This window comes from Mizuhopecten yessoensis, unplaced genomic scaffold (assembly GCF_002113885.1).
Source record: "Mizuhopecten yessoensis strain PY_sf001 unplaced genomic scaffold, ASM211388v2 scaffold9157, whole genome shotgun sequence".
Lineage (NCBI taxonomy): Eukaryota > Metazoa > Mollusca > Bivalvia > Pectinida > Pectinidae > Mizuhopecten > Mizuhopecten yessoensis.
Genome location: NW_018407907.1, coordinates 954,886 through 1,086,004, shown reverse-complemented (window position 1 = coordinate 1,086,004; position 131,119 = coordinate 954,886). Strand labels below are relative to the sequence as shown.

At 35.5% G+C, this 131,119-nt stretch overlaps 5 protein-coding genes across 6 annotated transcripts in view; 2 read left to right on the top strand and 3 right to left on the bottom strand.

The window, feature by feature from the left end:
* The first annotated feature begins 9,554 nt into the window (after window positions 1–9,554).
* On the top strand, window positions 9,555–25,992 carry LOC110457448 (monomeric sarcosine oxidase-like). Its single transcript, XM_021508732.1, has 9 exons — window positions 9,555–9,728; window positions 16,685–16,754; window positions 18,049–18,105; window positions 19,813–19,944; window positions 20,703–20,916; window positions 21,517–21,683; window positions 22,369–22,555; window positions 24,519–24,652; window positions 25,461–25,992. Exons 1-9 carry the CDS (start codon window positions 9,632–9,634, stop codon window positions 25,642–25,644), a joined length of 1,242 nt encoding a protein of 413 aa, XP_021364407.1. The 5' UTR covers window positions 9,555–9,631; the 3' UTR covers window positions 25,645–25,992.
* An 8,271-nt stretch (window positions 25,993–34,263) lies between these two features.
* Window positions 34,264–50,498, top strand: LOC110457478 (monomeric sarcosine oxidase-like). Its single transcript, XM_021508775.1, has 9 exons — window positions 34,264–34,360; window positions 35,318–35,387; window positions 37,755–37,811; window positions 44,327–44,455; window positions 46,334–46,547; window positions 46,790–46,956; window positions 47,126–47,312; window positions 48,049–48,182; window positions 50,315–50,498. The coding sequence occupies exons 1-9, from the start codon at window positions 34,264–34,266 to the stop codon at window positions 50,496–50,498; spliced, it is 1,239 nt and encodes a 412-aa protein (XP_021364450.1).
* A 2,968-nt stretch (window positions 50,499–53,466) lies between these two features.
* Window positions 53,467–76,449, bottom strand: LOC110457506. The gene is made up of 4 exons (XM_021508818.1): window positions 76,243–76,449; window positions 70,212–70,739; window positions 59,569–60,391; window positions 53,467–54,498 (listed from the first exon to the last, which is right to left on the bottom strand). Exons 2-4 carry the CDS (start codon window positions 70,633–70,635, stop codon window positions 53,718–53,720), a joined length of 2,028 nt encoding a protein of 675 aa, XP_021364493.1. The 5' UTR covers window positions 70,636–70,739; window positions 76,243–76,449; the 3' UTR covers window positions 53,467–53,717.
* Window positions 76,450–81,703: 5,254 nt separating this feature from the next.
* On the bottom strand, window positions 81,704–118,267 carry LOC110457477. The gene is made up of 38 exons (XM_021508774.1): window positions 118,183–118,267; window positions 116,256–116,816; window positions 115,524–115,760; window positions 114,269–114,835; window positions 113,276–113,314; window positions 112,476–112,781; window positions 111,204–111,461; window positions 110,311–110,346; window positions 109,502–109,784; window positions 108,623–108,903; window positions 108,344–108,379; window positions 106,632–106,772; window positions 105,882–106,010; window positions 105,330–105,359; window positions 104,910–105,027; window positions 103,795–103,934; window positions 102,884–102,998; window positions 101,194–101,333; window positions 100,850–100,984; window positions 100,376–100,402; window positions 99,381–99,495; window positions 98,142–98,446; window positions 97,242–97,356; window positions 96,311–96,582; window positions 95,897–96,011; window positions 94,733–94,878; window positions 93,917–94,031; window positions 92,517–92,731; window positions 92,154–92,268; window positions 89,877–90,097; window positions 89,118–89,252; window positions 87,830–87,877; window positions 85,685–85,801; window positions 84,975–85,472; window positions 84,524–84,641; window positions 83,521–83,642; window positions 82,593–82,716; window positions 81,704–81,914 (listed from the first exon to the last, which is right to left on the bottom strand). The coding sequence occupies exons 1-38, from the start codon at window positions 118,265–118,267 to the stop codon at window positions 81,788–81,790; spliced, it is 6,687 nt and encodes a 2,228-aa protein (XP_021364449.1). The 3' UTR covers window positions 81,704–81,787.
* Window positions 118,268–129,987: 11,720 nt separating this feature from the next.
* LOC110457451 overlaps window positions 129,988–131,119 on the bottom strand; it is a 46,396-nt gene continuing 45,264 nt past the window's right edge. For both annotated transcript variants that reach the window (XM_021508737.1, XM_021508738.1), the window contains exon 37: window positions 129,988–130,184. In XM_021508737.1, coding sequence (XP_021364412.1) covers window positions 130,058–130,184 — 127 coding nt within the window. In that variant the 3' untranslated portion in view covers window positions 129,988–130,057. The remainder of the gene's footprint in view (window positions 130,185–131,119) is intronic.

Sequence of the window (131,119 nt, the reverse complement as noted above, 5' to 3'; positions counted from 1 at the left end):
CCCCCCCCCCAACCTTAAAAAATGAAAAAGAAAGGTAAAAGGAGGAAAAAAAGGCATGGCCGCATAGTGGGACGCCTGGATTATTTGTGGTTTTTAACAAAACATGACATTTGGTGACTTAAATGAAATCCTTTCAATTCTTATGCAATATGCTGTAGATCTGTATATAGAACCAACAAAGTACTCGAGCTATATATCTGCTACATCAGTTGTCATTCTGTAAACTGTTATGCCAAATGCAAGGAGTATTTATTGTGATCTCAAACAACAAATAAAATGCTACAACTGCAAATAAAGCCTGATGCTGTGTTTTTGTGTGTTGTCAAATTTCAAGACATTTTTTCTACCATAGAATTCTATGTGAAAAATTCACCAATGAGTCATTCATTCTAGAAAAATCATCAATCTGATAATTGAATCCTTACTGGATTAGTTAAGCGTTTGTTTTACCGCTGGTATTGGAGAGAGAGAAAAACGGACAGGAAACCAATGAACTATTATAGCAATTTTTCAAGAGAGTATTTTGAGGGATGAAAGGGTGCTTTGAAATGAATTTGCGATGTGAAGTGTTCAAAGTAATCTTTTTAACAGTTAACAATAGTATAATGATATAATGAAGGTCTTTTTGACCTGGGGCCAATGTTCGATCGAATGAAATCCCTGTGATATTCACGTAGAACAGACATGAACTGTTTTCCAAGACTGTTATGTCATTGGCCATGTGGAGTAAAAGATGAAGATATACATTGTAGGAATTCTTAAAACATGAAATATAAAGTCATAGACTCAATACATATATACATATTGCAGCATTCACATACTTAAAATAAGTTGGAAGAAAATATGGTCTTTCTGATCTACATACCAAATTTTTGTATTTAATTTTTGCAAACTAACTGTGAATTCCTTTTTTTTTTTTTTTTTTTTTCAAAGTAAAGGTCAAAGTGAATCCCCTTGCAGACGACCTGGTCTGTAAACTTAGTGTGCCAAGTGTATCAATGGCGACTGACTCGTTTACCAATTTTCCAAATTTTATATACCAGTAATGTCAACACAATAGGTTTTGGATAAAGATAATTATCATTACTTATTAATATATAGGACTAGTTTGTATACGTAGTTATAGCGCCTGATAATGCAGCTCCTGGGAATTCCTCAAAAACGGTATTGCTTAATGTATATGCTAATTGTTCTAGTTGTATATCTATCTACTGTAAAGCGCTTTATATTAGAGTGGCTTATGTTAGCTAGATAGGGCGCTATATCAAATGTAAAACTATGCTCAAAAATAGTATATTGTATACAATGTGCAACATGATAACCGTTGCCAATTGCACCACAAATAAGTTGCATTTCTATTCTATGGTGTCAACACACTGAGGTAAAGAATGAAATTAAACTTGAAATAGGGGGCAAAGACAGGAACAGATTTTAAAAATATGCATCATGAATCCCTGCAACTGGAGTCTGCAGCAGGATTCTGGAAAAAGGGTAAGTGTTTTCACCACAGTGACATGTGACGCCAATTAGATATATGAACAAATATGATCAAATATTGATTTTCAGACAGTATTCCATTGTATATTTAATTTACACAAACCAAGAAAAATGTACCTCGTAAATAATATCGTGAAACAAAATGTCGTAAATCGTATCTTGCAAACAACGTAGTGAAATAGACGCCCTGTTTCTAGAGAAACATTCGGGTTCGACTTCACCACAGAAGATACTTCCAATATCAAGTTCTCCAACTGATTATTTGTAAGAATAAGAAATGACTTGCTCCGAACACGACCTAGACAATATGTAAACATTTCTAGACATGTTATTACCTAACCAATAGACCAACTGATCACTATGTGGTTATACTAAGGAGAAGTATTGACCCAACCTCATACTATCAAGAGGGTTAACGTTCAATTCGAAATATTCCGGAAGACGATTGGCAATTTGAACTCTATCTGTACTCTTAGCCCAACCGTTATACGAGCTGGTATCAATTTGGAATTATATGGGTGATTCTTGACGTAATGACATAACCATTATCATATTTTGTCTCTTATGTAACACTGTAGAGGGACTTTTTTGTGGGTTTGGTTACTAAATAAAACATATCCTATGCCAGAAATCGCACAGGGGATATTGATGACAAAAGCCATTTGGGGATATCTGTCAAGCTAAATTTTCAGTCTGGGACCAATTTTGCTTCCATCAATTGTATCTGCCCTCTGATTTAATCGAACACAGGTTAGATTTAAATTCCGATAAGAAACATGCAATTCTGATTTCTGTATGAATCAGTTAATGATGTCATGTTTTTCTTTTACATTTACTGCTTCATCATTCCCACCGAGCTCTAGCTGCTGTATGTCACCTTACCTACATGTGTTTGCGGAACATGTCAACACACTTGTTTATCAGGAACGTTAGCGTTCGCATGATTGATCAACACCGTTTTGTATCATCTTCCTTTGTTGTGCTTTTTGCAGTTTTGATTCACATTTAACGGTTCCCTTTCACCACCTTTCAGAGTTATCAAATAGGAAATAAGGGGAACTCATTAATGATGAAATGCAGAATTGACAACTAAAGGATGTGAAACATGATAATGAACATTGGAATTTCCAAGACAGCTAAACAAAGCAAAAATATTGAAAATGTTTTTTTTTTATATTTTAATCACAATGAACAAAAAAAACATACAGAAACAAATGGTAAAAACAAAACCCGGAACAAAATGTTAAGTGTGACATGGTGGATTAAAAACTAGAAAAGGAAAAGACTTTAAACACAAATATTGTATTTTGCGCAACAGATCTGTAAAACGTCGACATATTGATGTAAGATACACACACAGGATTATGTACCTTTAAAAGTTGGTATTATAGATACAGTCGGCCAATATGAAATACTCTGCACTCTACAGCTGTTTCGTCCTTGGCACTCTACAGCTGTTTCGTCCTTCTAGGACTCATCGCTAGGGGCAAACATGTTGGACATCCAAATTGCTCTATACTACTGTTGAAAAAGTAAGGTTAGGCATGATTCTGCAGTATGACCCATTAGGATGATGCCGTGGGATACAAAAGGAAGTCTGTATTGCATTGGTATTAAGAAGCAAACAAACTTTAATAGAGAATGGATGGCAATCGGAGAGGAGGTGAGTAATCGGTTGGTGTGCTTTTAGCTGTTTGTCAAATTAGGAAGGTCACGTAGGGTAACCGAACAAAAATTGGTGTCCCAGAATAGACAAGAGCATATTAAAAAATAAACTACGGACTGCATAAGGTCGAATTTTATGTATACCTGAAAATATGACAATTGCAATGGTACTGCTAAAGTATTTGTCTTGAATCAATGTTCAATTTAATTGAAATATAACTGTGTGAAAAAGTGTCATCTTTGAGAGTAGGAAGAGGGTCGAGTGGGCCAGCAGAGGTCGGAGTGGTCAGTGGTTCTAATTAACGAGTTTTGTCAGCCACAGCTGTACGTTTCAGTGAGTGTCTGCAGAGAGTCTGTAGTTGTTTATTTGTTTACGATTAGGCGTGCAAATTAAATGTAGCAACATATTGCTTGGTTCGGAGATCTTATTGAGTTGGTAGTTATAGCTCGGACCGATAGGGAGAAATGTTGATTGGGAATGGCCAGTGTCATGAAAACAAAGGGTGGTGTGTGGTACAGTGGAGATAGGACAGGTTGTGTGTGTGTGTGGTAGCTATATATATAGTGGTCAGTTGAGTTTTGTAAGGTGCAGGAGAGAGGACGTAACTATTGGGAGTTGTGGTACGAACGTTGGGGTGACAACATGTGAGCAGTGAAAGTGTTGCGGTGAACGTACGGACATGTACCTGTATATATGTATATAGATGTTAATAAACTGTAAATATAATTCAGTGCATTGTTTCATAATTATGGCATCAGAGACTAACCGGTGGCTCCGTCACAACTGTACTATCAACTGGTATAATGTAAAAGACAAAAGCTTCTTATTGTCGCGTTTGTACAACATCTTAAAACTTATCAATTTGTCATGTAATGCTATTAATATATTTCCACATAGTGATATGTATTGCATGCATAACATTAAAGGGTTTTGCGCAAATTCTGTTTCAGCAGTAGTTTAGAACAATTGGTATATCCATTGTTTGCCCCTACCATTATTAATGAGTCATTGATGAACGCAACAGCTGAATGAACTGTATGTATCAAATACCAAATTTTAATATCCAAACACCTGTGTGTGTGTGTGTGTGTGTGTGTGTGTGTGTGTGTGTGTGTGTGTGTGTGTTATACGTTCATCTTTCAAGTCGGGAGCGAGAATGACAATCTTGTTTATTGTAGAGATGAAAGAATAGGTAATAATCAAAAGACTGTTACTAAGATTTATGCAAAACTTTAATAACATATTCAGCAGCATTCATAAGCTATTAGAGATTCAATAATGTGAAACACTGTTCGTATTATTTTCAACGGGCTCCGATGAAAAATGATTAGAAATAAACATAAAACTGATGTTTCATCATTATGAAACCTATGTTTCATCATTATGAAACCTATGTTTGCTGTATCCTGTTTTAATGCTAGTATCATAAAATGACGTGCAAGAATTTCAGGATGAAAAATGAAAACTTTAAAAAAGTGGAAAAATAGATTATAATTAGCATGGCAAACTTTTAATTTGGATGTTTGCCTATGAAACTAACAAAGTTTATAAGGACGAAATATAAATTCTACATTCAACTGTCAAGCAAATTAAATGTATCCAAATCCTATCTGATTAGGCTGATGTTGTAAAAATGGTTTTAACTGAGGTACCTCTGTAGGAGGTGATACATGATTAAGATTTGAAGATATTGTTTTGTCTAAAAGTGTTACACAATCGAAATTTATCCTGTCACAGACAACGCAAGGAATTTCCAATCGGGGAAAACAGCTGCTTTTTTAGATGCTTCATCTAAACGCTCTTGTATAAGTACTGTTTGTATGTTGCTGATTTTTCACTCTTCAATTTCATTTTGATTGATATACAGTAAATATTTCAAGAAAATACGTATATGTCTAACAAAAGCCTGTTCATCTTTACTATCGCCGGCTATAGAGAAGGCTAGACACATAAATATAGCCAGGGAGTAAAGATAATACACAGAATGTAGCTCCATTACTGAATTTTATTTTATATTAACTTGTAATCGATTTCAAAATCATATAATGATGTAAGCGTTATTCACTATTCAGCTGTATGAACATGACGATTATGATTTTCGATCATAAACTTTCTACCCTTTTCTTGATAGTAACAACCCTTATGGACATCGCGTGGCATTACCTTGATTTGACTTAGATTTACATAACGGATGGTGTCAATGCATTATCGGAATGTTCCTTCGGCATGGTATTTTAGTGAGATAGATAGCACAATAAAGTCGGCATCAGATCTGCGCTATCACAAAGAGGCAAACACACCAACATACCCTCCTTCCGGCACACGTGGACGCATACACAGCATACATGGAGGCACGTCTTTTAATGACTTTGGCTGTTGATAGGACGTTAACCCCAGTTAACCCCAGCACAACCAACAAACAACCAGGGGGTAATCACTCTCTTACGTTATGTACACCACTGAAATATGTCATGACAAAATCTAAGGCTAGTGAAGCAAGAAGATTAGTTAGATCTTTTGATGTGCATCAAAGGAATTCGCGATAGTTCATTTATATACCTAGGTCATGTGGAGCTTGATTTCTTTACTAGATGGGGAGAGGCATACGAGCCCCAAAACAAGACTGAGGTTTCCATACGAAACCACTAAAATCATAGCGAAATTCCCTGGTAAGATATATTTTAGCAGATTATGGATAAGGAAACAAAAGTAACCTAAATCGATAAACGAACTTTAGATGCTGTGTCATTTCATAACAATATATGTGTTATCAACACGCTAGATATGTAATAAACATTGAAACTGAAACGTGTGATAATATTTATAACATGTTTATTTTATTTTTTTATATAACAACATGAAATGTTACGAAAGGACAGTTCACGTAAAGTTGAAGTATTCATGAAACTCGCAATGCAATTAGTTTTGCATATACAATTGTGTATGAACCTGTAAAATATGTTACTCGGACATATCACTATTTCCTTAGGCACACTCAGCTTCTTTTAAGGCTGCTATGTACAGCTACAATTGTAGTAGAAGAGAAATGAAGCTGCGCACGACCTAGAGCTATAAACGAATTTTAAATTACAATTTTGTTTTCAATCGAGTGTATACTATGCAATATACTGATGAGCCCAATGCTTACAGTGTTTGTTTAAACGTGACACTTGAATAGCATCTGCAATGACGTGAAATACGATTACTCTGTACCTAAAATTTCCATGACCTAGAAATGAATTTAATCTTAATATTATATACAGAGACCCATATACATAGCGGATTTATCACTAGACCTCTCACAATGATTTTCTGGTAAGATATACCTACATGGTATAATATATATTGTTCGTAACACTCTTGAACAACTTCCATTGTAGTAACCATGGTCCGTATTCAAGAAACCGTCCTCATTCTCAAGCATGGATTTTGTGTTCAAACTAACATTCTTGTAATGTATTTACATGTAAACAATGTCAAACGATCAAAAAGTCTTAAGTAAACAATGAAAACAGTATTCGGCTTTATGTCCCTTCAATTTTGTTTCAAAATCATTGACAAAATAAGGTTATTTTGTTGATTTTTTGGGCCCTTGATCTGTTTCCGACATGTGCAAACTGCATATTAACACGAATTCACAATATTTGAAGTTTATGGTCTTGTTTGAATCACTATAGCCACATGCAGGCACTTGCTGATTAACCCTTGCACCCCTGTGTAACTTCAGTAGAAGGAGGAGTCCGTTATGGTCTGCAGGGGTGAAAGGGTTAACCCTTTAAAGTTTTGATGCTTTGGGAGATATGTACAGAAAAAGTTGGGGTTTTTACCATTTGATTCTGATATTTCGTAATTTCGCTGCAACAACTTCCTTTCGAAAAATACAAGGAAAATAACAGCAACTTCATTCACTCTTACTTAAGAATATGTCCACGGTCAAAAGGATTGAAATCTAAAAAATGGCAATTAGAAAAAATTGGCAAGATAAAAAGTAAGGAATAAAAAAAAGACTTTTATAATGTACTGAAGTAATCAATAAATCGATAAATCTGTTTCGTATGAGGTATCTGCGAAATTTGATTACGTTTGACTTTAACCTCCCATAGACCTATGGCTATTACAAATGTCATGACCTAGTTAGTTGTACCTAATCATTTGACTTTTGTGAGACATAATCTTCTAATATATCATTGCTTCATAACTTTATTTTCAATTTAGACATTATTGGCGACTGCTCTGATACATAGGTTTTTATGTTTCGACCTTTATCCTTTTACCCAAATCATTTATTCTATTATGTTATTTGCCTCGTGTTGATGTCAAAGGGTCTTATATAATATACTATATTTCGACCCAAGCAATACTCCCTAACAGTGGCCGTGATTGGTTACCATATAACTCCCCTCAGTATCCAATCGGAGCTGTCGATACATCAACAAGAAAACTCGTGTTTTATAAACTATTAAATGGCTGGTTAATACGGATTCAAGTTTCCTACACCAGGTAGCTCAATCGGTAAGTGCAATAGTCTATCAATCTGAAATTCGGGGTTTGAATCCCGGTCTAGCCCGATAATTTTTCACACTCAAAGCACTGGTTTTGATTGTATTTTGTTTATTTCATCTTCAGTATTTCTCATAAAAGTACCCCAAGGTATAATTTTCTTTTCAAAAATTATTTATCAAAGCTATGGTCAAGTGGGGGAAAAAAACAGACTCCAATGTGAATTTAGAGTTTCTGGCAGTGGTATGGGGGTCCGTAACTGCCATTTCAATCGTAAAAACCAGACAATCTCTTAGCGATTAAATCAGGCGCACTGATGATAGGCTATAGGCACCTCTAATTTGTTACCTTAACCTGCGTAACTACCATATTTGTATAATTTATGTTTGGTGTCTTTTATCTAAAACATAAAAATGAATTATATAGCAGGTTTGTATTGATGTATTTATTTGAATTGTATCTTATTTCATTCATGGAGCGTTGTAGGTTTTCATTGATCGATATTTCATGCAGAACTGGTAAGCTAAAACAACGTAATTAATGCATTGGAAGAGTTCTTGTTTAGTTTCTCTTTTTTTTCTCTCAAAAATTAATATGAATTATATGTGAAGCAAATTTGATTAAGATGTACTTCGATTTTATCTTATTTCCATTATGGAACATTAACTGTTTTCCATCGTTCATTGTTCCATGCAGAGCTTGTTTTTATAGCATACATATCTCTTTTTATCATCTCAAATAGCTAATGGGACCATATCAGTCTGTCGGCATTTTACTCTTTTCGTTTCTTATCTATCATCTCTAGTCTTTAGGTTCTGAGTGTCTCCTTAGGAACCCTTCTTCATATGATTCACCCTGGTGAGTTTTAGAAGACTAATATTAAAAAGCAAGCCATTGCGAGAAAGGATTGGTAATCATAGCAACCGGTTAACTTCGAGGTCATACGGCTTTGGTGTCCCAAAGACGACGGGAATGGGTTACACTAGATGTTTATCTGCATCTGCTTGAAATGGAATAAAATATGGCCTGGGTTGTCACTACAGTGACTATGGTATAGTTTTTAAGTGGCATGTTATTATTAATAAGCCGTTAGAAATACGGACCCATACCAAGTGGATAACCCCTACATTACAAGCATGAGGGTCCTGGAGGTGATGATGTGGTGAAATTGATTTGCTTCAACTGTGTTTCATTTCTAGAATGAAAATAACTTCGGGGTAATTTATTCGCGACTAGATAGGGCGCCACACATATATTGTACACAATGATATAATTGCAACGGAGCACATTCAGTTGGTATAATCAAAGCTGTCTGTCAATATCACACAAATACATAGGGCCAACCGGTAAATGGGTAAATGGTTTTTGTCAAAGGTAAACACAGATGGATCAAAACAAAAACGTTATATGATACAGAGATATTTTTTTCCTAGTAGGTTTTTACTTGGGAACGAGGTACAATTCTATTGGGCTTCGAAATTACTCAAGTATTTATATGTGTTTTTTTGAAGTGATTCTAGCTGGCATGAATTCAAGAAAAAACACCATTATACCTCACTTGTACAACAAATTTAAGGGAATCGACGCGTTATGGTGTGCTATTAAAACACCCTTCTAGTGGTTTGCTGTTTTAAGAAGTCTGGAGCGTGCATGGCAATGTATTTATTTTAATGAAATGAAAAGGGATGACCTACAAACCACATCTTCTATATATATGTAAGGACATGAACACCTTGTAGCAGTAAGGACATTTAACTCCTTCACCCCTGAAGACACATATGAACTCTTCCGATTCAAAGGTTGGAAGAGTTCATTATGATATTTCAGGGGTAAATGAGTAAAACAAACATACATACATGGCAATACATAGACACTGTAGGTAGATAACAAATCACATACCTGGCATCAGATAATTTTATCCTTCATAGATAAACAAGGTTGTGATGTAATATCCCGTCCAAGCTGAACATGGAGTCTGAGAGGTCCTTCTACCCCTACATTGTAGTTGGCTGTGGCGGGGTGGGGAGTGCGGCGGTGTATTGGTTGTCCCGTCGGGCGGGTTCAGGTGAGATATTAATTTTATATGGAAGATTTGACGCATTTTGTTCATACAGGCCTGGATTTGGTACATTGCCATATTTGAGGTGGTTATCAGGGGCGTTTCTAGAATATTTAAAAGGGGGGCGTAGGATCAATTCTTTCGCCGAGCGGAGCGGAGCGAGTAAAAAAAAAAATGGACCTTTTTTTGCTAAAAAACATAAAATAATTGTGAAATGCACTAATGTAACGGTTCCTTACTTGGAGCATGTAAATTTCATAGATATTTAAATTGCCATATTAAATACAATATTAGCAGATTACGATATGTTTTTTTGTTTTTTTGAAAGACACAATTTTAGGCAAAATAATGTCAATAAAAATGATACTGCCATATATTAGTATTGCATTAATGTACATGTATATCAATTTAATAAATGCTGAAATTGTGTAAAATATACACATAGTAATTGTTTGGAAGAGTTATCTTTCTTGAACAATTTCACAGTAGAGAAATAGGTAGTCGGTTTCCTGAAGTACAGAAAAATGGACACATTTGACACATTGATAAAAAAAACTGAATTAATGCCTGGATTGCTTTGAAATACTTTAATATTGAGAGAACAAACTGTTCTGTCAATAACAAACATACAATATTCATCAGTTTAATATTAAACATTAGAATATGCGGAAATTGTGATACTGTCTCCCTACATTGGATTTTCAACTAGGGATGTACTTCCTATTTCCGTTTATGTTGATATGGTTAGGCATTAATGGTACAAATATGCATATTTTGGTAGGGATCTTAATCTACCTAACGCACGCGCAAAACTCAATCTGGAGACGCTAGATAAGCCATGCGTTCAACCGGAACGAGAGAACTTATTACATATACTACGCTACAGTATATCAGATTCGTTTACACTCTTTACATGTCTGTGTGATAAAATATCGTATATAATTCCTTGGAGTATCTGACCGCGTTCGGAGTGTCAAAGAAAATAATTATTATCTTTAGATATATACTTTTTACATGAAAGTATTTTGATGAGTATTTTGTTTCTCTTTGTAAGTATCTTTTATGTTATGTGTACAATATATAGCCCTTGTAGAGCAGGAGGTATGATGTGATCCGTTTGTTTCACTTTCGGGAAATATGATTCACTTCAGAATTTTCTTCTCTTTCTTTTAAAATAACATAAGGAACTGGAAAATGATAATAATCAATTCAATTCAAGATATATGTATATCGAATGATTTTGTAGCTCTCTTGCTTGACGCCACCAATTAAGGCAGCCCATCCTTTCCATCCCTCGTCAACACTCATATATTACATACATTTATTCGTTTATTTAAAACAAAAATCAATCATTTATATCGCATTACTTTTCGAACGATAACTGTGTGAACGCAAATCCATGATAAATAATAATGCAAACACATATTATTCAAACGTTAGGGGCCATGCATGGTAACCCAAAGTAATTATTTTTCTTCTTGAGCGATAACACATCTGACGCTGGCTGCCATTATACATAGTCATGATATGTTTTTATATCGGAATGTAAGCCCGTAGCATGAAGGTTATTATCTAGCATTTGTTTGATGAAATATGTTCAATATTATCTATATTGGATGTGATTGTTGGCAATACAATGTAAAAACCAAAATATAGAAAGGCAAGCAAATTGCAAGATTTCAATAAATGTCTATTATCGAATTTTTGATTCCACAAAGAGTGGTTGTTGAATATGGTATTAATTTCACTCGAGTTAATTAATTTTCAAAAGTTACAAAAGACACGAGCTTTAGCGAGTGTCTTTTTGTAACTTTTGAAAATTAACTTACGAGAGTGAAATAAGTACCATACTCAACAACCACGAGTCGTGTGATCTGTTTCTACCACAATCTCATGATCAGTCGGAAATAATATACACACGTGTATTTGTTGACAAGGCTGGCGTAGTGATATCACCCATATGTAAAAAGTCACTCATTAATATTCAAAAACAACTTCTTTTTTACAAATTCAATAATTGTCAACATTAATGTTTCGGCAACAACTTCATGAAAACTTATGATAGATGAACGACTTTAAATATTGAGAGTAGCCGTATTTCATTGATTTATATAAATTAACCACGGACTATATGCGCGTAAGCATATCGTACGAAGTCTGCCTCCCGCCAAGTGACGAACTTATCACTGTCAATGTCCAAAACCATAGGCCTACGTTTCTTCTTGACGGTTCTATGGTTGACATTTATAGTGAAAGTTCAGCCATAGTCACGTCGTCCAAATAGCGATAACGGGACGTTGGGAGAACGAAATATTTTCCGAAACTGTAACAGATCTTGATTTGTTTTGGTTACACGACCTGGACAAGCGACGGTGTGACGTCGAAATGATACCGATCGTCTGTAGCAATTTTGCCTGAAACTAGCGATCAAATCTTTAAGTATCATCTTCTTTAATATTGCCTTAATAACCCCCTTTTCCGCATAACCTCACAAAGTCACCAACATTTGTCGGATGTTGATAGCAGACGACATAAACAAAACAGCATGTGGCAAAAAGCAAGTGGAAAAAGTCGTCCCGGTCAAAGTTCATCTTCTCGACCAAACAAAACTCTTACTTGTCATATACCACGTGTGGTATATAACTCATATTTATCTAACAGTCTACGTGTTTATACAATGATCTGAGAGTGGAATTACACAACGTATTGTGGTAGAAAAAGTAACGACGAATGATCACATTATTTTAATTGAGATAACATATGGCTTTTATTTCTTCCATCTAATGTTTACCGGTGTCGGTGTCTGCAACTACTGATCAACAGTATAAGTAAGGACAATTTGTTCACATTTAGATTCTAATTCTCACGTGTTTTGGTATATGAAGACAATGAAAAGCATGCTTAAGTAACTGCCAAAATGTTTGTCGTATTTCTAAGTGACTCTATCAGGGGTGGGTCCAGGTGAGGGCGTAATGGGCGTACGCCCCCTCCCCCCCCCCCTCCCCCTTTAAAAAAACCACCCCAAAAACTATCGTCATCTGCTAATATTGTATTGAATATGGCAATTTATCATATTCATTAATTAAACACATACTCTGATTTCTTTTTATACTGATTCCCCCATCCGATGGGTGATCCGTAAAATTTCGTTTCTCCGCCGTATTCGACTCTGCGATTAGTATCCATTGTTGTTGACCACGTGATATAGTGAAATCGTCAAAGATGTCGTTTTAATATACCACAGACAATTAATGGAGATAATTCTGCATAAAAAATGTCAAACCCTGACACTTTAAAAATAAAATATACATGCTCAGGAACCGTTACATTAGTGCATTTCACAATTATGTTATGTTTTTTAGCCAAAAAAAGGTCCAAAATTTGATTCTACGCCCCCTTTTTCAAATATTCTAGAAACGCCCCTGTCTATTCTGGATAATCCAGGGGTAACGCTCACTTTTATCATCGACATCGCCTGTAATATGTCATAGCAAAATTGAAGGAGACGAGAAGATCCTTTGATTTACATCGAAAGAAATGTACGGACTGACTTTGAAGTCGGGTGTCGCTTCTTTGTAATCTTCAATGTGTAGGTAGCAGCCTAGCAATTAGTCAGGTTTATTTTTACCTAAGACCAATCAAATAACTAGCTGCGTGCCTTTAATTTTGCTATGACATATTCCAGGGGTGTGGAGAGCGAAAAATAAACGGAACTCCTACAGTATCGAGGTTGAAGTGATTTTTGACGTATAATACTTACTTAATTGTTTACATCTTTGAAGACACTGTGATGTGCCCGTTTCTTATGAGTTAAAACAGCGGCAACTCACAAGGGCAAAACTATCTCTCAGGGATAACTATATTATCTTAAAATCCATTTTGTTAAATATTTTTTTGAATTAAACAATCTCACTCATTAAGAAATGATAAGTACCTTCTCAGCTTCAATCATAACAACAAATTCTAAAACATTGACCTTCAAATACGTTATATTGTTATTACCTGTACGTTGTACCGATCCTGGTCTATCTATCTGCTAATATGAAAAAGCATGCACGTGTTACTTTTTATGAAAATGTTTATGATATTATTGATGGGTACTCATCTTCTGATCCTAAGTCCTATTGGAAATTAATTAAAAGGTTAATTAAAACGTCTGATACTTCACAACCTATACCCTCCTTAGTCGATCCTATTACTAATGACATAGTTACTAGAGATGAAGATAAAGCTGAATTATTAAATAACTATTTTTGTAGTATTACTAGAGTAGATGACAGTAACACGGATGTCCCGATTATTGTGCCAAAAACTGACAAAAATATTAGTTCAATTAGATTACATTCAACTAAAATACGCGATGTTCTACAGATATTGAAGCTCGGCAAGGCCTCGGGTGGGGATGGAATCAGCCACCATATGCTAAGAAATACTGCTTGCACTGTTTGTACTCCGCTCGAAATAATATTTAATATGTCCTTATCAACAGGGATTTATCCAAATAAATGGAAATTAGCTAATATCATGCCATTGTTTAAAAAGGGTGACAGACATTCTCCTTCGAATTATAGACCAATTTCCTTGCTGTCCACTGTTGGTAAAGTTTTTGAAAGAGTGATTTTTAAACATTTGTACAACTACTTTATAGAAAATTCTTTGTTTTACAAATATCAGTCTGGTTTTATGCATGGTCATTCTACAGTGTATCAACTCATTGATATATATCACCAAATTTGTATTGCACTTGAAGAAAAAAAACATACGTGTGTTGTATTCTGTGACATATCCAAAGCTTTTGATAGGGTTTGGCATAGAGGTCTTGTAGTGAAGTTAAAATCGTACGGGATTTCAGGTGAATTGCTTATGTGGTTAGAAAATTATTTGTCTCAGAGACACCAAAAGGTATTTTTAAACAGTTCATATTCTTCTGTAGGTCTAATTGAGGCAGGGGTTCCGCAAGGCTCTATTCTTGGCCCACTTTTATTTCTTATATTTATTAATGACATAGCAGATATTTTTGAATCAACGTCTCGTCTTTTTGCAGACGATACATCATTACTTAAGTCATCTTCATCTTGTCTAGAAATTCAAGAAACTTTAAATAGAGACCTAGATATCTTAAATACTTGGTCGAAAACCTGGTTGGTTAATTTTAATCCTGAAAAAACAGATGTATTGTTTATTTCGAATTCAATCGATATCGAAGAAGACTTAGATTTAGAATTTGATGGGAAAGTCTTAAATTTTACAGATTGTCATAAACATTTAGGGGTAACTTTTAATTCGAATGCAAAGTGGGGGGATCATGTAAATGGAATTTACACTTCTGTTATGAAAAAAATTAATGTCTTACGGAAACTGAAACTCTTATTAAGTAGGGATGCTCTTTTAATAATTTACAAGACTTTTATTTTACCTGTTTTAGAATATGCTTGTGAGTTGTGGGACGGTTGCACTGTTTTTGAATCTGAAAAGTTAGAAAAAGCCCAACGTGAAGCTGCTCGCATTATATTAGGACTTCCTTCATATACTCCTATTAATACTTTATATTACGAAACTAGTCTTGAAACTTTATCTAATCGCAGAAAACGGAGGAAACTTCAACTATTGTATAAGATGCATAATAAATTAACTCCTGATTACTTCAATCATCTTTTGCCGCCTTTATCTGGAGAAAATAATCGTTACGCTTTACGTAACAATAATAACTATAGGATTCCTCCTTTCAGATTATCTCTTACTAATTCTTCTTTTCTACCTTCTACTCTTCACTATTGGAATAACTTAGACAATTCGGTTCGATCTCTACCCTCTATTAATTCATTCAAATCCTGTTTAACATCAAATATTCAGTCAAGTCCACCTATTTACTTTAAAATCGGAAATCGTAAACTTAATATCTTGCATACTAAACTCCGACACCAGTGCAGTTCCCTTAATTATGACCTTTTTAGAGTTAACCTTGTTGAGAGTGCATCTTGTAATTGTGGTCATCCTTGTGAGAATGTCTTTCACTATTTTATGGAATGTCAACTTTTTACAAACGAAAGACGTATTTTGGTTCAAAATTTGATTAATTTGAATGTTGCGTTAAATTTAGAAATTCTTTTGTTTGGCAATTCACAATTTTCCGTGGACCTTAACTCAAACATTTTTAGATCTGTGCAAAACTTTATTAAATCCAGCAAGAGATTTTGAGTTCAAATTGTAATAACAATTGTATATATTTATTGTCATTATTGTAATGTCATGTCAAATTATATTGGGAGAAGGCGTTGATAAGTTGTTATAACTTGTGCCTAATCCCTTGTCTAATTTTGGCAATAAATATGTTTAAACTTAAATATCTATCTGCTGGGTATGTACATGTGTTAACGCGAAATTCAAAAATCAGAATTAAAGTCTAATAAGTTCATTCAAAATGCGATTTTTATATCTTTTTATTTCAAACGAATTGATAAATAGGCGCACTCACAATATGTGCTATAGAAAACTATATAAGCGTAATGATAATTTAGCGCAATATTTAAAGGGCGAAAAGCGTTTAAGTTAGAATACCGCTAAAATTAGAATACCGCTAAATTATGTACGTTAACAGTATGTACCAGTCATAATGTGTTCATATATGTTTTTCGGCTTTTAGGTCAGGTCTAGCATTGTGTGTTGATGATATGGTACTTGTGTTCTTTCATATATAGTGTTGGAAATTATGACATCCGGTGACTGACAGTAGAACGTTATAAAGAACTAATGTTTAACATTTGTAACCGTTTTCACTATTTCTTTATTAAATGCATATCGGGAAATTTTCACCCAGTGTTAAATTCGCCCATCACATTTCGTTACACTGTATATTATGTCGTTCACAAATGTTTCACAAATGTTCACCCTCATTAAGGAGGGCGAAAAAGGCGAATTTTAAACTGAAGCGAAAATGTTCCGTTACTTTTATATATTTGTAGACGTGCTAGGTCTGGAACAGTTTGAGTTAGGTCACAGTAATGGCGGTTCCCAGGACCATTCCAGAATCATGTAAGGTTTATCTACATTTTCAAACTGGTCCGAGTTACGTAGAAGACATATTAGTTCCCTAGTCTATTGAATTCCGAAAGGTTTTTATTTCAACTGTTTCTTAACTGAAACACTGATAACAGTAAACATGCCACACATCTATTTATTAAAGTTTATCGTTCAGAAGAGATGCTACGCTGATTGGAATAAAGTGACTATGTAAATAATGCCGAGAGAACAAAAGAAGTTTCAATCGATAAAACTTGAGATTTCCACTTAACATTCTTCATGTTTAAAACTGTTAGCTTGCTATTTGCATCTGAATAGCGCACACAATACGAATAATTGAAAACAGACATGAATTGTGCTTTAATTCACTCCATTTCCCCCTTTCATTTATGAAATTATATAATCAGAAATACTACCGTTTCATTTCAAATGTGTCATTGAGTTTTTCTTAGCAACGGTCTTTATTTGTTTCTTATTTACATACACGGAATGATAAACACGTGAAGTGGAAAAAAGTGTAGATATTCTGTTTTATCAATATATATCTTAAAATTTCTTTCGTACGCAGTTGGTTTTTTTCTTCTTATATTCCTCTTTATTCAATCTACGTCGAAGTTAAATTACGGCTGTCCGCATAAACCTTTTTTTAAATGTGGGATTAAAATTGATTAAATTGTTATTCACTGTAACATGTTTGGATTTGATGGGGTACATCATGCCTGATGCTATTTAATACAAGAGAATACTGCAGTTTCAGCAAAACCGTAACTGGAGCTAAAATTCATCGAAGGTAGGGCAGGCACTGCTGCTTCATCGACGGAAACATCTCTGTATACCTAGTATGAATCTGAGTAACGTCACTTTCCTGAAGAGAGAAACAGAGTTGTAACAACAAAACCCGTCAAACACACTAATTAGTATAATCGAAAACGTCGACATTTATGTCATGAAAGGAATATTTTCCAATAAGATATATAGAATAGCAAATGCATTAACTAGCCACTGGGCATATATTCTTTGCTTCCTCTTTTCAAAGGTTACTGTATAAGTATTTTCCCGCGGTCCCTAATTTGCAGATTTTATTAGGATAGTAAAATTTGCAGGACCTATTTTTTCGCGGATTTTGGGCCTAGTGGTCATAGCCAATATTGCAACGTGTATGATTGGTTCATCTGCTATTAATTCGTGGGTTGTATTTTTCGTGTTGAAAAGGCTACAGAGAAAATCGTGAAAATTTTATATCTATGCTGTGTCCGTTGTCAACTGCTGTTGATGCTGCAGTTTTTTTTTCTATTTTACCTTTCAGTCGTTTAGCCTACCACGATGACCGCTACACCAAACTAACACCAGAAACGTACAAAGCGTGAGTAAATCACCAATCATTGCACATAGGAAAACAAGTGTTGATTTATCTGTGCTAGAAATACATCATGCTTATAAAACAATTTCTGCTTGGTTTCTTGTTTTTGTAAGTTACGGAACAAAATGTATTGTGAATAGTTTTTTGAGTTTGAAAGGTAATCTGTAAAATAAATGACTTGGTCGGGAAAGAAGCCAAAACTTCGTGTAGTTTGTTGAAAAGCGTTTCTGATATAAATATATCATGCAAAGAGATTCTTCCACGAGACGAAACAAGTGAATTACAGCCAGCAAGCTTATGTGAATTCAGGAATCCTATATATTTCAATTTAGACATGGCAATGCCATGCGTTAGGCAAAACAAGATTATTATAAACATTTCAATGTTATCAAAGGTGAAATAAATGACGTCACTCTGCCATTTGAAACAAAATTATCAAATGTTTCCAGACGTTTTGCTAAAGTATTGTGGCAATATATATTTCGAGGGATGCATTTTTTGCTATGTTGACAATCTGGACATAACCCGGGAAATCTTAACTCTGGCTAATGTAAAAACCACATAAAAGTCAACGATACTGTATATAATGACCTTTTTTTTTATTGCTTTCATAGTTTTCTCTCTTTTTTTTTTTTTTTTTGTGTAAACGCGTATACAATTTGTAAATTCAAACGATATGACATACTAAAGTTAAATTGTACCTGCAAACTTTTATAATTTTATCGTCGAAAATCGTTGGCATGCGTATAATGCTCGAATCATAATTATCGCGTATTTAATTAAGGTGTAACACCGTAAATTCTGAACCTAACATTTTGACCTGTCTATAAGGACAACAATGGGTGTAAACTCGGTCGTAGGTAACAAGTGTCCTTTACAAACAAATTCTTCTCTATAAAAACAGTCCAAATGGAGAAATGAAAATCGTTTGATAGACAAGTTTTAAGTAATAGTTATATTTATGACGTAGAGTAAGAGGAATGAATACCCGTGCAGCTACAAAACTAATGTTTATGGACTGGTGAATGCTGTGATTGTGCTGATATATTGTATCTAAGATTTGGTTTGGTTTGGTTTTATTTTGTTTAACGTCCTATTAACAGCTTAGGTCATTTAAGGACGTGCATCCATGTGTGTTGTGTAAGCGTGCATGTTTGTATGTGTGCTGGAGACGGGGTATGCTGTTGTACTTGCTTCCTTGTGATAGCGCGGATCTGATGCTGACTTTACAGTGCTATCTCACTGAAATACCATGCCGAAGGCACCCAGCACTGCATTCCGATCGGTCACATTATACTGATCAATTATTGCCATTACCCTCAATGCTGAACGTTAAGCAGGAAACAACAACTGCCATTTTTCAGGACTTTGGTATGTCCCGGATTTAGTTTGGTCGTTTTTGTGTCCCCATTAGAAGGCGCAAAAGCAAATCCCCAAATTATCTAAGAGACTTTTGACTGAATCAACGCATCCGAAAACTTAGGATGGCATATGGTCTAAACATCTACCACAGATTTTGATTATTTTTTTTATCATTTTTGTTGCTTTTTATTGTTTTAATTCTATTTCGGATTTTTTTTTTAATCCTGATCTGATCATACGTTTTGAACTTCGCCATATTTCTTGTTGATATTCTATGGTAGATACTGACATGTATCGTCTGTACTGTTGTTGGACATCGATTGCTTTAAAACTGTCTAACCTTACCAGATGGCAGGCGGTGGAAGAAGAGTCTGGGATCAAATTAGTCCATAAGACCGGGGGTGTTCAGTTCGCCAAACGGGAAGAGATGGGCAAGATCGTGGACGAGTACGCCAAGGCTATGGACGCAAACAATATCAAGTAGGAAACGAAATGAGGATATAATACAACTTGATGGATTGTCGTTTCATTCGTTTGTTAATCGCCCTTGCAAATGTATCCTATAACATATTGCAAAACGTATTAAAAAAGGCAGATCTCAGCAACCTTAAATCATGCCATGAATCGGCTTTATATTTGATTTATTGATACTAGCAGTTTCCACATATGAATGTTATCAAGATATTTACCAATTCGTTCAGGGCGGAAATCAACAAACATGTATTTCTTATAAAAATCGAGTTTGAAAAATCCTTTTTACGCACAATTTTTTTTTTGTGCTGAGTAAGCAATAGGATTGAAACAGAAACGTGCATCAAACATTACTAATATCTGTTTACGTAATTTTACATAGATGATCAAACACTGGAATTTGTTTTACCTGCCATATTATGATAAGCTGTCATCTATCATATTATATGCTGCTATAACGACTGGGGATTTTTAATCGAAAATACTCGATGTTCAATGATTAATAGAAGCTCACTTGAAAACATTTTAGAAATAGAACTGTGACAGTCTACAAATATAAATTAATATCCTTGTAATATTTTCTGTTCCTGAAACTGAGGCATCATTCCAACCTTGTGTTTTTCACGATATGGAAAATGAAATGCAATATGATTTGCAAAATGTTGTCCGCCTTCGTCTGTTATTTCCAATAGTCAAATCATTCGTGTTCAATATTGGAGTGCTACACAGAAGTTTGTCATTTCTAAAAGTAACCATTTTTATTGTAGATATGACCGCATGAAGGGCTCAGCGCTGCGGAAACGTTTCCCTCAGTTTGAGATAGATGACAGTTACGAAGCGATATATGAACCACAGTCGGGTCTCGTGGATGCGGCTATGGCAAACGCCGTGCACATTCAGCTGGCCCGGGGGAGGGGCGCACGCGTCATAGATAACTGCCCGGTTAAAGGCGTGGAACGTGCAAAGGACGGTAAAATTACCGTAAGTATCTTGGTTTTTGTTAAAGGCCGATAAAATTGTAAACATATAGAACAATTGATAGTTAATAAGTCTGTGACATATTCTGACTGATACGAATGTGGTATTTTCATTTTGATAAGTAAAAAATATCAACGCAAAACATCAAAATGTCCATATCTTAGCCCCTCCCACATGAAAGACAGAACTATCAAAACAATCCTTTAGCTGTCTGTAGGAGTAACCTATACGATGTTGTTTTCGTTAGGTTCAAGGATGTTAAATTATAGACCTGTTGTTTCCGATCGAAGTCATGATCGTACGAGGCGACTTATATGGGACTTGCTGTATGATCAGGGGTTTTCCAGGGCACTCTCCTTTGTGACACCGAAAACAAAATTTGCCTGCTGCCCCATTGCAACATTTGAATTCTCCATCTTTTTTTATCCCCCCTGTCTTAGACATAACATTGCGTCGTTCAGCTATTGTTTTCGCCGATCGCTGTTACGTTGAAATCAAAGCATACACACACACATCCTTGAATGTTCCCATCATATTAGACTTATTTGATTACAGTGAGCATGCGCTAATAATTAACCATTCACGTGCTTTTCTGCAATGTAGGTCTACACGGCCAAGGGGGTTTTCCAGTGTCGCCGTCTGGTGGTGGCCCCTGGAGCCTGGATAAACCACGTGCTTGGATCAGTGGGTGTTCACATCCCAATCTACGTCACCCAAGAACAAGTGACTTATTTTGCAACTCCTAACATAAAAGATTTCACCAAAGAGAGGTAATGCCTTCATGAATTGCTTCTTTATAAGTAAAAAAACAACAACCCAACAGCAATCAATGATTTTTGTTCTTTAACTTTTATTGCCATCATAAAAAAAGGGAAATTGTTTATGATAACGGATTTGTCTCATAATGTCAGCCGTTTTGGTCTATTATAATATGGTTTGAGAAGAAAATGAAACTTTCAGGATACTGGTACCAACGACAAAACTGTAACGAAGTGTTGGAAACTGAATCTAACATGAGAAAAGCAGACCTTGATGAACTTTCATGAGGAAAAATATAAATTAGATACACAAATTAGAATCAATAACATTGTTTCGAGCGGGGCTAAGCCGGAATTCGAACCCCGGAACTTCAGATAGCCCCCTTTTTTGAGATCAAGCATTTATGAGTGCAGCCATAGGGCCCCGGGGTTTGGGACCCCGATGTTCCTCACAATGCATATAACTATATTTTCCATCAATAACAAATGATAACAGATAAATACAGATTTGTCACTTGACGTATACTATATCGCTCTTATCGATTGCGCTACTTGGCATTGGAAGTGTTCTGCTCAAACTTTACAGAAGTTATATCTAAACGGAAGTTAAGGGACGGTGACTGTATATAGGAACACATAGTGTAGTGGAACAGGAATCCTTTATTCAACAATTTGTTTCATTTTTAAAAAAATGTAGATACCCTATTTGGATATACCATTCACCGAAATACGATTTCTACGGACTACCCATACATGGTAACTCTGGTAGCAAGATAGGTATAGATGCCGGTGGTCCCGTCGTCACAGCCGATTCACGAACCTTTGAGCCAGACAAAATCAGAGAGAAGGCCTGCATAGAACACTTACAGAAAACCATTCCGAAGGTATGTGTACAAACATTGCCACTACCGTACTTTTTGGATATTTTGGCGATATTTGCTCAAAATGGGTTGATTAATTTTTTGCATTTTGAACACAAGTTATACAACGATAATTATGGAAACACTGAAAAGTTATGACTCATTCAGATGAAACATAGCTTTATTGACGTGTTATTTACTAAGTGTGTCCGAAAAATAAGTCATTCCAAGTTTGGCTTAAATAAAAAATATAGCCGCCGACGGAAGTAAGCGATTGAAGCATAATAAATGAATTGGAAGACGGTCTGCCGATATCCAGATGAAAACAACTTTGGCATCGTGAAATTTTGGTGTGTTTCACTTCAACTCATTCACTCCAGGCGCCAAATAAACCAATATATAAGCACATCAAAGATATCCCAAAGTACGGTATATAACCCTACCCCATTAAGATGGATGGTATTCGTTTAGTGTGTGTTACGTTCATCTTTCTATGAATGCCATTACCCGATTGTTGAGGTCATCAATAGTATGACGCGTCAATTGTTACGTTGGATACCGCTGACCCTCCATGAACAGATGGCTGTTCTATCTATTGAACAAGCGTATACGATAAATTCATTAATTGAAGTAAATGGTGGATAAAGATAAGAGTAATTGAATTTTCTATGAGATAAACAGATTTCAAATATGATAAATATCAGTTCTGTTTTCAGTTTGCATTTATAAACAGTATGAATGCCAACAAGTCAGAGACAAATCTAACATGAAGTGCGCTTCATAGAATTTGCCTATTTCCAGATTACATTCATGTTACCTATGAAAGCGCACGTCATGTTGGATTTGCCTTTGTTTAGTTTGCATTCATATTGCCTATGATTGCCATTTGGAAGCAGTTCAATGCTCAATTACCGTCCTTGCAATGGCGATTAATTTAACTCCTGCTACCATTTGGGAAGTACAACTACAATTAGACATACTTAATAATACAAGATGCAGTCAAACGTAAATATTGAACAAATATTTTTGAAAGTGTGTTCGCTCGGTATTCTCTGAAACACTTTAATAGTGCATTTTATCAATTCAACGATTTAACGACAAGTAGATCCGTTTCAGATGTGGTTTGGCCGGCAAAATATAACTTAATGGATATACAATGTAAAAATGAAACACAAAATCTTATCATACATGTTTATGTTAATGTAACACAATTTTGTAATACGTTCGCTTCAAATAAGATTAATATCAATAATTGAATGTAAAATCAGGCATAAATGTTCATGACATCAAAATAATCGGTTGATGTACATTGGCAATGGTTTGTGATGTCGCCAGCAAAACACATAGCATATGTTCAGTTTCCTATACTACAGTGTATTGACGTAAGAAAACTAGGGTACTATGGTATACAATCTATCTCATATTATTTATGTAAGAAAACTAGGATATGCAAGCTTACATATTATCAATGAGAGGTAACTAAGACATGCAATTTTGTTTTAAAGCTTCAACAACAGAAAGTGGAAATCTAAATTTGACTTGTAGCTTATTTTGATCTTTACAAATCTGTACGACAAGCGGGGCATATTCTATTTTCCAATCGTTAACGTCCCCTTTCTCGACCGTAACATCTCTGTACCCCCAACCCTAGGTTGATTCGGTTTTTTTAGAGCTTGCACTATCTTACAATATAATGTTTGCAGATATGCAAATTGATGAAGAATATCGGGCAAAAAGATGATCGCAATTATGTTCTCATTGAGAAATATATTTCCTTGTAGGAATTATTCAATAATATTCATTAGTAGGCCTTGTTGTTACGTTGTCACGTTGTCACCACTCTATTTCTTACTTTGAGTATAACATTTCATGGATTTGACTTAGATTTACATGGCGTGTGTCGTCGATGAATCAAACGTTGATTATCTTTTTGTTGTATTTCTTGTAATCATTACTAAATACATACATACATGTACTTTCATTTTAGTCCCTTGGTCCGCTGATGTATACAAAAACGTGTCTCTATACCATGCCTCCAGATCGGCATTTCGTCATCGATACATGCGCCAAGACCGGATGGGATGACGTAATAATTTGTTGCGGCGCCGGACATGTGTTTAAGTAAGTTATTTATCAATTATGATTTTTTGTTAAGGTGAACATGTGGAAACATGGACCTAAGAAAGTGATATAGACCGAGATGAAGTCATGGTTAATATCCCTTTCTCATGTTTATATAACCACAAATTCAGCTCGACAAAAAAACTAATTTGTTATATTAGATGCAAAATAATGTTTAAATCAAACAGGATGGAACGTATGCAAAATAAAGGGAGGAAAGTCCTACATTTGTCATAGAACATTGTGACGTTATAATTGCATTGACGTCATAAAGTGAAAATTAACCCTAATGTTTTTAAAAAAAGTAACACCGGGTCAATATCACAAACCAGCCAATAATGTTGTAGGAAAGACGGATGTCATCTAATATTTATCAAATATGGAATGTGTTGAGATGTATATGTGGTTATATTAACCTAAAAAAGTGATATTGACCGAGACGGAAAAAAAGTCGAGGTTAACATCACCTGCTCGGGTTAAAAAAACAACACAATCGTACCGAAAGATTTTTTATTGCTTTTTTTAACATGCAGGAGCTAAACAATTTAAACCTAAAAAGATGAAACGTGTGAAAATCGTACAGAGGAAACTTGCGTATGTCACAGAAATAATGTTTATGACATCATAAAATTAATAAAGGCCTGATGCTTCTAGAAATAGTAAGACAGAGTTAATGTCCCAAATTACCGACCTCCACGTGATTATAATCCAACCAATTAAGATGTATACAAAAGCTTTATCTAATTTAACTAAATGTATTGATTGTCCGATAATGAATCGATAACAAAGCATTTTTTGTTATTTTCAGATTTGCGTGCCTCGTTGGAAAGATTCTAACAGAGATGGCAGTGGACGGGAAAACTCAGTATGATATATCACGATTCAATCTCGATCGTGAGGCTCTAACGGACCCCAATTGGGATCCCGTGTTGTTCATGGGAACTGGCGGGAAAGTCCCAACACCGTCTTCCAAGAACACCTCAAAGCTCTAATACGTCTGCTGACTTCTTGCAAATTGCTATGATTCACACGATTTATCGCAAATACTAAATTATTTCATATAGGTTTATTCAAGAAAAAAAATTCAGTTGTGATGGGTATTTTAAATACATATAAAGTATTTAAAGATGGACATGTTGGAAAAATGATTTACATGATATAAAGATACTTCTTTAACTGGTCTTGTGTAATTGAGTCGAGTTGGATATAACGTACATGTATGTAACTTCAATATAAAGCAGTTTTAACGGAGAAGTTGGGTGATTTTAATTTTTGAAATTTGTGTATATTTTATTGGTTTGATTATCATGCAGAAATAAAACTAATGTGCTCATAAAATACTTTACACGTTTAAGTTATTCTTGCGGAATTCATCCTCGATACTCCATGGGTTACGCTCACTCACATTCTGTGAAAAGAGCGCAAGTGAGCGTAATCGCTGGAGTATCGATTATATATATACACATCTGACCATTTTTACCGCCACATATATATAATTAACAAGAGTTTCTTAAAACTTCCCTAGGTTTTTTTTATCAGGCGATATATTTAATACCGCAATGAAACAGCAACAAGGCCATTCTCATATTAATCAAATTAAGCAAAGGGACACTGAAAACTTTTGAACGTTTGTTCATGGCAAGACGCAATAGACACAAATTACGCCCCTTTCCGGATTCAGCATCAGTGCAATTGAAACTGATATATGAATATGTTGCTGTAGTACGGAGGATATTTAGCAACGCGTTGTGTTTTGAATTCTTTAAAAAAAAAACACGCGAAACACGGAGTGGCGACACCAAGTCCATGTTAACCCCACGTTTATGGGATTTTAATAGGATATTAGTTGACGTACAGGCATTGCTGCTTCAATTTCCACATCAATATAATGTGAAATACAATTTGGAAAACATAAAATTTAACATAAATATAGAAAACCTGTGTGATCGTATCTTTCAAATTTGTCAAAGTGATGAATGATGAATTCACATCTTCAGGGAGACTGTTCCAGACATCACATATTCTGTGCTAACCTGTTTCAAGGTTCTTCGGTGCCCTGACCCTAAGTTATAGAGTAAGAAATCAAGTGCACCAACCGAACAGACAATTTCGAAACAAATATTATGGTTCTTATAAAGATTCCCAAGTTTATTTTTTCTTCAAATTTAGTTTCGATTTTTGTGTGTCACAATTTCTTAATATAGCCCAGCGTCTTCACATACTCTGTTGTACCTATATATAGTGGTCTGATGTACTCTAGTCAAAACCACAGGTACCGGAGAATTTGTTACAGCTATTTTTGGACCTAAACCAAGGTGTTCAGAGTAATTCTACACGTTTTGGGGTTTTACACCAACATTCGGTAAAAATGCCACCCCCCAATGATGATATTATACGAGTTTAACATCATCATCGGGGATGGTATTTTTACCGAAACTGATCTAAACCCTTAACACATGTTAACTTACTCTGAACACCTTAGTTTAGGTCCAGATATAGATGTAACAAGTAAATGGGTCTTTAACGTACAAAGCGTGTGTCACTTTGTACTTAACCCTACCGAAATACAAGACGTTGTACAAAGGATAACATCAGAGAGTGTAAAGAACAGTTGTAATACTTTTTGAATAAAGTTATAGGCAGTGTTTTTTTTAGGTAAATTACTGCAGGTGCGTGTGATATTTTTGGTTTCTTTTGAGTCAGTCAAAGATTGGTTAGTTTTGTTTGTGTTTTAAGTGCTATTAACGGCTATGATCATTTAAGGATGTGCCAGGTAATGGAGATGGAGGAAAACCGGATTACTCGGAGAAAAAACACCGACCTGCGGAGACTGTCCAACGTAGGCCTCGAACCCGCGATACAGTGGAGGAAGGCTAATGATCGTAAACGGTGAGACGCCTTAACTACTCGGCCAGCGCGGTCAGATTTTTTCAAGATTTTTCAAGATTTTTATTTCACTCAGACACACATAATATGTGTAACAAGAGGTCATGTATATGTAACATAGTTTGAGTGCATGACAGACAAACATTCTATATCATAGCATAGTACATAATTATATATATACGTGTAGTTACATACAAATAATTCAGTGTTCAATTTATACAAAATGTCACATAGAAACAGGCAGGGTAGAAGTCGCTTGCTATATTCGAACAGGAGAGGGTGTGGGGCAGTTTTTTTCATTTAGATAAACCACATAGTCATTACTTATTTCTATATATAATGCATTGTGTTCAAGAATATTGCTTATTACTGAGAATAGAAATCTACTCTAGCCGACGAAATGAATATAGTGTAAGCCTACCATTTATTAAGAAACATATAAGATAAAGTGTAGGTGATTTATTTGTCAGAATCTCTATTGGTACAGTACAAAGGATCACTCCCCTCCCCACCCCCTTTTTAAACTTGAGGCCTAAGAATTGTTAATTATCTACTTGCTATTAAAGCTATTAAAGCTGTTTGGACAACCCCGGGATACAGTGCAAATTTAATGCTGAGTAGCTTATGATTTCTAAATAAAACAGATTCTATTAAATGCGATGTAAGATACGGAAAACATATAAATTAAAGTAGCTTCACTGAGCCTGATGACACAGTCGTTGTTTTGATGCAGAATCATAACCATGTGAGCTAAAGGCGAAATAGTACAATGTTGTTTAGTACCAATTTACGGAGTCTCAGAAATGCCGGACCGAGTACATAAAACACGAGTAACGAATACGAGTTACCTCCCATCGGCTATGACCCGATCATAGTAGACAAAACAAATTATGAACACAATCTTCGTTTCAAGGTTGTTAAAACAAGCGGTAAAACAGCTTAGTGTTATTTTAATATTTTCGTTGCAATAGAAACTAGTTCCACTTTCATAGATTTTAAAACATATGTTTGTATATAATTTTCAAGTATATTCGCTGTAATTACTTACTTTTGAACAACAAATAAAAGTATGCGTTAATGAAAATATATCGATTTACTTCGTGGTTTTAGTAATAAGATATAGAGCTGTTTCAGATTAATTACCAGTAGCACATGAAAAAAAGTCTGCCGTGTATCATTTCGTTTAGCGCAAAATTCATTTATCATGTATCGATCTCCATTCTACCGCCTCTGACGAAATGCAAGGTTAGCCATTGATGTGTATGGAAGTTTTCCCTGGAGCAACAGGGGACATTCCATACATCTTCGTCATTGGTAATAACGTTACACACCAAATGGGTAGAAGTTATTCAAATGAGAAATCAGTTATCACTTTTGCCCATAAACTGGTAAATGGAGTAATCACAACAATCAATAACGCTAAGGAGTTACATTAGGATCAATAACCTGCCTTTGAGCATGAAGGTTTTAAAGAAACGTGTCAGATTCTTGATATAAAGAAAAAAGATTCATGTACCATGGCATACAGATCACAACCTGACGGCATGATAAAACCTGCTTATAGGTCTATTAAAAACATTTCCCCAACATTTGTAGGCGAGAACCAGGAATATTGGGCCGAACACATAACGATTGAACAGCATTTTTGTTTGTCTTCAATTCCTGAAGCCGCCTAACGTCACCAAAATGTTTGATTCTAACAGTTGTCTCATGCTAATCAAGGCGAGAGGAGAAGCTTCAAAATGACACAGATCGAATTGCGTTCAAAGTTCTATGAACGCAATTTCTCCTGGTAATGCCTATAAGAAGAAATTGCAATGGAAATGTAAATATATAAAAATGAAATAATGTGCTATGCAGAAGAAAGAAGGGTCAAAGGTGAAAGGTTAAAGTGGTTCATCATGACTTACTCAACTTAAGGACCCCTGTCCCACTGCTCTGTCGTTTTGTTCTTCTGTATAGAATAACCTCCCCTTAACTTCCGCTGGGTCAGGAATCTTCCGATGACCAGGTTGCTCAATCGGTTAGAGCGTTAGTATATTAATCTGAAGTCCGGGGTTCGAATCCCGCTCTTACCCTACTCAATTGTTTCACTCAAAATACTATTATTGATTATATTTTGTTAATTTCATCTTTATGATTTCTCAAAAAAAAACCAAAAAAACCCAGCAAATGCCCCAGATAGAAGTTGACTATATTACGAATTTACTCTCTTGCAGATCATATACACATTATATGAATTGTTGGCTCCGACATAAAATACGTTTTTATAAGGGAAAAGATGGGTGTCCATAAGGACGTGTTTTGGACCCTTGTTATCGTTTTTTCTATTGAATGAAATAACTATTATCATGTGACATGTGAAAGGGCTGGTGCGAAAGATTGGTTGCAAGAGGGTTTCTTGGGCGCCAAATGTGGTAGGGGTCAATCATATATCAAGTGAAGTTTCCAAAATATGTCGAACAATTGACAAATTACTGTATTTTGTTCTTGAAAACGAGTACCCAATTGGCTCAAAAAGGCCTTAAAGGCTCCCATTCTTTTCGTTTACTGTTCTCCGGCTACGCCATACCACCAGATTCTACGGTTTGAAATGTCGAGATTTGTCAACGTCGATTCAGAAACGATCTCAGAGCATAGCATGCCAAAAGCCTAAATCTAGTCTATACGTCATAAGTAACTGTTTGTTTGTTCTTAAATGGCATTATCCAGAATTCTTTCTTGCCTTTTGCAGACTTCACTGTTGTCCCATACTTGATGCAGATGGTCTGATGCTATCTAAGCGGTACAAGCGAAAAAAATCTCTGGTGATCGCTTGAGCGTTCAAAAATGGAAATCCACTTCAATCATAATGGGTGGTGGTTTCATGACGACACCAAATGATTATTTCCAAAGCAGATGATATGACCCTAGGAGGTACACTTCAGCTTAACATTAGTGTAATCTTTTATCAATGATGATTATGGGACTAGTATACCGCTCGTTGTGTAGCAATCACGATCCAATGGAACAACTCTTGCGTAAAAGGGGAGCAATTTTATGGAGATTTCTCCCGAAATACTTACAATAAGGCATATTTTTTTTTTTCTTAATTCCTTTTACAATATAACGGCTGAATACTAAATATCAAAGTTGTTGTTGTTGAGTTATTATCTTCCAAGAGGCTGTACAGGAGCAAATCTTAATTTATGTAAACTTGATGTTTTCCCGATTTCCAAATCCAATATTCTTCATATCACCAATTATCAGAGTTAACGTAAGTTGGTGAAACGTTACGATCCTTTACATAATGTGAAAATTAATGTGTGAAGAGTGCTGCATGTTGCAATCTTTGAATGGAGAAATATTACAAGATGATCTTGAAGAAATGCACACTCGACAACAGGCTATATTCATAGGGGGAAAAGTGAGCTAGTACCTCTAAGACATTTAAAGATACTCGTACCATTTTTAAAATCTGCATCTGTGCATAAGAAACTTTTTCGGAAGGAAATGATTAAGTTGAAAAATATGAAATCAATATCAGTGTTGCCTTATGTGTAAACGTGCATAGCGCCAGGATTCGATTCCCCTCTATACTGTTTCATTAACAAATTGCGCCATGTTTTCATCAGCAGAACTCTGTCCAAGTCGCGTTTCAGTTATATCAAAAACAAAACTAAGGGGAGATTACTCTATCTACTAAAACTTCTATGGAGTTCTCTAGTTCTCTAGGGTTCTTGCAATTGCGAGATCGAAAGATCCTCTTTTACTCTCCGGCTGATTGGTCGCAACTGACTATTGAACGAGCAATGTCCCGAAAATATTGTGACATGATCCTGAGAAGTGCATGTGCAAAGGATTTTTACAATAAAACTGAATTAAAAACTAGAAATATGTCAGAATGACATGAAAGTCACCCTATCATTCTGTATGATCATTTTTCGATAATCCATTGACCAAGCTTGGCTACAACGGATATATTTCCACCTGTCAATCAAAATGGTAAACAATGACCAGATGTGAATACATACAAGGTGTTCAGGTGGCCATGCCAACACAAGGAATTAAGGACATTCCAATATGGCTGCCACACTAAACTGTATATCAAATTTGATAATGTATTCCGTAATCCTGAAACAATCCCTGTCACAAAATAATAATCCTCCAATATTTCTCAAACATAATTCAGGTACATGCACACTAACTTTCAGAGAAAACCATTCAATAACTGACGAAAACACTTTTTATATGTTCATTTTCCAAGCTAAACAAAAGTCACAATTCAGGGGAAAACCCCATTTAAACTTGTAAATATCATAAGGTTGGATATCAATGGAGATGTATTTGTTGAGAAAATCTAGGACTGAAACCGAAATTAATAGTCCCCACTGGAGTTCCCCCAGGGGTGACTAAACACGAATAAATAAATAGATAGATAGATATAATGAAATAAAATAATAATTTATACGGCACCCTGTAGAAAGCCTGTAGCTGGTGGTAGAATGAGGTGAGTTTTGTTAATCTGAAATATTTTCTATTATGTAATTCAGCCATGCTTCTTCTTAGAGTGGGACGATTTTTGCCTTACTGATCGTTTTTATCTTTAGTATATGACGTAACACCTTTCAGTAATAAGAATAATCCTACCAGCTCGAAAACCATATAACCTCTGTAAAGCTCCAATGTTTGCATTATAAAAAAGTTCTTTTTACACAACCAATAAGATTTTCTATGTGACGTTTCGATGACTAGTACGATATGTACACTTTCACCTTCATCAGACAAATGACCAGTGAAGCGTATGCACACAAAGTTGTGTAAAATGTGTACGAGTTGTCCACAAAAATCGATATCGATCCGGCTACGCCGTAAGCGTATGTACAATAGTTGTTATATACGTATGTGTACCGAAATGACTCGATTCAGCTACGATTTGTTTGATACTTGTTAATTCTGTTATTTTGTTAAATCAATACTGATGAAGGTGACCGTGTACATATCGTACTAGTCATCGAATCGGCACATAGGAAATCTTATTGGTTGTGTAAAAAGAACTTTTCATAATGCATATTTACCAACCTGAAGAAAATGTTTAGAAATACAATGTATGCAAAGACTCAATTGACCTCAGGTACACCGCCGGTCAGTAAACTCGATCTTTTCCCAGATGTGTCTCACTTTTGTTCGACTTACGCTGATGGGAGGAAGACAGTGGGCGAGAGAACGTTTCATGAACTGATGCGTCCAAGAACGTGACGATTTTTGTGATGGTACCGTCAGGGTTTGGGTAGGTTTTTGCGGTGGTAATCAAATCAGGTTAATTATTCTGAACGGAAGAGTGATCAGGACCACTTATGACGATGACATATTAAGAACTGTCGTTGTCCCCTTGTTATAGTGTCTTTGAGCAGGCGATTTTTTTTCTCTCAACAGGACAGCCAATCCCCAAACACCAGTAACGACAGTAGGATATTTTGGTTCGGTGTCGAAATAATGTCCAAATATTAGATTGGCCTGCACAGTGTAACAAAGCACGAGTGATAAGTGTTGATGGTTGGTTGGATTTTTTTTTAGGGTTACCTCAAGTGTAAGGATCGGTCTCCGTCGTTCGTAGCTGTACCCAAACGAAGTCTCTAGCCCTTCTAGCCTCTTCTGTAGCCGTTTCTAGCCCTTCTAGCCTCTTCTGTAGCCGTCCCTTGCCCTTCTCCCATTATCTCCTTTCTAGGTTATATTTATACCCCATTGCAATCAATTGGTTCGTGCGTAGCTGGTCAGTAGAGACTTAAGATCATATCTATGTAATCCTGGATTATCTCCATGTTACTAGGATGCCTCCAGCCCTTATATATATCATAAGGTCCATAAACCCGTCATAATCAATTGGTACGTGCATAGCTAGTCAGTTGAGTCTTTACTATCCTATCTATGATTGTAATCCTGGATTCACTAAGCTATTTCCTAGATATGCGTTACCAATTACATTTACTTTACAATTACTGACTGTGTCTCAATAGTTTCCAGATCTGCCGTTCATAGAACATGTTTGAGATGTCCTTATGAAACAAGTTTGACACCGTCAATATCAGCTATATACCATGCGACCAGTCAATATCTTTCTCAACTCCCTGGGGAGCATACACAGCCGGTGCTGCCCAACCAAGTACTCATTTACAACTAAGTAGACTGGAACAAGCGGAGTTAAGTGTCTTGTCCATAGATACTACACGGTACCGCGACGTGACTCGAACTCGAAACCCTTCGGTAACGAGCCCGGCGTCGCGTCCTACCACTAGATTACCGTGCCTTGATGCAGAAGTGGAACAACACTTTCGCTAACGATAGTACACATCACACACGGTCTATGCTGCGATGAATCCGTGCACTGACACAATCTTATGGAGGATACACCTGCTACCACGCTGAATACGTTTTCAGTATGTATTCCACCAGCAGTTAAAGGCCCGTAAAAGACTGAATATTTTCATAATATTAGATTATTTTATTGTATCCAATATACTACAATGCCCAATCCATATCCATATAATTTATTCGTTGGAAAAGCAATCACTTTTTTGTTTATGTTGAGTTTAGCTGTACATGAATAGAAAAACAAATGTTTTCCCACTGGTACATGCTATTAGGTGACCAGCTGTGACGAAATGATATAGAGATAGGGCAGCACATCAACGTTGATGCATACATCTAGGAACGCCAGTCTACATTGCACCTCGTGTAATTTGAACATGGAGAGCGAGAGGCGGTTCTATCCCTACATTGTAATTGGGTGTGGCGGAGTCGGAAGTGCGGCGGTTTACTGGTTGTCCCGTCGGGTGGGCTCAGGTGAGTATTATCGTTACTTTAAAGTACGGTGTTTTGTATATCATAGTATGAAACAAAATATAAAATATATAAACTTCATATATTTTACAACAATTATGAAACAAGTTTTCCAACTTTTACTAATCACTCTTGTTGGCACGGATGTTAGCGTGCGGGGGTCTTACTGTGGGAGGAAAGAGGAGTACCCGAAAAAATTCCACGTGAAAGGGCAGGTGACCCAATACCTTTTCACGTCCGATCGGGGAATCGAACCTCGATCGCCTTGGTGAACGGCAAGTGCGCTATCTACGTATACTGCGCCATCCTACCCACCGTATATTTTAGTATAGATTCAGGCATTGTTATAGCCCTGATACAACGTATCTCTAATAACATAAAGTCTCGTTACTACTGGTATACACTTGTGAGATAGCACAGGCACTGTCTTTACATAAGCCATATAGTGCTGGATAACATATATGCATTTTTTTGTTCTGTTAGTGGCAAGGTTTGTTAGAGAATGAAGAGAAAGAGGCCTTTTGCATGAGTCTATATTATGTAAGAGGGATGATCCCGGGGCACCCCAACCCTGGCATTCCTCTCAAAGATGCTGGGGGAATCAAACAATTTGAACCTAAAAAAAAAAATTAAAAAAAAAAAAATGTTTCTATGCTACATTTTATTTTAGAATTTGAGGTTATTTTTTATGTTTACAATTGTGACTGTGATTTTGTTATAATAACTTCATTCTGAGAATTAGAAGTATTGGCGTATTTTGTTTTCGGGGTTTGATGTCATTAAAAACAAAACAAAATGACGATAAGTCAGGTGACCTATTCTACCACTTCTATACGCAGATATTTAAAACTATTTTAGAGTATTAGAAGTAAGAACACATTAAAATTAAAACAGCAGTTAAAAATGTTCAAATCAAATTATAAACAAAACACGCCACTTCCTTCGTTTCGTTTGTTGCAGACGTTTTAGGTCTGGAACAGTTTCAACTTGGTCACAGTAATGGCGGTTCTCAGGACCATTCCAGGATCATGTAAGGTTTATAACTACATACAAATCTGGCAAATTATCTAACTGTATAATACGCCTTTATTTTAGGGAAATTACATATTCACTTAATATATCAAACTTTAATGCACTTTGTTCATAATTTATCTATAGCTAATTTGTATAATTTTCGTATAGTGAAACATATAATGCATCATTTTTATAATTAGGCACGAAAACAAATTAATATCTCAAGAAATGTTAAAGTTAATTATCCAACCAATCGTCTTCTACATACGTGTATATGCTTTAAGTTTACTTTGCTGTTAAATCTATGATATTCGTCTACATTCAGACCAAAACATTTATAGATTGCGGGACTGTTTAAGGAATTAGAATATTTTGAAATAGTCCCCATAAATGTTGTGTTTACCCGATATAAATGTGTTAGACGTCACTTTACACAATAGCTATTTTTCATTGATCTACTTTTTTTAATGTTGTCCAATAGCAAGGGTGATATAAAGACGAAAACAATACTTGTACATAGACAAACATGGAATATTAGTTGCAAAAAAAAAAAAGGAAAACTTTTTTTTAAATTATTTTTATTAAAGTATAACCTCTTTCTGGTCCCTTTAATTATATTGTGAACTATGTTTGAAGTTATAATGTTAACCTATTATTCAGCTTGATATGTATGTATTATAATTTATTGGTAACATCATGTCATTTAATGTTCATGCACTGAGTAAAAGTCATATGTTAAGATAAAACAGACCAATAATTTGTTAATAAATTATCTCCATTTTTAATGTTCATATTTATGATTGTATACTTCGATAACCATTGGCCTGAATTCCATGCGAACATTTTTATTTACTTCATCAATATCTTTTTTACGTACATAAATGTGATATATGCAAAAAAAAGATAGGTTGAGATTTTATTTACCTAAACTATTCTCTTTCAACTTCTAGATATTATTTTCATTACCTTAAATCCATATTTTACTTTATATGTATACATTAACCTTGTGAATAAAAGAGTTTGAAGTACAAAAAATGTACATAATATATGTTGTGAACTCTTGGTGACAATAATACATTTTCCTAAGATGCAGTCGCTCGCCTTATGTTTAAGGCTTTTACATATCACAGGTGACTGTATTAGGTAGCCGTCCGTATTACTCATCAAATGTTACCTCTGTCGTAGTTACGGCGTCTGACATTCCGCTACCACTAGCCCTCCACCGCTTGGTCACGGGTTCGAGACCTACGTGGGGCAGTCGCCAGGTACTGGCCATAGGTCGGTGGTTTTTCTCCGGTAACTCCGGCGTTCTTCCACCACCAAAACCGGCCACGTCCTTAAATGACCATAGCTGTTATGCCTAATAGGGCGTTAAGCGCAAACAAACCAAACCAAACCAAACCAAACTAATTGTGAACAAAAAATTAGAGATTCATAAAGCGAAGCTGGAATATTAAAACTGTTCTTGTACTGTGTCTTGCTGATAAATGAGAAAATAAAACCATAAGCAGATAGACTTTTTAAGACCAGCACATTCTAGCCAACAGATTCACAAAAAGGAACTCAGAAATTGAAACTGTTCTTATTTTTTTCATCATTTCGTATTTACTATATATCAAAATTTAGAATTATTGAGAATATGTTTTTCTGCCCGGAAGGCTTCTCTTTTACATTAAATCATGCTTATAGCCATCATCATTATCATGTGACTTCAAAACTAGAATTTTCAGGAACTTTAATTATTAAAAGATTGCTTAACTGTGTCTACTTCCCTGGACTTGACGGAAGACACCACTGAGGTATGCCGCATTTGGTTAGGGAAATGCCGACCCTTTCAGATCAGTTAATATTTGTTTCTGGTTTGGTGCTCAAGATGTCCTTCCTTTAGTATTCGTACTTTTCAAGTTCCTTTCTCTTTTTCACCCACATACATTTATGTATGCAGGTTGATGAACGCTATTGACAAGTTGTATGGTTGCTATAATGATCCTATAGAAAATATGTTGTTTATTTCTTTGTGTAGATATAAAGATGTACGTTTTTGATTATGCTCATGTGCCTATTTACTTCATTGTCACTTCCCAACTTGCTTTAGCTAGGAGGACATACATACCTTGGTTTTGATCTAGATTTCCATGGAGGATGTTGTCAATAAAGAAGAAGACGCTTACTCTTCTGGAATACCTGGTCTTTTCCTCTTTGTAAATGTTCAAGATTATCCATGTAGATATTTTTGTTTTAGTTAATATGTTTTCCTACTTTAATCGATTTGGGGTTCGAATAACGATTTCATTGACATTTAGGTATTATCTTGTCGTATCTTTGCTTGAATCCTGTCTTTTTTATTCGTTACTGTGGTTTAAATTTTACCTTTACCTTTCAGTCGGTTAACCTACCACGATAAACGGTATACAAAACTAGCACCGGAAACCTACAAAGCGTAAGTATACGTTGTGTTGTAATGGATATCATAATAATAGTCAAAGACAAGTCGATATCCAGTTGAGCCTAAGTTATACATAGAGGATCTGACACGAGTGTTCATGTAATATTGAATTTATTAAACGTGTTTAATAAATTTAATAGTACATGATCACGAGTGTTAGATTATATTTATTATATAATTCAATAAACACCCTACGTTGTCCTCAATAGGTCCTATCCTCGTCGCCAATATTAATGTTCATCATGATAGACATTTTGACTGGTTTGACATTTCCTGACAGGACTTCTGACCTCAGGTTTGACAAGGTCAAGTTTTGTTCCCATCAGGAACTCCGCAGGCGACACTCCTGTTGTAGAGTGTGGAGTTGACCGGTATACTAATAGAAATCTACTCGATTTCCGTGTAATGTTTCCTTTAGAATTTTGCATTTTTTCATGCCTTCCTTGAACATCCTGACCGACCTTTCCGCGAGCCCATTATATGTAGGATGATGGGGAGATATTTCCACATGTACAACTCAATTATCAGACTTGAAGGCTGTGAATCCTCGCTAATAAAATATGGACCATTGTCCGACACCGCCATCTCAGGTAGACCATGAGTAGAGAAACATTCTCTCAATCTGTCGATGGTCACGACTGACGTCGACATTTTTGTAGGGTACACTTCTAACCATTTGCTGTAAGCATCTACGATGATTAGAAACATCTGACCTAAGGTTGGATTAGCATAGTCAACATGAGGTCTGGACCATGGCTTTTCAGGCCTCTCCAATGGATGGAGAGGAGCTAAAGGTACCGCAGGAATCGAACCATGTTCCTGGCAAATCCTGAAATCCCTGGACTTTATTTTCAATGTCTGAATCTATTCCTGGGCACCAGAAGTAGCTTCGTGCCAATTTCTTCATACGGACCATCCCTGGGTGTCCCTCATTAAGTTCATCTAACAATTGTTTACGTTCAATTGTTGGGACTACCACTCTTGTCCCCCAGATAAGACATCGTCATAAGAACTCCGTTCTGTTCGGCGTGTATATTAAGGCTTCAAGTCCTCCTGACCACACTTATCTCTTTTGTACGTAAGTTAGAACTCTATTCAGGGTGGAGTCATTGGCTGTCCATGACTGGATACTCTGAAAGTCTACTGGAACACTGCCCAGGTAGTTGATAAGAAGAGTTGTCTCCCCTGGAGTAAGTATTTCTCCAACTGTGTCCTCGAGAGATAAACGACTTAGTCCATCAGCGTTGCCGTTCTGTGATCCCTCCGTATACTGTAGGTCATACTAATACGTTGCTTATAGCAGTGCCCACCGTTTAATCCTGACTGATGCCATAGTAGGGTATCGGGTTGTCTGCCTTGAGTAAGCCTAACAGGGGTTTGTGATCCGTGTAGAGTACACATTTGCAACCGTAGTGTAACTTCCGGACTCCAAATATCAGAGCTGCGCCTTCCTTATCTATTTGTGCGTAGTTACGTTCTGCTGGCGCTAGGGTACGTGAGGTGTAAGCAATAGGGCGTTCCTTACCATGTACAACGTGCGAAAGTACTGCCCCTAATCCGTAAGGCAAAGCGTCACAGGAGAGTACCAGTTCCTTATTTGGGTCAAAATGCACTTGCAATGCATCAGAAGCGTCTGTTTCATCCTTTTTCTATTTCCATTTGCTGTCTTTCCTGAGTAGTGAGTATTTAGGCGACAACACACTGCTAAGATTTGGCAAATGATATGCATAATACGTGTGGTTCAGAAGGTCAATAAATGACTGGAGTTCCTTAACACTTTGTGGCGTAGGAGCCTCCTTAATGGCTCTGACTTTTTCTTCTTTGGGCTGTATCCCCTTGCTGTTGATCCTGTGTCCCATTTTGACCACTACATCTGACAGACATACACACTTTGTCCTTTTCAGCCTCACTCCTGCTATGTCCAAACGAGCAAGTACTTCAGCTAGGGTATCTCACAGGTGATCCTGGCGATCCTTTCCTGATATTGAGATGTCATCTACTCGGACTACCAGATGCACTATGCGTTGTAGTAAGTTTTCCATGATTCGCTGGAAGATTCCCGGACTAGATGATATTCCGTAGGGTAGGCGGTTGTACTGGAATAATAAACCCTTGTGTGTATTTTGATTGTCGTATATGCGTTAGACCCCTCCTCCAATTCCAGCTGTTGGTAGGTTTGACGAAGGTCTTATTTCGTGAAATCCGATCCGCTTCCCAATGATGTATACATATCTTCTGTTTTTGGTATAGGATAATTGTCTAGTTTCGAAACCTGATCGTCTGTGACTTTGTAATCACTGCAAATTCTTTTGCTTCCATCTCCTTCGACAATTGGCACAATGGGTGTGGCCAATTCAGAGAATTCTACTGGTGAGATAGTTCCTTCTGACACCAAGCGATCAAGTTCTAGCTCTACTTTGTCCCTTAAAGCATAAGGCACAGGACTAGCTCTAAAATACAATGGTTTCTGAGAGTTGTCCATTTAAAATTTAAAGTTTATCAACTTTATCCTCTAGTGGATATTGATTGACTTGAAATATCTGGTTCAATCTAGCTTTACATGAGAAAGCAAACTCCGTCCAAGAAGACTGGGATAGTCTCCCTTGACAACCACCACTGTAAGTATGCCTGTATAGTCTCCATATTTCACTGAGACGCCACCTTCATCCCTTGTTGGGATAGGTTCACCGGTGACCGGTGTAAGTCTTAAACTTCTTTTTGGTATTTCTCAGCTTGGCTGACAAGTGTTCTCCCCAATCACAGTTACCACTGCTCCAGTGTCAGTTTCCATTGTCACGTTTATTTTAAAACAACATTCAGTGTCACTTCATATCCGTTGAATTTACCCACTTGGTTAATATTGAACATCGAGAACTCCGAATCCGGTTTTATATTGTCCGAAGTTGCCTATAGCATGTGTACTTGTGTCTGTGCTTTATTATGATTTCTTTTAGGTATTGTTTTGTTCCGCTGTCAACTCAAACATTTTTCCTTTATGAGTCCTTTCTTGTTACAATAGTAATATTCGGTGTCTTTGATTTCGGTGTCTTTGAATCTACACATTTTTAGGTCGTGATTTCCCCCACACATGAAGCATGGTTTATGTTGACCTTGATGACCTTGGGCGTGACCTCTTCACTGACCTTGAGCTTAGCAAGAGCTGTTGCCTCGATTAATATCTTGCGACACTTTATTGACATTACTTTGTGCCTCGGACCTCGATCCGTGCCCCTGTGCTCCCTGTAAGTCTATGGAGTTTTTCGCTGCTGTTTCCATAGACAATTCTTTCTCTGACAACAGTCTTCGTTGAATTTTGTCATTGTTAACACCGCAAACAAGTTTATCGCGAATCATGATTGCGAGTGAAGCACCTTATTCACAATGTTCAGACAGATTTCTGAGGGCAGCTATGTATTCTGTGATCGACCCACCTTCCTTCCAGAAACGGTTGTTGAATTTGTATCTTTGCACTGTATCCGATGGTCGGGGTGCATAATGATCCTTCACGATCAATACCAAATCCGTGAATAACTTTTAAGTGCGTTTCGTGGACCACATACGCTAAGCAATACTATTGCTCGCTGTTTAATCCTGTTGTCTGCTTCCTCAGTAATGCCGTTCGCGACAAAATACTGGCCCAGACGTCCGTGTAGTGCTCCCATGTTTCGACTGATTCCTCGTAGGCCTCTATCTTACCGAATGCGCTAGTCATTTCCCAGTTTTCCTCGTCGCCAATGTAATGTTCTGTGGTTTATCACCACAAACAGACAACACAACAACCATGTGCTTGATGAGGTTTATTACGGTGCGTTTTCCCACAATGCACTTCAGGTACATATAAATAACCGGAGCAGTATGCAAACATCCGGATACGACTGCAATACGCTTTTGGTTACCCACTAGTGGGTAATACCCTGGACGTGATTTTATTGGTCAATTTTTTAATTATGACGTCAAGTAAAAATGCTTTGCGACGTCATCTGCCATTGTGACGTCACAGTTAATGGCACTGTATCCCCGATCAGCAACAGGAATAATATATTCTCAAGAGAAACATAAGGTTTTCTATATATAATATCTGAACATTACGGGAGAAAAAGGCTCCTAAACTCGTTATGGTTGATAATCATGTTTATCTTACTCTCGTTAATTAGTTCTCAAATTAAAAAGACACTCGGTAAACCTCTTGTCTTTATACAATTTGAAAACTACATTAAATGCATTATGTTTGGAGCTCGCTGCGCCACAACAATTGTTCTAAAACTTCTTTTTGAGAACCTTTTACATGAACAAAAATTCATTTAGATTTCATTTCATCAATCAATGTTTAACAATTGTCTTATGAACGTTGAACTTTTTATGCTAAAAAGCATCCTATATGACTAGCGTTTACGAAAATAATAATGACGTCACATATTTTGACACAACGGCGCGTGCACTGTCAAGGTAAAGGTTATCACAATACACATCGTAGTCGGCACCTTTTTGTTATTTTAATTTACTGGGACGTCCCAGAAATATGCATTCAACGTCACTTTCAATACAACGTGCGCGTCTCTTGATGGGCCCTCTTTGATTGTGAACCTCGATTTGTCCGCCTGTCACTGAGCAGGAAAACGTACTGTGGAATCCGCCATGAACCTGGAACAATGATGAAGGTAACCGGTTACACGAGGTCGCCATTGATTGTGTGTGGGTCAGATCAGTTGAAGTAGAATTTGTGTTGATTTGTAATGATGTCAGAATAGTTATTGATGAATGAAATTTATCGAAATGCCCTTGCCTCTTCCATCAATGCAAAAAGTATCTCCGGTAACAAGGTCAGCCATTTTGGTTACAGAAGTTGCAGTGCGTAGGAATATGTCCTGCTTCCACCGGCAACGAGACTCCTTTGAGTGTGTATTGTACGTTTGTACGTGAGTTGTATCGTCTTTTTTAATTGAACGGTAATATAGCCTATATTATAAAATAAAATATTTTACGACATGAAAAAGATATGAAATATCCTAAACATGTTTTATTTTAACATCTTAGTATACAAAGAGTACTGATTAAATCGTGTTGGTAAAAACAACAATAAAAGGCCTGCAAAGCGCGAACATTAATAGTTCACCTAGGATGTAAAGAAACAATGTTGGTGTCAAAATACATAAATGTTAATTTTATCTTAACAGCCTTAATTAAAACATTGGAGTATATACATTCGGAAGAGAAAGAAACTTGTTTTCAAAATTAATCTTGCTAGCCTGTAGCCCAAGTTTCCTCTGGCCTTGACACAAGACTTAGAAATTTTGACAGATAGATGTCTTGTGTGGAGCCAGAACGCACTATTATAAACAAAACGTTGAATTCTCCATCACCAAACGACGTCGGAGAGTTTGAGGTGCTGATAAAAAAAATCGACTTCGACACAACACATACATCACATATATCAATAAATGGATTATTTATTTATATAAATCCGCTCTTATGTCACTAACAGTTGCTCAGTTCCGTCAGAAGAGTCCTCGGTTTTCAATCGTTCAAAATTTCACACCTGTGCGATCGCTGTTTTTATATGTCACGGAAGTGACTAATCAACAAAACGTACTGATCCGGACCAAAAACGGAATATATCATCTTGTTTAGAAGATTTCCGGCCCATGAATTACAAAAATGGCTTTCGGTCAGGTGGACAATTTGAACGATTGAAAACCCAGGACTCTTCTGACGGAAATTAGCAGATCAAAATAAGAGCGGTTATGGATATATCAAAAATACATTTATCTATATATGTGAGGGATGTGTTGTGTCATAGTCGATTTGTTTTGTCAGCATCTCAAAACTCGCCGACACCGGTTGGTGTCGGAGAAATCCACGTTTTCATAGAGTAGTGCGCTCTGGTCCCACGCAAGACATCTATCTGCAAAAAAGTCTAAGTCTGGTGTCAGGGCCAGAGATAACAGGGGCTAGTTTTCCTGGTGCCACAGTGTTCGACGTTTCAGGATCCCTGTATCACTGCCAACAAAAGATATATGCATTCGAAACTCATCTATAGCTTTGATACATCATTTCTGAAAAGAAAAGTATACCTTGCGGGAGTTTGTTAAGAAAATAATAAAGATAAAAAAGAAATAAGGTATAGTTAACAAGAGTGTTCTGAATGTAAAAACAGACACTGTGGGACAAGGCCCGGAATCGAACCCTGAATCTGAGACTGCTAAACTGTCGCTCTAACCGATTGGGTTATTTTGGTCGACGAAAATGTCCTTGCCCAATGGTTCTGCAATATTCTTTCGGGCCAGACCAGAATTGGAACCCTGTACTTCAGGTTGTCATACCATCGCTGTAACCAATGAAGCTACCTTGACAACGGAGAAGTGTACGAGCTATAATCTACTACAGCTACAATCCAACGGAAGTTAGGGAAAGGTTTCAGTATATAAGAAAAATGGCAGTACAGTGGGACAGGAATCCTTAAAATAAATGCGGGAAACATCTGATTTTAAAATTTCATCTTATCTTATCAGATGGCGAGAAGTGGAAGAAGAGTCGGGCGTCAAACTGGTCTATAAGACTGGTGGTGTTTTTTTCGCCAAACACGAAAATAGCACCACTTTGGATGATTACGCCAAAGCGATGGATGCTTACAATATCAAGTATAGTATAAAAAGAACAATTTTACAATTTTATCATGTTACATTTTTTTATGAGTAACGATTCTCTTTATTACTCCTACATATAGGTCGGGTAAATTTTCCTGGACAAGTGTACTCAAGGAAAGTATGGAAGGGTGCGGTCGACATCTGTCCATATTGTATCCAATGTAAGCAGCAGTTTATAACTGCAGATGCATGCAAGATTTTGGTGCATTCACTTGTTACCTCTCGGTTGAATTATGGTAATGCCCTGCTCTGTGGTATATCTGACAAACTAACCAATCGTCTACAGAGGGTCAAGAACACTGCAGCACGTCTGGTTACTCGTACTCGAAAGAGAGAGCACATCACACATGTGCTATATTTAATGCACTGATTACCTGTACGATACAGGTCGCAGTACACAATTTTGGTGTACACACACAAGGCACTGAATTGAACAGCTCCCCATGACCTACAGGAGCTTGTTACCCTGTATCAGCCGTCACGATCACTGCGGTCGGAGACAGAATAATTGCTGTGTGTCCCAAAATCTATGGAAACCGCGGCTTTGTTAGGCATTCGACCACGTTGTGGAATAGCTTACCATCTGCTATTAGAAAGTCAAACACCCTGGCCAATTTCAAGAAGAGCATACAAACTCACCTCTTCACGTCTGCATTTTAGGCTCTTTGCACATTTATTCATTTATGTGCACATTGAGATGATCATCAACTTGCTTAATGCATTATGGTGATTGTAAACCTTTTCTCTCTAACAATTACAACTAATATTATTATCCATATGTTGTAAAGCGCTTTAGAGTAATTTTACAAATTATATAGGCGCTATATAAATGTTGTTGTTTATTATTATTATTATCAATAGTTGATCTATTGATTCATATTTGTTATGTTTAGAAATCTTACTGTTATCTGTCCCATTCTTTTATATTGTTTATGTCATGATGACATTTTAAACTGATTCAAATCTAAACTACATGTACAATAGTTATACAAAGTTTTCAAAAGTCTACTTAAATAATTCAGGACGATAGGAACTTTGCAAATCTATCAATATACATCATGTCATTTCATATTGCTAGGTTTGTTCGTAAGACGTTACAAACATAGATTATATATCAATATAAAATATAAGATTTTTTTTTTTTTCATAGTTTTTTTTTTTATTACCTTAGGGTGATATGAAAAATGACAATATTTATCGATATTTCTTTTTAAATTTTATATTGTCATACTTTTATCTCAGGACGATATAAAAATTGGCAATCTATCAATATCTATAATGAAATTTTACATTGTTCTTGTCTGTTCGGTACACGATACAAATATTGACGACATAAAAACGTTAAAATACCTTTTGTATTGGTAATTTTAATCGTTGGGCGATAAGAAAAATGAAAATTTATCAATATTTCTATTGAAATATTACTACATTTATCGCGGGACGAAATGAAAATTGGCAATCAATCAATATCTATAACGAATGTTTACATTGTTCTTAAATGTTCGGTAGACGATACAAATATTGACGATATATAAATGTTATAATATTCTTTTTATTGCTATATTATTATTGTAGGACGATTTACAAAATGGCAATCTATCAATATTAATAAGGAAATTGTATATTGTTTTCATATTATTGTAGCACGATGAGAAAGTTGGTTATCTTTTATTTTTATAATGAAATTTCATACTGTATTTTTATTTTCGTAAGAGCATACAAACATTGTAAATATATTAATATAAAAAATTATTCTTATAACTATTTTATAATTTTTGTGCGATATGAAAATTGGCAATATAACCATTGCATATGACATTTGAGTGCTACCCTGAATTTTAACATGCCTGTACGTCACAATTTTCTGTTAAGATATGAACGTATGAAGGGTTCGGCTCTTCGAGAACGTTTCCCTCAGTTTGAAATGGACGACAGCTACGATGTCATGTATGATCCAGAGACGGGTCTCGTAGATGCAGCTATGGCAAACGCTGTGCATATTCAGCTGGCCCGGGGGAGGGGCGCACGTATTATAGAAAATTGCCCTGTGAAAGGCGTGGAACGTGCAACAGATGGACACATCAAAGTAAGGTTTTCTTGACAAATGATATACCATAAATACTAACATTTTCCACACAGGAAATGATTTCAAAATAGAAAAAAGTAAGATTTTTTCGAGTTGCTTAAAATTTATATCTTAAAACTGAAACGGGACTGATATGCGAACTCGAGTTGAGCGATAATACAATGTTTTTATCGTAGTAGATTAACAAATGATTGTCGGGGCCAATTACTAGCAAGCCCATCCTGTCCTTTACGGTTATATAGGTGTACACGGCAAAGGGGGTGTTCAAGTGTCGCCGTCTGGTGGTGACCCCTGGAGCCTGGTTCAACGAGGTGCTTGGGTCAGTGGGCATTCACATCCCAATCTACGTCACCCAAGAACAAGTAACATACTTCGCAACTCCTAACATCAAAGATTTCACCAAAGAGAGGTAATAATTTGCTTATTGTTTATTTTTTAATTGTACAGAGCCAAATATAATATCGTTTCATCCATAATTATATAATCTATGAGCAAAGTATGTTTATTATATTGTAATAATAAATAAATAAATAAAATTTTAATTTCGAACATTCTATTCAACTGTTAAAATCCTGTAGATTCCCGATTTGGGTTCACCACTCAAATAAGAATATGTTCTACGGATTACCCATACATGGAAACTCGGGAGTCAAGGTTGCATTAGATGCTAGTGGCCCTATTGTCACCGGAGACACACGAACCTTTGAGCCAGACGCAATCACAGAGCAGGCATGCAGAGATTACTTACAGAGTATCATACCCAAGGTATGCATGGTATATATTTCACTTTAAGATCCCCCATTGCACTGCCAAAAATCGTAACTTCGAGTTTTATGAGAACAATAGTAAAGATAAAATAAAGACTTTATTATTTATTAGTTAAACAGTGTTCTGAATGTAAGTAAATTTCATTGCCAAGGTTTTAATATTTCTTCGCGGTCTTTCCGTCTTTTCGTATTGCTGAGTAATCTTCTCTTCTGAACAGGTATTGATTGTTACGTCATTTGTTTGTGTGAGTCACGTCATCATTTTTTGAGAAAACGACGTAATTTTCTCACACAAACCAATGACGTAACAATCAATACCTGCTCACAAGAGAAGATAACTCTTCAATACGCAAAGACTGAATGAACGGCGCAATCGTTTTAACAATATTTTTTACATGTATTAAACTTCTGCAAGGTATAATTGGTTAAGTTTTGGCATTGCACTGTTAACGTCACCCATGTAGTTTACCTGTATTCATTTTTTAATTCCATTTCAATTAAAATATGAGAAAACTATAATTCTGCAAAATGTGGAGGTAACATACGATTTGTTATGGAATATTCGAAGGACTCAATATTATATATTCTCATAATATATATAAATATATATTCAACACTAGCAACAATGGTAAAAATATCGATTCATTTCTTAAATATTGTGAATATATTAAAAATAAGAGATAAAGTCTTAACATATGTTATTGACTCTCCATCCGCTTTTTTGTATATTCTAGGCCCTTGGTCCACTGTTGTATACAAAGACGTGTCTGTATACAAGTCCTCCAGACCGACATTTTATCTTAGATACCTGCGCCAAGACAGGATGGGATGATGTGATAGTCTTCTGTGGCGCCGGGCATGCGTATAAGTAAGAGAAATCACTATGTGAAATAACGTGTGTGTCGTAAATGTACGTTCATCATTCAAGCTGCAAGTTGGTAGACTCTGCTGGTGGGGTTTTTAACCTCCTAGTTTTACCGTCACTATGGTGTCCACAATGATCTCTTTTGAATAGTACCAGGATTCATAATATAAACACTGTGTTTATTATACAGTTAAAGTATGGGGTTGAGGGATATAGCAAGTTTCTGGTGTCCCAAGACCAGGTCTATTTCCCGAGGCGAAGCCGAGGGAAATAGGCATGGTCAAGGGACACCAGAAACTTGCTAACATCCCTCAACCTCATACTTTAACCGTTTTATTATACCGATATATTCACACTGTAGAGATAGTTTTAACTAGAAATTATTTGTAAACCATAAGCTGTAGATCACAATAGAGCCAAAAATGCTTCCGAGTTCGGTAGCAAGCTCCGCCCACCTCGCGCGTCGGTTCCGAGTTCGGTAACAAGCTCCGCCCACCTCTCGCCTGATTGGCTCGGTGGAAACACCGGAGTGTAGGTGGGTTTTAGTTCCTAGACTAACACACAGGACTAAAACACAGTCAGGCAAAAGTGGGGATATATTCGATTTAACCAATTATTTTTATATAGAGCAAATAAAGTAGAGGTATAATAATCAATATTAATGTGAAAATTACCATTGCTCCTGTATTTTTGTGATTCATATAATCAATTAGGTTTATGAACTTCCCCTTCTGTTTAAACAGTAGTTAAACAAATTTAGATTTCCACCTTTTCAGCCTCTAGCATTACCGATAAGTCCCAGCAGACAAAATCACCTGTACGGTGCATTTTAATTCACTTTGGAATTTGGAATTCTATATCAATTACTTAATCTTATAGGTACAATCATATGCGTATGTGTCTTACGTTCAGTTTTGCAACCCTTTCCATTCATCGAAAGTCAAATATCTTATGTCATTGCCTCTCGGATTTCTATTCAAATGAATGCAAAAGTGATTTATGAAATATATAATCCCTAATCAATGGTGGTAATGTCAATCGAGTTTCATTTATTTGATGAGAGAAAGATAAACTTGATAGACCAACTATCAGAAAGAAACCGATTCCAATCTATAACTTACGTGTGGAAAATATGTTTTGAAGAAACGTTTTACGGTCAAAGACGAAAAGGGATTTTATTAAATGTAACAAGCGTATATAATTCAATAAATTTGCAACTTCAATGCAGCATATTATGTTGCATTGAAGTTGGTTTTATTGAAATTCTATTAAAATTATTCTAAAACCTGTCATAAAACCATATGGATAGTTGGTTCTGCATCAGCATGTCAAATGAAGGTACCACAGAGCTACTTTGTCAGTTCGGATGGGTAATGATGTTTTTAAAAGGATCTCAATACATTCCATGTATATCATTTGAAAATTAACGATCGTTCTTGCACCAACTCTTAGTTGTGTCATAAAGTTAAGGCCAGATTGATTAAATTTGAAATTAAACAGTTCCCTTCTAAAATTTTAATTCATGATTGGGTTTTTACTTTTACGTACCTGCTCCTCTGTCTCAAAAGTAGATTTTGGCATTTTGGATTTCCAATTTTATGGCCGCTAGCATCAACGTTGAATCCAAGAAGAACGAAACATCTGTATGATGCAGTCTGTTGGCTTACTGTATCTATTACCAAATTGTAAGGTGAAATCACGTTTGTGTGTCGCGTTCACCTGTAATGAATCCATGATACGTTTGACCTATAAGATATAATTGTTAGTGTATCCCTTAAGCTGTATCTACCATATAAACAACGGTCAGCCGGTGGACCAAGTGGTTAACGCGTCTGACATTCTGCTACTACCACTAGCCCTCCACCACTGGGTCGTGGGTTCGAGACCGTGGGGGCAGTCAACAGGTCGGTGGCTTTCCTCCGGGAACTTCGGCTTTCCTCAACCACCAAAACCTTGCACGTCCTTAAATGACCAAAGCTGTTTACACTTTCACCACTGTAGATCATAATGGACTCATCCAGATCAATGCATGGAAGAGTTTACTTAAGTTACATAGGGATGATAGGACGTAAAGCCGAAAAAAACCAAACCAAAGAAACGACAGTAACGATGATGCATTTCCATTTTATTTTTAGATGGGCAAGTTTCCTTGGAAAGATTCTGACAGAGATGGCTGTAGACGGGAAAACCCAGTATGATATATCACTATTTAGTCTTGACCGCGAGGCTCTGACGGACCCTAACTGGGACCCAATGTTAAAAAGCGGAAGTGCAATGACGATTCCAGGAACGTTTACCAAACACACCTCGAAGCTGTAACGTGTCCAGTAAATCTTGTATATTTTTTATGAAACATAAACAGTGTATAAGTACAGAGAATAAAATATAAAATTTCAGGATCCCCGTACCACTGCCAAAATTACATCTTTGTATTGGAAACTCATCTGTTCACGATGATTTAAACTTAGGAAAATTAATTTCTTAATAGGAAATCACACCTTACGGGACTTTTATGCATAAATAAAAATATGACATTTACAAAAATATAATTACCAACAGCCTTCCGGTTGTTAAAACAAAATCAGCCGGGCTTTACCAGTATCATCGATCCTCGATACCCAGGGGTTACGCTCATTTACGCTCTTTGTACCCCTGGAATATGTCATAGCAAAATTGAAGGCTCAGTGTGCATTGCTTTGTTGATGAGACAAGAAGGCTAGCTCGATGCTTTGATGTAAATGAAAAGAATCTCACGGTCGCGTAACAGTAAAAATTGACTAGCTTTGAAGTGGGGTGTCGCTCCTTTGTAATCTTCAAAGGACAGGTATCAGCCGAGCGATTGGTCTGGTTTTTTTACCTGAGACTAATCAATCAGCTTTCTTAGTGCCTTCAATTTGCTATGACATGTTCCAGGGGTGCAGAGAGTGTACGTGTGAGCGTTACCCCTAGATAACGAGGATGGACCAGTATTCGATCACTGAAATTCAAATGAGCCTCCCGATCGAAGGAAGTGCACTACAGTAATATCAATAGGTAAAAGTAAGGGGAGATTTCTCTTTTGCTTTACCGGCAAGAGGATGTCGATTTTTTACTGGCCTAAATCAAAACGTTTCTGCTTACCTTTTAAATATATATCAATGAAAAATTATAAACTCACAGCATTTTGAAAGAACGTAATCTTTGATGTTTCATGATATAGAGTACTGCCAGACTAAACCAGGAAACGATTTCAGCCAAAACAGAAAATATTGTCAGTAATAATGATCATTGGTATCCTTGCAATATTATGATAAGATGTTGTTTTAGTTTTGTCAATTTTGAGTTTGAATTGCAGTTTTTGCTATATTTGGATATGGTCGTGATTTAAACTTATTATTCTTACAAATTTGCAGCTGAAATTGTTGGTAAATACTTATTGCATATGATAAGACTTTAGAAGACAATACGGAAACGGGACGATTTAAATCTATTAAGATTAATATGTCTTTAAGGTATGTAAACCTAAATAGACTGAATAGAAATAGACTTCTGATTATTTATACAGTTAGTATCATATCTGTATCAAAGTTACATCTTAATTTTTTTTTTCAGTTTAAAGTACTGTAAAATCATTAATTTTCGTGGGTTTTGTAATTTCGTTGATTTCGTGGGTAATCTTCATCCACGCATTCATAAGTTCACGAAGTAATTACAAGTTTGATGTAAAGCAATTCTCCGAATTTCATCAATTGATGTAACAAAAAAATTATGTCTTTTTCGGGAAACCACAAAAGTTTGCCCCACGTAAATATCTGATTTCAAAGTACATAATGTATTGTAAAAACTTTAAAAATAAAATGACAAAGCAAACATTGTAAAATTTTATCATGATGTATTTTATTTTCCTCTGTTGAAAGTTAAATGTTATTTAATAACCACGTGTTCAGACAGAACGTGTTACAGTGTCTGATTATCATCTAAACGTTGATAATGCTTCGCTACCAACTTTTCAATATAGTTTTCATAAGTACTAGAAATCAATGCAAGCATTAGTAAAACAATGAATTGTTGAATCAGTTCTTCATAAACATTATAACTCTTTAATAAAATACTTATCTTTGATTATAAAAAAGTGATGATGCTCTATTGTGACGTCGCTCTATTGTGACGTCGCTCTATTGTGACGTCATATTTAAAGGTAATGAGATCGAAAATGCCTGGACTCGATTTCATGAAATCATTTTCATGCTCAAGCACGGATTTTGTGCTCAAGCCTAATTTTTTTTCTTGCAAAAAATTGATTACATCTGACTTTTTTATCGTTTAACATGATAAAAGCGAGTTACAAGAAAGTTGGTTTGAGCACAGAATCCGTGCTTGAGCATGAGAACGATTTCATGAGTACAGGCCCTGGTCTCGAGTTCTCCCATAGCCAATGAAAATGCGTACTTTTCATAACATACATATGTGCTATTCGTACAATTAACAAACAATTGTTAAACTTCATAACACATGGACTGATTGCAATATGGCATACGGCAATTATGGTAGAAATAACTTAATGCCATTCAACAATTTCAGCATATATTATCTAACGATTCACATACTTTATCTGCACGTTATCTTGGCATACGTTCTGTTGGATTTTTTTTTTTTATGAATATAATAAAAAAATTGTAAGAACTTCGTGTTGTGGAAATCTTTCGAAAGGAGTTTTACGTACACTGTAAAGTGACAAATAACCTTAATATCTATTAATATTCTTTATCCATTCTAAGCATTACTAGAGCGAGTTCTATCTATTTGTTAGGCCTATAGTACCCTGTATGGCTAAATCCTCCTACTCTGTATTCCTCTAATCGTTCCAGTCACAAACAGTTTATTTAAGAAAACGTGATAACTGTTATAAAGAACCTAACAAACCATACCTCATTTGTCCAAAATTTACAGGGTTTTTGAGGTATGTCCTTTTAAACAGAAAGGAAAAAATGTACTCCACATACTGTGAAATCACTGATTTTCGTGATTTTTTATTTCATTGTTTTCGTTAGTGCTCTTCATCCGCCAAATAATTACAAGTTTGATAAAAAAAACCCACATTAGTCTGTATGAGTGGGAAGTTATAATCCACGAATTCATGTATCGACAAAATAATGTTGGGGTCCCATGAAAATATCTTATTTCACAGTACTGTAGATTTTGATCTTTTTGCCCATTAATAATAAGTATGTTCTTGATGCTTAACTTTTGCTATATTTTCGTGATGCTCTTATTTTCAAGGTTAAATAGTTAAGAACAACACTCCGTGTCAAGTAATATAATGGATTTAATTGCGTCGAAACTTTAAGGAAGGATTTATACATAGCGAATACAATACAACTTAACCGAGAAAATTTCCCCGCGCGAAATCAGAGCGGTTTACAGTATGTCATATTGAACGGACAAATGTGTCTCTATTACAACCCAAGACAATATGCTACTTCTAAATAAGATATTTCTGTCGATTTTTTTCTCTGTATTTTTGTCTAAACACTCTGATACGGTGCGCTAGAGCAACGCTCAGTTGTTAATTTTGAGGGGAGCCTCGTGCTTGTGCACGGATGCATTATACCGCAATAGTTCTTTCCTTAATGCGTCTTTGTCCTGCCCACCTACTGTCCTTGTTCCACTCTCGGTGGTGGCCATTTTTATCTGACCATTCGCACTATACAGTTTGGGACGTTTCTGTAACTCCCTTTCTTCTATCACTCTGAGTTGGTTTATGTCAGCACCAAGGATTTGTCGAATTAAAGCCTGTTTTTCTCCAGTATGTTCAAGCCACTCATCGTACGAAACAGCGGTCAACAAAAGTTGCTGTCTTTTCTCTTCCAGCGTCCGTTTCTGCGCCATGAAATCTTGCATAGTGCGCATTCGGTGTGATTTAGGACCATGCTGTTTTCGCCTGCCTAACCACTCTTTATATGCCCGGATGTTGAAGGTGGAATCCGGTTGCGCTGCATTCCCGACCTCTGTACTTCCGATTGTAATGATGCCGTGGATTGGCCGATTTCCAGTCACGTGACGTTTAGACTCCGGTGGATGTTTTTTGTTTTCTATCCAGTTTTTAAAAGCCTCGTCATTTTTGTCATCATTTCCATCGCTTTCATCGCCAGAAGAATCTGGTTCTAATTTCCGTTCTACTTCTTTCTTCTTCTTTAGCCATGCTCCATGTGAATCGCCGTATTTATAATCTGTCTGTTGGGGAACTTGAGTCTTCCTTGTTCCAGCAACAAGGTGGATCTTCCGTTTTATTGATTCGGGGTTTACGTTGGTGTTTGTCCTAGGGAAAATCGTCCAAAATCTGTAATCAAAACAACATGAAGTAAAAGTGAGTCGGTTATTTTAATATAGATATGTACATTTGAATGTTTTCTTTAAAGATTTTCCGTATTTTTGTTTTCTTTTTTTGTTGTTTTCACGGACCCCGTTGCAGTGGGACAGGGACCCTTAACACAATATTTTCAAACTCTAACAGGACCTTGTTTCTCCATTAGCCTGGGGGACTTTTCAATTATTCTTGTTATCATTATATATTATTTGATAGTTATTATCTTAGAGTAATCATATTTAATGTCATAAAAAGCCATGGGTAATTTGAATACACATAATGATTATGAAAACTTGAGTATATTAAATGGTAATTAAATTGTAATTAAACTAATAGACCTCTATGTAATTGATACAACACAGCTTCAACAACATATAGCTAATGCCAGTCATGATGTATATCTATATATAGTATATATCAAACAAAAGGCTAAAGACTACTTATACAGCTCGCTTAGTTTTGACATTTAAGGATCCCCGTGCCACTTCCAAAAACTGGAACTAAGTGATGAAAACAATTTTTTTCGGCAAGACTATATCTTTGATACATCATTCTTTTTGGGACATTTATGAGAAAGAGTAAAGATGAAATAAACAAAATATAATCGGTAAAGGTGTTTTGAGTGGAAACAGTTAAGAAGGGTTAGACCGGGATTCAAACCCTGTACTTCCGATTGATATACTATCGCTCTGACCAATTGAGCTACCTGGTCAATGGAACTGTTTTGGCCCAGCTGTGGAACATTTATATCCAAACGAAAGTTGAAGGGAGGTTACTGTAGGTACGAAAAACCACAAAAAGCAGGGGGACAGGGGTCCTTAAGCCTTCAAATTAGTATATTTTGATAACTAAGCTGACAGTACTCTGATAAAATAACAATTACAATGTTTATATTATGGCGCCCTTTAAATTTATCACTGAGTTGTCAAACTTCCAACTGATTAAATACACATGCCTGCTCATTCTATAAACCCAAGTTACCTTTTATGACATGAACTTTAAATTCGGAACTCCTCATACTGATCAATGTATTGTAACCTATAACCTAGAGAGCAAGAGCGGGGACAAACGCAGAGGCAATCCAAATTTAGTGACGGGAAAAATTACGAACATTAAATTTTGAAGAATTATATTGCAAACGGCTCGTGGGGTTATGTCTCGGGTATATGTAAGTTATTCAAGAAGTCATCATTGTTATCCATACTTCTCAGAGTTTTGTTTAATGTATACTTCTTAAGTGCGATTAATTGCATTCAAAATACATATAAATATCAGTTTAAGTGATTTTAGTGTTCTTTTCCGTTGTGAAACTGTCCCTGATCGATACATTTCATCAGAGCCAAATTTGTATCGCAATTTAATTGTTCGACAAATGTTAAATAAAAAGTTGTGTCACAGAATTCAGCTCACAAGGTCAAAATTCATCAACTTTCTGAATCAAAACGATTACATGTACATAGAACAACATGTACAATGTCCATGGAATGGTAGAAACGTTATTTATCACAACCAATTAGGGTGATGTATAACATGAAATATCAAGTAAATGAGATATATAACCTTCATATATGTTTGTATTTTCCATTTTTAAGGATTTTTCATAAACGTGCTTTTATTTTTTCATGATTTTGCTCCAAACGACTTATCAACGGTGATTAGAAATTAAAAATTGAAAAATAAACAAAAACAACTATGTCACCTGTTCAAATGCCTCTACAGAAGATTTTGTGATATAAACGCTCCTATTAAATGCATCTTCCAAAAACATGTATAGTTTTTGTCGACAACCAAATAAGGACAAAGAAACAAGGCCTCGGTTTCACAAAGCTTGGTTAGATTTACTCAGCAGTTAGGAGAAAAGTATCGATAAAACAAAAATTAAGAACATCTGATATTTTTTCACTACCAAAGATTTGTTGAGACAGATAAGATGATAATTTTTGGCTTGAAAGGCCTTGGATTTTAAGAGACACTACTTTGAAGTTTCACTTACCACTTGTTGAAGTTAACCAATCTTTTAGCAACTGGGGCTAGGTGATCTGGTTAAGTATGTTTCACTACTTATAGGGACTCAGTATTCAATAAGAATAATTTAAATTCAGAGGAAATCTGCGATTAGTTTGAAGTTTACGTTCTTCTCTTTATGTTTTTACCAAAACCCTGTGACAAAATTTTTCTTTGTTTGAAATGAGAAATGAAAAAAAAATGAAAAAAATATGTAATGACGATTGTGAGTAAGATAGCGAATTTAACTATTAAATACACGTTGTAATCTTTTCTTGTTCGTTCACAAAAGGCATTCGGTTACCTCTAAAGAAATCTTCATTGTGCCCATATCAATAGCATATAGACCGAATTAGTATATAATGGGACCGGAAGAAATATAAGCTAAGTCTCTATAATTTTTTCATTAATTTCACTTTGTAATTAGTAAACCTTAATAGTATCTGTAATTTGCTTGATATTTTTTTTTGTACGTCATGTACAGTGTAATTGAATTCTGTCTTTGATATCCAATATCTATGCGAGCTACATACAGTAAGAAACAGAGTGGCATTTCAATACAAAACCAAACCCTGCCCTGAAATGTCAAGATCTAATGTTACCGATTTTTTATTTGTAAAGATTGGTTTGGTTTGGTTTTATTTTGTTTAACGTCCTATTAACAGCTTAGGTCATTTAAGGACGTGTCTCCATGTGTGTTGTGTAAGCGTGCATGTGTGTATGTTTGTCGGAGACAGGGTATTTTGGTGTACTAGTTGTCATAGCGCGGAACCGATGCCGATTTTATTGTGCTATCTCACTGAAATACCATGCCGAAGGCACACAACTCAGTATCCCGCCCGGTCATATTATACTGACAACGGGCGAACCAGTTGTTGTCATTACCATTACAGTTGAACGTTAAGCAGGGAATAACAACTACCATTTTTGAGGATTTTGGTATGTCCCGGCCTAGGGACAGAACCCACTGTCTTTCTCCCCTGGGCGAACGCTCAACATTAAAGCTAGAAGTGAGGTATTGCCAAGCTAGGCGGTAGGAGGTAAAAGGTAGTTAGAAGTAGAAAGAGAGATAAAGATTCCAAATATTGCAATGGGTGCAGCTGATTTATTTTGGTCGTTTTTATGTCCCCATGTACAGGGCCCAAAAGCAAATCCCCAATTTTCTAATGTTCCCACATACATGCAAGACGCCTCTTTCGATAAATTATTTCTCAATCCTCGACGTGCAGGGGTGAACTTTGATTTTTAATCAAATGTGCTCGTTCGGCCGGAAATATTATTCGTGATAGGGGATGGATTGAAAACGTTTCAATTTGTTCATAACAATTACTCACATAGGGAAGTACCATTCATACGTGTTTTCATGTTTATCTCGATTGCATTGTAAATATTTGGAAACCCGACATTCAAAGGTGCTTTGCAAATACAACTTACGCTACATTTATTATATGTATACCGGTACGTGTAAACTTCACATGAATATAAATGTAATTTATATGAATTTTATATCTATCTCTTTAAATGTTTAGGAAAAAAAGTGAGGCTTTTTAGATATATGAAATGAATGTAGTTAAACTTAGCAAGATAATACACTGGGTCGATTTAAAACCGTATAATTGATTTTTGACATTTTTTGAAGTATTTACATGATATGAAATAAGACTGGTATGTTTCATTATTCATTTCATATTCTAAATATATCATTGATAAATATTTACTGCATCAAGACCAGAGCCTAGATATAAACGCTTTTCAAATGCAATATTTTAATGAATGATATTCACATAAATTATCACAATACAGTTCTGCGTTTTGTATCAAAGCCAACAAAGAAACATTTTGCATAATGCACTCATTCCCCTGTTTCCTATTCATAGGAACATATCATTAACACATTGTACCTCCATTCGTGAATTAAAAGAAGTTTCAGAAAAGGTATGTACCCTTTGAAGGTACATAATCCTTTCTCTATTTATATAGATAAAAGCAAACTGCTATGAAATGTAATCAAATTATCGAACGCTTAAATGTAATGTGTGATGTCAGTCATTGTGATGTCATAAGAAACAATACGATGACGTCACTTATGATGGCAGAAGCAAAATAGGAGGCGTTCTCCCTAACTTTCTCCGAGGCCTAACTATTTCAAAATTTGGAAATTGTACACGCTTTGGTTGGTTATATGATAATCTGCATTCGTATCCATTAGTTCCTATCTTAATTGCTTAATCTTGATTCAGTCATATCGGTGCAAGTTAATACACATGAGTTTTAGTTGTCACATAAGTGCAGATGTCACAAGTAGAAACGCAGGTCATGACGGTTTGTCACAGAAGTAAAGTCATCAGAAACGGTAGTTGTTTACAACAGTTAGTCACAGAACTATACTTGTAACATAGGAGAGACGATCGAGATAATATGGCACAGGTGAGCCGTTGTCACAGAGTCAAGGGCATAATTCTTGTCACAAAGGAAGCAGATCACGGCAATTTGTCACAAGAGACAAGTGTCACAAAAAGGCAGAGAACAACAATTTGTCACAGACGACAAATTGTCACATAAAAAAATCAGATCATGGCAATTTTTCACAGGTAAACCGTTGTCACAAAGGAGAAAGCAAACTAGGAAAATTTGTCACACGAGAATAGTTGTCACATAGTCACAGGAATAGGGTTGTCACATAGTCACAGGAAAAGAGTTGTCACATAGAAAAAGAGATAACAACATTTTGTCACAGAAGATCAGTTGTCACAAAGGAAAGCAGATCATGTCAAGCTGGCCATAACAATTTGTCACGGTAACAAATTTATCACAATGGGAAGAGGTACAGGACAATATGTGACTGGCGTATAGTTGTACAGTAACATAGTGAGGTCACAAAACAGTTATCACAAAGGGACACAGGTCGCGACTATTCAACTTCGACTTAATATGTGTAGGTTTAGATTACTGTAGCTAAAACGTAATTTAGTACATGATTAGTGTAGCATTTAACGTTATCAAAGATGCGATTCATCAAAATATATATTGAGTTCTTACCGTTCGTTTGCTGAAAACCGCACATATTTCGGAGATTTTTTGCCAGGACGAATCGTCATTTTTGTAGTGTCCGTTCCGTGATCTTTGCCATATTGGTCACTGTTAATTGACAAGGCAGATTTGTTTCTGTTGAGCAACGCAGGCGTAAAACATCCTTCGGATCTCAAACTTCCCGGAGTGTGGCTTCTAGAATTACCGATATCATCGTCTGAACCAAACTTTAACACGCGTTTCGATCGAAGAATCGTCAGTTGTTTTCCAAACAAAACATTTCCGCCATCCTCTGAGTGATTTAGATGTCTCTTTTCTTGTCCCCTCGAAAAAGTTCTTGCTCGTTCCAAATACATTTCATGGTGATTAGGAGCGAAGAACCCACTCGAACTGGAATGTTTACATTCGCCGAGGTGTGAATTTGCACTTGTAATGTTAACAAGCTTGTCAAATGATTTTACCCTCGATGTATCACTGACTCCTGGGAAACTAACATGGACAGTGGTAGGTCTCCGCCAAGTCTCCGATGGTAAATTTGGCGGTCGGCGAACCGGTTCACTAGGAATTCGCGGCGGCCTTGAAACAATCCTCTCGGAAGCTCGCGCATGCGCGGACTTGCCTCTGAGATTTAACTGCATCAGGCGTAATTTCTTACTACAAAGAGTAGATCCGTAAGTTATGGCTGTCTGACTTGGAGTGACCCCCTGGACATCCTCAACGTCGGCCTTAGCTCCTTCGGCGGCCAGTAATTCCAGGATACAAACACAGTCCGCACTGACCGCCGCATGGACGGCTGTCCTCCCGAACCGAGTCTTCCAATTAACGGTGGCACCTAGAAGTACAAGAAGGTACACCTTGTAGATATGTAATTAGCATACCAAATTACTACAAGGTAAATACTGACTAGACTACCGTATGTTGAGAAACGTTGTAATTATGTGTTCTTCGTAAGTCATGATTCAGATCCATATATACACGAGTTTATAGCCTTAAAACCAGTTTTGTGAGCAAATATGGTGTAAGGCATCACGCCTTTAAAATATCTCGTCGCTTAACACTCTGCCAGTTCCACATTTCTTCAATTGTCAAAAGGTATTAACATTTTATAGCAAAATCGTGGACAATCCATTTTCATAATTGTTAAAAAATAAAATAATGTACGCTCTGGAATTTAAAAGAATTCCTATCAGAAAATGTGATGGTAATATTACAATTTCTTTGTCTACAGTTTGTACAACTGAGTTCGAAAAATTGACCCAATTTGAAATAATGTATATATTTTAGCACCTGTCTACAAAGATCGCTTATTGGAGTGATCATGAAAACGCATGTAATAAACAGGTTTTAGCATAAAAACGCCATTTGACCCTGAAGGATCTTATGGTTTATTATCAAATTTTAAAAATCACCATTGGCGTAAAAAGAAACAACATGGTATATTGTCATAATTTTATAACAATGATAAAAAGTATAAATATTATATCATAATAATGTTATAACGTATCAAAAATATGTTTTGATAATGTTACAATGTAACAATGTAATAACCATACCTAATGTTGAATTAAGTCACTGAACAAATAAATCGTGCATAGAAGAAGCCCTTTTAACTCCCTAACTTGTCTTCCTTTCCTTATCTTCGTTAGTATCCGGTTCTTATAAACAATACGATGACGTCACTAATGATGGCAGAAGCAGAATCGGAGGCGTTCTCCCTAACTTTCTCCGAGGCCTAACTATCGAGGCAACTGTGTTGCCATTTCACCTCAGCTTTACAAATTCATCTTGTCAATTAGCGGCTGTTCATAGTGGTAGGCATCACCTTTACCTTTTCTTTACAACATCCAACCAAATTAATTTGTACATCCATTCACTCGCTTCATAGAACCACACTACTCTTCTACTTTGCTCGTTTAGTGCCTTCGATTTGAAATAGGTGTACTCTTGCAAGGTTGAAATTTCGAACACGCAATATTCGATTTTTAAATAAGTAAATGAAGTAAATTACTATTTGGCAAATAGTGTGTATTGATTCCTCGCTACCAAGTTGATTTTATGTAGACTATGTCAATTTTCCCTAGCCTGATGACTACAGTGAGGGTACTGTTGACCGGGTGTCCTAATACAAATACAACATGTGATAGAATGTCTAAAGGTACTTACATTTGTATAAACAGTGTCGCCTTAAAATGTTTATTTTTATTTAACAGAGTTAATCAACTTGTCTTTCTAAACTGGAGAAAATATCTAAACGACAATGACAGTTATCTTAATGTGAAATAGATCAACATATAGCAACTATATGGCCAAAATATTAATCAGTAGTATTGTTATTGTGCAATTAAATAGAATATTTTCCAGTGACATCATGATGATGATGACGACCATAAAATTGCTCAATGTCTCCATAACAATACACACACACACACTCAACAGCAACAACAACAACAACAACAACAACAGCAGCAGCAGCAACAACAATAACAACAACCCTTATTCAACGAACACGCATGTTTGGATTTATTAATAAAAGTAAAATAATATGGTAATCGATGCCTTGTTTTGAGTTTGGGTAATTTTATTTAAACCATATTTATCTTATACCAAGCGTCTACAAAAATGAATAAATTATTATGTTCTGCGGTAAAAGTTCAACGTACCACTGCCAAAAACCTGTAATTAAGCGTTGGTTGAAAATCATACCATGTAGAGAATGTTCATGATAATGTAAATAAGATTGAAAAATGAGATAACAAATGTTTTCTGATTGTGAAAATGCAACGGGGTTAGTCTATGATTGGAACCCTGGATATCACATCAATGTAAATGTGATGTTGTTCTTACTGAATGAGCTACATACCTAATCAATGTATAGTACCCTGGCCTTATCGCACTACAGTTATATTCATAATGACATTCTGGGAAAGTTAATGTTTGCACAAATGTACTGTAGTGGAAATCTTTGGAGTTTTGCCTGCGGCAAGTCAGGAACCTTTAAAACAATATTTGTTACTAGTGTCAGAGTAATAGAAGTTTCACGGATATCAATCATATTCAATATTTGGAGAGTAATATATTAGGATTAGTAAAATTAGATCGTTTTGTCTGTCGGTAGAAGCAAAATATGCGTATCTAAAAAAGATCTATCCATATCTGACTTGCAGAATAATGGTTTAGTGTGTAATATCAATGCATCAGTTTAAGGTTTTATTTACAGGGTCAATAGCTCTTAGTTTTCTGTTGATCATGTTTGATGATGAGCAGTTAATGATTTTTTATTTATACATTCTTAATTTATAATCAGTTTGTGAAAAGAGTGATATTCACTCTCGACTCACTGGCGTCAACGTCAAACTTACAATACAGTTATCAAAGTGAAAATATGTGTTATCTCAACAATAAGAAAAGACATATCTCTACCATTAATATTAAGAACTGAAGTATTTATTTAAATCTTTGGAAGGTCGATGTAGAAAGTTTTACTGCATCATTTAGGCATTAACGTCATATCTGGGCATCATTTATCTATTTACGCCATATCTGGGCATCATTTAACCATTTACGCCATATATCGGCATCATTTAGCCATTGACGTCATATATGGGCATCATTTAAACATTTACGTCATTTCTGGGCATCATTTAGCCATTCACACCATAATTGGACACCATTTAGCAATTTACGTCATATCTTGGCATCATTTAACCATTTACGCCATATCTGTGCATTATTTAGCCATTTACGTCATATCTGGACATCATTTAACCATTTACGCCATATCTGGGCATCATTTAGCCATTTACGCCATATCTGGACATCAATTAGCCATTTACACCATATATGGACATCATTTAGCCATTAAAGCCATATATGGTCATAATTAAGCCATTTACTCGATCAAGGACTAAAATTACAGTTAGTGGTTTATCTGGTTTGTCTAAGTGTCCTTCACTCATGTTCCATTAACCAAGATGGTTATGTAACATTTAGCATAACATATTCTATTAGGTCAGCTGTTATATTGCATATCAAAATCAACGAACAACGATGTTATACACCTGTAAATGCAGTGAAACGGGACCATATCGATACCTGACCTTCATACCATCATATGATATCTTACTTTATACTTAAGGGTAGTCGGGTGGCGTAGTGGATAACGAACTCGTCTTTCACCGAGTCAGCCGTGTTTCGGCTCCCCGATCGGACGTGAATAGGAATGGATTAACATGTTTCATAATTGTTGCCAAATAAATAAAGTTTATATTTATATTGATAATATCTTAAATGATTCTACTACCCTGACTGACCGTTTGTTCTTCCTTATTTAGCAAATCTGATCCGGCTTAATTATTCAGTGCCTCATGATGTTTGTAATTACAGTTTTAAGTTGGCAGACATACTGCTATAAGTGCAGTTACCCAATTGATACCGTCAGCATTATAATGATGTTATCATGTTTAATGCCAATTAAGGTTGCTGATAAAACGCTTTTATAGTTTATTAGACTTTTCTTTCACTACATAATTTATATATTGTTATTCAAGATTAAAATGAAGACATCAGAATTAAATGGCAATCTCTTTAAATCAAATCCCATATAAATTGTTTTTAAAGTACATTGACCAATGCCTTAAACATATTACTGTAAAATTATCATTGATGTCACACATTTATCAAAATATTTTTCACTTTTAGTTCTAAGCAAAAAAATGACAAATGTAAACGGAGAAATTTTCGCTGCAGACTAATTTTCGTCTTTTTTCGCCCTCAAAAAAGAGGAGAATTTATCATAACAGCGAGCATTAGTCAACAACATCGTTTACATAGTAATTAAATGTGAAATGCAAAATCAACACTGGGCGAAGTAGGATGTTATTGGCGTAGGACGAAAGTTGTAAAAAAAAAATCCCCGGTATACAGTAATTACGAATATAAACAATGATTCCTGACAACCTATATAACTAGCTTAGACCGTTAGACAACACTGGTTATGTAATATAGTAAGCAGAACACATTTACAAGAAAGTATTCTACCAGATAAAACTATAAAAAATATATAATACAGTGAAAAAACATAAGGACAAAACTGGGGAGACGAAATATTTACAACGGTTCTACATGCAATCGGTTTGTTAGAACTGCATTTCATTTGGTCAATTGCCTGCAATTATGACGTCACCTATCTGATTGTGACAACACTGCATTTGTTGATTTAAGTCCTTCCAAAAACGACTTCAGGAGCAATGAATCACCTAATAAGCATACTTTCTCCATCAAAACATAAATATAAGAAGTTTCTGTCTTAGCCTATGGTGTTATGTGCCGATAACACACATTGCTTCTTTGTTGGCTATCGGGCTATATTAAGTACCGTCAATAGCAATGTGTTGTTTATTAGGACAATAACACAATTTGCTAAAACAGTCATCACATAAATTAAAGCAATTCATTTCAGAAAATTACGTCGGTTAAAACCGATACATTTAATTGTGGTACGTCGACACTTGCATTTCACAGCTGGTCGTTATAATGACCGTGAAATTTCGCCAACATGATCGAAGTTTCTAACGCAGAATACTCTGGCATAGTGCATTGGTAAACCGGATACTTCAGTGCAAAAACATTCTGATATTTCAAAAAAATGTTTTCAAAAATGACGTCTGATATATTAATATAAAGATATCCCACCGTTGCTAAATTACTTCAATTTATGTTATATAATATTAACGGCAGCAGTGTGAAAATAATAATATTAACGTTATATATGAAAAATCAATACTTACCTTACACCATTTGCAGATTACAACACTGAGCCAGCCGGGCCAGGCAGGCCAATCTACCTCAATCGACTTTCTAACATGAAATGATTATTATTTTCCGAGTCATTGAATTTCAGCTATATAATATATATAAGTGGTGTTTGTACACTTTTCAGACAAACAATTGTTAAAGATTTCAATACCAATAATTGTGCAGGTCTCCCGAGCAAATAACTTAGGTATATATATAGCATACCTGGTGATCTATGTATTATCGGTATACGTCAGGTAAGATAACAATCTAGTATCCTCTTCTTAATATTGCTGTATAAAGGTTTGAATTGTAAGTTAACGGTGTCTTATTTCATCGCTATTCACAAATTGAATGGCAGTACAATGCCCCTATATGCAATGATTAAACTTCAATGCTAGTCTCCTTTGATAAGACAAACTGTGCCCACAAGAATATGTACGCGAAAGTTGAGATCAATAAATGTTATTGTGTTCTTACAGAACAGGTAAATATATTGGATGAAATATATTGTATTTTGTAGGACACAGGTCTATTTAAATATTGTGTTTTGAGGACCGGTATATCAGCTGAGGATCATCTAGTATATCCTCTTTGGTCTGTAATCTTTTGAAGGCTCAAAATGTCCTGTATAATAATAAATTAATAAATTGAAATTTAGGAAGATCTAAATGTCCTGTATAATGAAAATTATAATAAATTAAAAAGTCGGAAGATCTAAAAGAGCAAACATTTTATCCGTCTTATATCTCTGAAAATAGGGACTTGATAAATGTGTTGTGTTCTTGAAGCAGTGCTTAGCCAAATAAGACCATTTTCTTTCATTCCTAAGCCAAAACCGTATCTGTATTTTCGCTTAAAAAAGAATAACAATTATGGATTTCTGGAGCCCAGAACAACGTTTATCTCAAAGTTTTTATTTATTGATTCAACGACTTGGACATTGGAAGTGATTTTCTTTAGTATATGATCCCGTCGGTGAATAAGTATAAGAACTAAATACCCGTTATCCAGTGTTCAGTGAGATTATATATATAGCACTCTTAAATGACGTCAAAGGAAAAGTTCATGACCTTATCTAAGTGTTTAGCTAAGATTTCAACGAGAATGTTTTGGATCTGCTCTAGGTCAAACAATATCATTTACCTTCAAACTATTAACTGGTTCTGCATAAATGCAAGGCAAGCTCTGAACTAAGAAATATATATATTTCTTTTATGAATGCATCCTGGTTCCGTTTAATTATATAATTTTTGATATAATTGAAATAATTCATTGATAAGATTAAGGTAGATTTTTTTTTATATATATCAGAGTGCTTAACCCTTTAACCACTGTAGACCATAATGGACTTTTTCCAGACTTATTACATGGTACAGTTTACTAAAGTTACATAGGGTAAAAGGGTTAGTCAGTCACAGTATGCCGTTTTAACCCCCTTCAGCTTCAGAGAAGTAATTGACTTGTTGTGTTGAATTTAATATTATCATGATGTGCCCCCCCCCCCCCTTACTCCGCAGAATCGAGTGTGTTTCTCTGTGTGTTACCGCGCAGGAAATAAATAGATAAAAGAATGATCTGCTGCCCGCGTTGCAACGCGTAGAATCACAATATTTTCATTCTAGCCAACCTGATCATTCTTTTCCGCGTTGTTATCCCTACATACCATTTTACATCTGACCAGGGGTATTTTCGTTAGGAAATTAAGCCCCAAACGAACCATACGTCATTTATTATTAAATCAAGTGTTTAACGTAGTCTGACAATTGTGTTACGTAGACGACAACGGCAATAATGTGAATGCATTTCATTACTGTTACGATAAATATGAGATACGATTAAAAAAACACAGTAGTTATGTGATAATTCAAAATACAGTTGCCTTATGTTAAAATTATTGGCATGGGCAAAGTTTGTTTTCAATAACAAAATAGACTATTAATTCAAAATGTATATGTGAGTTTTTCAACATATTTATTGCGAAACATGAAAAATATGCTTTTGTGTCCACTTTAAAATTCTTTTTGTTCCTTTTGGGTTTATGCTCAATATATATCAATACATTAGCGACTAAATGAGGAAAACTATGAAGATATACAAATTTAAATTATTGTATCAGCAATCTAAGTGCTTAGGGCTGTTTTAAAAGCTCTCGATAGGTGTATTTGTAAACTCACTGACACATCTGATAGTATACTATAAGAGGAAAGTAAACACTGGATCGAGGTAGGATATAGGTTACGTAAAAGCCATTCGATCGGTCGAGGCAATATAAGTGAAATTTTATTATTTAGAATTTAATATACATATATAGTATATTGACCCCACAGATGCTAAAAATGGGGAATGACTCCCTGTGTGTTGAAATTAAAAACATCGACCATTCATAATGGAATGACAAAGGACTCCTGCATACTTGTTCTTTCTGTGGCCACTACTTGTGGACATTAAAGGTACAGCATTTTTCTGTTGCCCTTATTGTAATACTATAGATATATAATTTTATCAGAGGTAATTGTTTTTCAGTGCCTCCGCTAGGGATTGAAACCGGGACCTCTGGTTTACTAGTCTGATCCTCTCTAGAATTGGGTGAAGATAATTTCTCTCTTGCCAAGTAAATAAGAGGCTGATAGTAGTTTACAACGGTGATATACGCTTCCTCCAGAAAAAAACCTGGTAAGGAGATTCATCCTGGGGGTTACAGTGATGCTTTTTAGAGTAAGGCTGAGTTTTTTGTCAATGTATCCGGGGGCCCAATGGGAATTAAAATGTAACAATTATGTTTTAGATGCCCCCATTAAGCATCGAAACCAGGGCCCGTATTCATGAAACCGTTCTCAAGCTCAAGCATTGATTCTGTGCTCAAACCAGTTCTCTTGTAACTTACCTAAATCACGTCAAATGATCAAAACGTCAAATGTAAATAATGAACACGGTGTCTGACTTTAATTCTTTTCAACATTTTTCAAAATCTTTGAAAAGTAGATTTTTCATTCATATACAACCGGTACAACAAATTAGTCTTGAACAAAAAATCGATGCTTTAGCATGAGAACGGTTTCATGAATACGGGCACAGGACTTTTACTTATCTGACGCTCTGACGAATGAACAAGTACCAGATAAAATAGTAAGCAGCTAGTATTTCACAAATGGTGAAATAACAAACAAACAAAACTAATCAATGCCTTAAACCAAACAGATTATAAACAAAACAAAACAACCACTACAAGACGAAAGGAACTGTTATGCAATATAACAAACGGCAGACATTGTATATATAATGTAATAAGAAATGTGAAATCTGTTTTTTTGTGGTTATCATTTTCGCTATTTTAGTTCCTAATACATTTCCACAGTACCCATTTTTTGTAATTATAGAGGGTTCTTATTTAGCAAATAATATAACATTGCGCGAAATTGATCCAAGAAAACACTAAAAAATAGTGTGGAGCCGAAACCCACGAATAAAGAAAACGTCACGGTATACATCGAACTGAAATATCCACACATGTGTATTTAGTAGACGAGCAGGTTGATATTTGATCGTGTGAATTTAAATGTCGGTCTACGGTCTGTTTAAGATGTATTTTCAATCTACAATGCATATAATAAATATACTCAGTGTAGTTCAATATTGACATTGCCATTCGCGATAATGCACTTTTGGAATAATCCCCGTTGCCCATTTTGCAAGTGGATGAAAACATATGAAAACATGGCCAATAATAGCAATTACATGTCTGATATTGATTTAACTCGATGCATTAATACGAATCAATATTTATACATCAGCTATTCATATGTCCATTTTCTGATTAAATACAACCTGTAATTGCAGTTCATATCAAATACCTAGGTTAAAGGGTATGATGGTTGTGAACGTACTGTTCAAATTGTTCGTAACCAGTGTTAAACTTTATGCCGATATATAATATACTCAAAAAAGACGTTCGTGTCTAGATACCGAAGTTTCATATTACCACGCTATCAGAAATATACATGTACTACAAATCTGAAATTGATTCTACATAAAAAGAAAACTTTTAATACATGCATTAAGGCTTCCAGTTTTACGACTCAGATTCGTGCCACATTTCATTTAATTACATTTAGATTTCTATCAGAAATAGTTATAAGAGACACTAATTAGAAAATAGACATTGTCTGACAGCCTCAAATACTTATATTACTCGGTCTAAATAAAATGTCAGTAATTATATTGAGATGTTATTTTCTATACAGTGTGTTTTGTAATTTAATTTCAATAGTGATGTAACCTTTTTACCTGTTGTACATATCATATTTACTAAGTTATCAAAATGTGAAAAGAAAAAAACTGTGTCCTACCTGGTTTGACGGAGTTGTTTCCCTTGTCAATTGACAACACCCAACGACAGGTGTTACAAACATGTATGTATATGAGACTTTATGTACTTGTTTTTTTTAAATTAAATTAAAAAGGTAAAAGAGTAAAAAGTAATATTGTATTATATATGGTGATACATTACATGCTATAATTACAGTACAACCCGTATTAGGAGACCAACCTCAAGAAGTAAAAAGGTGGTCCCTTTAGGCAGGTGGCCTCATTTAACAGGTTTAGTTCAAAATGAAATAAAATATCAGGGAGTAGTTAAAGTGAATCCTTAATACGTGTAGGCTATTTATAGTGGTGGTCGCACACAAAAGCAGGATTGGTTGTAGTTTATCATATATTTCTTAGCTTAGCTTTTGTTTTTTTTGTTCAGAAGACATGATCATCTTCAAAGAAGTGTTTTGGCTTTTAATTTTACATTTATTTCTGTCAAGTGACCTTTGGATTATCTTTGTCAAGTGACCTTTGACCTGTATACTTACCAACGGATATAAGCATGTTGCACATCCTTATTTGTCCTCTGTGACTGGCCATGAAAAGGGCACAACTAGCTCTGTCCACGTGATCCGCAGGGACCACGCCCCCTTGGGATACGTCACTGTATACCAACTCTACATTATCCTGTAAGATATTCTGACACAACGAGTCCCACTCAGCGTCCAATACCATCCGTAACACGTATCCATCATCAACTGTCTTCTTAATTAGAAGGCGTTTGTTGTCTTCTAACATTTCTCCATCCGGGTATGCAAGACGGTAGACGTGCGCCGGAAATCCGGCCATTAATTCTAAATTACATTTCAAATTAGTTACTGTGATTCCGGATGATAATCGTCTTAGTGTGCAGACATTTTGTGAAGGTAAAATGACGAAGAGCGTAAACGTAGTATCCGTTAAGGTCGGCATATTGACGGGTCTTAGGGACGAGTATCTCGGCAAAATTTCACGTAAATCCGTGGCACAATCCTGAGCATTACACCATAATCCAGTCAATCTCGAACAGGCCAGAGCTGAAATGAAAAATGAAGATAACGTTTAGTGAAATAACAGGGTATCTCTTATGTACAGTTCAGTTCTTAAGTGGCTATCGAAGTGTTATCCGGCACCTCCATTACAACGGAGTAGTTCTCGGATCAAAGCAGGTCTTATCCACTTCTTCATACACCCAGTTAAGACTTTCGTCAAATACCAATGAATAAATACCACATTGAAAAGGTGATAGGTGCTAGGTGAGAGGGATTATTCGCATATAAGGTCAGAGTCGAAAGAGTGTTGACATTACTCATACGTCAAATACAGTATTACATATTGTGTCCATCAATCAATAAAGCATATCCCATATACCGGCTGTCCAAGTCCCAAACTGCTTTCACCTGTATACATACACACACGTAAGTATATAAGTAAACACACAATACTTGGGGACAATGTATGTATGTATTATAATATTTATTGAATATATATATTAAATAACGATACATTTTGTTATTTTCGAATATAAGGAACCAAATGACATTCGATTTACTATACAAACTTGACGATAATTGCCGTTAGGTAAATATTGAAATACCAGTGGGTACTTGTTTGGCTCGGCAGGGAAGCGGGATTGTTCAAGACTGTAGAAAATGATAGGTAAACACACCTATTAATGGTAACTTAGTACTGGCATTGGAAACGACTTGACATTCACCAGGGAACATCACGTATTGACAGAAGATGACACGCCATTACCTACATAGATATACCGCAATGTTAATTCCCTGTCAAATAGAAGCCTATCTGGGATGATTAGGCACATTTTATCACACCTTCGTTTCGGAAATTTAATACTTAACATTGATTGTCTGGTAAATATAGGCCATAAATCGTACGATGTTTTTCTGTTTGGAGGTACATTATCTTGAAAAACATGTTGATTAGTATACAAGGTCGCAGTATGTCATCATTACTTCTCATTTAAATGTAACATTAATATGAAAAAATTGACAACCTAATAAATGTTGATAGACATCGACCATGTAATTTAAGATATTTATCAAGGTTTAATTGCATGCCTGATTAAAACGAAAAAATATCACAGAATTATTCAAATTCTAGAGAAAAAGTTTTAATACAAATGTAAAATTGATTGTTTGAAAAAGATGACATAATGTTAAAAAAAAAAGAAAAAGGAAAAAAATACCAACATTTTTTGTAATTTTGCATTTATGACTGGTTAAGCTAACAGTGCTTTTATCACCTGGAGCATAATCCAAGTTTTTAAACGCATGGTTAGCTTCACGACAAGTTTACATATATGGAATATTCCCATTTAGATATGTATGTTAGCTTGCACTATATACGTTTGATGGTATCAGAATTATTTCCCTTCAATATATTAAAGAATAATTACTTTCACGAATATCAAAGTGATTCGGCATATTCTTTTTCACTTTCGCTGATAATGCGTTAACATTTATATTTAAAGTGATCTCTGAAACACAATGATCATGTAAACCCTATAATAAATAATTGTTCGGTTGCATGTTGCTAAGAAATTACTCATGTGACCACAGATTTCAAATTTGGGCAAACAAAACGATTTCCTTTGCATGATCTACCATATCAACTATAAAGTATGTAATAAAGTCTTTATATCTGTCAATGTTTCGAATGTACTTGTTCTTTACTTTACTTTGTATAGTCGACGCACGTAATCGTTCCATAGTAATTCTCGAGTATGTTACACTATGACGATTACGATTATATAAATGTTTAAATGGTGGCGTAGTTTAAACAAATAGTTGTCTCAAACTTCTTTAAAAACATATCGTCCTTGTGTTGTAAAAACTTCAATTACAATTTAAAACACTCAACAGAAAAGTATGGCTATAACATTTTATGGTTTTAAAAGCCAGCTTGTAAACCCGATATCTCTCCACTATTTACTATTTCTACAGAAACTTTTCTTCGCTCCGTCGAATACACATAATACCAAATTCGAATATACATAAGTATTTGTATGTAGCAAATACTGTTTATGTACCTGTTATGTCAATTGCCTCGCCTTGTTTACCTTTCTAGGGCGATTGTCACAAGGTTGAAAAAGTAATAAACCTACCATATGTCCAGAGCTTGGAGTATATACATGCATACTCTAACTAGTCTTATTGTGAGAAAGGGAAATTTTTCTTTACGAACATGATCTAGGTATTTATTTTTTCATTAAAAAAATATAATTTTGTAAGAATCCTTGACAATAGGCAAACGATCTTATTATTGAAAATCAATCAATATTTCTTTTTACGTGTAGAACGTAGTGCATTTTTTTTTGAAAAAAGTGTTTCGTGTTGTTAGAATTACAAAATTACATACTTTCCTTAATCGTTTGGAGCGATATGTAGTTATTTACAACCTTATGAAATGATTCATATTTGTTTTTCTTTGGTGTGATTGTGTCTGCTACGCTTGAAAGTGAAGTTTAACAGTTTTTCATTTTCCACAAAAATAAAAAAAAGTGTCAATCTCTTCTTTGCTGTTCCTAGTTTGGTCGTAGTCATATCGAATTAGAGATCGAATTGTGTCCCTGTGTACCGACACTGAGATATATACTGTGTTCTTCTTTGTATTTAACAAACTTCAATAACCAAAACCGATTTTATGTATTGCTAATTATTTTTGCATCATGCATGGAGCTTTTTGAAGCATCGGTAATCACTTTATAAATTCCCAATACTTTGTTATGTATCTTTTACATCAGATATCATAGGGATGATCATGGTGAAATATTCCTTACGTCATGGTCGAGTTTAACTGCTTTTGTCTCTGTAGTCCAATTATCTTACAAACCAAATAAGACCAATTTCAAATATCATTTAAAAGAATTTGGTTAAAATACATTCTTGTCACATCATTACTTTATAATATGTTCAAATCTTGGCAAGGAAAGCTAAAGAGTTTAAAAAAATGAAACAGAACTTTTCTTTGAGTACATTTTTACATCTCAGCGTTCTACTCAATTTAGTCTATATACCATTTGCATACTAGTCTTAGACTAGCGTCCTTGGTCTACTTTTCAGCATATTCGACCCGTCTAAGTTTAAGTAATCATAGATTTACAATATGCTTTTATTATCCAATGAAACGTCATATATATATATATATAGTAATTGCATATGTATTATAAACAAACATTACACAACTGAAAGAAATAAGAAGAATTTTAAAGCCCTGATAGACTAGAAAGAAAATAATCAGAATAATAAAACCCCAAAAAGACTGAAGGCGAAACCATTGATCGTTTATCGGGTCATGGAATTCGTATATTGTTGATACAATCCTGCGAGCAGTTTATTATAAAAAATAATAATACTAAATAATACAATCAAGCAAGTTGAGAATTTGACACCGTATTATGGATAGTTTGAAACCCGAACTAGAACAATATAACGGCCTGATAGTCGGTATAATGGTGTCCACAGCGGGTTATATGGATCTACAATAAAAGGGCGTGACAACCTGTCTGTGAATGCGTACATAGAGCGAGATTATATCCTTCATCTTAATGGTAAATTGAATGGAACACTTTATCCACTGAAAACCCAATAAAACAGCAATCAAACGAAAGGGTCTCAATTGTATTAGATTAGTTTTGAGTTTTATTTAAGGATACACGTACGGCAATAGCCTCAATGCATCATTCTGGAAAGAAACCCTTACCCTACCTGACTTCAGTTAAATCAAAAACGAAAAATAAAGGGAAGGTTTCTGTTAACTAAAAACTAACGGAATTCTCTAGTGCATTGATATGAGTGATGGTACAGAGATCCATAAATGCTATCAATTTGATTCTGGTACCACAAATGGCCATTTCTTGTAAAAGGACACATTAACCGATGATGGAAAATACTTTCCAATGTAAGGACTATATTTGTTAATATGATAAAATAAATCGATGAACGAATGGTGGCGACATTTCCTATTGTAGCTTGAATACCATTTCAGATGGCGAGGTCAATACAATGGCTTTGTTGTTTTTGGTAAGATGTACCATACTTGGTTTAGCTTCATTTCCTTTACAATAATCGTACACCTTTTAATACAATGTAGACTATTCATGTCGCTTGATTACGATGAAATATATGTGAATGACGTTCCCAAAGGAAGATAAAAAAAGTCATTTTTTTTTACCTATGAAACCCCTGTAGCAGACACATAGTGTTGTATTCAGTGTCGAGTTAGTTTTAGTGTAGGACGTTCACACTTGGAACAAGCATATGAAATAAGATTAAAATTTAAAAACGTCTGAGCTTCTAATGGTCTCACGATTTGCATACATTGCGAGGTAAGAAATGGGTCACACATGTGCAAAAGATTAAAGTAAATATGAATTAAATTCAGTTTTAAAGAAATCTTCTCTTGACAATGTTGGCAGTTTTATTGAAATCATTTCAAGATTAGAATCATAATTCATGAATATATTATCAATATTGAAAAGGTCGATATAGATAAAATCCATGCCCCACACGTATATATATTCAATGTGGAACTGACATTATCAACACAAAATAAATAAATCCTGATCAAACGATACTTGAAGATTGGATTTTTTTGTTGATACATATCATATATTTCTTCTTCAGTATTAAGTGTAAAAGGTTTTCTTAAATTTGTTTTTGATAGGTTGAATCCGATCCATTTAAGCATGCATGTACATACATACATACATACATACATACATACATACATACATACATACATACATACATACATACATACATATTTTTAACATTAAATTATATAAAACGAACAAAATAATTCCCCATTATTATTATTGATTCTGAGAAATAAGTAAATGAAAGATCAAAAAGGTTTTGTTGAGTAATCTTAACAAGACCAGCAGATTTGTTTTAAAATTAAGCATGTACCCTTAAAAAATGTTTAATTGCCATCGGGGACATCATACATGCTATACTACAGGTAATATAAACATATAAGCAAATAGTAGACCAGTTTTTTTTTTATATTCATATGTACACCTGTCACTCGTTTACAAGTACTCAGCATGAACCTCGTCTGTATGTATTTATGAGATTAAAATAGAATTAACCCTATAACCCATGATTAACTGTCTATGAATTATTGAGCAGGTACATATATATACTAAGGATTATATACAACAGGCTAATCGATACTTTATATCAACTCTATAATAATATACCTCTTATATTAATAATATGGTTTACATTACGACTAACTCGGGGTCAGTGGTCTCCTTCATCGAGGTAGGAATGCCCCCCCCCCCTCCCCTCCCCTCCCCCCCCGACAACCTTACCAAACCCAAGAGAGAGTTTATATCATACCTTAACCTCTCTCTACCCATCTTACATAATCACGGTATAAAATTTGACAGCTATTGATTTTATTTAAACAAAATATGTTTTTTCAATAAACATACATGTAGTTAAGATTTGTACTAGGGTAACATTTAAGAAAGAGTGGTGTATTTTACATAATTAGTCAGGGCAAACTTACCTTGCCTGCGGTGTTCATGCTGCACTCCTGAGAGCAAGTTCCGACTTTCACCTGTAATCAAATTCAGGTGTATTTAAAAGGTACGCTATTTATAATGTCATTAATTAGTTTCACAATTTAATCTCCCTTTCCATTCTGTCAACCCACGTGACCGAGGAAACACAAAATGGCCCGGTAAAATAAGTCCGTTTTCTCCTTTGAACTTTTCACGAGTAACACAATCCTGCCAATACACCTACTTACAAAGTGACAGTCTACGTACAATCCACTTAAGACATTTAACTACCCAAGTCTTTCAGCAGACGGGGTTTACCTGGCCTGTACGCCGTAACAGCATACCTGAACACATTCAAAAGTCAGAGGGCGAGATCGCTAGATCTGTCCTTGAATACCTTGTGTAGTTAAAATATAAAGGGAATTATCTAGAGTGAAAATACATTATTAGTTCGGGGCGGACATAAAGTAAACATATATGTATTGGCTAGATTTATCATTGAACGTGCCGGTACTTTAAAAATACCACGGAAAATATCAGCATGTAAGCATAAAAGGTTCGATAATAATTTATGGATAGGCAAAAAAGACATTATGTTTACTTTAAAATTATATCAGACTGTGTCGTTGGCACATTTCGCCATGTAACCATTTTTAACACAGGTAACTATGTAGTATGAATGTCAACAAGAAATTGTTTGTTGGTTTTGTATATTGAAAGGTGCTTCGGAAATTTGAGTAATTTCGGGCCAAAGAACAGTATATATATTAACGTAGCACATACACACAGGGGATGGCACCCTAACAATTTAGTAAAAGATTCACTATGCAAACAATGAAATACATTGCATCAAACAGCTGTTTCACCCTTCTAGGATTTATCGGTGATGCTAGGGGCTAAAAAGGCCAAAAATACAAATAAGTCTAAACTACTGTTGACACAGGTGGGGAGGTGCATAGAAACCCCTTAATATATTATATTCAAAACGTTAGTATTTAATTTCAAATTAACTTTTAAAGTGAGTGTATCATGAAACATGCCTCTACTCAGAAATGATTACTGTGGCCATGAAGATTACGGCAAACCTCGGGACTTTAATTGAGACGTTCCAATACATTATATATTTCATGATTAAATCAGTAATTTGTTAGCACATTATAAAAGGCTTACATTTAAACTGGTGTAATTGCATTCATTCGTGGCAATTTTCTATTTATACTGTGAACAAGTCTATAGTCAGAATTTATTTGAAAATCACCAATTTTCCTGTAATTTTTTTAAAATTAATAAATGAAGGTGTTTTACGCATATTCCCCTCAGTTTTTCAACTGCTGTTTAGACAATTTGAATGTTCACTCATCGATAAGTCCAAGAAGGACGAAACATCTATATGATGCAGGGTAATTCATTTTAGCATACTGTATCTATTATATCTGTTAACAAATTTTAAATGTGCAGTCATGTGTTAAAATGCACGCTCATCTTTTTACAACAGCTACTTAGGAATCATAGCTTACAATGCATTGGTGGCTTATCTACACTGTATCGTATATGATATTGTTATAGCTACATGTAGTGAGGTACATGTACCTAGCTTGCTGATTCATAAGATAATAAAAGAAGAAACGTAACTCGTTTTTAATTATAATGTATTTAATCACGCCATAAGTGGTGAGGTCCAAGCGCGTTTAGGTAAGCTTCACCTTATTGTGAAAAGTTATGTAGATCATATAAAAAAAATCTATATAACGTGCGAGCGGTCACCCATCCGGCCACTAACCACGCGTGACGTTGATTATCTATTGGGCGCGTCCCAGATTTATACTGTATCGCTGGAAATTCTAGCTTGCCATTAGGACAGTACATTCCCCTCATATTCCTGGCTGTATCAGTTTCAAATATATACTGTTAAGTTGTTTTCGTTTGTATTCATGCTTCTGGACATATTAATAGTGAGTCGTGCTGTTGTTGAACTATATCACCTTTATCTTATCTTTTCCCTATGTTGTTCACAAGAGTGTATGCTATTTTAATATCGAAATTATGATGTGGTGCTCAATGAATACTAATGTTGTATTTTGGCGATATCTTTTTTTTCATATATCAATACATAAACGCAGTTTATTGTATTTCCTTTCCTGATTTATTTTATCCGAATTCCCGAAATATAAGGATTTACTTACAAATATAGTTCAATCCATAATGCCTTATTTTTTCATTCTTTTAATTGAACTTTAAGATGCCTTAATAATATTTGGTCTCAATATATGGATATGTTTATATTTATTAGTTCTTCATGCATGCCCTGCTTAACACTTGTTTTAATATATCAATGGATAGTGCTAGTTACAATACACGAAGATTACTTCATATTCGTCTTAGATAAACTATATATCTTATAGATGTTACCCATGTAGGTCCATGAAATCTGCTGCATCCCACTGCCGTAATAGGCGGTTACTGTGGGCCCTCTGCAGATTTATTTTTCTGTGTCCTTTGCTAAAGGGATATTGATGAAACCAAAATTGATCTGTTGTCCCTCTTTCAATACTTGGGACAGTTTCATTTTTCTCATTTTCCTTCTCTTTCTTTTGTGGCGGTGTCTCCCTAGGTACCCTTCATCAAATGTCATCAGCTGTTATGAGGACCTCAAACCCCGTAACCATCCAACAGCAAATTGTTGGGAATAGTTTGACTAAATATGTGACTATTAATATTGTGTTAACGATATATAAAATTTAGCAACTATATATCTCGTTATATTGTTATATCTGAAAGCTTAACTGGCAAGTGCTTACATTAATTTTCATAAACAAACAGAATATACATAAGTAAATACAAAATGTATTTAAAAACATCACCACTCACTTCATGACTACGTGAGATTATACTTGACTAATGAAAAAACGTACTGGTGTTTTATTGCTTGCGTCAATTTTATTATTATATTATCATACAATTTGTCACTTTGGGGAGATCGATTCGAGGTTTTATAAAAAGCATAATGCTAACATCGATCGAAGGCGAAATCCTACATTAAAACATTAATCGACCAAAACAAGGTACCATTTATGTTTTATTGGTGGTGTATACTATGTAAACAGTGTATACATATTATAACAGTGTCGTATCATAGATTTGGTTGCAATTACATTCTAATGAGAGTAACCAAGGAACCAAGTCTTGTTACATTGTAAAAACAGACTGAATACGACAGGAAGTGTATTTGATATGAAGCACTCAAGGTAAATTCATTATTAGAGTTGTAAAGCTTTTCGTTAGAAATTGCTAATATTATTGATATTTAAATGGAAATTTTGTATGATAATAAACTTATATATAAAGTAATGAAAATAAAATTTAGAAATTAATAAAAAAAAAAACCCATTTAAAATGCATTGCAATTATGTACTTTTTAAGACACAAAGTATATTCAGTGGTGCCCCTTTCATATCTGGATACAAGCATTTTAGAGCAAACGTTTTCATGTTGTTAATTTATCGTTTGATGATTTTTTTCTGTTATTTTTTCCTTTTTTCTTTTATTAGTTCTTAAATTTTTTTGCCGTTTCGCTAATTGCTTTTTTGTTATCATCTCTGCATATTTATAATATTGTAAATCCGGAAACTTCAAAATCAGTACGCCGTCTTTGCCTGAATATATTTTGGAGGATAAGCATATACTTTTTGTTCTGTGAAGCAAACAGTTTGCTATGGTCTTTAAAAGGAAATACTTTTAAGCCATTAGGCAGTCAATTTTGATTATTTTTACAAGTACATGTACATAAAATTCATTATTTTAAAAAACAAGGATTAAGTTCGTCTTAGAACGCACCCAATACAAATCTTGTTAAGTTTATTATGCAATTATGTGTACTTGTATAGCTCCCTTCATCTTTCTGAACTGATAACTCAACCTTTTTAAACTGAAAAGTATCCTACATGGGTTTTTTCTACAGTTAATACAATATGTGCTATATCAATTTCAACAAATTTGATTGAACTTCATTATGTCAATAGGACATCCTGCTTGGCCTTTTAAAGTCCTTTCCAAATTTGAAATACATCAAACTTACTGTAGTTACAATTAAAATGCATGGGGAAGGAGAGGCAACTCCAGTTTTGAATCTTGATCATTGTTGTGCTAATACAAGACGTTCATATTGTACGTGTTTTCAGAAATAGTAAGATATTAAAACCTCATTCATTACTTATGCATGTGACGTTCATGGTTTGTTTTCATTTTATAAATTTAGAGCTATTAAGACATATCTAGTCAGTTGGTAAGGAAAAATATTTCTTGAGTATGAAATACACCATTCCTACAATGAAATAATTACAGTCAATTATCCCATCTCTGGTGTGCGTCAGTTGTCACCATTTTCTACTTAATGGCAATGTAACTCTTCGTCATCTTGGGTTTGTAGTTGTCGTCATCATAACGGTAACCTTGGATACCACGAATCCTTTCAAGATATATACTTTTTATGTACGATCAGCATATTCTTATTTGAACTTAATACTAATTAATGTTAAATATTTTTTTTTTACACGATAAGGAAGACATTCATCGGAACTTGAGTTTGTGGGTTCCCTGTATATCTCAATAGGAGTGTCGACTGCTAATGTAAGACAAAATCAACAAGGTGTAGTAGTATTAGGTTTCTAAAGGTCAGTTTAGAACGGACATTATCTTTCAGTTTCTGATTAATGAATAAAGTGCCTATAGAAAAAATAAAAATCTTATTTAACGTATTTCTTATTATTATCACTTTGAATCGCGGAACATCTCTCTGTCCTTTAGGATCCTTATTCCACTCAGTGTTGTTATTTTGATATTTTTGGCACGTCCAGGGAATCGACTCATACATTGACGATATATTTTGTTATTAAAAGAGAAACATTTGCAGTTGGTGTTTTGAATTTTCAAAACAGATTTGTTGACATCATAATGGAATCATTTCTTCATGAGATATCTAATTATGTGTTACGGACATGGAACTAGACCGAAACGTATGAAAACCCACTGCACTGTTGTTTTTCGTATATATTGTAGAGTAGAAGACCTTGATTTTCGTTTAGGATATTACTGTAGCCTAAGCTGGGCCAGAACACTATCGTTGATTCGGTAGATCAGCCGCATAAAGCGACAGCAAAACAATTTGAGGTCTAGGGTTCGAATCCTTGACTAGCCAAACTGAAATTTGTACGCACTGAACGCCAATGTTGAGTATTTGTGTATGTGTTTTAAAGGTATATTGTTAATTTTAGAAATGATTTAATCAGAGTTAAAAACGTGCTGTGAAATCAGTTTCAGTTTCCGGCAGTGGAAGTGGGAATCCTTAACAATGCTTTGGAGACGAGCTGACTAAGCAATTTTGTTAAATCCTGTCACACATATTACTGTGTCTAAGTATATAAAATGAGATAATCATGATGAAAAACATAATTTATAAAAATACAAAACGAGTGTTATATATTCCTTTATTGACAAAGCATTTAAAAACAATAGTATGAAACAAATATTATAATGAGTGTGGACAGCACTTGCTTATTCCTCAATGTATCCTGGAGGGTAGTTGAGGACATATCCTTGTGGACAGTTTGGGGTCTTGCAGCATTTCCCCTGGGCAGGGGGATTCAGACTACAGGCAGCTGGCAAGTTCCACTGGACACACCTTCAAATAGAAAAACAATGGGTTGGTATGATCAGTATCAATGTTAAAGCTTATGTATACAGTAAGCACATACAAAACCCATACATATCTGGACGGACGCAAAGGAGACAACAATAATATCAATAACAATCCTAATTGATTCTTTTCTTTCGTGATTAAATATTTTTAATGATGCATTCAACCACTCGCGCATATGAAACAAATACACTCGTATAGCAACCTTTGAGTAAAGCCACCACATCTTTGAATTAGTCTCTAAGCCATGAACATTGACTTTTCTATGATCAATTTTAAAGAAATATGTAGCGGATGTATAATCTCTAATAAAATATACTCCACCAAATGCCTCACGACCTATGTCAGACCATCCGAGAAATAATAGGGGTTACGCTTTCCTAACTTCTCTGTACAACTTGAATTTGTCATGACAAAATCGATGGCATGCAGTTATCTATTTGATTGATTTCAGGTAAACATTACCAATTGTTAAGCTGATATATGTTCTAACAGAGGAACGACGCCCGACTGCAAGGCCGGTTAGTATAACCGTTACGCTGTCGCACATTATTGGGAAAGCTGATACACATGTCCAAACGAAATACAACCATTTAAAAAGGGGTATGTAATATTTACTATCATATACAGTGTATATATATATATGTGTGTAACTGTCCTTACTTGTTCTTGCACGTGTAGTATCCTGTATTAGCGTCGGTACACTGGCACTTGTAAGTGCAACCATCGTCAAATGATTGGCCTTGTGTGTACATCTGACCCTTGTAGTAACATCCGGAACTAGAGCCTGGTAACAAAGGGCGGTAATAATGTATCAACTAAGGTAATATTTGAAAAATTACAAAAAAAGTATATATGACAATGTAATCAGTTGGTATGAATTTTATTCTCGAAATACATTGAATCAGTTGCATGATAATACATTCTGTTCTGAAATGCTTACGAAAGTAGAAAATATTGTTAATAATTATGCTTCATTACTTTAAATCCATAATTGTTATGAGCTAAATTAATATCACTCTTATTTAATTTGTACGTGAACGGCTTATCATGTCTTGAACTTGAACTTATGTATCTGATGAAACTAAAATCAAATGATGTCATTTTCCTTTCGGACGGACTATATATTTTTAATGAACAACTTTCGATTTTGTCATTTTCATATTAAATCCTGATTTCTGATTGGTTGGTCAAGTATGAAAATGACACAAAGAGTTATTTTTTACAGTAGAAAAATATACACTTTTTTATTGTACAACTAACCTATATTATATTGGTAAAAATATTAAAGATATAATTTATGCTTGATCGTAACCTTACATAATGCTGCACATTCGTATTGATGCTGAATTTGCTATTGATTGTTTATATTCCGCTTTGCGTATTGCAGAGTTATCTTTCCTTGTGAGCAGGTATTGATTGTTACGTCATTGGTTTGTGTGAGAAAATTACGTCGTTTTCTCAAAAATTGATGACGTTAATCTCACAAAAAAAAGTCGTAACAATCAATACCTGCTCACAAAAGCAGATAACTCTGCAATACGCAAAGACGGAATATATATTGGTACATTTACATGATAACAACACTTACCAGTATTTACAGTTCCGGTACCGGAAGCCGATCCACTTCCAGAACACTTGGGAGACGAGCAACATTCTCCCTGTGGTTTCTGAAGTACACAGCCTGCTGGCAGATTGGTCCATTGTGTGCACCTGGAATATATTATTAAAGAACATTATTAAAAACAAACGAAGTGAATAAACACAACTCTTAAACATAACGAAATAAATGACAATTTGAATAGTACACCGAAACATTGGTATCTAACATACAGAAAAAAACGCCATGGTGTGATGAGGGTATGCAAAATAGATCATCAAACGATAATTTTTTCATTTATTGAGAAATTTTGGAGGGAAATATTCATTTATGGTATGATCAAATAAACAATCCTTAAAAACGAAATTAGCACTGGGCGTTCACGTGTGATATATATAGAAACACTCTTACGTCATCCATTTGCTTTTTTGACTTCTATATTTTGAAAATAACAGTGCCAAAAATGCTAACTTCTGAAATTAGGCATCATGTTACGCTTCAAACAAACTAATCTTTACCGGCATTAAATCATTTTAGAATGAACTTTGGAACTTGTAGGTATATAAGTATTTCATCAGTGTAATTTATTCTTCTGACTGAAACAGAAGACAAAACCTTCACACCTGCAACTTATTAACAACGTTTCTTATTTCTGAATTTGAAATAAAATTCTAAAACAACTTGAATTCGGAAATGAATCATGTGTAGACAAGACTAAATTGCATAGCTATGCATTTTAAGGTTTCTGTATTTTAAAACGTGTGAATGTAGGGTGATCCGTTTTGGGTTCTGATCCTATTTGGGTCATGTTTCCCTAATCCAAATTCGCTAATCCATTTTAGAAAAGAAGCTTTGAGTCTACAAAGTGTATTTATTTTGTTCAAGAGCAAGAATTCCCGAAGAAAATAAAATAATCAAGGGATTTCTATCTGGTACCGACTAAATGTCTGTTTCAGCTGACACCAACGTGTTTATTATATAGGTATATACTTACAAAGCATTACAGACATAGTATCCACGCATACCGTCTGCGCATGTGCAGTTGTAATCACAGCCATCCTGCCAAGATTGTCCAGTCTGGTAAAGCTGACCCTTGTAATAGCACCCAGAATCTACAATTGGATAATAACTGTATCACTCTATGGCTGTTGACTTTCGGGGACAAAAGTTTAGATATACCCAACAATCTATATCTTTCTTGCTGTTTGGAATACCCTAAAATCTCGCAAATAAGCCGCAAATTATTTTTGTTTTAAGTAAGAAAGTTAATATTGTAATATTTTTGAAAGTTTCTGTATACATGATCTCTAAATTACTACAACATCTTATAAATATAGTTTGGTATATTTGAATGCTGTGTATGAAATTTTTATCAATGAACGTAATTTGCTATTTTAATGGTAAGTTTGCAAACAAACATAAACAAAGAAATAATTTATACATACTACTTCCGGTGAAAGCTTGTCCTGGTAATACGGTAACGTATCCTTGACCATTGAATCCTCCCTGAGTTCCGCTTGCGCTACCTCCTGGATTAACTCCAGTTCCTGAAAAACCGCCACCTTGTGTTCCAGTTCCGGTACCACCTGGAGCCATGGTTCCGGATCCACTAAATCCACCTTGTGATCCAGTTCCAGTACCACCTGGAGGAGCAGGTGTTCCCGATCCACTTATTCCACCTTGGGTTCCAGTTCCGGTACCAACTGGAGCCATGGTTCCAGTTCCACCAAATCCACCTTGTGTTCCAGTTCCGGTACCACCTGGAGCCATTGTTCCGGTTCCACTAAATCCACCTTGTGATCCAGTTCCAGTACCACCTGGAGGAGCAGGTGTTCCTGATCCACTTATTCCACCGGGATTGGTTCCTGTTCCTGTACCACCTGGCAAGGTTCCTGTTCCGGACATTCCACCAGGGTTAGTTCCAGTCCCAGACCCCGTTTGGCCTAATATATAAGTAAAGTTAATGCAAAAATGAATGTTTTTGTGTGGGCCTCAAAAATAATTTTATTGTTTCTTATGAGTCGAACATGACAATTTCCAATTTTATGAACAATTTTCCATTGAACACGAATCAATTGTTTATTGATGCTAGATATTGCTGGATACGGATATAACTTATTTTCCCAATATGAATGTACTAAAACGCATATCATACCACAGAGCCCGCAGTAATGTGGGCAATTTGTCTTAGCCCACTGCAGATACGGATCCGAACAAGAATCACGGGTAAACTCGGCGCAATTCGGCAAAACATCAGAGCATGTGCCAGATCCTGTAAAAAAAGATATAATGCAGTAATTTCAATACAGATTTAATTTACGTCTTTCTATGCTTAAATGTTCCGTTAAGATATGAATTATATCAGAGTAAATACTTTGCAAGTCTGATGTTAGTCTGGTGAGGTTGAGGGGTATGGGGTGCTGTCTCACGGTCTTTGAAGATTTTTTTAACATTATGGCCCAAAATATTTCTTTAATTAATATTTTGAGACCGTCTTTGGTATTTATATGTAAGCTTAATAGCAAATGGTTGATGTAATAGGATTTCAAATAAAATGGCGATTGTACATGTGATATATTCAGTTAGGCAGAACCGTCAGTATTTTTCTGCTTATAATCAAAGTGCCAAGGGCACTCAGGGATGCTGTGTATGAAGGATTCAAATAATGGATTAAAGGAGGTGGTTTATCAGTACAGAATGGCAGTAAATAATAAAGAACATGTTGTTGAGTAAGGGTCATAATAGCCCATCCCTTAATCATAATTTTCAATAAAACTATATATAGCAAGCAGAGCACTGCTAAAACAAAATAGGTCACTTACTGGCTACCATTAGCAGTGTAAAAATAAGTAACGATGACCTTGACCCAACAGCCCTAAACTTGAAACTTGTCTGATATTATGGTCCTTAATTGGTGTTTCAAATCGATGGAAATCCTTCAAGGAATGAAGCTGCTACAGCGCAGACAATGATCTTTTTAAAAATAGGAACAGTGACCTTGACCAGACAACCCTGCAAACCAAAATTGTCCCGTAAGATTATGGGAAAATTTAAGATTAAATAAAATATAAAAAAAAAATGTTATATAGATAATATAAATAAATAATTATGATATTATTATTACAATTTGTTATTATCATGATTAATTATACAAAAAAAATAAAAAGATATTGTATTATTTCCATTGCGTGTAATCACGGACTTATGCAAGTCCCTTGTGTATCTCTCCTTCTCTCGATATTGTAACGAAGGTTAAAGACCTATATATTTATTCAGTTTCTGGTTAATGTGAATAATATGTATATACGGTTTTAATTTTTGATGTTAAATATGCTACTTGTACTATACTAATCGGGCCATTATCTAGAGCCTGCATTTGGAAGCTATCTACAAACTCGTTAGGCACAGCTGCTGTCGCATTGGGAAGCTATCTATAAACTCGTTAGGCACAGCTGCTGACGGCTACTTTAGCGTAAGTCAACATTCTCTTTCACTTGGAGGCTATCCATGGAGACAAAAGAAAACATGAAGCCTACTTTATCAAGGACAGTTATCAAACAGTCGTTGAACAAGTCGCGAGCATGAAACTACGCAATGATGGCCAAGGGGAGAAAACTCTCATACACACACTTTAGAGTATTGGAATACTAGGCGTAGTAATTTGAAACAAATTTATTTCGGAACTTTCACTCATTTAAAACGCCACTGTTAAACATCTTTACATTTTTTGTCTTATATAGATATATTTTACCATATTAAAGCATTGATCATATCATGAAATAATGAAGACATTATCTAATGATCTTTCGCGGAAGGGGATAAAGTGGGTTTTTTTTTTTTTTTTTTTTTTTTTTGTGAAGAAATTATTCGGTCCAAAAATTGTAGTAATCTGAGATTGATATAGTTCATGATGCTCACTGAAAAAACTCGCCTTTTCGTAAAATTTTAACATTTTTTCTTTGATTTATCGATCGTTTTCATATGGTTTTTTTTTTATCCTTTTATATATTTTATATATATTAATCATACCATGAAATAATCAAGACAGCATTTAAAGATCTTCCGCGGAAGAAGAACGTCTGTTGTTTGGTATTGATTTGCCCAGGCTTGGCGAGGACCGCTATGAATGCTGTACACAGCATCCAACAATATTTGTGTGAAATCAATTGTTTTCAATTTAAATGCGACGAAAACTTGTTCGCTTGAAATTATATCAGTTTTACAGGAAAAGAAAGAGAAACACAAAGAAGTATATTTGTACGCGTTGTGATTTTTCCGGTGCACATGAACATCATATTACCTGTTCCAGGAGTTGGATTGATGACTGGATTTGGAGTTGCACTTCCACCTGAGAAGCAAACAAATGGATTTTAGATGTTAACCAACACAAAATTTATATAATAAAGCAGAAAGAGTTCGGCATAATGTCATGATACAAAACCAGGATCAAAAGGTCAAAAAACAAACCCAGGGTTTCTATAGGAACTGACGAAGCACAAATGTATAAGAAAATACGTCGACTGTTCTAAATACTTGATTTTCCTGCAACAATTGAGTCGCCCGACATATGAAGTAAAACGTAGTAAATGCGAAGAAGATTTCAACAACTCAATATCGTTTAAAACTTGAAATTCTTGTCATGAAAATTGGACTTAGTATGGCTCAAAAAACATTTTGATTAGTTTTAAACGAGATACAGAGTGTTTTGCTTCTATATTACTTACGATGTACATAAATGGTATCAAATTATGTGATATGTTAGGATATGATATCAGCATAGCATACCATTAACCGATAACAATTATTATTATGAATTGAATATATTAATGATGGGCGTGGCATGTGAACGAATTGTAATTATTTGCGATAGGCGTTGTATTTGATTTGTCCAGATTTATGATAGGCGTTCTATGTGATTTGTCCAGATTTATGATAGGCGTTCTATGTGATTTGTCCAGATTTATGATAGGCGTTCTTTGTGATTTGTGTAGATTTACGATAGGCGCTCTTCATATTTGTATAGATTTATAATAGGCGTTCTTTGTGATTTGTCCAGATTTATGATAGGCGTTTTATGTGAATTGTCCAGATTTAAGATAGGCGTTGTATTTGATTTTAACAGATTTATGATAGGCGTTATATGAGATTTGTCCATATTTATGATAGGCGTTGTATAAGATTTGTACAGATTTATGAGAGGCGTTATACGAGATTTTTTACAGATATATGATAGGCGTTCCATATGAATTGTACATATTTATGATAGTCGTTCTATGTGATTTGTCCAAATTCATGATAGGCGTTCTATGTGATTTGTACAGATTCATGTTGGCGTTCAATCTGATTTGTACAGATTCATGTTGGCGTTCTATATGATTTGTCCAAATTTATAATAGGCGTTCTTCGGATTTGTACAGGTTTTATGATAGGCGTTCTTCGGATTTGTACAGATTTATGATAGGCGTTCTATGCGATTTGTTCATATTTATGATAGGCGTTCTATGTGATTTGTACAGATATGTGATAGGCGTTCTATGAGATTTGTACACGAGTTTATGTTTTTCAGTTACTACAGTAGCTATACATACCACAGAGGTTGCAGAATTTCGGACAGTTGAAAGAAGCCCATCCGGTGTACTGTCCAGTACAGGTATCTGTACCGTAATCCTGACAATTTGGAATTTTGTCTTCACACACCGTTGCAGCACTCGGAGCTTGGGTACCTACATGGAGAAGTGTATTGCATTTAACATAATGAACAACGTAACTTTCCATAGTGTGGCCTACAGCAGCTTAAGAAATTGCACTTCATCCAAGTCTTGCGTTTGGTCACAAATAAGACCTTAATGAACGAAATTTTTTAATAACCATTCGGTGCATGAAAATGTTTACTTTGTTTGTTTGCATCGACACACAATATATATATATATATCTAGCTACTTCCATGGGTATAACTTCTACTAATGGGGGTTTTTTTTCATAAAAAAATATTTGCCTGTGTGAAAATTGTGATTTATTAAGCCAAATTTTAATGACTGTTTAATTTGATTTGAAGCCAATTTTTTTTTTATAGGAAAACAAAACAACTTTCAGAAACTGCATCTTTCTTTCTAATAATTAATATATCGCCAAAATGAAGTTACTGATAGTGCTTGTTTTGATTAATCTAGTTGTGTGAGCATATATTTTTATCGGCGTTTCTTTAGTTGTATCTTTGTATCTAATATATTTATTCTATAAGTGCTTGTCTGATTTCGCCGTATATCAATATATATATTTTTATCCTTGTATCTTTATTGTCCATATTGCTTGTCCTACGGAACGTGAAAAAAACAACATCATCCTACCGCTGCTGCCACTGCAGAATCCACAGTAATTGGCACAGTTGTCCCTAGCCCAGTCGGCGTATGGGGCGTGACAGGAGTATTGTCCAAACGAGGCGCAGTCTGCTCTGTTATCTTTACATTGAGTAGTGGCAGTCGGGGCACACTCAGCCTTTTGGCAACAGCGATTATTTGGGTCATTGGTCAAATGGCACGTGGCTGGCAGCGAGCCATATCGTGGACATCTAAAAATAGATAAATGAAAAATTAAATAAATTACGTTTCAATGTCTAAAAAAGATAGAATTAACCTCTCCTGATTTGCTTTTAGCATTGTTTCGCTCATGTACATCAATGCAGAGTCTTTTTAGGTTTCATATATATGTAACTGATATATTTGCTTGAAAATTTTACTTCCAAAACTGAAAATAGAAACGATATCTGATATTGAACTATCCCTAAATATTAACTAAATGGCCAAAACAGAGACTACAAATGTACACTTTCTATATTGAAGGTAGACTAATTAAAATTTACACCTTAAGGACTTCCCACCCTTCGTAATACACATGTTTTTCTTGTCGTATTTTCGTGTCGTCATTTCCGTTATGCGTATCGGGCATTCCATTTCAGTAGTGTAAATTATAGTAACACCGGGTAAGCAATAGTACACGTGCGTGACGATGATATGTCAACACCCGATATCAATATCGAAACTTATCTTGGAAATGTGTAATCAAACGTACTTCAGAAATAAAGCTTATGATACAAAGACATTAATTAACTCACGGGAAGACACAGACAGAATATCAGACGACTTCAAAAAGGTCGTATATGAGGCGCATTGAATGCAGACTGATGTGTTTTGTTTACCGACCTCACCTGTACGTATCACGTGCTAACAGTAGTTCACGAGCTCTTGGTCGCTACGACTTTTGTTGTCGAGCGAGTTACGCTCTGTCAGATAAATTGTTTCACAAATGCAATTACAATAACTCTGTAAAAATAGTGGTTTGTAAAATATCAAGATCCCTATAAATTGCAAGTGCATGTGCGTGCACGTGATAACGGCATACCATGCGATACCAGCCTTAAAGGTTACCTATGTACCTGACATGTAAATATACAATGCGTAAGCGGGCTATGAAATGATGTCCAAAGTGTACATGACTGAGAGTAATTTTGTTCCATAAAAGAACAGTAGTATATAGTATAGTATATAGTAATTTAATTTAGTTCCGTCGTTTTTGGTCTAGTAAAGAAAATGAGTGTCATTGTAAAATTCTATCCCTCTGCAAAAAAGTTCCGATTTTTTTCAAGGTAGACAACTCTCATCAGGATCAAATTATTGTAAAATGTAAAATAAATTAATTATAAAGACTTTGTGCGTATTTGGGTCAATTTTTCACTCATTTTGTATGAAACTATGTGTCCTGTTTGCTTTTAGCTTGTATTTGGTAACTTTTATCCATACAATTTAAAAATAAAACGCTTTTTATAACATGTTGTAGATATTTTATGATAAATAAAATATTTGTAAGGCTGATTAGCAATGTTTCTTTTCATTATTCTATTGTTGTAATGGTTTTGAACAATGCCATACAATCAAAAAATGAAAAAGTGTTGAATTTGACAAAAAATCAATTTTTCGGTAGTATTTACCAAAAAATCCCCAGTTTATCGGAATACTTAGATTTTTATAAAATTATCTCTACATATTGACATAACCGTTATGTGAAACTTTCATTGAATTCTGCTGGCTAATTGCGAAAGGGTGGATCCTTCTTAAACAGTAAAGGGATCCCTGTCCCGTGCACTCTTGTATTTCGAATATAAACAGTAATCGCCTCTTAATTTCGTTTTAATTTAAGTCTAGCGCAGTTGGGCAGGACCTTAGCTTGACCTGAAAGCTGAGAGAGCGGAAAGAGAGAGCGAGTATAACAATCTGAGATCCTTGGTTTAAATACAGGTCAAGCACCGCTGAACTTTTGTTTCCAATTCAGAACACGGTTACATGTATTGATATTATTTAAAATATTTCATTTTGTTTTTACTTTTTAATTATAATCCCGTGAGGTATTGTTTTCTGTTAAGAAATGATTTATTAAGCTTTAGGCATGCCGAAAACATTCCAATACCTAGTAACAGTTTTAGGCAGTGGTGAGGGATCGGATCTTTTAGAGTCTGGTGTCCAGTTTGGGGTGTTAACAGTATATTCGGACGTGTATCAAAGTTACAGATAGAAACCAAAATAAAGCCGGCGAGTTGTTTGAATACGAATATCTACCTGTCTTAATCTTACCTGTCTGTACATCTGTACATGCCCTTTGTAGCGTCGGTACACTCGCAATCGTAGTTACATCCATCGTGCCAGGTCTCACCTTGTTGGTGAATCTGACCCTTGTAGATACATGCACCTGTAAGTAAACATATGTTTTTTTACATAAGTCCTGAAAATTTCACGAACATTTATTTTCACGATTAGACGTTAAAATATCAATCTTGGAGACTGGAATAAGTGAAATGAAAAATAAGAATTGTATACAAATACAAATACAAAAGTTCAATTACAGTGTCAAATATTTTGAAAATGAAAGTAGATCTATATGAACTAGCATACATACGTGTGAAGATAAAGTAGAAATGTATGAACTAGCATACGTACGTGTATAACCAGTGACAGTATTGTTGGGGTTACTGCCTTGCGGTTTGCCATAACCGGTAAAAGATCCCGTGAATCCTGTTGGAGCGGTTCCTGATCCTCCGGAAATACCTCCCTGGGTTCCGGCGATGTTGCATACTGGCACACGACAGCATTGTGGGTCTTTAGTATCAGGCTGGTAAGTACAGCCTAGAGGAACGTTGTCGTAACGTCCACACCTATCGTAACAAGAGATGGGAATGTAAACTTGTCCATCTATATACATCCTTATGTTTTTGTTGTTTTTTCTTAAATAATTTATACATACATAATAGTAATAATAGTAATACCTACTAAATCCTAAACCAATAATACTCTTTACCTCAAGACCATAGATATGTATTTATACGCTTATATAAAGTGATGTCATAGCCGTATCTACTCCGAATTATTCTGACGTTTTATCGACTTTTTTTTATATTAACGTCAGAACTCCGGCCCTATATAATATGCGGGATATAAGCGATTCTTTATGCACAAGATGAACATAAATTACATGCCTCAAACAACCATTACAATCACTAAAAACATATTTTTTTCAAACTTGCTCTGTTTTACTTTACGTTTTTGATAGCCCCGCCTTCTAACGCCACGTGACTAAAATCTTGACGGCCTACTTCATAACGTTGGGAAATTCCTTCGGTAACGCGAGATCTTGTCAAGTCATGTGACATTGCTCATACCCTAATTTCCATTAAAAACATGGGTTGGTGTAGAAAACGTTGGAAAATACTGTTCGTAATGATCTTTGAAACATGTTATTGATACCACCTAGTGCATAAAGAATAGATCTTTCGATCCATGTGCGACGTGTGTGTAAAAGTGACGATTTGTTTCTAAAATATCAGTTTGAAGAGCGACCCAGGCGTGAGTCGCTTATTTCCCGCATATTATAGAGGGCCGGAGTTCTGACGTTAATCGACGACAGACCGATATAAAAAAAGTCGATAAAACGTCAGAATAATTCGGACTAAGCCGTATCGGGCTGTTTCTATATCCATTCTAATGGTTGGTCATGCAATAATAACAAAGAAATATCATGTTGGACATAATGATATACAAACTTTGTTTAACAATAATCACAAGTTATCGGTTGTATTTTTTTGTATTTCTATTTTTGTTTCTTCACTCATTTTTCTTCAGAACTGTTCATCTTAACGGACTATATCTTAAAGTTCAACATTTTAAATGTTAAAAAGTTACTATCCATCAGAGGATGGTGATTATACAGAATACTTTTCCACACGAACTTTATAATTTTCAGCTTACCCTAATGCGTACAACTTAAAGAAAACTTGCGTAATGATTTTTACCTGTAAAGTTAGTGTGATCATAATTTATGTGGGTTTATTGGTGGTTCCTACCTATCAGTACATTGGTGGTAGTGGTTCTTAGCATCCTCACATCGGCACTTGTAGCTACATCCATCATTCCATTCCTCGCCCTGGTGGTAATACGATCCCTTATATACACAGTAGTCTGCAATAATCAATGATATAGCATATTATACAAATAAATTATCTTTCTGTAATTGCCCTGGTCAAACCTACAATTATTAACATTTTCTTGCATTCAATGTCAATCTTGAGAAGACGTTATGTAAGATAAGTCTTCTAAAAGGATAATTGCTATTAAAGTTGTTGCTTTAACTTTTCATAATATGACGTCGATATTTTATTATCTTATTTTATTTCACAAATATGATTTTTTTATGTAAATGGTTAAACGTGCTCGCTCGTACTGACAGGCTGTAAAGAGAGGTACCGCCTAATTGAAAGAAAAGGCACTTGAGAAAAGATGTAGATGTCAGATGTTGTAATGGGACAGCAAATCAATATTTTCTAAGGTCCCCTAAGCAGAACGCACAGATCTGCAACGGCCCACATTAGTCGCCTCTTATGATATCATTCAATGGGATGAAGCACAACTATTCTTTTCTAGAACCAACAGGGCATCAAAATCCACATGAACATGGAATTTTTGTTTCTCAAATAACCAAATATGTTTTCTTAAAATGAAACAGTTACTCAAAGAACGGGATAAAATGATGCTTAAAATAAAGACTGGTTGGCAACCGCTTTGCCAAACTGATACTCCGATGGAAAACCACAAGGTGCAAAATACAACAGGAAAAACGCACGGTTTTTAATAATAAATAGGTATCTGCACTTAATGCATACCTCCGCCGGTAGGTGGCGTTGTGCGTGCATAGAAGGGTGCTGGGGTGGTAGCTGCTGCTCCACTGCATTGCGGGATCTTGCAGCAATGGTCTTTGGGATCTTGTACCATTGTACACGTAATTGGAATGTTCTGGTACAATTGGCACCTGTAAAAAGTCATACAAATAAGAAGAACTGTTCTGACATCACGTGGTCTAAGATGAACGTACCTCACTCATAGGTGATTGTATCTTTAAAGTAGATTGCAGTAAAGATGCAGTATGTCAAAAATGAAACACACTGCATCATTCGGATGTTTCGTCATCCATACACTCATCGGTGATACTAGGTTCCGAAAGGTTCATAATCAATCTCTTGGTTATGAATTTTAAAATTAAGAGTACTGGCAAATTTCAAATTGAATAATTTGTATATTTTGAACCATGACACTAATCATAAGAGCTAATTGTGGCCACCGAGGCTACAGCAAACCTCGATAACTAACGAAACCACAAGTAGAGTCTACCACTTTGTATCTTTGAAGATGTACGTTACAAACAGCTGGTTGCACCAATCCAAAAATAAAGTACACTGCATAACACAGCTGAAACTCAAACCAAATAATATTATCTGGGAATAGAAGAAAGTTGGTCCTAAATCAGTACTTGTTATTATGTCAGAAAGTGTTGTTTTCATATCATTTGCATCATACAATATAACCAATTTGTTTATTCAAATATAAAATACCCTGGCCTTATCCTCACATTTCAAAGAGAGACACCCAATTTTCATTGATATTAATTTAAGACTGTTTAAGTTTTATGTGGTATGTATTTTTTTTTATTTTTTTTCCCCTTTTTATTTATTTTACGTGTTGCACATCAAATTTCGCTTCAATACCGATGGGTGTGTGGGTGAGAGTAAGGATTTGTTTTGGTTTGGTTGTATAAGGTTTAATGTTCCATCAACGGCTAAGGTCATTTAAGGACGTGTCTCCATGTGTGTTGTGTATACGTGCTTATGTGTAAGTATGCTGGAGGCAGGGTATGTTGGTGTATTTGCCTCCTTGTGATAGCGCGGATCTGACGCCGACTTTACAGTGCTATCTCACTGAAAAAAACATGCCGAAGGGGAGACAGATAGGGAATCGAGAGAGATATCAGACAATGTATCTTAAGTTTTTACCTATCAAGACATCTGTATTTTCCTTGCACGGCATCCATGCATGTGCACCGGAAGTCGCATCCGTCGTCCCAGCTCTGGCCCTGTTGATGGACCTGGCCCTTGTACACGCAACCATCTACAATATACATATATCAATATAATATCGACTTCGTGTGAGGAATACACGAGTTCTTGTTCCCCGAAATTTGTCAGAATCAACCAAGCACACAGAGAATTTGTATCGAAAAGTTGGAAACGACACAGATTTAAGTCATTTACTAAGAATATATATATATTTTTTTTTTAAATTAATTTCAAAATTTATTTGATCCCAGTTTGATCTACGTCATTTGTTTCATACTTTCTAAAATCATGCACAAAATATCATGCGCTTATCATCAGAATACGATACACAATGTGATTCGTGTTTCGTACTTCTGCTTCCGGAAACTGTAGGTCCAGGGTTACTGCCGGTGAAGGAGGACGGCCCGCCAGATGTTCCATTGCTGGACGGTCCGGGGCCGTAACCTCCTGTGGCAATCTGTGGTGGTAGCTGGGCCTGTCCGTAACCAGAGAAACCTGGGCCATAGGATGGTACGGGAATCTGAGCGTTGGACCCAGCGGGACAGGATGGCACCTTACAGCAGGGATCAGTCGGGTCTTCCATTAACGTACATTGAGCAGGAAGGTTCTTGAAATCTGGACACCTAAACACAGGGTAAATAGTATTCAAATATATTTGCATTTTCAAGAGAGTTGCATGACGTATACAGTTACAGGCTTATAGAAAAACACTTCAATTGTATTTGGACATGAGAGTTTTAATTTACTGCAATCGAGTAGCTATTAGTTCCTCTGCAGGACTCACACAATGGGCAAAATAATAAAAATAAAATAATTGAATATATCATTTTAACATATTTTAAAGTCATGTCAATCTGGTTAATACAAAACATATTAGTTAATTTGGATACAGGCGCTTTTGCACTCAGTAATTTTGGCATCGAGACGTTTTGGTACTTGTACAAGACGTGCCTGTGTTTCTTCAAAGGTATCTCCGACATTTTATGAGATGTTTGGCACTTGACTTCAGTTTGAAATTTTGTACGTTGTTTCCTATTCGCGTCTTGTGTGTTGCTGATTTTTATTTTAAGACATTCTTCAAAAGTTTTCGTCTTTACAAAACAAGAACCGAAACATCTTTGTTTTTAATTACTGAAACGACCTGGTACCGAAAAGTCTAGAATTCTTTTCAGATATTCGCATGCCAAAAAATAAGGAATCGCCTTTGAAATTCAAAACTATAATATTTAAGAACATTATGGAATTTTATGAAATTTTCAATAGAAAAATGCGCTTCTCTTACTTGGGTTGGCATCGGAATCGTCCGGTTTTACCATCATCACAAACGCAGGTGAAGTCGCATCCGTCCTGCCACCTCAGACCTTGCTGGTAAAGTGTTCCGTTCACATAACAACCATCTGGAGAAAAAAATGCAAACATGTATTCGCTTATTCTCATGTTGATATGATCTGCAATAATACCATCACTTGCATCATTTACAATGTTGTTTTCGATGACAGAATCAGGAATTTAGTTTACCTCCACATGCGGGTATGTGACCTCCTAAAATGGCCTTTGACGCTCAAAATGTTAGAGGCTTGTCATTCTTGTATAACGGGGGCAGAATTTGTGATTTATGCCTACATTTACCAAAAACTTTTAGGTCTTGCAAAAAAACTGAGTATAATGATAGAATAGTTCGTATTTCTTAAATTGATGTATTTGAACAGAATTGTAAACTACTTTAAAATTCACACAACAGTATGACCTGTATGAAACTTGATGATTAGCGGTTTATATTAACTATGTATGGCACAAATTTAGTATAGTTCGGTTTTCTGAAGGATATCAAGTTGCTTTTACATATTTATTCCTTTAAATTGTACTAAACATATATGCAATACTATTAGTGAAGAAGTCAGAAAAATGCCAGTGCCGCCTAGAGATAGACAGATTATCATATTGATTAAAGTATCATTGCTGTATCAAAGCTCCATTTCATAAGGAGATCGCGATGGTGTTATTTATGATCAGAGCTGCAGAAACTTCCAAGCTAAGCGATTTGGTGCCGGAAATTGCTCGTTCGATATCCCAATAGTCTTTTTGTAAACCATATTTTTTTCGCATAAAAGATATCAAAGCCAATGTAACCCACTCTTATCTATAACTACATTAGAGAAATTTAGAGATAAGTAGTTCTTACCGATTTGTTTTGGTACCAAACTTGGAACCAGTCCTGGGGTTCCTCCTCCGCCATTAGGGTTTGGTGCCAAGGTTTGTCCAGGAAGAGGCGTTGCACCGCCGGGGACGGGAACACCGCCAGAACCGGGCTGGGGAGCGAGGGTTGGGGCAATGTTTGGTACTGGGTAGCTACCTACTACATTAGGTACAGTCGAAGATCCGATGAAACTGCCTCCCTGGCCTCCGTCACACTGGATTTTGGAACAACATTCTCCGGCTTTCTTGACCATATGACATCCAAGAGGCAGATTGACAAAGTCAGGGCAACTGCAAGATTATATTTAAGTAATTTAAGGTAAAGGATTTTATCATTTCTTGTTTTCTTCGCTTCTACACTTCAATTCTTTTTGGCCTTAAAAACCCTTTTTCTATATTGTTGAAACAATGGCTCTTTTTTGGATATCACTTATCTTCATTAGAAAAAGGGCAATTTCTTTTCAAATCACACGTTGTTGCGCGCAATTGTATAATTGTTCCCAATTTACATTTCATAAAACGTAAGTACGCGGTTTACTTCGCGATTAATGCCAATATCGAATATATCATTATCAAGAACATCTTGTAAACTATCAATGAGGGGAAATTGCTTCCTGTATAATAGCAAAAATAAGTATATGCAAAACTGTCCCACTACACTTTTGTTTTCCGTATATACAGTAACCTCCCCTTAACTTCGTTTGGGATATAACTGCGCCACAGGAGTACCAGGACACTTCTGCTGACAAAGTACCTCACAATGGCAGAGAGACAATATGCCAATCCTGAATTTGAATCCTGGTTGAGCCTCGCTGTTTTGTTACACTCAGAACACTGTTGTTGATAGTACATTGTTTATTTTTTTCACTTTTATTGTTTTTTTTCATAAAAGTCACGCAAAGAATGATTTTCTTTGAACAAATAATTTCTCAAAGATGTAGTTACGCTGAAAATAACAGTTTCTTATGCGTTGGGACAGTTTTTCGTTCTAGTACGGGGATCATTAAGTATGTCAAGCATGAATTGTATGTTTGTCTGAACAGCTGTGGTCATTTTAGGACGTGCCAGGTTTTGGTGGTAGAGGAAAGCCGGAGTACCCGGGGAAAACCACCGACCTGCGACCAGTACCTGGAGACTGCCCCACGTGAGTCTCGAACCCGCAACCCAGTGGTGGAGGACTAGTGGTAGCAGAATGTCAGACGTAGAATGAGTTGAAAGGACTCACCGTTTGTTGCATCTGTAGTAACCGTACTTGGCGTTCTCACACATACATTCGAAGTCGCAGCCGTCGAACCAGGTCTGGCCCTGTTGGTATGCTACCCCCTTGAATATACATCGATCTGAAGCGAGACATAATGCAGTCTATATTTATACAACCTCTTCTTGAAACAAATTAACATGTTGATATATCGATTTGTAGCAAAGTTCTGGAGATTTATACTACTTTTTGTTTCCTTGGATTTGTCTGCACAATTCTTACTTAAAATTAGACGTTAAACCCTATTAAATAACCCTGAAATAACCGAACTTAAGAGGAAAAATAAATGTTATAATTGCCCTGATTTCTATCCAGAAATGTTCATAATATCGATATATTTAAATAATTTCATAAATGGAATAATCAAATCTTTTAAAAAAATACATAACTGTTTAAATGTATCAAAATGATAAATATTTAAATCTTGATAACAAAAACACGCTGGGTAGCTTTGCGACAACAAAGTAGATGTATTTTTAGTATTCAATATGTGAAAATCTGAAGGATTATCATTTATCCTAATAACAGGCAGTTGAAAATAAGTTACACTAAATCCAGAGGAAGTAATCGAAGCTAAATGGAGAAGCAACGAATTTTGCTTTGGGATCCCTGTCCAAATGCAGATAAAACACCAGAGAAGTCAACTGTATTCTTTCGTATAAACAGTTTCATCCACTTAATTTTGATTTTGATACAACTGTAGCTCGATTTTCCCAGAAAATCAATCCTCAGAACATTGTCTTTGACCTAAAAAAAAAGTACCCTTTTTATTTCATTAAAGTTCCGAAAGGTATGCTTTTCATTTAAGAAACGAATTTTCCAAAGCTTAAGTTATGCCGGAAAAAAATATCTAATGCATATAGTTACAGTTGCCGCCAGTGGTACATGGATCCCTAAGGTGCACAACTATAAGATAAAACTGAAATTTATGTATAATCTATAAGTTTAAAAATAACACTCACCAGTTGGGGATGGTGCACTAAGCTCACCTGAAAATGTAAAGATGTTGTTATTAATAATATTTCAATATCAAAGTATGTGCAGGAAACTACAAATGTTAAACACAAAACAAATCAAGAGAAATTGGGCGATGAATACACTTGTAAAAGGATAGATGGATGTATAAAAATTAGAAAACCACCTTTGTTATATTATTGAAGCATGTGATACCTGCTAAATAATGTAAATGTTTCACAACAACCCCTTTGCATAGTTTGCAAATTAATATCAACCCAGAAAAATTGGCATTTTTGAAGGAACGAAACAGGATTCATGAATAACGAAATAAACAGTAATAAGTGAATTGTAAATACATCTTGTTAACTTTTAGTAAAGAAATGTATTCATATTGCGATGCCATTATGAAAATAGTTTTTGGAGTGCAATATGAATGCATATATATACTACTGATAGATAAACCAGAACTTCAAACTTACTACAGAGGTTGCAGAACTTGGCACAGTTTGCTTTTGCAAATGCGTGAAAGCCCGCGTCAGTACACATGTTAGCTTGGTAGAGAGCGCAATTGGTTGCCACGTCGACGCACTGGGGTGCAGCTGTGGGTGTGGCTCCTTTAAATTAAAATCATTTATTTAGAATGAAAAAACATACAGTTATTAATCAGTGTTCAACTGTAAATTCCTATTATTTCTTATTTAAATTCTCATAATATCAATAAATGCTTATTTGATGTCAGTATTTTCGATCAGTTTGACTTGAAATATCTAGTTTAGAAAAAAATAGATAAATTCGAAAATAACCTTTGCCCGACTTTACTTACCAACTCCCTGTCCACTGATGGCTCCTGTTCCGGTGAATGTGCCGTACTGTTGATTGTAATCACATACTGGTTCTTGGCAGCACTTGCCTGGCTGCTTGTGGAGGTGGCACATTGATGGTAGATCCTTGTATGTTGGACATCTGTTTAAAAGACACAAAATTGTGAAATACTTCATACATTGATATGCAAAAAAAAATCCTCAATATAATGTCCCTCGTTCATTTACCAGATCCGTTACTGCCAACGTTTATCAATGTCCCTTTTTCTCTGTTTTCTAAAAACAACATTTATTCATTCCCCTTGATTCTTCGCCAAACCCTCTAATAACGCCAAAATCGATATGGACAAATGATGACAGTATAACGAGGTTTTACTGTAGCTTAAAAATGTAAGCTATTGAAAATAAATCCAACTGAAATATTCTCGAGCAAATAAGGGTATTTAGTGAATACAACGTTATTCAACCCGATCAAATAAAACGTTCATAATATATACATATCTACTTTGATAAAATGAATTAAGGGATAATAGTAAATAATAATATTTCGTGTGACAAGTGTGATGATAGAGTTCCGAACTAATGATTAACCTGAGACAATGTATGTTAATTAGATTTGTTCACATTTCGGAAAATACGTTGTTTTGAGTCTCTATGATATCATTTTGTGTAAACTCATTTGCTTAAGTGCAGTGTGTGAGGCTTAAAACGAATAAATTAAAGTTAAATAGCAGATTAAAACAAAATCTGTACTATTGAAGAGTTTTGCAATAAAATCGCTTTAAAATACTTTAAAATTGGACATTTTTTGCCCTGTGAAAATGTTTGCGTTGTTTCACTTTGAACTGTTTGCTGTGTGGAAATTTTTGCGTTTCATAACCATTGTCAGCGCAAAATTAGACAAAATTATCTAGATAATCTATAAATACTTGCGTGTGGATATTTCGCTACTTTTCTCAACGCAAAAAAGCAAAAGGGGAATATTCTAACAACCCGAAATTTTCCACTTTTAATTTTTGAAACTAAACAAGAAATAAATTACTGTTATTGTTATTCTGATTTTGATTTTACAAAACACTTATTAAGATGTCGATCAAAGAAATATGTTTTTATGAAATTTTATCGAATGTTTAATAAGTAAGGTAGCATGTTTTTAAATAATTAAATAAAAGAATGGACCTCTCATATTTTAGCATATTTATTCGTGTAATATGGCCCATTGTGATGTCATCCAATGATAAATGATAAATTATGATGTCACTTGGAGACGATAAAAATATAAAGCAAAGATGGTAGATATTTAGATTTAAAATGCAATGAAAAGTGTGTTCGCAATATTCGCGCATTAACTCTTGTTCAAGTTAAAGAAAGGTCTTCAATTAAATGTTACATTAAAATAAAAAGTAATTACAGATTTCATGTTTATCACACATTCGATCTGCTATGAAGTAGTTTGTTGAGCAGGGTTAAAATTACATAAACTTTCGGTATCTTATATCCCTAATTGTGACGTCATGAGGAATTAAACATTGACGTCACAAATTAATGGCAAAAGAAGGAGCATTGTTTGTGCTTTTTTTCCCCATTGTATTCTACGTTTTAATAACTTCAAACGCGTATAAGTGTGCATTTGTTTGGAAAATAGGTCACAAATTGGATGCAAGCTTTTCTTGGACCTCTATTAAGACTCACCTTGATTGACAACTGTACATACCGGCTCCGGCATCTACACACTGGCAGTTGAGGTCACAGCCAACATTCCATGTCTGACCTTGGTAGTAATCGTGTCCATTGTACTTACAGGTATCTGTAACAAAACAGGTCACAATATATTAATTTTGTTATTATAAATTAAGTATCAGGAATAGTATGGGTTTTCTTCATTTCCTTCTCGGACATAATATACTTGATAATGGTCATCTCGAATTATTATTGCTTATCAACATGTCGTTTTCTTCTTCAATGGTTGTTTAAACTTAATGTGACGAATATTCACGATTAGTTGGGCCTATGACAATATTACTGATTTTTTATCTCGGAAAAGTAGAATGTCGTTTATACCTAGAAGATGGATTTTAATACGATTTCTACATAAACATGTTGAAATTTATTCAATAGAAGTAGTGCACGATGAAGTCATACTTTATGCTTAAAATACTATTTTAAAACTGTTTTATATCATTTATAATGTAAGCAATATAGGAATGAATACATCCAGTTACACTATTTAGTGGAAATAAAAGAAAAAGACACCAATCACTTTTCCCTATAGTACATTGTATGATTGAATATTTTTGTGAATAATCGGAAAAATACATTTTTGTTTTGTAGGAAGAAATTGTGCAATATATTATATATTTGCGTAGCTATTATTGCTTAAGCGAATAAACTGCATTTGTTGAATAAAATATTTCAGGTACTGAACAGAAACAATTTTACTTCTTCCTTAACTGCAAAAAAGTTCCTTTTCCATTTCTTTTTTCTTTACTATTTTGATAACCGTGTAAAAAAGTCATTTTGAACAAAATTGAAAAACTAAACATATATTTTTTTCTAAATAAACCGGTTCTCATTGTAAAGTGTATAAAGGGGCAATTACTCACTAATTCCGTTGACGTTTCCAACAGTCTGTCCAGTCGTGGTTTGGTAGGTAGGGTTAAAATTGCAGACTGGCTCAAGACAGCACTGACCCTTCTTCTGGGTAAGAGTACACTGGGGTGGCAGATTGTAGTAAGATGGACACCTATGATAAAACAAGATGATTAAATTTAAGGACTCATGTCCACCTGCATATTGGTTCTTTCCTAAACACAGTAACCTCCCATTAACTTCCGTTTGGATATAATTGTAGCACAGGCTGGAAAGGACACTTCCGTTGAAAACTTAGCACAATCGGCTACAGAGATAGTGTAACAATCTGAATATTTGACCTATTGTACGAATCCCAGTGTAGCCCTATTGAATTTCTACACTCGGAATACTGTGTTTTTTAATTTGCTTATTTCATATCTTATATTTCTCACAAACGTCCCGCATGGCTTTTATTTCAGAAATGATTCAGTTAATTAACAAAAGAAGGCGTTACAGTGTGCACTGTTTTAGATTTTCAGGTGGATAGTGCAACGCCTTGTTTTTAATTAAACTTATATATATAAGTAGAAGTAATATTTACAGTGCATACAAAGGAACTTGTCAAATTGTCGAGGCACTCTGGCCCTTTCTCAAGACAGAAATATGAACAATTACATATCACAACATATCACAAAGAGGCAAACAGTCATTATTAATCATTATGAAACAATACTACAACATAATAAACATAAACAAAACACTTATGTAATATTGATGTAATATGCTAATGATATCGCATATCACTTTGGCTAGTTTGTAGCACAAAGCCTATTTCAGCATGAAATTCATCTTGAAAACGTGAGTTAAAGTTAATTAGTTGTTTAATTATGAAGTGTCTTTAGAAGGGCGGATTGCCTTGAAAACTGTCGTTATCACTTCTTTGCTTCTATAGCTATTTAAAGCAATGCGCATCCTACGAACATTTGTTTGTTCAGATCCAGTGCCCATATTGGATCGCACTGTCGTTACATTATGACACCTGTATCCGAGTTATTTTAATGGATTTGGCATATTTGAAACTTGTGTTATGTTTCTTGAATGGGACGTATAACATGCAAAGTCTTATGTATGCAAACTATACGCTTACTTGTTGTAGCAACTATAATGTCCTTTGGATGCATCGTCACAAGTACAGTCGTAGGCACATCCATCAGACCAGCTCTCTCCCTGTCCATATGTTTTGCCTCCATAGGAGCAACGACCGTCTAAACACCAAAGATATTGTACAAACATCAACAACAGTGCAAACAACAGAACGTCAATTACAACGTTTACAAAATTAAATGCAATATATTTATACTGATATAATCATTTTACAAAATAATAACCTGTTTTTATTAAGACCATTAAATTAACGAGTAAATCGAAAAAAATACAATAGAAAATATACATAAATAAATAAATACATTTTTATTTTCATATAATAATCTAAAACTGATGTTGAGAAAACCATTTTAACCGACTCTTTTAACTGAGCATAACAACATAGAATCAGTATCATACTTACAATATCCATTGACACCTTTAGCGTTGAACTCTGTAAATGATGAAACATTTTCAAACGAGTTACTTAAACAAATATTTTCTATTAAAAAAAAAGACTAATTCGTTAGCAAATTCTGCTTTATTGATATATTGAATTGAAGGGAAAAAATGTTGTAGGAATCTTTTTAAGAATTTGTTTCGAATATAAAACAATGTAACAACTGACAAAGACAAGAAGAATTAACGTTTGACTGTTACAGTGAAATCATATATTTTCGTTGTGCCCAAATTTCATGGTTTCCCAGAATATCCCCATTTGGAGGGTATATCAATTCGTGGGTCACGAGTACCCACCCATTCGGATAATAGCTTTGAGTCAAACTTGTAATAACTTCGTAGACCTATGCATTCGTGGATGAAGATTACCTTAGAAACCATCGAAATTAAAATCCTCACAGAAACAAGTGATTTCACAGTATTTCATTTTTGAAAATGATTTTTTACAGCAACAACAAAAACAGTAGCAACATAACATCAACATCACATCGGCTGATGGATCCTTAAGCGTACGTACGACAGAATCCGCAGAACTGTCTGCAGTTGTCAGTTGCCCATGGGCCGTATGTTGAGCACACAGTGGCGTCATACTCTTTGCAGTTAGCCAGCTTGTCAACACAGTCTGGAGGGATGGTTGGTACAGAAGCTGCAAAGGACACACGCATATAAGAAAAGGTGAATTAAATTCATATTGATATTAACAATTATCAGATTTGTATATTTTACTGTAAAACTGTTCAATTTCCTGCTATAGTTTTTTTCCGGTTTAAATTCGAGTTCAGCACGAATATCAGGTACATTGTAAATGAAACTCTAAACGATAAACGTTTCTACATAAATGAATAGATACAAATGGTGTAAACTGGTAAAGAAAGCCCTTGTAAGTTATAAGTGTAAATGAACAGGTAATAATCTACAGTATTTGTAATAGGCTATGCACGAGCTAGTAGTAGTAATGAACTGTCATGTAAATAGCATATGCACGAAGAGTTCATTAATTTACAGAAGTAAAAATAGATTGTACTCAAAAAAGGTTAGATCTACAGCAATCCAAAGAGATTGTGCACGAAGAACTATAATTCTACAATAGCGAAAATAGAGTGTACGCGAAGAAGTAATCTTTTACATAGGTAGTAGACTGAGGACAAATTGTAAATATCTACAATTGTGAAACAAAGACGGTACACACAGTAGTAATAATCTATCGTAGTGGAAATGGACTGAACGCGATTAACTTTTATAATGAAAGTAGACTTAAATTACTTACTTGCACAGAATCCACAATAACGTGCGCAGTTGGTCTGGGCCCACTGTGTGTATTGCCCAGAGCAGGAGCGCTGTCCGTATGTCTTACAGTTTGCCAATTGATCCATACAGGGGTCCAGAGGGGGAGATAGTGTCGGCACGGCTACGGGATAAGAAGTCCGGAATTAAATATGTGACCTAGGCTAAATTTTGTTGTTGTTGGCGTATTTGTGTTTCTTGTCTTACCTTGTCCGCACCAAATCAAAAGCATTGTTTTATATTTACCTTATATTTACCTTCATTACAGTATAGATATATACTTCGAAGGTGAACCCAACTACAGAAAACAACTTTTCCCTATATCTGTACTAGTATTTACTTATTTATTTGTCTTTTTTTACTTGACTTGCAATTTACATGATATTTAGAAATAGAACACATCTACAACAGTATATTTCATACCCAAGGCTAGTAAAACCACATAGAGGAATATTTTAAAATGATGCAAACCAACATGATAAAAATGTCCTGTGCACATGCTGATATTTGTACCTGTGAATCTATGACTATATCTTAGACTATGACTAAACTACACATGAATACAAGTTCTTTACTTCAAATTGTTCTTTTTTATCATTTAAAAGGTACATTGTAAAATATATCATTTTTAAGACCATATGGAATTATGTCGATAACATAACACAGACAAAAACATATTCAGGCTTCAGAAATATTGGTGAATAATATATTTAAATCATTTTTCTCTGTAAAGACGTTTAATATCGTGTTAGGGTCTATCAAATCATTCAGTGCATACAGTACAAACCGACTGCTGAAACGTTTTACAATGGTTAAAAAATCTGTTTCTACAAAAATCGAATTAGTATTTAGATGGTAACGAACAATGATCGTACCATGTGGTTAACAGAAATGTTTCTACAAAATTCGAATTAGTATTTAGATGGTAACGAACAATGGTCGTACCATATGGTTAACAGAACTGTTTCTACAAATTTCGAACTAGGATTTAGATTGGAACAAACATTGATCGTACCATGTGGTTAACAGAACTGTTTCTACAAATTTCGAATTAGGATTGAGATTGGAACAAACATTGATCGTACCATGTGGTTAACAGAACTGTTTCTACAAATTTCGAACTAGGATTTAGATTGGAACAAACATTGATCGTACCATGTGGTTAATAGAACTGTTTCTACAAAATTCGAATTAGTATTTAGATGGTAACGAACAATGATCGTACCATGTGGTTAACAAAACTGTTTCTACGAAATTCGAATAAGTATTTAGATGGTAACGAACAATGGTCGTACCATATGGTTAACAGAACTGTTTCTACAAATTTCGAACTAGGATTTAGATAGGAACGAACAATGCTCGTACCATGTCCTACCTTTATCTCATAAACGCTTCTATATGCTTTATAAATTAACACCTCGAGTTTAAAATCAAAACAACATAGCAATCGTTATCTTATGTATGATGTTTGTGATAATATACACAAAAACAACAAATAAATAATGTTTTATTAGCGATAAGTACGTGTACAGTTTCCTGCGGCTAAGTTATGTAATGCGTGTGTTTTATAGAATTACTTATATGTATTGAGCAATATCATATATACATTGCTACTAAAGACATATGCAACCTCATAGATGAAGGCTGTTAAGCTTTTATGAAAACGTTTTTGTTTTGTTTATTAATAACACATACCAGTTGGAATATAGGCTGGTGCTGTAGGTGGTATGACTGAAATAAAGCAAAAATAAATGATGCATTATTAGAAAAAGGTTGAAAAAAATAAAATCTACGCTGATATATTAAACTAAACTTCTGATCGATTATCTCTCTGTATAAGATATACATTTTATTTTTGTCAATAGCTACTGACAGTGATGCATCTGTTTATCTGTATGTATTAAGTCAAATATGGTAGCCGTATGGTAGTTCAAATAGAAGAGTTACTTCCGGTTAATCATTATTCGGACTTACCTGCACAGGCCTTGCTCTGGAAGGCAGACTGAATCTGACTAAGTTTACTGAAATCTGTGACAGTCATGACATGCGCACTGTCGGGGTCGGAAGCGATGTCGTTAAGTTCAGATTTGCTGACTCCCGCTCCCACACCGACGGCGAAGACGCTGATGCCCTTGTGCTGAGTGTTTGCGGCTTCTTTGACGGTATCGGGATGGTTGTTTGAACGGCCATCGGTGATGACGATTTCAATGTTTGGAATACCTGGACGGTCACCATTTGGTTGGGTGAACATCTTACTGTAGGTAAATAAAGATAATATATACACACTTATTGGCTGGTGAAATAAAGACTAGAAAAGACTAGCGAGTATTATGATTGGTCTTTTTGACGAACGTTTGAACCATTTCTCTTATGCATTTAGTATATTACACATGTAGAATCGCAAAAGTCATATAATATTTTATTACTCTTTTAGTGTTGTCAAAAGACAACATGAATAATCTAATAATAAATAGCCATAAATAAATCATCTATCTACGATCAGTAAAGCAAACAAAGCAAAAACAAAAACAAGTGAATACCGAAGTGTCAAAAAAAAAAAAAAAGATACTCTGAACAGAGAAACGATTAACAAGAAGACACTTGAATAAGTACAATGAGAATAAGATCATGTGTTCCGGAAGGGCAAAAATCAGCAAAAATTGCTTTTCGAAAAAGGCATTTGCATTTATGACAATTCTAGCAATCTATTTAAAAAATCCGTTTAAGATATTTGATATTTTTAAGCGTTCAACTTAATATGAATCGAAGATACACGTTAGAGTAATGTAGCAATTATCCTACATTAAACAGCTGCAATGCATGTGTATAAAACATAAACAGCTTATTACTTACCTGTATACTTCTTTAAGAGCGGTTCCGGTGTTGGTACCTCCAGACTTGTATGGTACTTTGTCGATGGCAGCCAACAGGGAAGCCTTGTTTGTGTAGCGGTTCAAGTTGAAGATGTTGTACTGTCTTGAAGAGAAAATAGAAAGACCGATACGAATTTTATCGCTGGCGACGTTGAAGTTCTTTACCATTGTTTTTACAAACTCAAGCATCTTGTCGAAGTTGGCTTTTCCAACACTACCGGAGGAATCCAAGTTGAAGATGATATCGGCAACTGCTCCACAATCTTAAAAGCAGAAAGAAACAATATATCTTAACAAATGCAACATACTGAGGTGACTAATGTTATAGCATTTTGTGGACTCGGTATTTTATTCTGTGTGTATGCAATAGTTAGAACTTAATATTCTTTTCGACTATTTTTAACATTTTTGTTTCGTATTCCGTATTGTTACACTATGGGTTTTTTTGTTTACATTACGTGGCCCTGTATGGCTCCCTAGTGTAAATGAATAGGGACTGCTTTACAATCAAAAACATTCTTTCTTATTCGAATACCTTATTTTTCATTTTACAAAGTTTTGTTAGTGATGTTTATTAACACTTTAAAATATATTTGTCACCGTTTACTCGATCATGTTAACTAACTCGGCATTCATAAATATTGATAAAATCTCAGATTAAACGTTTTCTTATTTTCGTGATATATTCCGCCATGATACGTATATATATCTTGATTATTTCTCAATACAGTTGACAAACACTAAGACCCTTGAAGGTAGAAATGAGGTTCTTTATGATGAGTTACTTACCTTGTGGTGCTGTAGCATTAGGGTGTGGCTGTGAAACTGCAATAAAAGCATATTCATTGATATTGTAATTAAGAGCATTAAATGATACAAAATAATACAAAAGTTTATTCTAAAGTATCAAGAAACATTATTTTTGATTTATACTGAAATTAAGTTTCCAGCGATGTCATACATGACACTTTCAAAAATGAAAATTCAAATTGAGACGTTCTTTTATTATTGAATCAATTCATTTTAAATACTTTTTTCTACATCAAACAAGAAATTGATTTGAATATCATTTGGGATACTTACAAAGTTGGTTAAATAATGAGAATCACACTATCTTATTCAAATTTTGTCCAATGAAAATCATACTTGGATGAATATGATATAGTTTAATACATGTAAAGATAGTATGATACAGATATGCAAATTAGGATGAAAGTTTAATTTTTTATATAATTGATATTTTTTCAATTTCATGCCGGGTAAGCGGACTTCATGGAATATGTATGGAACCGATTTGCGTTCATAGTGGCATGAACATTGCAAAATAGCGTTCAATCCTTATATTTGCATTCTTAATTTTTACTTATTATTGACAGGGATACAGACAGTCCCTTATATTTCCGATATTGAAGTGTTTATGTCGTCAGTACAAACGAGATTCTTTGAACAGCCTACCGTCATCAGAATGTTTGCTTCTAACGGTTGTATCGTGTTGGAGGCGAGAGCAGAAGCTTTGAAGTGACACTGCTCCAATTGCGTTCATAGCCCTATGACTGCAATTATCATGATACTCATGGAGAACTTGCAGTTGGAATGTAGATATATATACGTGATACTATAAGTTATTCATAAAACGACATCAATATCCCTGTACACCCGTCGGTATAACGTGGTATTCTTACCTTCACATGCTTTGGTTGAAAGTAGAGTCTTCAATGATCCCAAAGCATCGAAGTTATCGGCCCTGAAAGCGTACTGGCTGTCTGGGTCGCTAGCGATGGCGTTAAGCTCTGCAGAGTTTATTCCGTGGCCAACACCGATAGCCAGCATTGTGATTCCAGCCTTTCTCGCAGCGGCAGCCTCCTGAATGGTCAATTGCCTGTTGTTGGAGTTACCGTCCGTGACAACAATGCCAATCTTAGGAACGTTGGGACGATGTCCTTTAAATGAAACGAAACGTTTTCATGATTTTCCGGAAAGCACATCTTTAATATTTGTTATTTAACTTTATTCATTAAATGATTACGTAAGACATGTTCCGATTCTTCAATTGAAATGTTTACGGTAACTTTGAATGTTTGAAACCACAGGCCTAAAGTGTATACGTAGACGGCTGAGGTTTGAATCCCAGAAAGAGAGGGACACTTTCAGAAATAACGTTTTCTCCCGTATATCATAGTTGTTTTCCGTGTTCATTACCAGGGTACTCTATTACCATAAGCAGGTGTTTCCATTTTTTTCCTGGTGTGGGATATCTTTTAGATGCTATAACATCACGTCGACAACAGCAGATCACGAAAACTAACTCCGATTTGTTGGAAAATCACATTCGTTTTTCATTAAAATTACCACTTGCATTTAATATGGGAGGAAAATCATCATTTGCCACTTTAGAAGTACGACAGCAAAATCCTAGCTCTCTGGATTAGATTATCAAAAGTCTTGTCCGTGGCAAAGCCTCGAGCTAGACATTTACGAATCTATCCCCTTAGGTTGAGATTTTTCTGACTTACACCCATGATTGGAAAGATTATATTAGTCCTAATCTTGGGTTAAGGCGAGGGGAATACCGAGTTATAACAATTGTATAACGCCACGTCAACAATTTATTGACCCCGTAACGTCAACATTGCATTTTTGATATTTGTCAGGGTCAACAGCGTTTGACAAAACCGTCCCTCCCCCTTGGCTGTGAAATGGGTAATAGAAAACTTCTGGAAAAAGATTTTTTTGTTATCAAACAGTTTGGCAATAGGCAACTAAACAATCTTCCCCTCAAGTTGAAATCACCTTTTTACAACCACAAGGAGGTCAACGATTGTATAACTCCCAAAGTTCTATGTCCTGTGTCTCAGCATACGTCACAAACTAATATGTAGAGTGTAGGCCTCGGCAACACAGATGGTGCTTACACTAAAAGAGGTTTTTATACAGGATTTGAAAACAATAAGTACCTGCTGCGGCCGTGTAACTTGATGTGTGCATGAAGTTGATGGCCTGTCCGGTGTGCGTAGACCCGCTGTGATACTTGATATTGCCGATGGCTGACAACAGAGATGGTTTAGTCAGGTGTGACCCCATGTTGAATTCTGCCTTGTGGCCTGTCGAGAAGGTGTCCACTCCGACCTGGACATCATTGGGTCCGATGGTGAAAGTGTCGGACACATTCTGGACAAAGTGAAGCATCTTGTTGAAGTTACTCGAGCCTACACTACCAGAGGAGTCTAACAAGAAGACGATATCGGCCTTTGCGCCACAACCTGAAGTAGAAACGGTTACATTCTCAGTTAATAGCTGACCAATAGGTGAAGGTCACACAAAGTTTTACGACAGAACTACAATAAAAAGCCGATCGGACAAAGGGTGAAACAACAGGGGAAACATTTTGTCAAAACAAATGATTTGTTTTATTTTTCGAATTCGAAACGTTATTTTGCACACAAAGGGCATTTTTGTTATTTATACGCATTTTGCATTCAGCAAGTTTGCTATTAAAAATTATATAGAGTCTTAAAACAGTTGCATTTCATAAATATGCACAGGCTGGTGCTTAAAATATAAAATGAATCAGATTCACATCAATAAATCTAAAATATGAATCATTATATCTGATTTGCTTTAACTACCGTTAGGAGCTACTTTTCCCGTCTAGAAGTAGATTTTAGCGGGTTTTTTAAAAAGAGACAAGAAAGAAAAAATTGGTTCGAAAAAATATTATTACCGCGAAAATGGAAGTTACAGAAGTAATACAAACCTGTGTTGGCATGTGGTGCTGGAGCAACGGTTGCCTTCACTGAAAATACCAACATCATTAACCATTATATAAAGTCATATTATTAAAATGAAAATTTCCGACGACAGAATATACATTTTTCTTATATATGGTATAGGTTTTAAAAAAAGATACTTGTTCCATATTCATTTTCGTGCGTTATTTCCTCAGCGTTATTCCTCAGGTGTGCAAGATTACCGGTCAGCAGGGTATCAACATTTTTTCATTCAATACCATCAAATAACCAAATACTTTAAAAGTACTTCTTTTACGAGCTCAAATTTTCAGCGTATTATAGAATTTTAACATATTAGCACATTGATAAATTGGCACAAACGCTGAAATATGTTCGTAAACAGTAGATTATCGATGAAATACATATATTAACAGCATGATTTCAACCATATCTAAAACATCTTTCTAAAGTGCAAGTCGAATTGACCATGGTAAAAAGGGTACATTGAGGAAAGTTGAACATCTTATCCGATATTTACATTATAATTGTTGAAAAGTAGTCAATAGAGGAACACTATGTCTTCTAAGACACAGTTGACTGAATATTAGTCACGCTTCGAATGCCACAAATTGAAATAGTGTAAACCGAGAAACGTTTGCCGATGTTTCACATTCGCCTTTTTCCGCTTCCGTAACGACGGCGAATTAATGACAGCGAATATATATATATGTATATACATTTTAGTTCACAACATACCACATATACTTCATAGTACTGACATGTAAAGAGAGAAAGACACTGGGTGAATAAGGATTTTAACCGGTGAAGGGCGAATATATAATTGGGCGGAAGTATCCCGATATACAATTATTTGTAAATCCATAATTTTTACGAATTTGAATTTTTTTAACGTCAACTCTTAGCTCATTAATACATCTATCAAAATAACATAAACTAATAAATCACATGTTATTGTATGTGGAAGATTGAATATTTGTAAATTAGAAAATATAGGATACCTTCACAAGCCTTCTGCTGCAGGGTACTCTTGATTTGTGTCAGAGCATCGAAGTTATTGACGACAAACACGTGCTGATTGTCAGGGTCGGTTGCCATGGAGTTCAGCTCGCTAGTCTTTGGTCCTGCACCGACGCCGACGGAAAAAACAGTGACGCCGTCATTACGTAGCAAATTGGCCTCATTGGCGGTAGCTCCGGCGCTGTTCGACTTTCCATCAGTGATGACGATTGCAATCTTGGCAGAGTTGGGCCTGACGCCATTTGCCGCTGTGAAGCTGGTCTCTCTTGCGTATTTAAGTGCGTCAGCAGTGTTGGTACCGCCAGTTATGTAATGGACGTTGGAAATGGCGTTCAAAACGGAATTCTTGTCATGGTATTTGTTGAGATGGAATTCCAAATGCGGCTTGTCGCTGAAGGTGATGACGGACACTTCCACTCCGTTAGGGCCGATATCGAATCCCTGAGCTGTTGTTCTGACAAACTGCAACATTTTCTGAAAGTTTGCTGTTCCGACACTGCCAGAAGAATCGAGGATAAAGACGATGTCAGCTGGCACTACACCACATCCTGATAAAAGAAGAAAGGATACATGTTCTTATATGTATTCATCGAAATATACTTCCGGTTACTGCTAGAGCTACCGCCCTTTGATAGATTTGTCCCACGGGAAAAGAAACGATTTGTGTGTTTTAAACACTGTATGTTCGTTCCGATTTTTATTTCATAAGACTAAACTGACCTTAAACTCAATATAAGTTTTCATTTTGAATCATCAGCTTACTCTCTGTTTATATTTTCGTTATTGTTATTTGTTTTCAAGAGAAGAAAAGAAATTGATGGAATGCCTAAATAACGTTGTCAACATTATTGAGATTTTATCATGAGGAAACAGGGATTGGTATATTATGACCGGGATCCTATAATAACTTACTATGGATGTATGTGGTACATCAAATACCGGGGGTGAATGAGTTACATGACTTACCGTGGATATATGCGGTACATGACTTATCTTGAATGTAAGCGGTACATTACTTACCGTGGATGTAAGCGGTACATTACTAACTTGGGATGTATGACGTACATGACTTACCTGGGATGTATGACGTACATGACTTACCTGGGATGTATGACGTACATGACTTACCTGGGATGTATGACGTACATGACTTACCTGGGATGTATGACGTGCATGACTTACCTGGGATGTATGACGTGCATGGCTTACCTGGGATGTATGACGTGCATGTCTTACCTGGAATGGGTGTGGTTGGCGCGTGTGTGGTCGCTGGCTTTTGCGTGGTAGTTGTAGGCGGGATCGTAGGGCACGCTTGCGCATGACAAGCGGCCGTTTCTCGGTGTGCACCCACGCACTGTTTTCCTCCGTTGGCTGGTGGAGGGTTGGAGCAGGTTCTCTCCCTGTAGTGGGTACCTCCTCCACATGTCTTTGTACATGGACTCCAGAAACCATAACTGCTCCATTGTCCATCAACTGTACAAATAAAGAATGTTCTAAATATCAAAACATTTTTTTTTGTTATAGAATTTCCCATGATAATCCTCAACTTCAAAAAAAAAATGAAAAATCGCGTAAGCGAAGGGACAATTATATGGGTCAAAAATTTCATCGGCGCATGTCAAGGGTGTTGATTTATATATGACGTCATTCTTTTGTATGTATAATAAGAATGCCATGTATGATAGCGTATTAACGATGAGCTTTAACATTGACCAGATACGTGTAGTTTAAATTTTAACTTTTGTCTTAAATTTATGGGCAAATATTTATGATAAAATATTTATTACCTTAATTTTAAGCTAACAATTGTTCTATCTTTCATTTGATTCATACCTCCTTCTCATAACACACAAATAAATACCTGAGCAATTTACACTTGAATCTTGCAAAAATTGGGGACGCTTGAATAGTGCTAATGCTAATTTGCGAATGTTTGTGTCCAGTAACAGTTTATCGGGACAAACTTACTCTCACACGCAGTTTTCTTGAGCTCTGCCTGTAGAGTGGTCAGTGCACCGAAGTTCGATACTGTGAACACGTGTTTGGCGTCTGTGGCGATGTGTGACAGCTCTGAACGATCAATACCACTGCCAATACCGATTCCAAAGACCTTGATGTTTTTAGCATGAAGTTTGGTAGCGGCGGCCAAAGTGGCTGGTTTGTTGTTAGACTGACCGTCGGTCATCACGATCAAAATATTGGCCACGTGATCTCTGTCTCCTGCCGCAGGAGTGAAACTGTGTCCAGTGACGTAATCGATGGCGATATCAGTATGCGTGCTTCCGGCATTGTACGGAATGGCATTGATGGCATGGACCAGCGGCGCTTTTGCACTGTATTTGTTCAAATTAAACTGGTTGTGGACCGCCGTTGAGAAAGTAGTGACGCCAATTTGTACATTTCGGGGTCCAATGTCAAAGGAATTGGCGAATTTTGCAACAAAGTCCTTTTGCTTTTGAAAGTTTGCAGAACCAACACTTCCAGACGAATCTAGCAGGAACACGATATCAGCGGGTACCGTGCCGCACCCTAAGGAAACAGGAAAAATGTGATGAAAAACAAACAAAATACAGACGGAATTGTTAGATACATATATATACATACATCTTCACTTCAATTCCACTAATTTTAAACAATTCTATATGAGGATGTCGTAAATATGATTAAAAATACTTCGAGATAAATGTAAGATACATATATATATATATATATATATATATATATATATATATATATCTTCTCTCTTTAATTCAACTAATGTTAACCCTCGTAATGTCGATGTCGTAAACATAATGCAAAACACTTCGAGACAAATGTTATAGTTATCACAATATAGGACTAAGAAACAATGTAAAATGTCTAATAATTAGACCAACATCAGCGACAATAGGTTATGACATTTTTTATTTTATTTTTATTTATGAATTTACGTAAAGGACAATTTCACTGTCGAATTGAGATTTGTTCTCTTGGCTCTTGTATTTCTTGTGTATTATTTCCAAAAAGAACTTTTCTACCTACAGCAGATTTTGAAAGACAATTTTAAACACTTTTAATATTTTCTAGCGACAAACATTAGAAAAACATCATATTACTTCATTTTAATTTATACCAAAAACGTAAAAGCCGAATTATTTTATTTTGGATTATTTTTGTCTTTTTAAAATGTCACAAAATGGTTGTGGATATGATTTAGCTAAGTATGGCATCTTTCGGCTATTTAGGTAGTTTTTGGCATAGTGTTATTATTAGAAAAAGGTAAAATATTTCAATCATATAGTCTCCAGTTGTAAAAAAAAAAAATGGGTTTCAGATACAGTATCTTATTGAGCCAAATTATTTAACTTAAATTGTTGTTGTTTTTCAAAAATGTAACAAAGGATTACATAATGAAATGAAAAATGCTATTATAACTAAAATATCACTGAAACAACATAATTGCATAATTGTCGACGTAAGAGTTACCCCCCTTCCACTTTCGTGACACTTGTTTTTTCTGGATATTATAAAAAAGACCCATGGTAATAAAATAATTTCATTTTTAATTTATAGAGATTAAATTTGATAATTATAAACTGGTGATTTTAATAAAAAAAAAAATACAGCAACACATCAAATTGGTGTTGAATTCCATAAATTAAATAAATATAAATATAGTTTGTGTGTGCTTTCTTTATATTTGAACAGACACATGATTTTCAAATTTCATCTAAAACAAAATTAAAACAAATAGATAGTATTTTTTAAGATTGGAAACCTTTAACATAGTCATATATGTGTGTGATAAACATGTACTAAAAACATCTCAATTCTGATTTTTCTTTCTTTCTTCCGTTAATCCTTTAATTTATTAATAAAAAAAAAGTTAAAGAACAAAAACAGAACTAGAACTTACCTGGAGAAACAGTTGTCGCAGCGCCCTGGGCCGTTGAGCCCAGGCTCGCTAAAGCGCAAAGGAATACCACAATTTTTGGCCGCATCTTAGCGGTTCAAGTCAGCTTGTGAGGGTCCCAAACCTTGATCGGTGGTTTTTATCAGCGTTGACACAAATAGTGAACTTGCCAGGTACGCAAGCCATGCATACAGATGACCAACCCACATAACCATGCCACCGACATAACCCCTATCACTGATAGGCCAGGCATTCATCTACTGGCCTGAATGATAGAAAGACCTCCCCTCGTACGTTTAATTTTATAATTATTCAAAACAAACAAAATAAAGACATCTTTCATTTTGGATTCATGTTATAAAAAAAATATAAAAAATAAAAATTTCAGGTAAGTATTAAAAGTAACAAGATCAAAGGTGAGGGCTCCAACGAAAAACAAAGTAGAAAAAAAACCGTTCCACTCATCATTTGTTACAGTTACGAGGGCGGTAGAGCGTCTCACTAAAATCATGTTCTCTTTGGTCAGTGCTTCATCTTTTCAAACTTAATATTTTTGTTTGAGGAAATCAGTTCATCATTAAAGTTTTTCCTCGAATATCATCAAAACATTTAAGACCTATTTTTTTAAAATAGTTCTCAAATACTTTCAAGGCGTAAAGCTAGTTAGGGTATTCAAGTTGTTCACATTTTCTGTTTTGTAATCTGAACCATATTGCATATGTTACGACATCTTCCTATTTACGACATCTAAAGTGTCGTAAACGGGACTGTTTCTTTGCTGTGAATGGCCAATGTATTACTTTTACACGCTGATTTAGTAACCCAACATCAACGAAAACTTCATGCCTTAAACTCGATGTTTCCTATAAACGAAAACTAGTATCACAATAATAACTCTGAAGTTATTGTAACATCGGATAATTGATAATTGTGGGCTCCATATTCGTCATACACAGTTACAATGTTCTAGATAGTCATTTACATCACAGCTATTTACTGTCATAGTTTTCATATTTAACCATTTTGTGTTGTTTTTTAAACCGTTGGCAGTCCAATCTGACATTTGTTTCCACACATTTGTATTTCTTTTATCTTCATTTTTTAGTGTTTCTTGAATTAAATTTACATGAGGTGTTCATTAAGCAATACTATATGTATATCGTCAGTGTGAATTCCATGTGTGCATTTTGTGTTAACAGTAACAGTGACTGTGTGGTAGGTATTGTAGTGCAAGAACGCAAATACGTGTTTAGGAGACGTCCCGGAAAAAAAGGCAGTCAGAGCAAAATAAAAATAAAAATATAAAGTCTGGAGATTGATACGTAGTTGACTATTGACATTTTGATGTCAAATAAAATGTATCCTGTTTGCTGTCAAATAGACATGTCCTTTCTAAAAAGAGTCAAAACTGGCTTTAGGAAACCAAAAACATAATCTTTAGTTCAAGAAAAAGCCCTTTGGTAGTCGACACATACGATCATGCAGTGTGACGCATCTTACCTTTCTGAAAGGTCTTTGAACACGGAGTTTTGAGCTTGAAAGGGGGAAGGGTGTAGCGATTCCGCTATCATAAAGTGTAAACATGTATATAATATAACCATATAAAAAATGTTGTTGTTTCTTTAAATTTTATTTTACAACAGTTCTGAAACAACAATTAGCATTGTTTACCCGAATGGTACCGCGCAGTGGGGTCTCGGTGTGGAGAAATGTTGAGTACCAAGAAAAAAAAACCCACATAGACGGGCAGGTGACCAAAAACCTTTTCATGTCCGATAGGGAAATGGAGAACCGGTCGTCTTAATGAAAGGCGAGTGCGCTATCCACTGCGCCACGTCACCACCCGGGAATATAATCAACACTTACCGAACATAATACTGCAAAAAAGTACAACAACAAACACAACAACAAAAACAAATTATCCACAACGGAGATGAAAAACTGTTACATCAATAACAACAACAACAACATGATCCAAAACGGGAATGCTGATAGCGAAAATAAGACAAGCCTGTTTCTGATTGTCCAATCATATTTCCAGTCATTCTATTTTGATATTACATACGAGAACCACGTGAACAATATATAGATATGATTCTATACGTATCGTTTCCGGTACGCATTTGGTGCCATTTGTTCGAACACGATATCAGCTTAACGTGATTGTATCGTGTTAGATATTTGTCTAAATGATAAAGGTAAAATGGCATTAATTGCTTGTTTAGTGATTTATAGTTATGACTTTCAATCAGATCAACTTTAAAATATAAATTATTTATAAAACACTTTGAATAGACCTTCATTTTAGTTGTATATTTTATATGATAAGCTAACCATTCATGTTGGAATTTGTCTTCGATTTCCTGTAGTGATTTGAGAAGAATTTGTTTCGTCAGTGTAGAGCGCCACCTGTCGGTACCTACATGACCGATCCGCCCATACACATAGAACCGGAAATGGCTCAGGTAGGGCTCCATGGTTAAGATATGTTCTAGTTGTCGGAATTCAATTATATAGAAAGAAGTCTAAGAATGATAGAAATTGTCGGGAAAATTTAAACATTCAGTACTATTCAAACAAAAAAGCTTGTTGTTTTTTTTCGTTGTGGATGGTTGTGTGATATCGCCACTGGTGAAATTGAACGAGTAAATTAGCGATTTAAGTAAATAAAAATGATGTTCCCTAAATGTTTTTAATTTTTAATGACATATCATGATTAATCGAAATCGATATTTATGAACCTAAAAAATACCGTGTATCTTATTAAATTTGTTTCCTAATTTGACCAAACTATTTTATCTTTATTGTCTACAAAATGCATTCAGCTTCCATTCCCCAACGCTCGGCATCTTAAATGCATGAACTTTTCCTTTATCAGTCATTCCTTTACATACTTATTGGATAGATCGATTTTGGCCTTGAAGCATAGAAAAAGCAATTCGTCCATATCTCAACGTCAGCATGACGTCATCATATGTCTCATACCTCAGACAAGGATACCTCGTGCTACATTTTCAGTCTTTATTTCCAAATGACGGTGCATTCAATACACAAAAAATCTCCTGTACACACGCAGGCATACACACAAAGGGAGATATTAGTCAGGTGGCATAGGACTAGTAGTTAGCGCCTGATAAGGCAGCTCCTGCGAATTCCTCAAAATTGTATTGATTAATGTATATATATATATATATGCTAATTGTATTAGTTATATATCTATGTACTGTAAAGCGCTTTAGAGTGGCTTATGTTAGCTAGATAGGGCGCTATATCAAATGCTGTATATATTTTTTTAATCATACTCGCACTAAAATAAATTAACAATGTGCAATTTAAATAGTTCAATAAATTGAATTAGTTTAATCAATATACGATTTGATATATTAGCTGAAGTAGTACAGATGCCATATCTAACTGAGGACCAAGACGGAATAGTAATAAGGAGTAGGACAAAATATAATCAAAATAAAATACCTGTAACTGAGTGAGATCGAGTTATCTCAGTCACGGACTAAAATTCTGCTTGATCCCAACTTTAGCTCGCGCCTCTGCATGGATTATGTTACATAATCATACCTGTCGATTGAAATAACCCTGTCTTGTTCAGTCACAGGTTATATGTCATATTCATTCCGTTAATGGAAGGTAGCAGTGTGCAGCCATGACCCAACGATCTTTAACATGTCTCATATAAGTTAGATGACGTGGGAACCCAATTGATATTCCTTTAAGCATATACTCAAACAAATTTAAAAATCATGTTTGATAGCATTTTCTGTAATTCAGAATAGAAAAGAAATAACTACAAAATAAAGAAAGAAATACCACCACCTTTGCATCAGCTGTAAGTTTGTGACGTCATCGTATTTTACTTGTGACGTCACAATTGTTGAAATAAAACGTATTACAAATCAAATCAAATATATATGAACCGATGCATAGCTGTGTCATTACATTATCATATTTATTTCGAGCTGGCATTTATATTAGCTATGACTTCGATGACACATTTAGTGACGTCACCATAACGGCAAAATAAGACATAAAACGCTAAGAAACGTATTTCATGAAAGTGGTCGTTTCCTGTTTGGCATTCAAATTGCCAACCGGATGTTATGGTATATTTAACACATCATGGCGTTACCACCATGTAACCCTTCCAAGATCGGATGATATTCATATCGGCTATGAATGCCTTTGCCCACGTGATGATAGTAGTATCATTATGACGTCATAATTGCAACGTTAAATACCACTACCCCTCCTTTGAAGTTGTCTGTTCTTTTCATTTAACAATCATGCAAGATATATAAACTTCTTAAAGCTCACTGCTTAAATATAATATTAAAAAAACTATGTGATTAAATATTAAAACAAAATAGTGAGCATCGGTATTGAACAGTTTTCAGATGGCGATCATTGTCGATATGAATGCCAAATTGGATAGGAAATAATCAACATGAAGCACTGCGCTTCATGGAATTGTTCACGTTTCAGTTGGCATTCGTGTTGACTATGAATACCAACTGAAAATAGTTCATTTCTTAAATCATTATACTGCACATTAGCTGTAGTGGAGTAAATGATAAAATGCAGATTTATTCCAGATTCAAGTCAAGACGAACAGAATAATACGGTCAGGTAAAGGTCACCAGTGAAGGCTACCGAGTACAGTGTACGATTCACTACTTTCGTAATGCTCATGTAAGCATAAAGGTTGGCTGGTTCGGTAAGTGAACAGTTATAGCAACAGAGATATGTACACAAAACCTCCGGAGACAGATCTGACTTACGCCGTCAAGGCACATTTCACTGACCTTGATATTGAACGTAAAGGGGTCAAATTCTAAATATGGAATCATGTCACCAAGGAACCGGGTGGAGATTCACCAGAGTCAGCTGTGGATTAGCATTAGACATGACCCCAAGCTTTGTAGAGATTAACGACATTGGGTGCATGGGTCAGAAGATGAGATTCGGTACCTGGACGCACAGGTATGTCCAAAACGAATTTAGGGAGGATAAATAAATAGTAAGGTCCCCGGCTTATACATTTGTTTATACACCTTCATTTCGAGCTTAACATCTTCCGTGGTCAAATCCAACAAAATCTCCAGTCGAAATTTGTTTCGTCAATATATCGACTTGAATATAAATAAACGTCATATCATTCATGTAAAAGTGTTAAATGCTCATATATACCCGACGCGTCTACGATTATGTTATTTTACACATTAAATCTGAAATTTTATTTAGGTGGGGTATCACCCTTCAAATAAGAAAAGATACATATAAAAAATGTTCAAATTGTCAAATTATTTGCGCTAGTTTTTTCCACCAATCTTGTGTACTTCGTAACGTCACGTTAATGTTACATATGGGTGCATTACTGTGTATTTTGAACGGGTGCTACTTATGTGTTTATTATTGTGTACGAGTCTAATTGCCTTGGTGGTCACGGGTTCGACCGTGTACGATCACTAGCCCTCCACCACTGGGTCACGGGTTCGACCTTGTACGATCAATAGCCCTCCACCACTGAGTCACGCGTTCGACCGTGTACGATCACTAGCCCTCCACCACTGGGTACCGGGTTCGACCGTGTACGATCACTGGCCCTTCATCACTGGGTCACGGGTTCGACCTTGTACGATCCCTAGCCCTCCACCACTGGGTCACGGGTTCGACCTTGTACGATCAATAGCCCTCCAGCACTGGGTCACGGGTTCGACCGTGTACGATCACGAGCCCTCCACCGCCGGGTCACGGGTTCGACCGTGTACGATCCCTAGCCCTCCACCACTGGGGCACGGGTTCGACCGTGTACGATCGCTAGCCCTCCACCACTGGGTCACGGGTTCGACCTTGAACGATCCCTAGCCCTCCACCACTGGGTCACGGGTTCGACCGTCTACGATCAATAGCCCTCCACCACTGGGTCACGGGTTCACCCGTGTACGATCACTAGCCCTCCACCACTGTGTCCCGGGTTCCACCGTGTACGATCAATAGCCCTCCACCACTGGGTCACGGGTTCGACCTTGAACGATCCCTAGCCCTCCACCACTGGGTCACGGGTTCGCCCTTGTACGATCAATAGCCCTCCACCACTGGGTCACGGGATCGACCTTGTACGATCAATAGCCCTCCACCACTGGGTCGCGGGTTCGACCGTGTACGATCACTAGCCCTCCACCACTGGTCCCGGGTTCAACCGTGTACGATCAATAGCCCTCAACCACTGGGTCACGGGTTCAACCGTGTACGATCACTAGCCCTCCACCCCTGGTCCCGGGTTCAACCGTGTACGATCAATAGCCCTCAACCACTGGGTCACGGGTTCAACCGTGTACGATCATTAGCCCTCCACCCCTGGGTCACGGGTTCGACCGTCTACGATCAATAGCCCTCCACCACTGGGTCACGGGTTCGACCGTGTACGATCAATAGTCCTCCACCACTGGGTCACGGGTTCGACCGTGTACGATCAATAGCCCTCCACCACTGGGTCCCGGGTTCCACCGTGTACGATCACGAACCCTCCACCACTGGGTCACGGGTTCGACCTTGTACGATCACGAGCCCTCCACCACTGGGTCACGGGTTCAACCGTGTACGATCACTAGCCCTCCACCACTGGTCCCGGGTTCAACCGTGTACGATCAATAGCCCTCAACCACTGGGTCACGGGTTCAACCGTGTACGATCACGAGCCCTCCACCACTGGGTCACGGGTTCAACCGTGTACGATCACGAGCTCTCCACCACTGGGTCACGGGTTCGACCTTGTACGATCACGAGCCCTCCACCACTGGGTCACGTGTTCAACCGTGTACGATCACGAACCCTCCACCACTGGGTCACGGGTTCAACCGTGTACGATCACTAGCCCTCCACCACTGGGTCCCGGGTTCCACCGTGTACGATCAATAGCCCTCCACTACTGGGTCCCGGGCTCGAGGCCTACGTCGGGCAGTCGTCAGGTATTGGCCGTAAGTCGGTGGTTATTCTTCGGGCATTCTGTTTTTCCTCCATCACCAAAATCAGGCTCGTTCTAAAATGTCTATAGCTGTTTATAGGACGTAAAACCAAACCAAACTATGTTTGAATATCGTTTATGCTTTTATAATTGGTTACGGGAGATCGTTTGGTTTGGTTTGGTTTAATTTTGTTTAACGTCATATTGGCTTACGGGAGTTACCGATGAATTTATTCTCCATATTGTTACCAATGAGCTAATGTGTTTTGTGTGTATTAGTAAAGCGTACATAATTGGGGTTTATAAATCATAATGCACATATAAACACTTTTGCGCTAACTCTTGGTTGAGGCAAATATGTCCACAGTACTAACATTTTCACGTTGGCGGTGTTGTACTACCTTGCGTGTCGTTTAATCTTAATTAGCGTTACTTAAATAAACATATCAATTATACCTTTTCAAATTTTGAAGTGATATATGAAATAAAATCCACTTTCACGCACTTTGTTATCCTTCTAAAGTAGATTGTTTACTGAAATGGTATATAACGCCTGTCTTTGTTTACTTTACAGATTGTCCTAGGTACCGACTAGGACCATGAGAGACAATATGATATATCGAGGTCGACCTTGTCCAAACATGATCTAACAGATATGACAAGAAATCCCTGCCCTGATTTTACCTGAATATTGAATAGATATGGTGGATATCTCCTACCTCAGCTTGGCCTAACTATAGCTCCAACTGACAGATTGGAAAATTAATCATTTATAATTATTATCATTATAAGTAATGGTATTGCTAATGGTTTCCAAAATGAGAATAGTACACCATATTGCATTATATATATATAGGATATTAGCTAGATATTAGTACAGCATATTGACATGATATTAATACAGCATACTAACAAATTAATACAGCATACTCATATACTATAAATACAGGATACTAACTTGATATAAAGACAATATACTGATTTGATATAACAATAATGATAATTCCAGGTTCTTATATACCACTTTATTACAACCTAGTTCGTAGGTCGTCTCAAAGCGTTTCATAAATTATTATCCGTGGTTATATATAGGGCCTTTGCATCCAGCCAATATCTTTCTCAACTCCTTGGGGAGCATACAGCCGGAGCCGCCATTTCGGCGCTAACAGCTAGCGTTCAACAATTCTAGCGCTGCCAAAGTACGTACTCATTTACAGCTGAGTAGACTGGAACAAGCGGAGTAACGTATCTTGCTCAAAGATACAACACAGTGCCGTGCCGTGCCGTGCCGTGCCGTGCCGTGACTAGAACCTGCAACCCTTTGGTCACGAGCCCGGCGTCCTACAATGTACCACTAGACTACCGTGCCTTATAAATACAATATCGAAGTGTTACTTTACACACAAACAATAGAAAGACAGCACCCACTCGATATAAATACAATAGATAGACAGACAATGATATTAGGTTATACACACACATTTCATGTTTATTCCTTAACATCATTGTTATCAGATATATATATTCGACAAACATTTAATATAACAACTATAATGTATTAATTTATTCAATTCAGAGGATAGGTATTGCGGTTCTGTTTTGCGTTTAGGGATATTAAGGTTAGTGTTTTGCTTATGCCCATTAGTGTGGCTTGTTGTTCCGTTGTTACAAACCCGTTCTCACTTCGAGGAGGAGACGTAACAAAGGTGTGACACAGATTTAAATAGCACGTGCTACCCTTTCAGAACATATGGTCTTATTATCTTTGTACTTTTCAAAGGTTTTCCTTGGACATTTTAATATATCTTTGTTTATATTTTTCGATAGTTTTATCGATGCAATGCCAATTGGTTTTTTGGCACTTCGGTATTCTTTTGTAGTTTTTTTGCATTGATAGAATATAATTGCTTAATTTATCCATGAAAATCTGAGTTATTTTGAAGATAGCGTCAACACAACTTGCAAATATAATGTGAAATCACATATGTTCGTAGGGTTTTTAATTTCGTTCATTTCGTGAGTAAGCTTCAACCCCGAATCCATAGGTCAACGATGTGATTAAGTTTGATATAAAGCAATTTTCTGTTTGCGTGGTTACTCGTAATCCACGAATTCATGTTCGCACGAAATTGTGATTTATCGAGACCTCTCTGCAAGATCAATGAGCTACTTATGTTTCCCTCCAGAAGAACAAAATGGATTGCACATGTGTTTTCTAACTTAGCGACATTAAAAAGAGTAAAATTAATCTACCCTTTTGCAAAACCTGCATCCTCGCTAATCAAGGGAAATAACGCTCACTTTCGCTCTCTGCACAATATGTCATAGCAAATTCGAAGGCTCAATGTGCCCCACTTTGTGAATAAGACGAGAAGGCTAGTTTGATCGTTTGATGTACATCAAAAGAATCCGCGGTTGCGTAACGGTAAAATTGGCTGTCTTTGAAGTCAAGTGCCGCTCCTCTAAACTCTTCATAGGAAAGGTATCAGCCTAGCAATTGTTCATGTTTGTCGCATAGACTTGTCACTTTCCCTTTGATCTAGCTATGGTATAACCAACTTATTTTACACAGTTTTACTTATACCGTATGGTATTAGTGAGGCTCCTCCCCTATACTGAATACAATAGAATTCTCCATTCTCATTGGTCAGCCAATGAAAGTGTACAGTGGCCAATTAGTGAATGTTAATAGGATATCGACACCGTGCGAAATAAATAAAAATACAAACACAAGAAGTTCAAACACATTTTATTAAGCAACATTGTTGCAAACAATTCAACAAATTTCGCCTTTACAGACAGGTTCCACGGTCGATCTTTTTTCCGTTTTGTAAGTTAAAGTCTTAGCATAAACTGGTACCAGTCGGTCTTGTAATTAAAAGACACGTGGCAATTGTGAAACACCTTTCTGGACATATTAGAAATATTAGCAAATGGAACATTGTCCTTTTCTGTAGGCATGTTAATATTCACATTAGTAGGCTTAATATCTGAGTTACCATTTTTACATGTAGCGCCCTCAATTTTTACCATTTTCTCCTTCGGAGGGTCCAATAATTTGCTCACTTCTAACAAGGGTGCAGCACACAGTCTCTTGTAAGTTGGAACTGCTGTGCTCCTGTGACCAGTTCGGGACATTATCAACAGTTCAAATGTTCTCTTAAAATTGTTACGTGACACTTTATGCGACAGGTCGGTTACATCATAAGCCTCGTAATATGTCAGTTATCGTACTCGAGGGGCGGAGCTTACATCTCTCGCGCTACGCGCTCGAGAAGAAGCTCCGCCCCTCTCGTACAATAACTAACATATTGCTCGGTTCCTATGATATAACCAATACTTATTTTACCTGAGACCAAGAGACCAATCAAATATCTAGCTGTGTGCCTTCAATTTAACTATGACAAATTCCAGGAGTGCAGAGAGCGAACGTGAGCGTAACCCCTGGATATCGAGGATGCAAAACCTGGGGCCTTTATCTTTTCTTTTCTAACTATCATTTTATTTCAACGGTATTTCCCTAAGTTCCTCTTGTCTGACCGTTGTCATAGGAATGATACTTGGTGGATAATTGTGTTATCAAGTCCAGGTTGTGACATTTCAGTAAGAAAGTGGTCCTTACGTGGCCCCATTGTCTATGGTCATCACCTTTATATATAATTACCATATCAGTTAGTCAATAGCATGAACAGTATCTTAGCTGTTGCAAACACAAGATTATCTGCACAAACTTTAGTCTAATTAAAGATAAATCTTTCTGATTGTAAATTTGAAAACAAAACCTTAAATCATATAGCATATAGGTCATTTTTTAATCGCATCATACACGTGTTATGCTGTTTATACAGTTGTCAAATTGTGTGCAATTTACCTAATGTAACCGTATATAATAATTATCATTATGACGCCATTATGAACAAAATAATCATGACGTCATGGCACTAATATATATGGATTGAACGGCATTGAAAAATGCTGTTCAATACATATATTTGCAATATAAATTTTATAGCTATAATTAATTTGAATATAGGAGTTCCTTATCTGTTCGAAATTGAAGTGTCTGTACCGTCAGTGAAAGCGAGATTCTTGGAACAGCCTAACTACACTAAAATGTTTACTTCTAATGGTCGTCTCACATAGATCGAGGCGAGAGGAGAAACGTCAACATAAAATTGATCAAACTGCGTTTATAGCCTTTTGAATGCCAATAAAGTAGTGGAAATTTAAATAAGTGCCGTCACTTTTAAGCAAATTGAATGGAATCAAAGTGGAGACATTAAATACTTGATAATGGTTACCGGTATATTGGTATACTTTTTTTTTTCGCGCGGATATTTATATTAATTTCTGGTAGATTAATTCGTTTTCATCAAATTCGTTACGCATGTGTATGTGGTGATAATTCGGTCGACAATTTTTTTGCTCTAAACATTGTGCTAATTAATTTTTCTTTCTTATTGAAGTTTCTATATACCAGTATATAGTATAGTGTCCTATTGCATATGTTGTTAATTAGGGCGCCAGTTCTTTAATGCGCCAATCTGTTAAAATCCTTGCTTTATTAGCGGAGATTATTTGATAATACGGTTAGATTTACTTTGTATACTGGGCATTAAAGGGAATGCAAAATCTTATTTTGAAAAAATAATAACAATAAAATTTTCACAACCTGAATCAATGTTTAAACGTTTAGAAATTAGACATACTCTTTCATATTTGTCAATAAAGTAAAAAAAAAAATGCAGCTTAAAACTCCTTAATACCAGAACCAATACAATGATATACATCTTTCTTAATTTGGTGTTAAAGATAACACGTACATTAAATTACAAAATATTTTTTTTAATATATATTTATACAGCAAATGAATAAGTAGCGAACGCTACGCGCGGGTCCTTATTGCTCCGTGTATCCAGGAGGATAGTTAAGGGTGTAACCGGCCGGACAGCTTGGGGTTTGGCAGCACTTGCCCTGTGCCGGGGGAGTTAGATGACAGGCGGAGGGAAGATTCCAAATGATACACCTTAGAGTTAAAAAAAAATCAAAGTAATAGTATTGTTATATGTTTTTAAATCATTACTGTGCTATTATGTCATTTTTAAATATCTACTCAAAAATGGTCTAAATGAAACTATCAAGTCTTTTCTGTTTCTACTGCCCATGAAATAGGCCAGAAGAGCATTACCTGAGCGTATGAAAACATGCTTTCACATTTTGAAAGAATTAATCAAATAAATTCAAAACGACATTTTTAAATTTGTTTTTGGGTTTAATTATTTCATAATATTGTTGTATTGAAATGTCAGTTTGCAGTTCATCGCCATATGATTGCCTTTATATGCTAAACCACATTGTTTACATAACGTCAATACGTAGACTTAGGCAAATTTAAGTTTCAACTTTAAAGCATAAACATTTTTTTCGCTTCCAATTATTGAAACAAATAGGTGTTAATTAAAAAATAGTGATTGAATCCTGATTTTGTCAATTTTATGATTTCCAAAATCAAATTAACTTTTGAAATGTTTATCAATAGTACCTGCGTATTAAAATATGTACGTCTCTAGAATACTATGTCTCATGTAATTCTATGTGGTTCTATGATCACTTGTATTGGGCTACTATTGATGGAGTCCCTAACATTCACTCAATTGTTGTTATTTACATCCCTGTATCAAGGCAAAGAAATAGCATAGCCCTGATACACAACTAACCAAAATGATTTTTTGAGGCGTATCAAAGCGTGATAAAATGCATCTTGTGTTATCTATCCTGTAGTTTATTTGTCCAAAATTTTCAATAAGAGTGAAAACGTATAATACTGTTTAAGATAAACAAAAACAAGCAAAAAAGTCTACTTTAAATCTCTGAAATAGGCAAAACAGCTAATTATGTGTCGTAAGAGATAATCACGATATCATTGAAAATGATAAAATTATTTAATAAATTATGAGAAAG

Excerpts from the sequence above, each read along its gene's own strand:
- LOC110457448 (XM_021508732.1), top strand. The coding sequence starts at position 9,632 with ATGGAGTCTGAGAGGTCCTTCTACCCCTACATTGTAGTTGGCTGTGGC. Across the intron at positions 9,729-16,684 it reads GTCCCGTCGGGCGGGTTCAG|ACGTGCTAGGTCTGGAACAG; the intron begins GTGAGATATTAA and ends ATATATTTGTAG. Across the intron at positions 22,556-24,518 it reads TACAGAAAACCATTCCGAAG|TCCCTTGGTCCGCTGATGTA; the intron begins GTATGTGTACAA and ends CTTTCATTTTAG.
- LOC110457478 (XM_021508775.1), top strand. The coding sequence starts at position 34,264 with ATGGAGAGCGAGAGGCGGTTCTATCCCTACATTGTAATTGGGTGTGGC. Across the intron at positions 46,548-46,789 it reads CAACAGATGGACACATCAAA|GTGTACACGGCAAAGGGGGT; the intron begins GTAAGGTTTTCT and ends ACGGTTATATAG. Across the intron at positions 48,183-50,314 it reads GGCGCCGGGCATGCGTATAA|ATGGGCAAGTTTCCTTGGAA; the intron begins GTAAGAGAAATC and ends TTTTATTTTTAG.
- LOC110457506 (XM_021508818.1), bottom strand. The coding sequence starts at position 70,635 with ATGCCGACCTTAACGGATACTACGTTTACGCTCTTCGTCATTTTACCT. Across the intron at positions 60,392-70,211 it reads CAACATGCTTATATCCGTTG|GTGCCACCGTTAATTGGAAG; the intron begins GTAAGTATACAG and ends TTGTACTTCTAG. Across the intron at positions 54,499-59,568 it reads CGGTTTTCAGCAAACGAACG|ATTTTGGACGATTTTCCCTA; the intron begins GTAAGAACTCAA and ends TTTTGATTACAG.
- LOC110457477 (XM_021508774.1), bottom strand. The coding sequence starts at position 118,267 with ATGCGGCCAAAAATTGTGGTATTCCTTTGCGCTTTAGCGAGCCTGGGC. Across the intron at positions 108,904-109,501 it reads GCTCTTAAAGAAGTATACAG|TAAGATGTTCACCCAACCAA; the intron begins GTAAGTAATAAG and ends ATTTACCTACAG. Across the intron at positions 101,334-102,883 it reads ATGTACAGTTGTCAATCAAG|ATGTCCAACATACAAGGATC; the intron begins GTGAGTCTTAAT and ends TCTTTTAAACAG.